This window comes from Ornithodoros turicata, unplaced genomic scaffold (genome assembly GCF_037126465.1).
Source record: "Ornithodoros turicata isolate Travis unplaced genomic scaffold, ASM3712646v1 Chromosome160, whole genome shotgun sequence".
Lineage (NCBI taxonomy): Eukaryota > Metazoa > Arthropoda > Arachnida > Ixodida > Argasidae > Ornithodoros > Ornithodoros turicata.
The window spans coordinates 172,388-309,467 of NW_026999321.1; the positions used below are offsets into that span (position 1 = coordinate 172,388).

Below are 137,080 nucleotides of genomic sequence, written 5' to 3' on the forward strand. Positions count from 1 at the left end.
CGGTGTGTTCATGAGCCCATGCTGACTCAGATTTGGATTCGATATCAGGGGTTGCACAGTAACATGTCCAGCACGTTGAATATGAAAGATGTGGAAATGTTTAAAAAATATGAAAAACACCTAGACGTGCCGACAAATTTGTAAGATCGAACAGCGGTTTGCAACTTGCCGACATCTCGTCAGTCCTATTTTGGCTCATATTACACCGGTGTGTTCATGGGCCCATGCTGACTCAGATTTTGATTTGATATCAGGGGTTGCACACTAACATGTCTCGCACGTTGAATATGAAAGATGTGGAAATGTTTAAAAAATATGGGAAATACCTAGACGGGCACGACAAATTTGTAAGATGGAGCAGCGGTTTGCAACTGTTCGACATCTCATCAGTCTTATTTTTGCTCATATTACACCGGTGTGTTCATGAGCCCATGCTGACTCAGATTTGGATTCGATATCAGGGGTTGCACAGTAACATGTCCAGCACGTTTAATATGAAAGATGTGGAAATGTTTAAAAAATATGGGAAATACCTAGACGGGCACGACAAATTTGTAAGATGGAGCAGCGGTTTGCAACTGTTCGACATCTCATCAGTCTTATTTTTGCTCATATTACACCGGTGTGTTCATGAGCCCATGCTGACTCAGATTTGGATTCGATATCAGGGGTTGCACAGTAACATGTCCAGCACGTTGAATATGAAAGATGTGGAAATGTTTAAAAAATATGAAAAACACCTAGACGTGCCGACAAATTTGTAAGATCGAACAGCGGTTTGCAACTTGCCGACATCTCGTCAGTCCTATTTTGGCTCATATTACACCGGTGTGTTCATGGGCCCATGCTGACTCAGATTTTGATTTGATATCAGGGGTTGCACACTAACATGTCTCGCACGTTGAATATGAAAGATGTGGAAATGTTTAAAAAATATGGGAAATACCTAGACGGGCACGACAAATTTGTAAGATGGAGCAGCGGTTTGCAACTGTTCGACATCTCATCAGTCTTATTTTTGCTCATATTACACCGGTGTGTTCATGAGCCCATGCTGACTCAGATTTTGATTCGATATCAGGGGTTGCACAGTAACATGTCCAGCACGTTGAATATGAAAGATGTGGAAATGTTTAAAAAATATGAAAAACACCTAGACGTGCCGACAAATTTGTAAGATCGAACAGCGGTTTGCAACTTGCCGACATCTCGTCAGTCCTATTTTGGCTCATATTACACCGGTGTGTTCATGGGCCCATGCTGACTCAGATTTTGATTTGATATCAGGGGTTGCACACTAACATGTCTCGCACGTTGAATATGAAAGATGTGGAAATGTTTAAAAAATATGAAAAACACCTAGACGTGCCGACAAATTTGTAAGATCGAACAGCGGTTTACAACTTGTCGACATCTCGTCAGTCCTATTTTGGCTCATATTACACCGGGTGTGTTCATGGGCCCATGCTGACTAAGATTTTGATTTGATATCAGGGGTTGCACACTAACATGTCTCGCACGTTGAATATGAAAGATGTGGTAATGTACACCGGTGTGTTCATGGGCCCATGCTGACTAAGATTTTGATTTGATATCAGGGGTTGCACACTAACATGTCTCGCACGTTGAATATGAAAGATGTGGAAATGTTTAAAAAATATGAAAAACACCTAGACGTGCCGACAAATTTGTAAGATCGAACAGCGGTTTGCAACTTGCCGACATCTCGTCAGTCCTATTTTGGCTCATATTACACCGGTGTGTTCATGGGCCCATGCTGACTCAGATTTTGATTTGATATCAGGGGTTGCACACTAACATGTCTCGCACGTTGAATATGAAAGATGTGGAAATGTTTAAAAAATATGAAAAACACCTAGACGTGCCGACAAATTTGTAAGATCGAACAGCGGTTTACAACTTGTCGACATCTCGTCAGTCCTATTTTGGCTCATATTACACCGGTGTGTTCATGGGCCCATGCTGACTAAGATTTGGATTCGATATCAGGGGTTGCACACTAACATGTCCAGCACGTTGAATATGAAAGATGTGGAAATGTTTAAAAAATATGGAAAATACCTAGACGTGCACGACAAATTTGTAAGATGGAGCAGCAGTTTCCAATTATGGACGGTAATTATGACTCTATTGCGGTGAGTGCATTCTGTTCATGTTTAATGCGTGTGTTGATGTGTCGGACAGATTGCTATCATTCCAATGCACACGTCAGCCAGTGTAGACAGGGGGTGTAACCTTTGGCGATGAATCAATTCTTGTGGTGCATGTTACTGGCCTGTTCAGCTCTTTTCTGTAAAGAAAAGAGCGTGTTAATAATGACTTCTCTGCTACTCTCAGTATGGCGGCAAGTGGATCGCGTTACGACTGATATAGTGCAAGAAAATTTTCATTGAACTGTCGAAATCGCCCGCGTAGTTGAATTAGAAGCCGACCCCACTGCGTACGTTAACCTTGGACACACTGCTAGGAGTACGTCTGATTGTTCCTTTCTTTCCCATGTGTCTTCATATTTAGGACGCGTGCCTGGGAGGGGGACAGCCCGCGGGTTTTTCCGAAAAATAGGCTGAACCAGGGCGCGTGATTAGAGATGTGGTGTTAGCAATGGCGGAGAGTGTTCATATTTTACACGCATGCCAGGGAGGGACGGGTCAACGCGAGAGTGATTGGAACTGTAAAAAGAAAAGATGTCGCGGACAGCGCAGGCTTTTCGTGTTTACTGCGTGTTTGGGGGGGGGGGGGGTATGACGGCTGGTGCAAAATTTCGTCGGTTAGGCTTAGCCCGACCACGCGCTGAAGTGATTGGCACTGTGCCAAAAAGATATCGAGGGTAGCCCAGGTTTTTCGCGTACGTGTTTTGACGAGGGGACTTCGGCCAGATTTCGTCGTTTAGAATTAGAAGCCGACCCCACTGCGTACGTTAACGTTGGACACACAGCTAGGAATACGTCTGATTGTTCCTTTCTTTCCCAGGCATCTTTTGACGAGAGACGGAACCCTAGTTCACAGACGTGGACTAATGCCCAGAGGAGTGTTCAGAAGGAGGATGACCTGCTACGTGTGGCGTGTTGGCTCGGTAAGTGTCTCGTGTTCATATTTATGGCGGGCGTCGTTAGAGATCTTCGTTAGAACGTATTCGTGATTAGAGATGTGGTGTTAGCAATGGCGGAGAGTGTTCATATTTACGACGGCTTTCTGGGAGGGGAGCGGGCGGTGGGTTTTCTTGAAAAAAAAAAATAGGCTGAACCAGGGCGCGTGATTAGAGAGTGGTGTTAGCAATGGCTCCAAGCCCGGAGTATTCATATTGACGACGCGTGTCTGAGAGGGATGCAGCCGGCGGGTTTTCCCGATAAAAAAAGGGGCTTAGCTCGAGTGCCTGGGCGCGTGATTAGAGATGTGGTGTTAGCAATGGCGGAAAGCACAGTGTTTATATTTTTCATGCATGCCAGGGAGGGAAGGGGCCACGCGAGAAGTGCTTGGAACTGTGAAACGAAAAGATATCGCGGATAGCGCAGGCTTTTCGAGTTTACTGCGTGCTTGGACGGCGGGGCTGCGGCAAAATTTCGTCGTTTAGGCTTAGCCCGATCACGCGTTGGACTGATTCGAACTGTGAAAATATGATATCGCTGATAGCGCAGGCTTTTCGTGTTTACTGCGTGTTTGGACGGCGGGGCTGCGGCAAAATTTCGTCGTTTAGGCTTAGCCCGATCACGCGTTGGACTGATTCGAACTGTGAAAATATGATATCGCTGATAGCGCAGGCTTGTCGTGTTTACGGCGTGTTTTTTTTTTTGGGGGGGGGGGGGGCAGTGCGGCTTTTGCAAAATTTCGTCGGTTAGGCTTAGCCCGACAACGCGCAGAAGTGATTGGCACTGTGCCAAAAAGTTATCATGGGTAGCCCAGGCTTTTTGTGTGCGTGTTTTGATGGGGGGCTGTGGCAAAATTTCGTCGTTTAGGCTTAGCCCGATCACGCGTTGGACTGATTCGAACTGTGAAAATATGATATCGCTGATAGCGCAGGCTTGTCGTGTTTACGGCGTGTTTTTTTTTTTTTTTTGGGGGGGGGGGCAGTGCGGCTTTTGCAAAATTTCGTCGGTTAGGCTTAGCCCGACAACGCGCAGAAGTGATTGGCACTGTGCCAAAAAGTTATCACGGGTAGCCCAGGCTTTTTGTGTGCGTGTTTTGATGGGGGGCTGAGGCAAAATTTCGTCGTTTACGCTTGGCCCGCCCACGCGCTGAAGTAATTGGAACTGTGAAAATAAGATATCTCTGATAGCGCATTGTGTTCGTAATTGCTGTACTGCCTTCGCGTCATTCCGTTCCCTTGGTGGCGGCGGGGTTGCTAGCGGCACCACACGGGAGAGATGGCGATCCGATAACCACGCTTCGTCTGCTAGCGCTGAATTTCCATTCCTCCCCGCAAAACGTGGAAAGCGCTGCCCCGTCGATGCATTTGGAGCTAGCAGACGACGCGGGGTTATCGGATCGCCATCTCTCCCGTGTGGAGGCGCTCGCAGCTCTCCCGCCACCAGGGGAACGGAAGTGACTGAAGGCCAAGTGATCAGTACTGTGGAAAAAAAAATGGCTCCTAGCGCCGGGCGTTCACCCTTATCTTGCCACTCCCTCCCAAGGAGAAGCGTGCTGAGACGTCATCGATGACGTTAGGTGCGCAACGCGTTCTCATTTGCTGTCAGTGGGGGTCAGCGCCCTCTCCCTTTGCCGGGAAAACCAGTTTTCGCCAGTTGCTCTGGAGAATTGGGGATGGAAGGATCGGTCGAGCGAGGAGCAGGGTTTCCCCTCAAGCGTTCGGTTACTTACGGCGAAATGTACATTCAATTTCCGCGGTAATTGTGCCTCTATTGCGGTGAGTGCATTGTGTTCATATTTGGTGCGTGCGTTGATGTGTCGGACAGATTGCTATCATTCCAATGCACACGTGAGCCAGTGTAGACAGGGGGTGTAAGCTATGGCGATGAATCAATTCTTGTGGTGCATGTTACTGGCCTGTTCAGCTCTTTTCTGTAAAGAAAAGAGCGTGTTAATAATGACTTCTCTGCTACTCTCAGTATGGCGGCAAGTGGATCGCGTTACGACTGATATAGTGCAAGAAAATTTCATTGAACTGTCGAAATCGCCCGCGTAGTTGAATTAGAAGCCGACCCCACTGCGTACGTTAACCTTGGACACACTGCTAGGAGTACGTCTGATTGTTCCTTTCTTTCCCATGTGTCTTCATATTTAGGACGCGTGCCTGGGAGGGGGACAGCCCGCGGGTTTTTCCGAAAAATAGGCTGAACCAGGGCGCGTGATTAGAGATGTGGTGTTAGCAATGGCGGAGAGTGTTCATATTTTACACGCATGCCAGGGAGGGACGGGTCAACGCGAGAGTGATTGGAACTGTAAAAAGAAAAGATGTCGCGGACAGCGCAGGCTTTTCGTGTTTACTGCGTGTTTGGGGGGGGGGGGGGTAGAGCCGCTGTTGCAAAATTTCGTCGGTTAGGCTTAGCCCGACCACGCGCTGAAGTGATTGGCACTGTGCCAAAAAGATATCGAGGGTAGCCCAGGTTTTTCGTGTACGTGTTTTGACGAGTGGACTTCGGCCAGATTACGTCGTTTAGAATTATGAGCCGACCCCACTGCGTACGTTAACGTTGGACACACAGCTAGGAATTTGTCTGATTGTTCCTTTCTTTCCCAGGCATCTTTTGACGAGAGACGGAACCCTAGTTCACAGACGTGGACTAATGCCCAGAGGAGTGTTCAGAGGGAGGATGACCTGCTACGTGTGGCGTGTTGGCTCGGTAAGTGTCTCGTGTTCATATTTATGGCGGGCGTCGTTAGAGATCCTTCGTTAGAACGTATTCGTGATTAGAGATGTGGTGTTAGCAATGGCGGAGAGTGTTCATATTTACGACGCTTTTCTGGGAGGGGGGCAGGCGGGGGGTTTTCTTGAAAAAAAATAGGCTGAACCAGGGCGCGTGATTAGAGAGTGGTGTTAGCAATGGCTCCAAGCCCGGAGTGTTCATATTGACGACGCGTGTCTGAGAGGGAAGCAGGCGGTGGGTTTTCCCGATAAAAAAAGGGGCTTAGCTCGAGTGCCTGGGCGCGTGATTAGAGATGTGGTGTTAGCAATGGCGGAAAGCACAGTGTTTATATTTTTCATGCATGCCAGGGAGGGAAGGGGCCACGCGAGAAGTGCTTGGAACTGTGAAACGAAAAGATATCGCGGATAGCGCAGGCTTTTCGAGTTTACTGCGTGCTTGGACGGCGGGGCTGCGGCAAAATTTCGTCGTTTAGGCTTAGCCCGATCACGCGTTGAACTGATTCGAACTGTGAAAATATGATATCGCTGATAGCGCAGGCTTGTCGTGTTTACGGCGTGTTTTTTTTTTTTTTGGGGGGGGGGGGGCAGTGCGGCTTTTGCAAAATTTCGTCGGTTAGGCTTAGCCCGACAACGCGCAGAAGTGATTGGCACTGTGCCAAAAAGTTATCACGGGTAGCCCAGGCTTTTTGTGTGCGTGTTTTGGTGGGGGGCTGTGGCAAAATTTCGTCGTTTAGGCTTAGCCCGATCACGCGTTGAACTGATTCGAACTGTGAAAATATGATATCGCTGATAGCGCAGGCTTGTCGTGTTTACGGCGTGTTTTTTTTTTTGGGGGGGGGGGGGCAGTGCGGCTTTTGCAAAATTTCGTCGGTTAGGCTTAGCCCGACCACGCGCTGAAGTGATTGGCACTGTGCCAAAAAGTTATCACGGGTAGCCCAGGCTTTTTGTGTGCGTGTTTTGATGGGGGGCTAAGGCAAAATTTCGTCGTTTACGCTTGGCCCGCCCACGCGCTGAAGTAATTGGAACTGTGAAAATAAGATATCTCTGATAGCGCATTGTGTTCGTAATTGCTGTACTGCCTTCGCGTCATTCCGTTCCCTTGGTGGCGGCGGGGTTGCTAGCGGCACCACACGGGAGAGATGGCGATCCGATAACCACGCTTCGTCTGCTAGCGCTGAATTTCCATTCCTCCCCGCAAAACGTGGAAAGCGCTGCCCCGTCGATGCATTTGGAGCTAGCAGACGACGCGGGGTTATCGGATCGCCATCTCTCCCGTGTGGAGGCGCTCGCAGCTCTCCCGCCACCAGGGGAACGGAAGTGACTGAAGGCCAAGTGATCAGTACTGTGGAAAAAAAATGGCTCCTAGCGCCGGGCGTTCACCCTTATCTTGCCACTCCCTCCCAAGGAGAAGCGTGCTGAGACGTCATCGATGACGTTAGGTGCGCAACGCGTTCTCATTTGCTGTCAGTGGGGGTCAGCGCCCTCTCCCTTTGCCGGGAAAACCAGTTTTCGCCAGTTGCTCTGGAGAATTGGGGATGGAAGGATCGGTCGAGCGAGGAGCAGGGTTTCCCCTCAAGCGTTCGGTTACTTACGGCGAAATGTACATTCAATTTCCGCGGTAATTGTGCCTGTATTGCGGTGAGTGCATTGTGTTCATATTTGGTGCGTGCGTTGATGTGTCGGACAGATTGCTATCATTCCAATGCACACGTGAGCCAGTGTAGACAGGGGGTGTAAGCTATGGCGATGAATCAATTCTTGTGGTGCATGTTACTGGCCTGCTTAGCTCTTTTCTGTAAAGGAAACAGCGTGTTAATAATGATTTCTCTGCTACTCTAAGTATGGCGGCAAGTGGATTGCGTTACCAGTGATATAGTGCAAGGAAATTTCATTGAATTGTCGACGTCGCCCGCGTAGTTGAGTTAGAAGCCGACCCCACTGCGTACGTTAACCTTGGACACACTGCTAGGAGTACGTCTGATTGTTCCTTTCTTTCCCATGTGTCTTCATATTTAGGACGCGTGCCTGGGAGGGGGACAGCCCGCGGGTTTTTCCGAAAAATAGGCTGAACCAGGGCGCGTGATTGAGGAGATGTGGTGTTAGCAATGGCGGAGAGTGTTCATATTTTACACGCATGCCAGGGAGGGACGGGTCAACGCGAGAGTGATTGGAACTGTAAAAAGAAAAGATGTCGCGGATAGCGCAGGCTTTTCGTGTTTGCTGCGTGTTTGGGGGGGGGGGGGGGTAGAGCCGCTGTTGCAAAATTTCGTCGGTTAGGCTTAGCCCGACCACGCGCTGAAGTGATTGGCACTGTGCCAAAAAGATATCGAGGGTAGCCCAGGTTTTTCGTGTACGTATTTTGACGAGTGGACTTCGGCCAGATTACGTCGTTTAGAATTATGGAGCCGACCCCACTGCGTACGTTAACGTTGGACACACAGCTAGGAATTTGTCTGATTGTTCCTTTCTTTCCCAGGCATCTTTTGACGAGAGACGGAACCCTAGTTCACAGACGTGGACTAATGCCCAGAGGAGTGTTCAGAGGGAGGATGACCTGCTACGTGTGGCGTGTTGGCTCGGTAAGTGTCTCGTGTTCATATTTATGGCGGGCGTCGTTAGAGATCCTTCGTTAGAACGTATTCGTGATTAGAGATGTGGTGTTAGCAATGGCGGAGAGTGTTCATATTTACGACGCTTTTCTGGGAGGGGGGCAGGCGGGGGGTTTTCTTGAAAAAAATAGGCTGAACCAGGGCGCGTGATTAGAGAGTGGTGTTAGCAATGGCTCCAAGCCCGGAGTGTTCATATTGACGACGCGTGTCTGAGAGGGAAGCAGGCGGTGGGTTTTCCCGATAAAAAAAGGGGCTTAGCTCGAGTGCCTGGGCGCGTGATTAGAGATGTGGTGTTAGCAATGGCGGAAAGCACAGTGTTTATATTTTTCATGCATGCCAGGGAGGGAAGGGGCCACGCGAGAAGTGCTTGGAACTGTGAAACGAAAAGATATCGCGGATAGCGCAGGCTTTTCGAGTTTACTGCGTGCTTGGACGGCGGGGCTGCGGCAAAATTTCGTCGTTTAGGCTTAGCCCGATCACGCGTTGAACTGATTCGAACTGTGAAAATATGATATCGCTGATAGCGCAGGCTTGTCGTGTTTACGGCGTGTTTTTTTTTTTTTTTGGGGGGGGGGGGCAGTGCGGCTTTTGCAAAATTTCGTCGGTTAGGCTTAGCCCGACAACGCGCAGAAGTGATTGGCACTGTGCCAAAAAGTTATCACGGGTAGCCCAGGCTTTTTGTGTGCGTGTTTTGGTGGGGGGCTGTGGCAAAATTTCGTCGTTTAGGCTTAGCCCGATCACGCGTTGAACTGATTCGAACTGTGAAAATATGATATCGCTGATAGCGCAGGCTTGTCGTGTTTACGGCGTGACGCTGCTTGTCTGCATGTGCTTTCATTTGCTCTTTCTTCTCCCGGTCTCTCTTTTCCAGGTTCCCATGGGGTTTTTGTGGCATCTCAGGAATTCTTGTTCGAATTTTTCTGCCGAACAGAAGTTCTGCTGGAGTAACGCCGGTCGTGGAGTGTGGCGTTGCTCTGTAGTTCAGGAGATAGGTGCTGATTTCTTCTTTCCAGTTGCTTCCGGAGGCGCCAGCCGCCTTCACGGTCTTCTTGATGCTTCTTATAAATCTCTCTGCTTCACCGTTTGCTTGCGGCCACAGTGGGGTGGTACGGTGATGACGTATGCCATTTTGGCTCAGATAGCTTGCGCATTCTTTAGAGAAGAACGGTGGACCGTTATCTGTTTTCAGTACATGTGGTAAGCCGTGTACTGCGAATATATATCGTTGAGTTTTGCCGTTACCGCTGTGGTAGTCAGTGAAGACAACGTCGCAACGATGGGGAATCGTGAGTACTCGTCCACGACCACCAGCAGGTAGCTGTTTCCTGGCAAGGGTCCTGCAAAGTCTGCTGCAATTGACTGCCATGGCCCATCGGGTAGTGGAGTCATCATCAGGGGCGAAACCCTCTTCTCCTCGACAGTTGTTTGACAGGCTGCGCAGCTCTTCATCACGGCCTCCGTCTTCTGGTCTATGCCTGGAAACCACACTTTCTCTCGTATCAGCTGTTTAGTCTTCACCAGACCCTGGCGTCCCTGGTGGGCAAGCTGGATGACCTGCATTTGGGCTTTCTCGGGGATCACCAGACGAGTTCCTCTCAGGACTATGTTGCTGTCAGTGACAGTTAGCTCGCCCTTGATTTGGGCAAAAGGTTTTAGCTTTTCATCTTTCCACAGGCGTTCACGAGACTTTCGATCATCTGCCCGTAGTGCGCTGATTAAACTAATCATCTGCGCATCGTTCATGTATGCATCTTCGATGTCATGCACGGTTAGTGCGTTTGGCGTGGATGCCTTCATTACAAAGTAGACGTATTCTTCAACTGCGTCTGTTTCTCGGTAAGGCTTGATTTCTTGCGGTGAGGAAGGCGGATGCCTGGACAAATAATCCGCAGGATTGTCCTTTCCCGGGATGTGCTGGATCCCGAACCGGTAGTGTTGCAATCGGAGTCTTGCTGACAGTTTTGCACTGGGGTTTCTCAGGATGGACACCAACGGTAGATGGTCTGTCTTTACTGTGAAGTGTCCCCCAGCGAGGTATACTCGGAAGTGTTCGATAGCCGACACAATTGCAAGCATTTCCTTGTCAATCTGAGGATATCGCTTCTCAGTCGGGTTCAGTGCTCTGCTGTAGTACCCCAAGATACTGGGTATCTTGTCCCTTTTTCTCTCTTGGACCAAAACGCCGGCTAATCCATCAGGTCCAGCATCGGTGAGGAGATATGTGTCTTTGCTGTCGTCAAAGTACGCCAGAGTGTGCGCTTGGGACATGGCTTTCTTCACTTTGTCAAGTGCCTCTTGGTGTTTTGTTGTCCAGGAGAATTCGGCGTCCCTGTGTGTCAGGCTTCTCAGGGGCTCTACGAGTTCGGCTAGGCGAGGGATGAATCTGCCGCAGTAGTTAACCATTCCGAGAAGGCTCCTGACTTCGGTCGGGTTTCTCGGCGGTGTCATTTCAGCTACTGCTGCTACTTTGTCTGGGTCGACACTCACTCCCCCGGCCGAAAACACATGTCCGAAGAATTTGAGGACTCCAGCACCGACGACACATTTTTTCTTGTTGAGCGTGAGTCCTGCATCTTCAAGACGTTTCAGCACTAAGCGCAGACGGCGGTCATGCTCTTGGATTGTGCGCCCTGACACTAGGATGTCGTCGCTTACGTTGATGATGCCATCTTCATCTGGCAGGACTTGTCTGATTGCGTCCTGGAATATTTCTGCTGCGGCATTCACGCCAAAGAGTAATCGTTTATATCTTCCGAGACCGCAGTGTGTGGCGAAGGTGGTTATGACTCTTGACTCTTCGTTTAATTCAAGCTGGTGGTAGCCCTCATTGAGGTCAAGCTTCGAGAAGTATGCAGCTCCGTTGAGTATGTTTACTATGTCTTCTGCGGTAGGCATGACATGACGAACGCGCGTGATTGCTGTGTTGGGTTCTCGCATGTCGATGCACATTCTCACCGCTCCGTCGTTCCGAGGCTTGGGAACTAGGACGACAGGGGAAACCCATGGTGTCGGTCCTGTCACTGACTCGATGATGTCGAGTTCCTCCAGCCGTGACAGCTCAGCTTCTAGCGCTTTTCTTAACCGAAAGGGAATCCGCCGGTGCTGACGGGCGACGGGCTGCAGGTCTTTCGAAATCTCTAGTTTCACTTGGAAGTCCTTGAGCTTACCGAGTCCATCAAACAGCTTTGGAAATTCCTTTACGGCGTCGACCGAAGACTTCTCGGCAATGTTCTGCACAACGCTGACGAGTTGTAGTTCTGTGGCTGTCTGGTAGCTCAAAAGGGATGTCTGCGACCCTTTTACAACGTACACTGGTGCTCTCGTTTTCGTTTCTTGGGCACTGAACTCAGCAATTAATGTTCCCAGCACAGGTATCTCTTGGGTAACACCGTACGGTACGAGACCTGTTGCTGTAGCGTCTATAACCTCATCATAGACAATAGCCTGAATTCCAAACACAATATTTGTTAGCAAGGAATATCAGAAATGTTAGCGGGCAGTTTGACTCATTGCAAACGTACGAATTAATTGCAGAAACAGATCCTCGACACCGTTACAAACGTTTTCGGCCCCGCTACACTTAACAAACATCCCGCAACTATTCGTATTTTAGTATCCTACACAACCACCGACGTCCCAGGGATATCCCATTCTCATCCAGACGTCCGGATCCGTTTTAGATGTCCATGGGACGTTTCCTGGACATCCTTGTGGATATCCTGCAATGTTCTAAAGACGTCCTCTACACCGGATGTCATCATGACATCCTCAGGTTAATGCAGTTGTGAAACGCGCGTGAACGGTTGCACATCTGCATTCCAGCAGTACTGTGTAGATAAAACGGATTTTTGTCCAACGGAGAGTCGGTTCGGAGTTAATGAATTGCACAACTGATTTTGTTAAAAATTATTATGCCCAAGTTATTGTACAAAAATTTATTGTTAATCAATTATTGCAAATAAGACCGTACGACATTCCGAACAGATGTTGCAGAATGAATATACATTGGGTACGCTTAATTATTTGAGCGAAATTTAAGCGTGAAACAGAGTTAACCAAAACCAGCCTTGTAGTGTATGCCATTAAACGCTGTTTCACGAATTGTCCGAATCTGGGTCCTGATGGGATGCTGTACGGATCAAGTACTGCAAGGGAGAGAGAAACGCGGGACGATGTAGCACTGCCCAAATTCGACTTTCTATGAACCAACGAACTTTCTCCAACCAAATGAGTAAGAAACGGAGACACTACCTCCACGGTAACTTAATACGCCAAACAATTACTCATTTCACTGTTGTTTGTGTAAGCAATTGAATTAAACGGAGATATCTCACCATTCATTTTGACTCATAGCCGAGCAGGGCTCTCGTATATGTAGAAGCTCGTGAGAACACCAATGTACAGTGTCTGTTTCCTGTTTGGAAGTGAATGCCACTTCATTTCCAAAGCTTTTCTGCTGAGTGGCCCAATCTCATGTTGCTGTTTTTTTTAAACACCTCGCTTATTTTCCATAATGGGAGCAACAGAAACAAAGCCACCGGCGACGGTGGCAGAAGTTAAAAAAATGGCGGAGAGACGGTTTACATTCTGCTACAAAGCGTATGCGAACTACTAAAAAATAAAAGAGTAACAGACGCTTCAGATACACGCTGCATCCCAGAGCTCCGGCTTACGCCCTAATCTCCTGGTTTTGTCTGCAAAGTGAATGTTACATAGGAAGTACGAAGCCTGGCCAAATGGATCTCCGTTAGTACTCGCTGGAGGAATTTCATTATTCTTCAGGTATGCATATCTCTGTGAAATTATATCGGATGGACATCCGTGGGACAGAACTTTCTGACTGGGTGTAGGGAAAAGTGATCCAGAGATAGTCCTACTTATGTCGCTTTGGACATCCTCAGGATTTCGCTAGGACACCCAGGGATCCGTATTTTGCAGTCCCTCGAACGTCCTTGGGGCGTCCTTTGGTACTACTTGGATGTTCCTAGGATGTCCTTATATCCTGTTCAGGACATCCTCGGGACATCCCTGAGATGTCGATGGTTGTGTGGGACGGTACGGTTATTTGGACTGGTTGGTCAAGTTTCCCCCCCTTTGGTTCAGTTCGTCCAATGCCCACTATGTCCAATTTTTTTCGGACGTGCTGAGTACTTGGACGTTGTGAATACTTGGACGAAATAAACATCTGGACGAATCGGGGTGCTACCGGTACCTGAAAGGGACGCGACCTTCGGGGTAGCACCCCGATTCGTCCAAATGTTTATTTCGTCCAAGTATTCACAACGTCCAAGTACTCAGCACGTCCGAAAAAAATTGGACATAGTGGGCATTGGACGAACTGAACCAAAGGGGGGAAAACTTGACCAACCCGTCCAAATAACCGTACCGTCCAAACGCTTGTTTCGTCCGAAAAGGGATGGGGATCTCCGAATGCGAGTGAACAATTGCTTCGTTTACGATTGAAGGTATGGTTTAAACGTTCACACCGAAAGATGCCATGCCATACACCAAGTAAAACGAAAAACAAATGCTCAGTCTGCTCTGTTTATTTATTTTTCTTTCTTTCTTTTTTTTTCATTCCAACAACTGTCTTGTTAGTTGAAGGTAAGATTTAAACATTCCCACTGAAAGATGTTATACACCGAGTAAAACGAGAAACAAATGCTCAGCCTGCTCCGTTTAGTTTTTTTTCTTCTTCATTTGCACAACTAACTTATTAATCAGCATGGCCCAGCAACTGGGACATGCGCTGCAGGTATGCCTTGATGACATGAGCAAACTGCTCTGTTCCGTCTGTGAAGGGTGCTTCGTTTCCCAGCATCGTTTCCCCTGAGCTGTATTTGGTATCATCTCATATGGCCCAAGTGTGCATAAGGCCCAAGTGATCAGAACGCCCAAATGTTCATAAGACCCGAAAAAATGTTGGGCCTTTTGAGCATTTGGGTCAAATGCGAAGGGCAGGGTAAGGTGTCCAGAAGGCAAAAATATTCATATGGCCCGAATGGTCATATGGCCCGAAAACCAGGAGGGAAGACTAGGAGTGACCTAGATACTGTATTTTCTTTGCACATATGCGCAATATTAATTAAATGCTGAATGCGACAGAGGAGAAAAAGGTAACTGAACTAAAAAAAATTAATAAAAGTAAATTAACTAAAATATTAATAAAAGTACTGAAATGAAGAAAAAATTTTTCAAGCAAATAAGATATAAATGTGACAAAAAGTAAAATACAAATAAATATTTAATCCTTACAGCGTTCAATATTTCGCTCGGTACAGATTGGTAAGCTCTGTGCCTAATATATTTATTGAACAACTGATTCGTTTGCCGCATTAAAAGCTTTTCAACTTTCGCTTGAATACTGCTATGACGCACAATATGTAGCGCTTTTTCTGCGAAGGTATCCATGCCGGGCACGGCAGTAGCGTAGCTAGAAAAAAATATTTCTTGAGGGGTTCAGGAGGAAATTTGCATAGGAGATAAGGGTTTACTCCTCGTTTCTCTCTTCCAGATGCGCTACCAAAGGTACGATTTCGGGAGGGGTCTGAACGTCGCAAACCACGCCTACGCATGGGACCGTTTTTTCCGCTCTAACCCATCGGTGTAATTTTTTTCCAGACCATTTGTTCCGCCACCAAATTTTCTGGGGCCATTTTTTCGGGGCCGTTCGACCAAATGGCGCTCTATCAAATAGGCGGACACCTTCGAATTGATTCTGTAACTGGACTCTTTGGAGACTACATTTCACAAAACGGAAGAAGCGCATTGTTTGTGTTCACGTGAGATGCGCGCTGCAGAAGGAGCATATTCCACTGAGCGACCGAGTGCAATTGTCCAAAATGGGCACTGCTTGATGAACATAATAAATCTCAGTCCCGAGCAAAATACCAAGCCGTAGCGATTCTCGGCAAAGTGTGGAATTCCTGCGCAGTCACACCTGAAAAGCGATTTTACAGAAAAATATTTATCGCATATAACTCGCACTGATAAAAGTACCGCATTTTTCTGTGTACAAGCTCCGTTATATATAAAAAAAAAGTTCTCTGAAGAAGTCCTGCGCAGGATGATGACGCGCATATGATGACATTAGATGACGCGCAGGACTTCTTCAGAGAACTTCTTTCAATGTATAACGGCGCTTATACACTGAAAAATACGGTCGAAAAAATACACTGTGAGTCTTCCTTTCTGGTTTTCGGGCCATGTGACCATTTGGGCCTTCTGGGCGTTAGGGCCTTCTGGACACCTTATCCTGTCCTGCTCATTTGACCCAAATGCGCAAAAGGCCCAATTTTTTTTCCGGGTCTTATGAACATGTGGACGTTTTGGTCACTTGGGCCTTATGCCGTCCGTAACGTCATGTGGGGTTGGCTCTTGAATTTCATGCGCAGCGAATTATGCCACCCTTCGGCGTGATTGTTTGTGCGGAGATCGTCCTCATCCGCAAACTAATTCCAGAGATGAACGTTGGTAAGCCACTGCCGCTCGAAGTAGTCTACGCAAAGGCAAAGGACCGCAAGTTTCCTTTCAGATCCCTAGATGTTTCCAAGAAAGATCACTGACATTGGGAAACAACACATAGTTAACCGGACGGTCACTGTAGGTCAGCGGTCCTGTGAACGGGTTTGTGTTTTCTGTGATTCCCCGTTTGATCGATAATCCATTTGCTTTCATGAATACAGTCACCTGCCATTCACCCAGTGTCAAAATGGCCTGTGCTTTCATGAATGCAGCCAGGCAGTCGCCTGCCGAAAGATTTTGGGAATTCCCCCATTTGGACGAAATGGGCTATTGGACGGTACGGGTATTGGACGCGCTGGGCAAGTTTCTCCCCGCCTGTTCATTTCGTCCAAGTGTTCAGTACGTCCGATTTTTTTTGACGAATGAAATATTTGGACGTTGTGAGTACTTGGACGAAATAAACGTTTGGACGAAATGGGGCGTAACCGACCTTCGGTCCTACTTTTCTTTCAATAGGAGGCAGTGAACAAGTGCCCATTCGTGGAACCTCGTCCTCCCCTTCCGATTTGTTTCGGTTTCAAGTCTGTCTACCAACGACATGATGGTGTTTCTCGGGTAGAGCTTTTGTAGCCCTGGAGGCTAAAAACGTTCCAGATGAGGGGATCCGGACAAAATGTCCCCGGACAAATGGTCCCCAGATGCCGTCCGGTTGCACAGCCGTTGGCACCTCAAATGTGACAAATCTTTTTCATGCTATCATGTGCAGGGTTGATTGATTTAAATCAGCCAGATTTAAATCACCGATTTTAATCGCGATTTAAGTCGTGAATATTAATCAAGATTTAAATCACCTCCCTTATGTTATGTTTGAATTCGAATAGTAACATAAAACTGGAGACGCTGGGGAAGATGAGACTGAGCCTGGAAATGAACCACAGCCTGAAATATATTTACTTCAGTGACTTTTAGCGCAAACAGCGTCACGTGACCCCTTCAGTGGCTCTCCGGCACACTGGCAAACAATTTGGTTACACATGGCGGGTGGTCATTCCACGAGCGTAGAACTTTTCCAGTTATTTCTTTTTCCTATTACTATTCGGTGTAATTCATAATATATAGTTTTCAAATAGATATCCATTTGCATTAGCTAGTAACTGTTAGCCGCACTGTTAGAAGTCTAGACGCCCTTCTTTGTATGTGCTCAAAAAGTGATTTCGCTACTACGAGGTGGCACACGGAAGCCATGAGGTGAAGATCTGTCTAAGAAAACAAAAATCAACTCAGTGATTTAATGAATATTCATCATATTTAAATGAAAAAATCTGAATAATTTGATTTTTTAATCCGCCGAACAAGAACGAAGTTGAGGACTGGCAGACGGCTGAGTGATGGCAGCTGGGGACATTTTGTCCGGGGCCTTTTCGGGGGACATTTTGTCCGGGGACGTTTCGTCCGGGGACATTTTGTCCTACACCCCTGTGTGGCAGCCATGGACGGCAAACATGTCGAAATCGTAAAACCTGGAAAAAGCGGATCGCTGTACTACAGCTACAAGAAGTCGTTCAGTATGATACTTTTCGCGCTCGTCGATGCGCGGCAGAACATATTGTACGCTCACAGTGGTACACCAGGTTCTGCAAGTGACGGTGGCGTCTGGGCAAGAACGCCATTTGGAAAGCAGGTTTCCAACGGCACCGCAAACCTGCCTACAAGTGTGAAGCTCACAAACTCATCCCCGTGTTTGCCAGCCGTGATAGTAGCTGATGACGCCTTCCCGTTGTCCGAAAATGTCATGAAGCCCTACCCTGGGCTGTCCCTCAACCCGGAAGAGAGGACTTTCAACATAGGCTATCAAGAGCACGGATAATTATAGAGAGTACATTTGGAGTGCTTTCAAATCGTTTCAGGATTTTTCATACGAAAATTTACGCAATTCCAGAGAAAGTGTCTCTGCTCATACAAACAGTTTGCGTTTTCCATAACTTGCTCAAGCAGTACGACCCTTCCTTCACACGAACTGCACAAGCTAACTGCGTCACCCAATCAAGGGCATTTGATATGCCTCCAATGCGCGCACGATATTCATCGCGCGCAGCCTTTGTGCGCGACACTCTGAGGACTTACTTCGGCACAAATGGATCTCTGCAGCAATGATGGAACCTGTTTTGTGTTCGTGTTAATGTGTACCTATTGGCTATAGGATCTGGCTACAGCGCTGATTGCAAACGTAATATGTTTTCTAGTTAACTTTTTCTTTCTTTGGAACCACAGAGATTAAACGTGCACGGCGGTCCCCTGCAGTTGCTCAACCCATATTCTAGCTGTGCATTCTTCATAATATCTCAATTTTCTTTTGGTAGTTATGGTCACTTAAGGCTTTCCCACGCAATGCAACAAGTGTTGTGTGTTTCACTTACGTCCCATACATGTGCCCTCGTTTTCACCACCTTTTAACCCCAATTCCCCCGCACCGTTTGTCCCTCTTATCTTTTATGTGGCGATTGCCCATGGGTTGTTTAGATCCCCGTCTGCTTTCCTTACTGGGTCAGGAAACCTGTTGTACGTTTGGTTGGTTGGTTATTTGAACCCGCCTGGCAAATATATTTGCAGCAGGCAACACCTTAAAACTTTTGTTTATTGTCCTTCAAGGCACAAATTACAGATCATACTTGGCACAATCAGTCTGCGATTTCATTTAGCAAAGCTAGTATCTTTAATTCCGCCTCGTTTCGTAGTGTCACAGGCGTTTGACGTAGACGGCATTCAACAATTTGCCCAAAGGATCTACACTCATCGGCCTGTGGGGATGGTGTGGTCAGCGTTGTTCTTGCTTCTTTTCCTCTTGTGCAGACGAGGAGCAGGAAGCCGTGCGGACGCGATAGCTACATCATCTGGTGAGCTGTCGAACTCCTGTTGCCCCATTGTTTCTTCTTCCTCCTCTTCATCAAGCCGAAGAGGCTCCAGGGAATGCAATACACTTGCATCCTGCTCCTCACCCTGAGGAGGTACGCTGTGCTCCTCATCCCGCTGCCGTGCCTGGGTGACACAAGCAGCCAGAAAGGCAAAACTATTTCACTCAGAACAAGGTGCATTGCATATACCATGGGGGTGATCGCGGACAGAAAAGTTTAGCCCATAATAAAAAATCTAATCTGCTCCCTCGCCTAGCTCTATCCATGCTTCCTCCACGCGTATTTGCTATCACGCGCCTAAATACAGTGATTCTCAAGCGCTTACCTCTTGCAATCCAGTAATTATGACAGGGCCAGACGGGCAGTTTTGCTCAAGGAATGTGAGGGCACTGTAAAACTGCCATTTGACAGTGTATACTGGTGCCGCGGATCCGCTCTTTGTCGCTGTTTTTGTGTGCTTCTCGTCTTGATGTTGTCGCCGTTTCGACGAAAAAAGATTCTTCAAGGTACTGTAAAGCAGCACTGATCAAATCTCATTTAGTGTGGCTATTCCATAGTCCAAGACACCAGGACAAAAACTGCGCAAGTTTCATTCCAATCGACGGTGCAATTAATTAGAAAATTACAATTAAAGATTACGGGCAACACTGTACTAGGTATTCGAAATGAATTCGTACTCCTGACACATACAGCGGCAACCACATTGCATGCGTATAACACTGGGCTCGACATAACAATCCGCCCCTGTAATCCACACAACGATCCGCATCTGAGGATAAACGGATAAGCGAACTGAAGTGAAATGCTGAGCCTTTGAAAAAAATGTGTCGGACGTTCAAGAAGCTAGACAGCGTCGGGACTTGTTTGTTCACAGAGATTCACAGAGAGAGTTTGTTCGTTCGAAAGAGGCCGCGAACAGAAGGAGCGCGCAGGCGCAGCAGAGAAGTAGGGAGAGCCTCCATCGAGCAGCGGCCAGCGCTGGGTTACTTTGCAAAAACAGGGGTTAACAGGTTAAACTGTTAACATGGGTTTCAGAATGCATAGGTAAACAGGAAAACGAATAATATGGTTACTAAAGTAACGAAGTTCCGATGTAATAGTGTGTAATACCAATTTTCAGTGTTGCCCGATGCACAGGGGGTTGTTTGACACCAGGCGTCGCACCGCTCCACTACGCCGCATTTTTCATGGCAAATTAAAAATATTTATAGCGCGTTGTCGGTCGTATGGTTCCGCATATGGTATTTAGAAGCAACAAAGTCTCTAGTCACATCACCGGCATATCATGCTTGTCTACTGCTTTACAGTACCTTTCACAATATCTGTTCAGGGAAATGCACGGGGCACTTTAAGTGTCACATTTGAAAGTCGAAATAGATATGGAATAAATTAACTACGAGGATGCGGCAAAAGCAAAAATTATCGCATTTCATGCGCACCCACCTGTTGTTATGTGGACGTCTGCGTGCTTCTTTTTAAGTTCCTCACATATTTTTTTCCCAAATGTGGTGTTTTTTTTTTTTTTTTGGGAACATTCCGGTATTGTTCGTCGCTCAGCTTCCACAGGGGTGGATGTTGCTCTACTATTCCGATCAAATCGAAGACAAACGCGCTGCTCATGCTTGCGGCCCGCTGCGTCATCTTCTCTTCTGCCCGCCACAGACGCCGTCGGTCGTCAGAATCTGTGCCGGGAGGACAAGATATCCGGCTGCCAACGACTGCCGCTCCGGAGACCAGAAAGTAGTGACGCGGCGAAAGGCGCCGGTCACGTGGCACCAGAGAGCGGTGACGTTCCCTGCCGCCTGAGCGTCAGCCGGCAGAAAACTGACTCGTGTGAATACAGGGTTACCGGGCAGGAGGAAATAGGCGGTATTGACACTACATCCATTTTTGACAGAGCTAACTGTGAGCCCTTGAAAGCATATTGAAGGGCACGAAAAGAACGTGCCAAACGTAACAAATGACGAAAATGAAACATAAATAATGTGAACCGGCGATTAGTGAGCTCGGAGCCCGAGACATAACTACGTCAGCATCAAATTCGATATCTTCCTCTGATGTCTCTGTCTCTAAATCTGTATCTTTATGGGCATAGTATTAAAATATCCTTGTCCCCGTTCTATACCCTCCTTCGCAATGAAATTGAAAAACACTTACCAGCACTCTTCACGATGTCGTTTGCCTCCGTCAGCATACTGGATTTGCAGTCGTTAGTGCCGTACTTGCAGTATCGCCATGCAATCGTCCCGTTCTTGTTGCGGCGTTGGAGGTTGTATGGCAATATCTTTTCCCCTCTTGCTCTTAAGAACCTCCATGGCGAAATTAAGGCACGATTGCCACGACGCCTTTTTAAGTCCAATGTTTGATACCCAGCTTCATGTCATTGGTCGTTCTCAAATGGTGCTCACAGAACTCTGAAGTATGCCGGCAAAAGCAGCAAAGCATGCTTGCCGGGGTGTTGTTTCCAATGCAGCCCCAATAGACGGATTATCGTACGTGACCTGACCTTACTGATACCATCGACAACAGAGAGAGGGCCCAGACAAGCTGGTTCATGATGACAAGGATGCAACCCGAGACAGGGAAATAAACAACAGACAACAATTTTCTCAGACACAGCAACAAAATTTAATTTTTTTTTGATTGGGTGTTAGCGCCGCGAAGCCACTGTGGCTATGAGCGACGTACAGATGTGGACAGACGGAGAGAGGATAGCAGGAAGGAGTGGGGGACAGGGGGGTTAGTATGCGTCCTGGGCCGACTTCAGGGGGAACTGTGCCGACATTCGTCTGGAAAGTCTTCGGAAAACCCAGGGAAAACCTCAGACAGCACAGCCGGCGGTAAGATTCGAACCCACCACCTCCCAGTCTTCAGCACGACCTTGGTTACCACCAACGAGCGGACGCCTTAGCCCACTCGGCCATGCCGCTGGTACAAAATTTAATAGCAAAACCGTCATTATATACACAACAACCTCCGGAGAGGGGGTATGAGCACAAAGGAGGGCTTGCTGACGCAATGTCCACGTGCAGCTATCTCTAAAGATTCCCTGAGTAACCTCCGCCACAAGTTCCTTTCTTTACACAAAACTTGGGTTTCAGAGAAAATCGGTTGGCAATTGTTGCATTCACGTACATGGGCTACGAGTTCACTGGAAATGTGATTCTTCCCCGTATTTAGGTTATGCTCTTGCAGCCTATGATTCAAGCACCTCTTTGTTTGCCCCACATAGCATAGACCACAACTAAAAGGATACTTACTGATACCGATGACACAAGCACTAATCCGGTGCACTGCAGACCAGCCAGACGGGAATAACCGCAGGGAAATGGGTACGGGGGAATCGGCACAGGTGGATGACACACGGGAGGAAAGGCGCGGAGAAATGGGACGGGGGAAATAGAGCGGATGAATCGTGCTACGCCACTCGCAAGTAGACTATCCAGCGAAGCTGAAAAACAATAATCTACAACACGTTTACTACAAAAAGAAAGTGTGTGGTGGGTAAAGTGAGGATAATTGTGCATTAAGAGCCCCTGAAATATAGATTCATGTAAGAACTGAAATCTAGACAGCCGATGAAGCACTACACCCCTTGCTTGCCTCCTCTGCTTACAAGTATGTTCATCAACTTTCCATCGTCAGCGGCGACAGTGAAAAACTCCCCGTCAAAAACTGTCTGGTGCGCTGCAGTCATTGTCCTGAGTTCTCAGTGAACGACTGGGTAGAATTGCCGCTAACGGTGCATTTTAAGGGTTCCCTTTGGACACCAGGCTTTGTCAAGTGACGCAAGAGGGTCACGAATCACATTTTCCCCAAACTGGTGTTCTCATTTCTCTCCCCGAGTTCCCGCTTCCAAGACTGAAGCAACGGGGGTGGCGATGCCCTCATTCACACATTATGCTGTTTTCTAGAAGGACGGAAATCCCCGAACACACGGGATGAGTGACCTGTAGCCTCTAAGCAAGATACTCTTCATCGCTGGAGGCTAACAATGTGGAACGCGAGAGAAGCCCACAAATACGGGAGGATGAGATATGTGTATTTAACCGTATTTTAAATATAAATACGCCTAAAACGGTACTTAAATATCAATATAAACACATTTTTCTTGCCTGTACCTAAATACGTATTTTAAATACAACGTATTTAAATACTGCCCATCCTTGAAGAGTCGAACCCAGATGCAGATACTCGTATGAGTATATGAGTCACATTAGACAGCCATCGAGGGCAACCTGCCTCACGCGGGACCACGAGAAAAAGTGTGGCTGATCACCCGTTGTGTGGAACACCGAGATAAAATTTAGAACAAAGGACGAGTCTTATCTTTATCAAACAAGAGGGGGATAGATACGCAAGTTCGGAGTCAATGGCCCTGCCTATACAAAAGAATGGTTAAGGAGTTCCTGGTGGATGTTGTCAGGCGATAGCCCTTGCGAAGCCGCCTTGTGCTCACGTGGTTTGGAGGGGGCGCCGAGGGATTTATAAACGTGTGTTATCAGGTTGTGTTGGCAGTGAGCCCGTGCGTCTCCTGGCCAGTATTTGCACTCGATCATTTCAAGGTAAGGCATTATGTGCTTGTAACGTAAAGAAATATTTGAATATATAATACGGGACATTATCACCGCATACAAGAAAGCAGTATATATGCTGGCCACGACATATACTGCTTCAGTTGACTCCCGGAGATATCGGCATGAGATAGCAGACATAGCAGGACGGAGGTAGGTGATTTCAGCCAGAATCAGGCAGGGTGGTCGGGTCGACCTCTCAGATGTTTTTCGTTCCAATATATATTGAAGCCTATATGCTTCGGAGGTACATTGGCGGAAGAAATAGCTGAAAATATCTTGTAGTTTTTTTTTAAACATAATGTTCAAGACCGAGCATTTGGAGCACTGCGCTTCCTCACAGATTGAAAACTCTCCACCTGATGAATGCTTGGTCCTATAGTAATATCGATGTAAACAATACCGCAAGCCGACCACGTCTCTGAGATCCTTTCGTTGTGTCGACACACTCAAGCGCGTTCTTTTTTTTTCTGTTTGTTAGTATGACCATACAGCGCTGTGGAGCAGAGTATAGAGTCCCTAAATAGGGATACCCAGTATCGCATTCGCTTTTCCGTGCAGGAGACGCCTTTCGGTGTCCGCGATTGGACCGGTCGCGTCACGTGGTTTCTCCTTCCAAGAACGCGCCATCCACGTTGAGTTCCCTCCATCCAAAAACAGGTTTCCTCGGTTGCGAGCTGCCTCGATAGTGTATAGGGGAGAAACTGATGTTCTGAGGCTGGAACAACATAGAAGGGACAGATACAAACAAAGCCTCAAATGTCTAAGAAATCAACGATGAAAGATGAAAGTCACTGAAAAGGTTAGCCAGCTGTAGGGATCGAACCCACATCTTCTGGATTACCGGTCCAGGGCTCTATCAATTACCGTCGTATGAATGTGTGTATGATTGAGCAAAAAATGTAAGAGTGAAAGGAGGGTGAGTGAGAGTGAGTGGCTGGTTTGTCGTCCCTTCAGATGACGCACCCCGAAAGTCGCTGGAGAGGCGTTTTAGCTTAGCTCAATTGGTAGAGCCCTGGACCGGTAATCCAGAAGATGTGGGTTCAATCCCTACAGCTGGCTAACCTTTTCAGTGACTTTCATCTTTCATCAGCCGTGTATAGGGAGAGTTTGGCCATTGGGCGGAGCTTGACATCACGATGCGTCATTTGACGGAAAAGCAGCACTCTCAGGCTGAGCCGCCATTTTGTCCCTCATTCGTGCCGGCACGTTGGTTGTTTCCTACAGCTGACAACTTTATTTACGTTTACGGAGAAGAGGGAGATTGGCGTCCCGTTGCTAGGCGACGCAGCCGCGCCGGACCAAAGATGGTGGTATCGCTCGCCGGCGCGGCTCAGTGTCGCCACTGTGCTCGCTGTTTAGTGACTCCAGGGCAAACTATATACAGTGAAACCTTCCTATGTTGGACACCCGCGGTGCAGCCGAAGCGTGTCCCACTTATAGAGGTGTCCGAGTTACAGAATATGAGGGAAACAAAAAATGGAAAAGATCACAGCTGTGTTGCCAGAAATGTCCCCCTTCTTCAATTTATGGTCCTTCGTGCTACCTGGTGGTAGTGGTACCTCTACCCATTCTTCACTGATAATTATTACTGATTTTGGTAGATTCAATTCCATTCAGCTTCCACTCAATGGCATTACCTCTGGAGCTTTTCGAGCAGCGAGGACATGTCCCTGAAGTGTCAGCCCGCTTTTCATTGCTTTGGTGCAGTGCGCGTTCAAAGGCTCTAGACAAACTGAAGACAAATGCTCACACAAAGAATTACAATGTGGACTGACAGCGCTTGTTTTTGGACTCGAAAAACTAAAGCAACAAAATGCTGAGACCAGTATAGGGGAAAAAAGTCAAGGCCACTGGCTCATTTTGAGTCTTTGGTGCAAAGATGGGCCGAGATTGAGGTAATTTGGCCAGGGTTTTGTCCGACTTAGAAGGGAAAACCCTGTCCTACTTCCGTGATAGGGAGGTGTCCGACATAGAGAATTTCATCCCTATGTAGTTTCAATGGGAGCCTGCCTGTGCAATGAAATCTTGTCCGACATGGGGAGTTGTCCGAGGTAGGGAGGTGTCCGACTTTGGAGGTTTTACTGTAGTCCATGAAATATAGCGAAATGTAGTGAGGTATAAAGTGTTCCTGTACTCACCGCACTGAATCCTTCCTCCCTCCTTTTTTTCTCTCTTTTATCCTCCGCTAGATCTGGAGTAGCTTGTTCCACGGTGAGCGGGCTCGGATCTCCACATTTTTTTTTCTTCTACCATCATCATCATCATCATCTCACTGCACTTTCGTCTTGGCTGTCGCAGAACCACGACACTTGGACGAGCATGACTCCTGTGCTCCTTGTTTTCTGCGTTATTGCGGTGATTTTGTGTCACGGTAAGACATACTCTTTGTTATGAATACATTATACGGGGTGTTTATTTTTTACCCTTTACAGATTTTTTTTCAATGAAAAAGCTGTGAGAACACCATATTATATGTCTTTTTTATTTTTTTGCTGCCGAGTTATACTGCCAGGCGAACAATCTCTCCAAGAAAGTATGCAACCAGTAAATGACTATAATTACCTAAAATTAATTAAGTAACTCTTTAATTGGGGGTTTTGAGGCGAAGGCGCGACTACAGAATGAGAAGCTATATCCTCGTTGAAAAAAAAAAAATCTATCCTCCATACCACGCTTAAAAATTCCTGAAACACGCACGTATATGTGTTACAATATAAATCCGCTTTTTGTGTGCGTGTTTTGGTGGGGGGCTGTGGCAAAATTTCGTCGTTTAGGCTTAGCCCGATCACGCGTTGAACTGATTCGAACTGTGAAAATATGATATCGCTGATAGCGCAGGCTTGTCGTGTTTACGGCGTGTTTTTTTTTTGGGGGGGGGGGGGCAGTGCGGCTTTTGCAAAATTTCGTCGGTTAGGCTTAGCCCGACCACGCGCTGAAGTGATTGGCACTGTGCCAAAAAGTTATCACGGGTAGCCCAGGCTTTTTGTGTGCGTGTTTTGATGGGGGGCTAAGGCAAAATTTCGTCGTTTACGCTTGGCCCGCCCACGCGCTGAAGTAATTGGAACTGTGAAAATAAGATATCTCTGATAGCGCATTGTGTTCGTAATTGCTGTACTGCCTTCGCGTCATTCCGTTCCCTTGGTGGCGGCGGGGTTGCTAGCGGCACCACACGGGAGAGATGGCGATCCGATAACCACGCTTCGTCTGCTAGCGCTGAATTTCCATTCCTCCCCGCAAAACGTGGAAAGCGCTGCCCCGTCGATGCATTTGGAGCTAGCAGACGACGCGGGGTTATCGGATCGCCATCTCTCCCGTGTGGAGGCGCTCGCAGCTCTCCCGCCACCAGGGGAACGGAAGTGACTGAAGGCCAAGTGATCAGTACTGTGGAAAAAAAATGGCTCCTAGCGCCGGGCGTTCACCCTTATCTTGCCACTCCCTCCCAAGGAGAAGCGTGCTGAGACGTCATCGATGACGTTAGGTGCGCAACGCGTTCTCATTTGCTGTCAGTGGGGGTCAGCGCCCTCTCCCTTTGCCGGGAAAACCAGTTTTCGCCAGTTGCTCTGGAGAATTGGGGATGGAAGGATCGGTCGAGCGAGGAGCAGGGTTTCCCCTCAAGCGTTCGGTTACTTACGGCGAAATGTACATTCAATTTCCGCGGTAATTGTGCCTGTATTGCGGTGAGTGCATTGTGTTCATATTTGGTGCGTGCGTTGATGTGTCGGACAGATTGCTATCATTCCAATGCACACGTGAGCCAGTGTAGACAGGGGGTGTAAGCTATGGCGATGAATCAATTCTTGTGGTGCATGTTACTGGCCTGCTTAGCTCTTTTCTGTAAAGGAAACAGCGTGTTAATAATGATTTCTCTGCTACTCTAAGTATGGCGGCAAGTGGATTGCGTTACCAGTGATATAGTGCAAGGAAATTTCATTGAATTGTCGACGTCGCCCGCGTAGTTGAGTTAGAAGCCGACCCCACTGCGTACGTTAACCTTGGACACACTGCTAGGAGTACGTCTGATTGTTCCTTTCTTTCCCATGTGTCTTCATATTTAGGACGCGTGCCTGGGAGGGGGACAGCCCGCGGGTTTTTCCGAAAAATAGGCTGAACCAGGGCGCGTGATTAGAGATGTGGTGTTAGCAATGGCGGAGAGTGTTCATATTTTACACGCATGCCAGGGAGGGACGGGTCAACGCGAGAGTGATTGGAACTGTAAAAAGAAAAGATGTCGCGGATAGCGCAGGCTTTTCGTGTTTGCTGCGTGTTTGGGGGGGGGGGGGGTAGAGCCGCTGTTGCAAAATTTCGTCGGTTAGGCTTAGCCCGACCACGCGCTGAAGTGATTGGCACTGTGCCAAAAAGATATCGAGGGTAGCCCAGGTTTTTCGTGTACGTATTTTGACGAGTGGACTTCGGCCAGATTACGTCGTTTAGAATTATGGAGCCGACCCCACTGCGTACGTTAACGTTGGACACACAGCTAGGAATTTGTCTGATTGTTCCTTTCTTTCCCAGGCATCTTTTGACGAGAGACGGAACCCTAGTTCACAGACGTGGACTAATGCCCAGAGGAGTGTTCAGAGGGAGGATGACCTGCTACGTGTGGCGTGTTGGCTCGGTAAGTGTCTCGTGTTCATATTTATGGCGGGCGTCGTTAGAGATCCTTCGTTAGAACGTATTCGTGATTAGAGATGTGGTGTTAGCAATGGCGGAGAGTGTTCATATTTACGACGCTTTTCTGGGAGGGGGGCAGGCGGGGGGTTTTCTTGAAAAAAATAGGCTGAACCAGGGCGCGTGATTAGAGAGTGGTGTTAGCAATGGCTCCAAGCCCGGAGTGTTCATATTGACGACGCGTGTCTGAGAGGGAAGCAGGCGGTGGGTTTTCCCGATAAAAAAAGGGGCTTAGCTCGAGTGCCTGGGCGCGTGATTAGAGATGTGGTGTTAGCAATGGCGGAAAGCACAGTGTTTATATTTTTCATGCATGCCAGGGAGGGAAGGGGCCACGCGAGAAGTGCTTGGAACTGTGAAACGAAAAGATATCGCGGATAGCGCAGGCTTTTCGAGTTTACTGCGTGCTTGGACGGCGGGGCTGCGGCAAAATTTCGTCGTTTAGGCTTAGCCCGATCACGCGTTGAACTGATTCGAACTGTGAAAATATGATATCGCTGATAGCGCAGGCTTGTCGTGTTTACGGCGTGTTTTTTTTTTTTTTGGGGGGGGGGGGCAGTGCGGCTTTTGCAAAATTTCGTCGGTTAGGCTTAGCCCGACAACGCGCAGAAGTGATTGGCACTGTGCCAAAAAGTTATCACGGGTAGCCCAGGCTTTTTGTGTGCGTGTTTTGGTGGGGGGCTGTGGCAAAATTTCGTCGTTTAGGCTTAGCCCGATCACGCGTTGAACTGATTCGAACTGTGAAAATATGATATCGCTGATAGCGCAGGCTTGTCGTGTTTACGGCGTGTTTTTTTTTTTGGGGGGGGGGGGGCAGTGCGGCTTTTGCAAAATTTCGTCGGTTAGGCTTAGCCCGACCACGCGCTGAAGTGATTGGCACTGTGCCAAAAAGTTATCACGGGTAGCCCAGGCTTTTTGTGTGCGTGTTTTGATGGGGGGCTAAGGCAAAATTTCGTCGTTTACGCTTGGCCCGCCCACGCGCTGAAGTAATTGGAACTGTGAAAATAAGATATCTCTGATAGCGCATTGTGTTCGTAATTGCTGTACTGCCTTCGCGTCATTCCGTTCCCTTGGTGGCGGCGGGGTTGCTAGCGGCACCACACGGGAGAGATGGCGATCCGATAACCACGCTTCGTCTGCTAGCGCTGAATTTCCATTCCTCCCCGCAAAACGTGGAAAGCGCTGCCCCGTCGATGCATTTGGAGCTAGCAGACGACGCGGGGTTATCGGATCGCCATCTCTCCCGTGTGGAGGCGCTCGCAGCTCTCCCGCCACCAGGGGAACGGAAGTGACTGAAGGCCAAGTGATCAGTACTGTGGAAAAAAAAATGGCTCCTAGCGCCGGGCGTTCACCCTTATCTTGCCACTCCCTCCCAAGGAGAAGCGTGCTGAGACGTCATCGATGACGTTAGGTGCGCAACGCGTTCTCATTTGCTGTCAGTGGGGGTCAGCGCCCTCTCCCTTTGCCGGGAAAACCAGTTTTCGCCAGTTGCTCTGGAGAATTGGGGATGGAAGGATCGGTCGAGCGAGGAGCAGGGTTTCCCCTCAAGCGTTCGGTTACTTACGGCGAAATGTACATTCAATTTCCGCGGTAATTGTGCCTGTATTGCGGTGAGTGCATTGTGTTCATATTTGGTGCGTGCGTTGATGTGTCGGACAGATTGCTATCATTCCAATGCACACGTGAGCCAGTGTAGACAGGGGGTGTAAGCTATGGCGATGAATCAATTCTTGTGGTGCATGTTACTGGCCTGCTTAGCTCTTTTCTGTAAAGGAAACAGCGTGTTAATAATGATTTCTCTGCTACTCTAAGTATGGCGGCAAGTGGATTGCGTTACCAGTGATATAGTGCAAGGAAATTTCATTGAATTGTCGACGTCGCCCGCGTAGTTGAGTTAGAAGCCGACCCCACTGCGTACGTTAACCTTGGACACACTGCTAGGAGTACGTCTGATTGTTCCTTTCTTTCCCATGTGTCTTCATATTTAGGACGCGTGCCTGGGAGGGGGACAGCCCGCGGGTTTTTCCGAAAAATAGGCTGAACCAGGGCGCGTGATTGAGGAGATGTGGTGTTAGCAATGGCGGAGAGTGTTCATATTTTACACGCATGCCAGGGAGGGACGGGTCAACGCGAGAGTGATTGGAACTGTAAAAAGAAAAGATGTCGCGGATAGCGCAGGCTTTTCGTGTTTGCTGCGTGTTTGGGGGGGGGGGGGGTAGAGCCGCTGTGCAAAATTTCGTCGGTTAGGCTTAGCCCGACCACGCGCTGAAGTGATTGGCACTGTGCCAAAAAGATATCGAGGGTAGCCCAGGTTTTTCGTGTACGTATTTTGACGAGTGGACTTCGGCCAGATTACGTCGTTTAGAATTATGGAGCCGACCCCACTGCGTACGTTAACGTTGGACACACAGCTAGGAATTTGTCTGATTGTTCCTTTCTTTCCCAGGCATCTTTTGACGAGAGACGGAACCCTAGTTCACAGACGTGGACTAATGCCCAGAGGAGTGTTCAGAGGGAGGATGACCTGCTACGTGTGGCGTGTTGGCTCGGTAAGTGTCTCGTGTTCATATTTATGGCGGGCGTCGTTAGAGATCCTTCGTTAGAACGTATTCGTGATTAGAGATGTGGTGTTAGCAATGGCGGAGAGTGTTCATATTTACGACGCTTTTCTGGGAGGGGGGCAGGCGGGGGGTTTTCTTGAAAAAAATAGGCTGAACCAGGGCGCGTGATTAGAGAGTGGTGTTAGCAATGGCTCCAAGCCCGGAGTGTTCATATTGACGACGCGTGTCTGAGAGGGAAGCAGGCGGTGGGTTTTCCCGATAAAAAAAGGGGCTTAGCTCGAGTGCCTGGGCGCGTGATTAGAGATGTGGTGTTAGCAATGGCGGAAAGCACAGTGTTTATATTTTTCATGCATGCCAGGGAGGGAAGGGGCCACGCGAGAAGTGCTTGGAACTGTGAAACGAAAAGATATCGCGGATAGCGCAGGCTTTTCGAGTTTACTGCGTGCTTGGACGGCGGGGCTGCGGCAAAATTTCGTCGTTTAGGCTTAGCCCGATCACGCGTTGAACTGATTCGAACTGTGAAAATATGATATCGCTGATAGCGCAGGCTTGTCGTGTTTACGGCGTGTTTTTTTTTTTTGGGGGGGGGGGGGCAGTGCGGCTTTTGCAAAATTTCGTCGGTTAGGCTTAGCCCGACAACGCGCAGAAGTGATTGGCACTGTGCCAAAAAGTTATCACGGGTAGCCCAGGCTTTTTGTGTGCGTGTTTTGGTGGGGGGCTGTGGCAAAATTTCGTCGTTTAGGCTTAGCCCGATCACGCGTTGAACTGATTCGAACTGTGAAAATATGATATCGCTGATAGCGCAGGCTTGTCGTGTTTACGGCGTGTTTTTTTTTTTGGGGGGGGGGGGGCAGTGCGGCTTTTGCAAAATTTCGTCGGTTAGGCTTAGCCCGACCACGCGCTGAAGTGATTGGCACTGTGCCAAAAAGTTATCACGGGTAGCCCAGGCTTTTTGTGTGCGTGTTTTGATGGGGGGCTAAGGCAAAATTTCGTCGTTTACGCTTGGCCCGCCCACGCGCTGAAGTAATTGGAACTGTGAAAATAAGATATCTCTGATAGCGCATTGTGTTCGTAATTGCTGTACTGCCTTCGCGTCATTCCGTTCCCTTGGTGGCGGCGGGGTTGCTAGCGGCACCACACGGGAGAGATGGCGATCCGATAACCACGCTTCGTCTGCTAGCGCTGAATTTCCATTCCTCCCCGCAAAACGTGGAAAGCGCTGCCCCGTCGATGCATTTGGAGCTAGCAGACGACGCGGGGTTATCGGATCGCCATCTCTCCCGTGTGGAGGCGCTCGCAGCTCTCCCGCCACCAGGGGAACGGAAGTGACTGAAGGCCAAGTGATCAGTACTGTGGAAAAAAAAATGGCTCCTAGCGCCGGGCGTTCACCCTTATCTTGCCACTCCCTCCCAAGGAGAAGCGTGCTGAGACGTCATCGATGACGTTAGGTGCGCAACGCGTTCTCATTTGCTGTCAGTGGGGGTCAGCGCCCTCTCCCTTTGCCGGGAAAACCAGTTTTCGCCAGTTGCTCTGGAGAATTGGGGATGGAAGGATCGGTCGAGCGAGGAGCAGGGTTTCCCCTCAAGCGTTCGGTTACTTACGGCGAAATGTACATTCAATTTCCGCGGTAATTGTGCCTGTATTGCGGTGAGTGCATTGTGTTCATATTTGGTGCGTGCGTTGATGTGTCGGACAGATTGCTATCATTCCAATGCACACGTGAGCCAGTGTAGACAGGGGGTGTAAGCTATGGCGATGAATCAATTCTTGTGGTGCATGTTACTGGCCTGCTTAGCTCTTTTCTGTAAAGGAAACAGCGTGTTAATAATGATTTCTCTGCTACTCTAAGTATGGCGGCAAGTGGATTGCGTTACCAGTGATATAGTGCAAGGAAATTTCATTGAATTGTCGACGTCGCCCGCGTAGTTGAGTTAGAAGCCGACCCCACTGCGTACGTTAACCTTGGACACACTGCTAGGAGTACGTCTGATTGTTCCTTTCTTTCCCATGTGTCTTCATATTTAGGACGCGTGCCTGGGAGGGGGACAGCCCGCGGGTTTTTCCGAAAAATAGGCTGAACCAGGGCGCGTGATTAGAGATGTGGTGTTAGCAATGGCGGAGAGTGTTCATATTTTACACGCATGCCAGGGAGGGACGGGTCAACGCGAGAGTGATTGGAACTGTAAAAAGAAAAGATGTCGCGGATAGCGCAGGCTTTTCGTGTTTGCTGCGTGTTTGGGGGGGGGGGGGGTAGAGCCGCTGTTGCAAAATTTCGTCGGTTAGGCTTAGCCCGACCACGCGCTGAAGTGATTGGCACTGTGCCAAAAAGATATCGAGGGTAGCCCAGGTTTTTCGTGTACGTATTTTGACGAGTGGACTTCGGCCAGATTACGTCGTTTAGAATTATGGAGCCGACCCCACTGCGTACGTTAACGTTGGACACACAGCTAGGAATTTGTCTGATTGTTCCTTTCTTTCCCAGGCATCTTTTGACGAGAGACGGAACCCTAGTTCACAGACGTGGACTAATGCCCAGAGGAGTGTTCAGAGGGAGGATGACCTGCTACGTGTGGCGTGTTGGCTCGGTAAGTGTCTCGTGTTCATATTTATGGCGGGCGTCGTTAGAGATCCTTCGTTAGAACGTATTCGTGATTAGAGATGTGGTGTTAGCAATGGCGGAGAGTGTTCATATTTACGACGCTTTCTGGGAGGGGGGCAGGCGGGGGGTTTTCTTGAAAAAAAATAGGCTGAACCAGGGCGCGTGATTAGAGAGTGGTGTTAGCAATGGCTCCAAGCCCGGAGTGTTCATATTGACGACGCGTGTCTGAGAGGGAAGCAGGCGGTGGGTTTTCCCGATAAAAAAAGGGGCTTAGCTCGAGTGCCTGGGCGCGTGATTAGAGATGTGGTGTTAGCAATGGCGGAAAGCACAGTGTTTATATTTTTCATGCATGCCAGGGAGGGAAGGGGCCACGCGAGAAGTGCTTGGAACTGTGAAACGAAAAGATATCGCGGATAGCGCAGGCTTTTCGAGTTTACTGCGTGCTTGGACGGCGGGGCTGCGGCAAAATTTCGTCGTTTAGGCTTAGCCCGATCACGCGTTGAACTGATTCGAACTGTGAAAATATGATATCGCTGATAGCGCAGGCTTGTCGTGTTTACGGCGTGTTTTTTTTTTTTTTGGGGGGGGGGGGGCAGTGCGGCTTTTGCAAAATTTCGTCGGTTAGGCTTAGCCCGACAACGCGCAGAAGTGATTGGCACTGTGCCAAAAAGTTATCACGGGTAGCCCAGGCTTTTTGTGTGCGTGTTTTGGTGGGGGGCTGTGGCAAAATTTCGTCGTTTAGGCTTAGCCCGATCACGCGTTGAACTGATTCGAACTGTGAAAATATGATATCGCTGATAGCGCAGGCTTGTCGTGTTTACGGCGTGTTTTTTTTTTTGGGGGGGGGGGGCAGTGCGGCTTTTGCAAAATTTCGTCGGTTAGGCTTAGCCCGACCACGCGCTGAAGTGATTGGCACTGTGCCAAAAAGTTATCACGGGTAGCCCAGGCTTTTTGTGTGCGTGTTTTGATGGGGGGCTAAGGCAAAATTTCGTCGTTTACGCTTGGCCCGCCCACGCGCTGAAGTAATTGGAACTGTGAAAATAAGATATCTCTGATAGCGCATTGTGTTCGTAATTGCTGTACTGCCTTCGCGTCATTCCGTTCCCTTGGTGGCGGCGGGGTTGCTAGCGGCACCACACGGGAGAGATGGCGATCCGATAACCACGCTTCGTCTGCTAGCGCTGAATTTCCATTCCTCCCCGCAAAACGTGGAAAGCGCTGCCCCGTCGATGCATTTGGAGCTAGCAGACGACGCGGGGTTATCGGATCGCCATCTCTCCCGTGTGGAGGCGCTCGCAGCTCTCCCGCCACCAGGGGAACGGAAGTGACTGAAGGCCAAGTGATCAGTACTGTGGAAAAAAAAATGGCTCCTAGCGCCGGGCGTTCACCCTTATCTTGCCACTCCCTCCCAAGGAGAAGCGTGCTGAGACGTCATCGATGACGTTAGGTGCGCAACGCGTTCTCATTTGCTGTCAGTGGGGGTCAGCGCCCTCTCCCTTTGCCGGGAAAACCAGTTTTCGCCAGTTGCTCTGGAGAATTGGGGATGGAAGGATCGGTCGAGCGAGGAGCAGGGTTTCCCCTCAAGCGTTCGGTTACTTACGGCGAAATGTACATTCAATTTCCGCGGTAATTGTGCCTGTATTGCGGTGAGTGCATTGTGTTCATATTTGGTGCGTGCGTTGATGTGTCGGACAGATTGCTATCATTCCAATGCACACGTGAGCCAGTGTAGACAGGGGGTGTAAGCTATGGCGATGAATCAATTCTTGTGGTGCATGTTACTGGCCTGCTTAGCTCTTTTCTGTAAAGGAAACAGCGTGTTAATAATGATTTCTCTGCTACTCTAAGTATGGCGGCAAGTGGATTGCGTTACCAGTGATATAGTGCAAGGAAATTTCATTGAATTGTCGACGTCGCCCGCGTAGTTGAGTTAGAAGCCGACCCCACTGCGTACGTTAACCTTGGACACACTGCTAGGAGTACGTCTGATTGTTCCTTTCTTTCCCATGTGTCTTCATATTTAGGACGCGTGCCTGGGAGGGGGACAGCCCGCGGGTTTTTCCGAAAAATAGGCTGAACCAGGGCGCGTGATTAGAGATGTGGTGTTAGCAATGGCGGAGAGTGTTCATATTTTACACGCATGCCAGGGAGGGACGGGTCAACGCGAGAGTGATTGGAACTGTAAAAAGAAAAGATGTCGCGGATAGCGCAGGCTTTTCGTGTTTGCTGCGTGTTTGGGGGGGGGGGGGGGTAGAGCCGCTGTTGCAAAATTTCGTCGGTTAGGCTTAGCCCGACCACGCGCTGAAGTGATTGGCACTGTGCCAAAAAGATATCGAGGGTAGCCCAGGTTTTTCGTGTACGTATTTTGACGAGTGGACTTCGGCCAGATTACGTCGTTTAGAATTATGGAGCCGACCCCACTGCGTACGTTAACGTTGGACACACAGCTAGGAATTTGTCTGATTGTTCCTTTCTTTCCCAGGCATCTTTTGACGAGAGACGGAACCCTAGTTCACAGACGTGGACTAATGCCCAGAGGAGTGTTCAGAGGGAGGATGACCTGCTACGTGTGGCGTGTTGGCTCGGTAAGTGTCTCGTGTTCATATTTATGGCGGGCGTCGTTAGAGATCTTCGTTAGAACGTATTCGTGATTAGAGATGTGGTGTTAGCAATGGCGGAGAGTGTTCATATTTACGACGGCTTTCTGGGAGGGGAGCGGGCGGTGGGTTTTCTTGAAAAAAAAATAGGCTGAACCAGGGCGCGTGATTAGAGAGTGGTGTTAGCAATGGCTCCAAGCCCGGAGTATTCATATTGACGACGCGTGTCTGAGAGGGATGCAGCCGGCGGGTTTTCCCGATAAAAAAAGGGGCTTAGCTCGAGTGCCTGGGCGCGTGATTAGAGATGTGGTGTTAGCAATGGCGGAAAGCACAGTGTTTATATTTTTCATGCATGCCAGGGAGGGAAGGGGCCACGCGAGAAGTGCTTGGAACTGTGAAACGAAAAGATATCGCGGATAGCGCAGGCTTTTCGAGTTTACTGCGTGCTTGGACGGCGGGGCTGCGGCAAAATTTCGTCGTTTAGGCTTAGCCCGATCACGCGTTGACTGATTCGAACTGTGAAAATATGGGCTGCGGCAAAATTTCGTCGTTTAGGCTTAGCCCGATCACGCGTTGAACTGATTCGAACTGTGAAAATATGATATCGCTGATAGCGCAGGCTTGTCGTGTTTACGGCGTGTTTTTTTTTTTTTTGGGGGGGGGGGGGCAGTGCGGCTTTTGCAAAATTTCGTCGGTTAGGCTTAGCCCGACAACGCGCAGAAGTGATTGGCACTGTGCCAAAAAGTTATCACGGGTAGCCCAGGCTTTTTGTGTGCGTGTTTTGGTGGGGGGCTGTGGCAAAATTTCGTCGTTTAGGCTTAGCCCGATCACGCGTTGAACTGATTCGAACTGTGAAAATATGATATCGCTGATAGCGCAGGCTTGTCGTGTTTACGGCGTGTTTTTTTTTTGGGGGGGGGGGGGCAGTGCGGCTTTTGCAAAATTTCGTCGGTTAGGCTTAGCCCGACCACGCGCTGAAGTGATTGGCACTGTGCCAAAAAGTTATCACGGGTAGCCCAGGCTTTTTGTGTGCGTGTTTTGATGGGGGGCTAAGGCAAAATTTCGTCGTTTACGCTTGGCCCGCCCACGCGCTGAAGTAATTGGAACTGTGAAAATAAGATATCTCTGATAGCGCATTGTGTTCGTAATTGCTGTACTGCCTTCGCGTCATTCCGTTCCCTTGGTGGCGGCGGGGTTGCTAGCGGCACCACACGGGAGAGATGGCGATCCGATAACCACGCTTCGTCTGCTAGCGCTGAATTTCCATTCCTCCCCGCAAAACGTGGAAAGCGCTGCCCCGTCGATGCATTTGGAGCTAGCAGACGACGCGGGGTTATCGGATCGCCATCTCTCCCGTGTGGAGGCGCTCGCAGCTCTCCCGCCACCAGGGGAACGGAAGTGACTGAAGGCCAAGTGATCAGTACTGTGGAAAAAAAAATGGCTCCTAGCGCCGGGCGTTCACCCTTATCTTGCCACTCCCTCCCAAGGAGAAGCGTGCTGAGACGTCATCGATGACGTTAGGTGCGCAACGCGTTCTCATTTGCTGTCAGTGGGGGTCAGCGCCCTCTCCCTTTGCCGGGAAAACCAGTTTTCGCCAGTTGCTCTGGAGAATTGGGGATGGAAGGATCGGTCGAGCGAGGAGCAGGGTTTCCCCTCAAGCGTTCGGTTACTTACGGCGAAATGTACATTCAATTTCCGCGGTAATTGTGCCTGTATTGCGGTGAGTGCATTGTGTTCATATTTGGTGCGTGCGTTGATGTGTCGGACAGATTGCTATCATTCCAATGCACACGTGAGCCAGTGTAGACAGGGGGTGTAAGCTATGGCGATGAATCAATTCTTGTGGTGCATGTTACTGGCCTGCTTAGCTCTTTTCTGTAAAGGAAACAGCGTGTTAATAATGATTTCTCTGCTACTCTAAGTATGGCGGCAAGTGGATTGCGTTACCAGTGATATAGTGCAAGGAAATTTCATTGAATTGTCGACGTCGCCCGCGTAGTTGAGTTAGAAGCCGACCCCACTGCGTACGTTAACCTTGGACACACTGCTAGGAGTACGTCTGATTGTTCCTTTCTTTCCCATGTGTCTTCATATTTAGGACGCGTGCCTGGGAGGGGGACAGCCCGCGGGTTTTTCCGAAAAATAGGCTGAACCAGGGCGCGTGATTAGAGATGTGGTGTTAGCAATGGCGGAGAGTGTTCATATTTTACACGCATGCCAGGGAGGGACGGGTCAACGCGAGAGTGATTGGAACTGTAAAAAGAAAAGATGTCGCGGATAGCGCAGGCTTTTCGTGTTTACTGCGTGTTTGGGGGGGGGGGGGGTAGAGCCGCTGTTGCAAAATTTCGTCGGTTAGGCTTAGCCCGACCACGCGCTGAAGTGATTGGCACTGTGCCAAAAAGATATCGAGGGTAGCCCAGGTTTTTCGTGTACGTGTTTTGACGAGGGGACTTCGGCCAGATTACGTCGTTTAGAATTAGGAGCCGACCCCACTGCGTACGTTAACGTTGGACACACAGCTAGGAATACGTCTGATTGTTCCTTTCTTTCCCAGGCATCTTTTGACGAGAGACGGAACCCTAGTTCACAGACGTGGACTAATGCCCAGAGGAGTGTTCAGAGGAGGATGACCTGCTACGTGTGGCGTGTTGGCTCGGTAAGTGTCTCGTGTTCATATTTATGGCGGGCGTCGTTAGAGATCCTTCGTTAGAACGTATTCGTGATTAGAGATGTGGTGTTAGCAATGGCGGAGAGTGTTCATATTTACGACGGCTTTCTGGGAGGGGAGCGGGCGGTGGGTTTTCTTGAAAAAAAATAGGCTGAACCAGGGCGCGTGATTAGAGAGTGGTGTTAGCAATGGCTCCAAGCCCGGAGTGTTCATATTGACGACGCGTGTCTGAGAGGGATGCAGCCGGCGGGTTTTCCCGATAAAAAAAGGGGCTTAGCTCGAGTGCCTGGGCGCGTGATTAGAGATGTGGTGTTAGCAATGGCGGAAAGCACAGTGTTTATATTTTTCATGCATGCCAGGGAGGGAAGGGGCCACGCGAGAAGTGCTTGGAACTGTGAAACGAAAAGATATCGCGGATAGCGCAGGCTTTTCGAGTTTACTGCGTGCTTGGACGGCGGGGCTGCGGCAAAATTTCGTCGTTTAGGCTTAGCCCGATCACGCGTTGAACTGATTCGAACTGTGAAAATATGATATCGCTGATAGCGCAGGCTTGTCGTGTTTACGGCGTGTTTTTTTTTTTTTTGGGGGGGGGGGGCAGTGCGGCTTTTGCAAAATTTCGTCGGTTAGGCTTAGCCCGACAACGCGCAGAAGTGATTGGCACTGTGCCAAAAAGTTATCACGGGTAGCCCAGGCTTTTTGTGTGCGTGTTTTGGTGGGGGGCTGTGGCAAAATTTCGTCGTTTAGGCTTAGCCCGATCACGCGTTGAACTGATTCGAACTGTGAAAATATGATATCGCTGATAGCGCAGGCTTGTCGTGTTTACGGCGTGTTTTTTTTTTGGGGGGGGGGGGGCAGTGCGGCTTTTGCAAAATTTCGTCGGTTAGGCTTAGCCCGACCACGCGCTGAAGTGATTGGCACTGTGCCAAAAAGTTATCACGGGTAGCCCAGGCTTTTTGTGTGCGTGTTTTGATGGGGGGCTGAGGCAAAATTTCGTCGTTTACGCTTGGCCCGCCCACGCGCTGAAGTAATTGGAACTGTGAAAATAAGATATCTCTGATAGCGCATTGTGTTCGTAATTGCTGTACTGCCTTCGCGTCATTCCGTTCCCTTGGTGGCGGCGGGGTTGCTAGCGGCACCACACGGGAGAGATGGCGATCCGATAACCACGCTTCGTCTGCTAGCGCTGAATTTCCATTCCTCCCCGCAAAACGTGGAAAGCGCTGCCCCGTCGATGCATTTGGAGCTAGCAGACGACGCGGGGTTATCGGATCGCCATCTCTCCCGTGTGGAGGCGCTCGCAGCTCTCCCGCCACCAGGGGAACGGAAGTGACTGAAGGCCAAGTGATCAGTACTGTGGAAAAAAAAATGGCTCCTAGCGCCGGGCGTTCACCCTTATCTTGCCACTCCCTCCCAAGGAGAAGCGTGCTGAGACGTCATCGATGACGTTAGGTGCGCAACGCGTTCTCATTTGCTGTCAGTGGGGGTCAGCGCCCTCTCCCTTTGCCGGGAAAACCAGTTTTCGCCAGTTGCTCTGGAGAATTGGGGATGGAAGGATCGGTCGAGCGAGGAGCAGGGTTTCCCCTCAAGCGTTCGGTTACTTACGGCGAAATGTACATTCAATTTCCGCGGTAATTGTGCCTCTATTGCGGTGAGTGCATTGTGTTCATATTTGGTGCGTGCGTTGATGTGTCGGACAGATTGCTATCATTCCAATGCACACGTGAGCCAGTGTAGACAGGGGGTGTAAGCTATGGCGATGAATCAATTCTTGTGGTGCATGTTACTGGCCTGCTTAGCTCTTTTCTGTAAAGGAAACAGCGTGTTAATAATGATTTCTCTGCTACTCTAAGTATGGCGGCAAGTGGATTGCGTTACCAGTGATATAGTGCAAGGAAATTTCATTGAATTGTCGACGTCGCCCGCGTAGTTGAGTTAGAAGCCGACCCCACTGCGTACGTTAACCTTGGACACACTGCTAGGAGTACGTCTGATTGTTCCTTTCTTTCCCATGTGTCTTCATATTTAGGACGCGTGCCTGGGAGGGGGACAGCCCGCGGGTTTTTCCGAAAAATAGGCTGAACCAGGGCGCGTGATTAGAGATGTGGTGTTAGCAATGGCGGAGAGTGTTCATATTTTACACGCATGCCAGGGAGGGACGGGTCAACGCGAGAGTGATTGGAACTGTAAAAAGAAAAGATGTCGCGGATAGCGCAGGCTTTTCGTGTTTACTGCGTGTTTGGGGGGGGGGGGGGTAGAGCCGCTGTTGCAAAATTTCGTCGGTTAGGCTTAGCCCGACCACGCGCTGAAGTGATTGGCACTGTGCCAAAAAGATATCGAGGGTAGCCCAGGTTTTTCGTGTACGTGTTTTGACGAGGGGACTTCGGCCAGATTTCGTCGTTTAGAATTAGAAGCCGACCCCACTGCGTACGTTAACGTTGGACACACAGCTAGGAATACGTCTGATTGTTCCTTTCTTTCCCAGGCATCTTTTGACGAGAGACGGAACCCTAGTTCACAGACGTGGACTAATGCCCAGAGGAGTGTTCAGAGGAGGATGACCTGCTACGTGTGGCGTGTTGGCTCGGTAAGTGTCTCGTGTTCATATTTATGGCGGGCGTCGTTAGAGATCTTCGTTAGAACGTATTCGTGATTAGAGATGTGGTGTTAGCAATGGCGGAGAGTGTTCATATTTACGACGGCTTTCTGGGAGGGGAGCGGGCGGTGGGTTTTCTTGAAAAAAAATAGGCTGAACCAGGGCGCGTGATTAGAGAGTGGTGTTAGCAATGGCTCCAAGCCCGGAGTATTCATATTGACGACGCGTGTCTGAGAGGGATGCAGCCGGCGGGTTTTCCCGATAAAAAAAGGGGCTTAGCTCGAGTGCCTGGGCGCGTGATTAGAGATGTGGTGTTAGCAATGGCGGAAAGCACAGTGTTTATATTTTTCATGCATGCCAGGGAGGGAAGGGGCCACGCGAGAAGTGCTTGGAACTGTGAAACGAAAAGATATCGCGGATAGCGCAGGCTTTTCGAGTTTACTGCGTGCTTGGACGGCGGGGCTGCGGCAAAATTTCGTCGTTTAGGCTTAGCCCGATCACGCGTTGAACTGATTCGAACTGTGAAAATATGATATCGCTGATAGCGCAGGCTTGTCGTGTTTACGGCGTGTTTTTTTTTTTTGGGGGGGGGGGGCAGTGCGGCTTTTGCAAAATTTCGTCGGTTAGGCTTAGCCCGACAACGCGCAGAAGTGATTGGCACTGTGCCAAAAAGTTATCACGGGTAGCCCAGGCTTTTTGTGTGCGTGTTTTGGTGGGGGGCTGTGGCAAAATTTCGTCGTTTAGGCTTAGCCCGATCACGCGTTGACTGATTCGAACTGTGAAAATATGATATCGCTGATAGCGCAGGCTTGTCGTGTTTACGGCGTGTTTTTCATGCAGAGTTCAGCAAGATCATGCACCTGCGGCATTTTGCTAGCAGATAGACATGGGTGAGGCGCCACACAAGTACTATCTCTGTCCTGCAAAGTTCAGCCTGCGGCATCACATGCAGATGCATACAAGCGAGAAGCCATGAAAGGGCGTCCACCATGCTACACAGTTCAGCTAGGGCAAGAACCTGCGGCACTTCAAGCAGACACACATGAACGAGAACTCGTACGCGTGGAGACTCTGCAGTTCTGCTTTCCTCCTCCGCAAACACGTGATGCGCTCCATGTACACACATGGGCGAGAAGCTGTACAAATCTGACTATCTTGTTTTGTTCAGTTTAAATTCTCTCCGTATCATTAATAACATTGAGGAGATACAGATCACTTTGTTGACTCATCACTGACATGGAATGGTGGTATCTGAAACTTAGGTGGTGTCCGCAAGGAATCCGGAATTATAAAGGTAACGTGATATCCACTTGGTGATGCCTGAATGATGCCAAGAAGAAAACAGCAAAAAAGACTCGCAAAATTTGTTCGTTTTTTCCCCTAAAACATCAGAAAGGTCGAATTCAGTGCCAACCCAGGCGAAAATAAAAACTGGTACCAGTTGAACTGTGTTATTGAACAGGGACTAGTTCAAGTGGAACCATTTCAACCGGGCCCAGCTCAACTGGTCCCTGTTCGACAGCACAGTTCACCTACTCCCAGTTGCGACTGGGACTGGGTGAACTGTGTTATCGAACAGGGACCAGTTTGATCAACTGGTACCAGTTGGCCCAACTGGTTTCTGGCCAGTCCCGGTCTCAGCTGGTACCAGTTGGCCCAACTGGTTTCTAACCAGACCGTTGTTGAGGTGGGACCGGTTGAAATGGCTCCACTTAGAGTGATCACTGTGAACAGAGTTTAGCTGGTATTTAGCTGGTAGAGTTTAGCCCAACTGGTATGTAACCGGAGCCCCTTTGCAGGATAGCTGTTCCCACCAAAGGCACACCCAAGGAATTGCAATCCAAAAATACATTTTATTTCTAGTCAAACATTGCACATGTAATGTACATGTAGCGTAACTATATAACGTAATTAAAGCATAGCGGTTGAGGAACTACAGAGTTACATGGAATAGATCATATGTCATGTTTGATTCGTTCCTTGCTTGACTGGCTTGTGGTCATTTGGAATCATCCAACAAAGTATTTGAGACGTTCTTAGTAGAACACGATGGATCGATACTTTCCTTTGAGCCCCAGCAGCTTAAGGTTTGTGGAAAGTTGAGAAGGCACAAGTAAATATACATTCAATTGCAACATGTAGTGTGTGCCTGGACAATTACCCAATTTGAGCAGTCGTGGTCATGGAAAGCACGCGAATCTCTCAACATTTCCGTTTTGTAGCAGCTGTACATTTCAACAAAAAGATTCGCCGGCTTTCGAGGGCAATGAGTACTGGCGCGCTACGCTGGTTCGAGAACATCCGTGGTGTCACGAGAATGAAAAAATAAAAATTAAAAAAAAACACCACCACGAGAATGAAAAATATTGCTGGTAACGTTAGCGTAAACTGGATGTTACTCATAAAACGGCATGAACCTGCATGTACCACCCCAATGGAAAAGACAACGTCGGCACAAAGTCTGCCCAATGTACCGTGTCAGACTAAAAGTTGTCGGCCCGACCTATACGTAAAAGTGACCAAGCAAAGGTCGGGGATTGACATTGGCCTAATGCGGTCCGACTTCATCCGCTGGAGGTCGGGCCAACGAACATGGCCGACTTAAAGGGACGGTCTCGTACCCCCTGCCCCTTTCATAAAGTGTACCATTCGATTGCCCTTTGTTGAAAATGAAATACTGCTAATTTACCCGACAAAACACGCCACAGTTATTAGATAACCGAATTAAATTGATAAAGATTGCAGAGCATGCCGCGATCTGTGTTGGCAACAATAAGAACGGCCCCGTCGCCCTGCGGGTAAGTCCGTGATAGGATACAGAAATCGTCTGCTTTTGCGCGCGCTAGTGCATCGGCGTGAGCAGACGACTTTCAGAAGTTACTGGGCACCGCGGCAACTCTCGTACATTTTATTTCAGTTCTAAGGTGAAAAACGCGCATTCTAAGTAGTGGCAAGCATGGTGGTTCAGAAGAACTATGTTAATCCTCAGAAACAAGTTAAAAGTCGCAGAACAACCCCATCCACAATCACAAATCTGAAGTCGCTGGCCATCGGCGCGCGCGGTCGCATTACAGCTCCGACCAAAAATATATTACGCACGCTTCCATTACACTTCCCGTTGTATCATGCTTCGAAACGAAGTGTCGCTGACGACGTACATGGAGAAGGAGTACGTGTTTATTTAAAAACCGCACTAAATACTCGCGGAAAGAAAACACGTGACTTAGCTTCCACGTATCCGATTGTGCGCCACATTATGGGAGACCCCACAGTCAATGCTCGGACTACATTCTCCGCTCGCGGAGGTATATGCCCGAGTGTCCCCATTTCGAGAGCAAAGGGGATTATTCAACCCAAGGTGCTTCTGCAAGTTGCAATTACCATGACAACGACGACGCACCCGCAGGCCGACGTCATACGTAACGTATGCATGAGAGAAGCGCAGCTTTCGTCGTCTGCTATTACGGCACGTTTCGACAAATTCCTCGAAAACGACTTGGTTATTCCGAATGAAACTTTGACGGTTGTATGTGTACAGTACTCGTGAAACTAGTTTTGGCTAAGTTTCGGAATCGCCCCGGCTGTACGAGACCGTCCCTTTAAACGACACAGGGCCAAGGTAACAACATAAGACCGAGATTGGTTGCAGCTCGCGGTCTCCCTGGCCTCATTTCCTGCCAGCAATCTATTTTTATTGATGGGCCGACCATGGGCCCCACATAGAGCCCATAGCCAGTAGGCCCGGAGTTGGATGGACGTTATTCATACTCAGTTGTCTCGCGGCATAGGATAACTATTTATCATTCTTTATTTGTTGCTCGTATTTCCCACAACGGACAGTGAGCACGCAGTTTTAAAGCACAGAAATTTCCCACAATGGACACCACGTTTCAAAATGCAAAAAAAAAAAAGTAAAAGAAAATAGAGGGAGAATCATAAAAGCTAGCAATATAAGACCTCGTACTGTTGACGACTTCCAAAGATGTGATGATGATAAGCCGACGCGACATACATAAATTAAGGAGAAATTGGGTTCCACGTTGAGGAAGAAGCACTGCGTAGTTTATGCTGGCAAAATACGTTCTTCTCTTGGTTCTGTGACGACGAAAATATGTCGGTACGCAGCAAAACGACGTGTTAACAAGGTCACACGACTTGAAGATGACGTTTTCTATGACGAAACTTGAAACTATTGACTGACTACTTGAACTATTTCTTGAAACAAATCAAATAAAATCTAAATTACTTCTGCCACGATGCCCATACAACAACGCCATGGGTTGATCAAAGAGAACATCACCTTTCTTGGAACCACACATCCGGACTTGTGGCGCCATCTCTGAATGGTTTTTCAAAACATTAGATGCAAAAACCCGAAGGAAGGGCGAGAGGTGGCGACACCGTGCAGGTGTCTCCCGTGTTTTGTAGTGGAATATAAATCAGTTTTACAGATTTATGAATACGTCCTGATACAATCTGAGCCTCTTATCAAACCTCTCTCTCTCATTCATTTACATCAGTCGGTCTTCTTGTTTATTCTCACTCGAGAATGGTATTCATTTATACGAAGTTATTGCGCACAGACTTTGCAGATGAATTTTTTCCACTGTTGTGTGCCCTACTGAAACTAAGTAACGGAGTGCCGGTAGTTCACTCTAATGTAACGCAATCCTAGCGTCGTTACAAATTCAAAAATGCAACGGGATACGCTACAATATGAAAGTAACGAAAATACGCTTGCTCTTATACTCCCAGCTTGTAGGTATATCGTTGTCCAAGGTTATCCGGAGAGGGTAGCAATTTAAATCCCCGGATTGATCAAAATGGACAATAAAATACACTAAGGTTGCAGTGAAGACAATTGATGTCGTTTCTGACACTGACATCAGGCAGCTGTAGTAATTATTATTAAGATAAGTATTTTAAATACTTTAAATACTTATCTTATTCACTTGCGAGTGCTAGACTTCTCCCATCTTTTGCCTGATTATTATTATTAAGGAACCGGAAAGTATTAAGAGGTGTTAAGTCTCTCTAATATTGCATACCATATAGACACGACAGCGAACCGAGCGAGACTAGGACTTTTTCGTTTTTTATTGTCTTAAGTTTTCTTTCTATTTATTATGTTGATTAAATTTTCTTCCCGCTAAAATTATGCAGTCTCCTTTTAGTTAATGCACGTGGACCTATAGAGGAACTAGACTGGGTGTCCTGTTCCATTGAAAATTGGAAGCCAGGGAAAGGAATATGATGCCAACGACAATTTTGTGTTTCTAGCGTCCGCGTAGCCGTGTAGAACGGAGTTTCTCAATTCCTGGACACACACCGGACTGTAGCGCATCAAAATGGATCCCAAACTGGTGCTTTACTCATTGTACTGCCTGGTACTGTACACTGTGCTGTACCACTGCTGCTGCGAAACTAATTGGCTATCTCAAATCACGTGTCCGATTCGAAGCTTCCAACGGGATGAAATTGGGCCCTTATTCGTTCGTCACTTGTCCTGCGCTTTGGGGTGCCTCCTTTTCTTATGCTCCCGTGGCTCAGTGGTTAGCGTGCTAGGCATGTCACGTCGAGGTACCCGGGTTCGAATCCCGGTGCCGGCTGTGCTGTCTGGGACGTTTTTCCTGGGTGTTCCTCAGACGCTTTTAGACATATGTCGGCACAGTTCCCTTAGAAGTCAGCCCAGGACGCACATTCCCCCAGGGCGTCAGTCGTGACGTTGCCACGATCACCTCCTTTTCTTCTTTTCCATAGGTCTTAAAAGACCACGCGTGCTGTGTCTGTGTAAATACTCGATACGTAGAACACACACACACAGCATCTGGTTTCGCAATAATGTTTTTTTATTTCTTTTTTCTTGCAGTAGCGAAGACTGGAAGGCAACTTTCTCCGCACCGACGCACGACAGTCCATGACGTCAAAAATGTGTTTGAAATAAACTCACATTCGCTCTGCAGCGCGTGTTGTCACTTTATTTGAATTAAACCCGTTTTATTTGCACGAGGAAGTTGGGCTGTGACAAACGGCGGAGAGAAGAAAAAAGGAAGGTCTGTATGCACTCCGGGCTGTCTTCAAGAGGAAGCAAGTTCTATCTGAGCTAGAATAAAGGTAACGCCGTTTATTCGCCTTCATTCGACAAGGGAAAGTATGTTGTATAGTTTTAGGGCCACTTTAGCAGTGCTAAGCTGCTCGTCTGAAACCTTTGCAATTTCGTGTCACAAAACGGCTAAATGACACAGCAGAAATCACAGGGACATGGGAGTTTCCAACGAAAAATGAAAACTACGTTTCTGACTTTTTCTATTCGGAAACAAGAAACAAGCAACATCAGCTGTTTCGCCACTTTCCTCTGAGATCCAAATAGTCCCTTGCTCAGCCGCTGCAGCATTCCGTTGTTCGCGACTCACCTGATCCCACAAGTCATCCAACCTGCAATGTTTTTTTTTTTCTTCACTGGAACAAAACAGTTGCCTGCCTATGACTAACCATAAGCACCCAACGGGCTGGTACCCAACGGAGCCTGAATTGTTTCCGTTGATCCCTATGACAAAGAATTGGAATGGTGACCGTGTAGCCAGTAAGAAGTAAAAAAGATCCAGGTACATGCCAATGCCTTTCCTCATAACACGTTGCAGTCTGGAAATCAACGGAGGTCACATCGTTTTCCTTGGTGTGACAAAGCCTGCGACGAAGCATATGGATGGTGACCTTTTAATGAATAAAGAATAGCAAAAGATTCAGGTACGTGCTGGTGCCTTTCCACATAAGCTCGCAATCGCCTGGAAATCTGAAACGCGTATAACGACGCCAGGCTCCAACAGCTCCACGCAGAGCCCATAGTTTGAGATAATTCACACAACACTGAGCAAGCGACCAATGAGAGTGCAACGTGGTAGGTAATTCTGGTTATTATATTATGTGGTTAACCACCAACACTCTTTGTACGTTCTAAGCAGGACCCGTCTGCTAAGTGTCGTCTGCTAAATGTCGTCTGCTAAGTGTCGTCTGCTAAGTGTCGTTTCGTAAATGCGCAGTTCGCCACCCCGATATTCCTCGCCGTGTGAATGCTCAACATAACACGGGTCAGAACTTCGGCTCTGTGAGCAATGTTTTCGCTTTCTCTTCTTCTAGAATACTCCGCGAGGATGTCCCTCGTGTGAATACACGTTAAGTACAATCTTGATGAACAGGGTGTGTGCAGAAAGACATGACCCGCATTTAGGCACATAGCTTGTTGCCTACCTAACTAACGAACTTCCGGTGGCGCACGATGGCGCATTTATGCGTGCGAAATCTGTAGAAAAATTGTGGAAGCCATACCCAGCTTAAAAAATAAACGGAACAACGAAAACGTCGGCTTCCGTGCATCAGAATAGGGCAACATGGTGGGCAACAGGGTGTATGTGAAAGGGCAACATGGTGCACGTAGGAGAGTTGTGTTCAAGTACCGCTAGGGGAGCTATCGGTGCATAAATCGAAACGATGTCCCACATGGATGCTCATCGGCAGTGCCCCTAGCGGTGCCTGCACATAACTCTTATGAGACCGAAATACACTACCATGCAGTGTCATGACCGCCCTATTCTAATGCATGGAAGCCCATGTTTTCGCGCTTTCTTTATTTTTTTACATTGAGTATGGCTTCCAGGATTTTTTTCTAGCTTTCGCACGCATAAATACGCCGTCGTGCGCCACCGGAAGTTCCTCGGCTAAGTAGACAACGAGTTACATGTAAAAATGCGGGTCATGTTTTTCTGCACACACCCTGTACTTTGCTCATCACAGACTGAAACTGTCCGTATAGTTCTGCACGAAGGGCATTAAAACATGCGTCATTTGGCACTTAGCACCCGTGTCGCCCGCACAAGCATCTTCATGTCCGTGTGCTTTCGCCTACTTTCACTTACATCGTTTTATCGTCCGGGAAATTTATTACGTGCATCCATTTCACTGACTTTGACAGACCCTTCGGGAAGATCACTTGACCCCTGTCCGTTTCCTTTGCGTGAGTGAACCCATTCTGGGGGAAAAAATGGGTCACGCTTAAGATATTATACTCTATGACTGTAGTGGAAACACAACAAGTCCACGGAATGAAGCACTCTTTGAAATGAAACTTTATTCCACACAGCCTTTCGTGCGGGACCTGCACTTTATCAGGTGATGATGCAAATAAACGGGGTAGATTCGATATCAGGGGTTGCACACTAACATGTCTCGCACGTTGAATATGAAAGATGTGGAAATGTTTAAAAAATATGAAAAACACCTAGACGGACACGACAAATTTGTAAGATGTAACAGCGGTTTGCAACTTGCCGACATCTCGTCAGTCCTATTTTGGCTCATATTACACCGGTGTGTTCATGGGCCCATGCTGACTCAGATTTTGATTTGATATCAGGGGTTGCACACTAACATGTCTCGCACGTTGAATATGAAAGATGTGGAAATGTTTAAAAAATATGAAAAACACCTAGACGTGCCGACAAATTTGTAAGATCGAACAGCGGTTTGCAACTTGCCGACATCTCGTCAGTCCTATTTTGGCTCATATTACACCGGTGTGTTCATGGGCCCATGCTGACTCAGATTTTGATTTGATATCAGGGGTTGCACACTAACATGTCTCGCACGTTGAATATGAAAGATGTGGAAATGTTTAAAAAATATGAAAAACACCTAGACGTGCCGACAAATTTGTAAGATCGAACAGCGGTTTGCAACTTGCCGACATCTCGTCAGTCCTATTTTGGCTCATATTACACCGGTGTGTTCATGGGCCCATGCTGACTCAGATTTTGATTTGATATCAGGGGTTGCACACTAACATGTCTCGCACGTTGAATATGAAAGATGTGGAAATGTTTAAAAAATATGAAAAACACCTAGACGTGCCGACAAATTTGTAAGATCGAACAGCGGTTTGCAACTTGCCGACATCTCGTCAGTCCTATTTTGGCTCATATTACACCGGTGTGTTCATGGGCCCATGCTGACTCAGATTTTGATTCGATATCAGGGGTTGCACACTAACATGTCTCGCACGTTGAATATGAAAGATGTGGAAATGTTTAAAAAATATGAAAAACACCTAGACGGACACGACAAATTTGTAAGATGTAACAGCGGTTTGCAACTTGTCGACATCTCATCAGTCCTACTTTTGCTCATATTACACCGGTGTGTTCATGAGCCCATGCTGACTAAGATTTGGATTCGATATCAGGGGTTGCACAGTAACATGTCCAGCACGTTGAATATGAAAGATGTGGAAATGTTTAAAAAATATGAAAAACACCTAGACGTGCCGACAAATTTGTAAGATCGAACAGCGGTTTGCAACTTGCCGACATCTCGTCAGTCCTATTTTGGCTCATATTACACCGGTGTGTTCATGAGCCCATGCTGACTAAGATTTGGATTCGATATCAGGGGTTGCACACTAACATGTCTCGCACGTTGAATATGAAAGATGTGGAAATGTTTAAAAAATATGAAAAACACCTAGACGTGCCGACAAATTTGTAAGATCGAACAGCGGTTTGCAACTTGCCGACATCTCGTCAGTCCTATTTTGGCTCATATTACACCGGTGTGTTCATGGGCCCATGCTGACTCAGATTTTGATTTGATATCAGGGGTTGCACACTAACATGTCTCGCACGTTGAATATGAAAGATGTGGAAATGTTTAAAAAATATGAAAAACACCTAGACGTGCCGACAAATTTGTAAGATCGAACAGCGGTTTGCAACTTGCCGACATCTCGTCAGTCCTATTTTGGCTCATATTACACCGGTGTGTTCATGGGCCCATGCTGACTCAGATTTTGATTCGATATCAGGGGTTGCACACTAACATGTCTCGCACGTTGAATATGAAAGATGTGGAAATGTTTAAAAAATATGAAAAACACCTAGACGGACACGACAAATTTGTAAGATGTAACAGCGGTTTGCAACTTGTCGACATCTCATCAGTCCTACTTTTGCTCATATTACACCGGTGTGTTCATGAGCCCATGCTGACTAAGATTTGGATTCGATATCAGGGGTTGCACAGTAACATGTCCAGCACGTTGAATATGAAAGATGTGGAAATGTTTAAAAAATATGAAAAACACCTAGACGTGCCGACAAATTTGTAAGATCGAACAGCGGTTTGCAACTTGCCGACATCTCGTCAGTCCTATTTTGGCTCATATTACACCGGTGTGTTCATGGGCCCATGCTGACTAAGATTTGGATTCGATATCAGGGGTTGCACACTAACATGTCTCGCACGTTGAATATGAAAGATGTGGAAATGTTTAAAAAATATGAAAAACACCTAGACGTGCCGACAAATTTGTAAGATGTAACAGCGGTTTGCAACTTGCCGACATCTCGTCAGTCCTATTTTGGCTCATATTACACCGGTGTGTTCATGGGCCCATGCTGACTCAGATTTTGATTCGATATCAGGGGTTGCACACTAACATGTCTCGCACGTTGAATATGAAATGTGGAAATGTTTAAAAAATATGAAAAACACCTAGACGGACACGACAAATTTGTAAGATGTAACAGCGGTTTGCAACTTGTCGACATCTCATCAGTCCTACTTTTGCTCATATTACACCGGTGTGTTCATGAGCCCATGCTGACTAAGATTTGGATTCGATATCAGGGGTTGCACAGTAACATGTCCAGCACGTTGAATATGAAAGATGTGGAAATGTTTAAAAAATATGAAAAACACCTAGACGTGCCGACAAATTTGTAAGATCGAACAGCGGTTTGCAACTTGCCGACATCTCGTCAGTCCTATTTTGGCTCATATTACACCGGTGTGTTCATGAGCCCATGCTGACTAAGATTTGGATTCGATATCAGGGGTTGCACAGTAACATGTCCAGCACGTTGAATATGAAAGATGTGGAAATGTTTAAAAAATATGAAAAACACCTAGACGTGCCGACAAATTTGTAAGATCGAACAGCGGTTTGCAACTTGCCGACATCTCGTCAGTCCTATTTTGGCTCATATTACACCGGTGTGTTCATGAGCCCATGCTGACTAAGATTTGGATTCGATATCAGGGGTTGCACACTAACATGTCTCGCACGTTGAATATGAAAGATGTGGAAATGTTTAAAAAATATGAAAAACACCTAGACGGACACGACAAATTTGTAAGATGTAACGGCGGTTTGCAACTTGTCGACATCTCATCAGTCCTACTTTTGCTCATATTACACCGGTGTGTTCATGGGCCCATGCTGACTCAGATTTTGATTTGATATCAGGGGTTGCACACTAACATGTCTCGCACGTTGAATATGAAAGATGTGGAAATGTTTAAAAAATATGAAAAACACCTAGACGTGCCGACAAATTTGTAAGATCGAACAGCGGTTTGCAACTTGCCGACATCTCGTCAGTCCTATTTTGGCTCATATTACACCGGTGTGTTCATGGGCCCATGCTGACTCAGATTTTGATTTGATATCAGGGGTTGCACACTAACATGTCTCGCACATTGAATATGAAAGATGTGGAAATGTTTAAAAAATATGAAAAACACCTAGACGTGCCGACAAATTTGTAAGATCGAACAGCGGTTTACAACTTGTCGACATCTCATCAGTCCTATTTTGGCTCATATTACACCGGTGTGTTCATGAGCCCATGCTGACTAAGATTTGGATTCGATATCAGGGGTTGCACAGTAACATGTCCAGCACGTTGAATATGAAAGATGTGGAAATGTTTAAAAAATATGGAAAATACCTAGACGTGCACGACAAATTTGTAAGATGGAGCAGCAGTTTCCAATTATGGACAGTAATTATGACTCTATTGCGGTGAGTGCATTCTGTTCATGTTTAATGCGTGTGTTGATGTGTCGGACAGATTGCTATCATTCCAATGCACACGTCAGCCAGTGTAGACAGGGGGTGTAACCTTTGGCGATGAATCAATTCTTGTGGTGCATGTTACTGGCCTGTTCAGCTCTTTTCTGTAAAGAAAAGAGCGTGTTAATAATGACTTCTCTGCTACTCTCAGTATGGCGGCAAGTGGATCGCGTTACGACTGATATAGTGCAAGAAAATTTCATTGAACTGTCGAAATCGCCCGCGTAGTTGAATTAGAAGCCGACCCCACTGCGTACGTTAACCTTGGACACACTGCTAGGAGTACGTCTGATTGTTCCTTTCTTTCCCATGTGTCTTCATATTTAGGACGCGTGCCTGGGAGGGGGACAGCCCGCGGGTTTTTCCGAAAAATAGGCTGAGCCAGGGCGCGTGATTAGAGATGTGGTGTTAGCAATGGCGGAGAGTGTTCATATTTTACACGCATGCCAGGGAGGGACGGGTCAACGCGAGAGTGATTGGAACTGTAAAAAGAAAAGATGTCGCGGACAGCGCAGGCTTTTCGTGGTTACTGCGTGTTTGGGGGGGGGGGGGGGGGTATGACGGCTGGTGCAAAATTTCGTCGGTTAGGCTTAGCCCGACCACGCGCTGAAGTGATTGGCACTGTGCCAAAAAGATATCGAGGGTAGCCCAGGTTTTTCGCGTACGTGTTTTGACGAGTGGACTTCGGCCAGATTTCGTCGTTTAGAATTAGAAGCCGACCCCACTGCGTACGTTAACGTTGGACACACAGCTAGGAATACGTCTGATTGTTCCTTTCTTTCCCAGGCATCTTTTGACGAGAGACGGAACCCTAGTTCACAGACGTGGACTAATGCCCTGAGGAGTGTTCAAAGCGAGGATGACGTACTACGTGTTGGCTCGGTAAGTGTCTCGTGTTCATATTTATGGCGGGCGTCGTTAGAGATCCTGCGTTAGAACGTATTCGTGATTAGAGATGTGGTGTTAGCAATGGCGGAGAGTGTTCATATTTACGACGGGTGTCTGGGAGGGGGGGCAGGCAGCGGGTTTTACCGAAAAAAATAGGCTGAACCAGGGCGCGTGATTAGAGAGTGGTGTTAGCAATGGCTCCAAGCCCGGAGTGTTCATATTGACGACGCCTGTCTGAGAGGGAAGCAGGCAGCGGGTTTTCCCGATAAAAAACGGGGCTTAGCTCGAGTGCCTGGGCGCGTGATTAGAGATGTGGTGTTAGCAATGGCGGAAAGCACAGTGTTTATATTTTTCATGCATGCCAGGGAGGGAAGGGGCCACGCGAGAAGTGTTTGGAACTGTGAAACGAAAAGATATCGCGGATAGCGCAGGCTTTTCATGTTTCGTCGTTTAGGCTTATCACGCGCTGAACTGATTCGAACTGTGAAAAAATGATATCGCTGATAGCGCAGGCTTGTCGTGTTTACTGCGTGTTTGGACGGCGGGGCTGCGGCAAAATTTCGTCGTTTAGGCTTATCACGCGCTGAACTGATTCGAACTGTGAAAATATGATATCGCAGGCTTGTCGTGTTTACTGCGTGTTTGGGGGGGGGGGGGGGGTATGACGGCTGGTGCAAAATTTCGTCGGTTAGGCTTAGCCCGACCACACGCTGAAGTGATTGGCACTGTGCCAAAAAGATATCGAGGGTAGCCCAGGTTTTTCGCGTACGTGTTTTGACGAGGGGACTTCGGCGAGATTTCGTCGTTTAGGCTTAGCCCGACCATGCGGTGACGTGATTGGAGCTGTGAAAATATGATATCGCTAATAGCGCCCGGTGTTCGTAATTGCTGTACTGCCTTCGCGTCATCGCGTTCCCCTGGTGGCGGCGGGGCTGCGAGCAGCACCACACGGGAGAGATGGCGATCCGATAACCAGGCATCGTCTGCTAGCGCCGAATTTCCATTCCTCTCCGCATTCCTTGGAAAGCGCTGCCACCGCATTTCGAGCTAGCAGACGACGCGCGGTTATCGGATCGCCATCTCTCGCGTGTGGCGGCGCTCGCAACTTCCCCGTTACCAGGGGAACGGAAGTGATTTGCTTGTCGGTGGTGGTGAGCGCCCTCTCCATTTGCCGCGGAAACCAGTTATCGCCAGTTGCTCCGGAGAATTGCGGCTGGAAGAGGCGGTCGGGCCAGGTGCAGTGTTTCCCGTCAACCGTTCGTTATTTGTAGCGGGGTGGTGTACGTTCAATTTCCGCGGTAATTATGACTCTATTGCGGTGAGTGCATTCTGTTCATGTTTAATATTAATAATGCGTGTGTTGATGTGTCGGACAGATTGCTATCATTCCAATGCACACGTCAGCCAGTGTAGACAGGGGGTGTAACCTTTGGCGATGAATCAATTCTTGTGGTGCATGTTACTGGCCTGTTCAGCTCTTTTCTGTAAAGAAAAGAGCGTGTTAATAATGACTTCTCTGCTACTCTCAGTATGGCGGCAAGTGGATCGCGTTACGACTGATATAGTGCAAGAAAATTTCATTGAACTGTCGAAATCGCCCGCGTAGTTGAATTAGAAGCCGACCCCACTGCGTACGTTAACCTTGGACACACTGCTAGGAGTACGTCTGATTGTTCCTTTCTTTCCCATGTGTCTTCATATTTAGGACGCGTGCCTGGGAGGGGGACAGCCCGCGGGTTTTTCCGAAAAATAGGCTGAACCAGGGCGCGTGATTAGAGATGTGGTGTTAGCAATGGCGGAGAGTGTTCATATTTTACACGCATGCCAGGGAGGGACGGGTCAACGCGAGAGTGATTGGAACTGTAAAAAGAAAAGATGTCGCGGACAGCGCAGGCTTTTCGTGGTTACTGCGTGTTTGGGGGGGGGGGGGGTATGACGGCTGGTGCAAAATTTCGTCGGTTAGGCTTAGCCCGACCACGCGCTGAAGTGATTGGCACTGTGCCAAAAAGATATCGAGGGTAGCCCAGGTTTTTCGCGTACGTGTTTTGACGAGTGGACTTCGGCCAGATTTCGTCGTTTAGAATTAGAAGCCGACCCCACTGCGTACGTTAACGTTGGACACACAGCTAGGAATACGTCTGATTGTTCCTTTCTTTCCCAGGCATCTTTTGACGAGAGACGGAACCCTAGTTCACAGACGTGGACTAATGCCCTGAGGAGTGTTCAAAGCGAGGATGACGTACTACGTGTTGGCTCGGTAAGTGTCTCGTGTTCATATTTATGGCGGGCGTCGTTAGAGATCCTGCGTTAGAACGTATTCGTGATTAGAGATGTGGTGTTAGCAATGGCGGAGAGTGTTCATATTTACGACGGGTGTCTGGGAGGGGGGGCAGGCAGCGGGTTTTACCGAAAAAAATAGGCTGAACCAGGGCGCGTGATTAGAGAGTGGTGTTAGCAATGGCTCCAAGCCCGGAGTGTTCATATTGACGACGCCTGTCTGAGAGGGAAGCAGGCAGCGGGTTTTCCCGATAAAAAACGGGGCTTAGCTCGAGTGCCTGGGCGCGTGATTAGAGATGTGGTGTTAGCAATGGCGGAAAGCACAGTGTTTATATTTTTCATGCATGCCAGGGAGGGAAGGGGCCACGCGAGAAGTGTTTGGAACTGTGAAACGAAAAGATATCGCGGATAGCGCAGGCTTTTCATGTTTCGTCGTTTAGGCTTATCACGCGCTGAACTGATTCGAACTGTGAAAAAATGATATCGCTGATAGCGCAGGCTTGTCGTGTTTACTGCGTGTTTGGACGGCGGGGCTGCGGCAAAATTTCGTCGTTTAGGCTTATCACGCGCTGAACTGATTCGAACTGTGAAAATATGATATCGCAGGCTTGTCGTGTTTACTGCGTGTTTGGGGGGGGGGGGGGTATGACGGCTGGTGCAAAATTTCGTCGGTTAGGCTTAGCCCGACCACACGCTGAAGTGATTGGCACTGTGCCAAAAAGATATCGAGGGTAGCCCAGGTTTTTCGCGTACGTGTTTTGACGAGGGGACTTCGGCGAGATTTCGTCGTTTAGGCTTAGCCCGACCATGCGGTGACGTGATTGGAGCTGTGAAAATATGATATCGCTAATAGCGCCCGGTGTTCGTAATTGCTGTACTGCCTTCGCGTCATCGCGTTCCCCTGGTGGCGGCGGGGCTGCGAGCAGCACCACACGGGAGAGATGGCGATCCGATAACCAGGCATCGTCTGCTAGCGCCGAATTTCCATTCCTCTCCGCATTCCTTGGAAAGCGCTGCCACCGCATTTCGAGCTAGCAGACGACGCGCGGTTATCGGATCGCCATCTCTCGCGTGTGGCGGCGCTCGCAACTTCCCCGTTACCAGGGGAACGGAAGTGATTTGCTTGTCGGTGGTGGTGAGCGCCCTCTCCATTTGCCGCGGAAACCAGTTATCGCCAGTTGCTCCGGAGAATTGCGGCTGGAAGAGGCGGTCGGGCCAGGTGCAGTGTTTCCCGTCAACCGTTCGTTATTTGTAGCGGGGTGGTGTACGTTCAATTTCCGCGGTAATTATGACTCTATTGCGGTGAGTGCATTCTGTTCATGTTTAATATTAATAATGCGTGTGTTGATGTGTCGGACAGATTGCTATCATTCCAATGCACACGTCAGCCAGTGTAGACAGGGGGTGTAACCTTTGGCGATGAATCAATTCTTGTGGTGCATGTTACTGGCCTGTTCAGCTCTTTTCTGTAAAGAAAAGAGCGTGTTAATAATGACTTCTCTGCTACTCTCAGTATGGCGGCAAGTGGATCGCGTTACGACTGATATAGTGCAAGAAAATTTCATTGAACTGTCGAAATCGCCCGCGTAGTTGAATTAGAAGCCGACCCCACTGCGTACGTTAACCTTGGACACACTGCTAGGAGTACGTCTGATTGTTCCTTTCTTTCCCATGTGTCTTCATATTTAGGACGCGTGCCTGGGAGGGGGACAGCCCGCGGGTTTTTCCGAAAAATAGGCTGAACCAGGGCGCGTGATTAGAGATGTGGTGTTAGCAATGGCGGAGAGTGTTCATATTTTACACGCATGCCAGGGAGGGACGGGTCAACGCGAGAGTGATTGGAACTGTAAAAAGAAAAGATGTCGCGGACAGCGCAGGCTTTTCGTGGTTACTGCGTGTTTGGGGGGGGGGGGGGGGTATGACGGCTGGTGCAAAATTTCGTCGGTTAGGCTTAGCCCGACCACGCGCTGAAGTGATTGGCACTGTGCCAAAAAGATATCGAGGGTAGCCCAGGTTTTTCGCGTACGTGTTTTGACGAGTGGACTTCGGCCAGATTTCGTCGTTTAGAATTAGAAGCCGACCCCACTGCGTACGTTAACGTTGGACACACAGCTAGGAATACGTCTGATTGTTCCTTTCTTTCCCAGGCATCTTTTGACGAGAGACGGAACCCTAGTTCACAGACGTGGACTAATGCCCTGAGGAGTGTTCAAAGCGAGGATGACGTACTACGTGTTGGCTCGGTAAGTGTCTCGTGTTCATATTTATGGCGGGCGTCGTTAGAGATCCTGCGTTAGAACGTATTCGTGATTAGAGATGTGGTGTTAGCAATGGCGGAGAGTGTTCATATTTACGACGGGTGTCTGGGAGGGGGGGCAGGCAGCGGGTTTTACCGAAAAAATAGGCGTTTTCACCCATTGAAACGCGTGACTTCAATGGGAGTCACGGCGTCAGTTGGTACGGGATGTAGACCGCCAGATTTCATTTCTGGAGTCACAGATATGTAATTTCAAATATCAAGAAAAATGATGCAGGTTGTTAGGTGACTCTAACATTGCAAATATGAGCTCTGATATTTTTTGTTTTGGTACAGGCAATGCTCAAAATGCAAATGCCTCATTGAAAATTGCCTTTCTTTTCCCTTTCAAACAATCTGACCAATGGGAGCTAACTTTTAGGCTTGCGTGATGATAAGTGGGAGATTCTGGGGTAAGGGGCAAATATACCGGGGACATTCAAAAACTTCTATGCCCAACGTATACCTACGTGACAACTCCAGATTCATGACTGCCAAGTACTCAAAAAAAAAAAAAACAGCGATGCCAGGGGCGGATCCAGGGAAGATCCTCGGGGGGGGGGGGGGGCACTAAAAATAAAGAGTGAAGACGGGGGGGGGGGGGGGGTTCGCCATGTAAGACGGCGAGCTGCTGCGCTTTCATTTCACACCACAACATTATTTATGATCTACATGTTGCGAAGCTTAGCAAGCTGTAGCGGAACGCCACCGTGCGGCGTGTGCGGAAAACAGAGCGTGCGGCAGGAAAATGCGGGAATGGGGGACAGAGGTATGTCTCGGGGGGGGGGGGGGAGGGGCCCTGGATCTGCCCCTGAGCGACGCACAGTCCCAGCTCGCTCATGACTAGCTTACTGTTGGCACAAGAATGAATACCGGAAACAGGTGTATAAAAAGAATCGTGGAAAAAAGGATAAAATTCCTAGGGTTTCCAATTGCAATGCGCTTGTTTATCAGATCACGTTGTTGCTTGTGCCTAAATTTTATCACGTGGGGTGTTGCTTTGATGAATGGCCTGTGGATAACCGACTGAGGACGCCCAAATTTGTTGTCTTACGATAACTGTAGGAGAATGACACGGTGCACACCAGCCCACTCTGGTGCCCACATCTTGGTACTCTCTCCTTCCGCTCATAGTGCGCAGACTAGGGTCCAGACCTTCAGCACGCACACAACAAGTTGCTGTGTTTCAAGTTGGTTCGCTCCACGTGTCAATGCAGCAGCGCGTGAATGTCGTGAATCTCGATTGCTCAAGATCGCCCGCGTGCGTCATTTCTGTCGGCAAATGTGACAGTCAATCAATCATCGCTCATCGCTCATACCTGTAGATAGGTTTTAACTACCACACTCTCTCTCACATCATCTTTCCCATAATCGTCTCCGACACACTCAGCATAGTTTTGGCGCTCTATGGCCTTTGTTGCCTTTGTGCCATTAAACACATAATCAATCAATCAATCAATCAAATGTGACAGTTGTGCCAGTATAGTACGAACCCGTCTGCGCTCTCACTGTTCCGTTTATGAAATTTCAGATGCAACAGCGAGCAGTCGCGTGCTTAATGTTAAAGGTGAGCCCGCAGACACTTGCGACACGTCGTCGTCGTCGTCGTCATCCAGCCCGAACCACCCTGTCATGGCGGACGACCCGAAGGGAGACGAGGGGCCCGACCTCCGCCCAGCTACGTTCTGCCGGTCTGAGAGTGCCCAGGACAACACGCAGAAGCACACTGAGAAGGTGCTCCACAGCTGCAATATCTGTCCTGCGAAGTTCAGCCACAAGACGAGCTTGCAGCGTCACAACAGGATACACACGGGTGTGAAGCCGTACAAGTGCGACCTCTGTCCCGCGGCGTTTGGCCACAGCTCAAGCCTGCAGTACCACAAGAAGGTGCACGCGGGCGGCGACGCGAGGCAACACAAGTGCGACCTCTGTCCCTCCGAGTTCACCCGACCGCAGCACCTGAAGGACCACATGCGGATTCATACGGGCGAGAAGCCGTACAAGTGCGACCTCTGTCCCGCCGAGTTCGTCCGGAGCACGTACCTGCGGTCTCACAGGAGGGCGCACACGGGCGGGAAGCCACACAAGTGCAGTCTCTGCGCCGCAGAGTTCAGCCACGGCGCGCACCTGCGGCGCCACACGCGGACACACGCGGGCGAGAGGCCGTACAAGTGCAGTCTCTGTCCCGCTGAGCTCGCGCGGCTCCAGGACATGGAGAATCACATGCGTACTCATGCCGATGAGAAGCCGTACAAGTGCGATCTCTGCACTGCAACATTCAGTTACGTGACAGACTTGCGGCGTCATGAAAAGACACACACCAGTGTAAGGGAATACAAGTGCGATCTCTGTCCTACTCAGTTCACCCTGCTGCGCAGCTTGAAGGAACACACCTGGATTCATACTGGTGTGAAGTCGTTCAAGTGCGATTTCTGTCCTGCAGAGTTCATCCTGAGCACGCACCTCCAGCGTCACAAAAAGACACACACTGGGCTAGAAGCTGTAGAAGTGCAGTCTTCGTCCCTCTGTGTTCACCCGGCTCCAACACATGAAAAATAACATACATACCCATACTTGTGAAAACCCGTACAAGTGTGATCTCCGTCATGCAGAGTTCAGCTACAGCACGAACTTGAGGCGTCACAAGACATACGCTGGTGTAAGGAAATACAAGTGCGGTCTCTGTCCCTCTGAGTCCACCCTGCTGCACTGCCCGAAGGAACACACATGGATTCATACTGGTGAGAAGCCATTCAAGTGCGATTTCTGTCCTGCAGAGTTTGCCCTAAGCATGCACCCCCAGCGTCACAAGAAGACACACATGGGTGAGAAGCCATACAAGTGCTGTCTCTGCCCTACAGAGCTCATCCGGAGCAATAACCTGCAGTGCCACATGAACTGACAAACTGTCCTTCAGCGTTCTGCCAGTGCTTGCCCCTGCAGCCTCACAAGAAGACACACGTGCACAAGAAGCCACATATGTGATCTCGGTCCTGCTGACATGCGGGTGAGAAGCTGTACAGGTGTAACCTCTGTCCTGCCACGTGTCCTCTACCCCAGAACCCCAAGAAGAGGAAAGATTGTGCAGGTGCGAACTGTACCCCCTCCACGTTTTATTCCTGCGTGACGTTTAAAACTCACCTCACATGCACGAACAGACTGTGGTTCAAAAGAGTTATGATCTGGCACGGTTAGTGACGCATCTAAAATATTGAAAAAAAGAAAAATGTGGTGGGAAGATGAAGACAAGCACGCACAAAAAGACACCCCCTACGCACCCTGAACTGCTGGATTTCCGGATTTCCAAAGCTGTATTTCCATCAGTCATGGCCTGATCCATAGTGCAAGACATATCAGCACACACTTTCCAGGCACACGCTTTCCGGACAAAACGGCACACTCGTCGTCACGCAACGACGCAAAAACTGCAAAAGTGGCGCGACAGCTCAGACGTATACTCCCAGACCCGCGCCTCATGATTTCTATAGCCGACGCGTGCTTAATCCACTAATAAACGAGGAGATGTAATGGGATCTGTTTTGTTTCTGTTACTGCCACTGTTGCTAGCCCATTTGTTTCTGTGTCAGTTTTCATTACTAGAGCTGAGCGCGGGTATACCCGCGGTTACTCGCACATCGTCACGATTTGCGGGTAGGAATTCGAGATCGCTGCGGGTAGCGGGCAAAACGCGGGTGTACCCGCAATGCGACCGCGGGTAATGCGGGTACACCCGCATTTTCCTCACTCCATGGCCAACTAAGTGATCCCTCTCTGTCACACGTGAGCTCAGCCGTGCCCTGTCATTGGCCGTCTAAATCCATGTGCAAGACTGCAGCAGGCAAGTGCTCTCTGTTGAATTGCAGTTTTACTGGCATACGATTGAACCCTCTCAGCCACACGTAGCCAACACTCAGAATTTCTATTGTTTTAAAATTGGAACAGCGGTGAAATGGACGAGGAACACTTCCCCCTGCGGGTCCCAATGCGGGTATGCAGACAGCGCTCCGGGTGCGGGTCGCCCGAATAAAATTCTTGCGGGTGGGGGTCCAAGTTTGCTTACCCGCACTCACCTCTGTCCATTACCACCATTGTTGTTTTCGTTTCTGCTCCATTTCGGTGCCGCCCCACTTCACTTGGTGTTTTCCTTTTTGGTTGAAGCCGTGACAAAACGCAGTACTTTTACGTGTACAGTCAACCCTCGATTTATGAACACCCCTGGTTCCCCGAAAAATCGTTCATAAATCGAGGGATTCATAAATCGAAAATTCAGTTAACTGAGTACTATCGAGCAAATGGAACAGTATATCCGAGTTGGGATTGTGTTTATAATGCCATATACAGTCGACCCGCGTTTATCCGGACTTCGTTTATCCGGATCCTGCGCTATCCGGACAAAATAGCATGGGGACGGATTTCTCCCCACGTATTTCGCCCTCCTTTATCCGGACTTCAGCTTCCGGACTCGGACGAGAATTCCAGGGAACAGAAGTGACTAATACCCAATAATCGGCTTCAGTTATCCGGTTTTTGTCCAGGAATGACACTTGGCTCACACCTAGTCAAGCGAGGTCGAGGACCCTGGTTGTGGCCTCCTTTTTACTGACACAGAGAGGGTGTTGCTATGAAGAATTTTCTCCCTTTCCGGCTTTGCACGTTAATCCACTCAGCTGACTGGTCATTTCAGACTGAGAAGGTCCGCAACGAGGACTCCTGCGCGGTAATCGCAGATGACGACATCGTCAGTGTCGTCGCTTCCGATAATGTTCAAAAAGAATCTGATGATGAATGCGGGGATGCACCAGCTATGACGGCAGAAAATCCGCATGCGGCACTGAGAACAGCGCTAGTATTTTCCGAGCAACAAAACAATATTTTGCAAGTTAATGCTGTTAGCAAAGGTTTGCAAGAACTGGATGCGTGTATTAGAATGAAACAGATGACAATGGATAGTTTTCTGTGTAATGCTCAATAAAGATGTCCTTTTAGGATCACTCTGGACTTTCGTGTTTCACTTATCCGGTTCCCCCGCTATCCGGACATTTTCACAGGAAACGAGGCCATCCGGATAAACGCGGGTCGACTGTATTGTGTAATTTTGCTTTTGACCATGCCTTCTGCTGTATCATTCTCAGGAAGAACAGACGTTAGCGCACTCACACTCTGTTTATTATGCAATACTAAATTGTTTAATTTTGCTTTAGACCATGCCTTCCGCTGTGTCAATCTCGGAAAGAAGAGATGTCACCACATTCGCACTGGACTGGTCTCGGATTTCCTCCGGGATTTTTAACCTCCGTTTATTAACCTCCGTTTATTAACCTCCGGGTGACAGCGACCACCTTATTCATCAACTGAGGTCAGGAACACTTGGTCGCACCTTGTGCGAGCCCGGAAAACCCGTTTGTTGTTTGGATTTCGAGGGGTTAAGAACCGAGGGTGCAATACCTGGAAAACGTTTTGTCCGTGCAGGCGTCATTCATAAGACCACGGAATTATCCCTTTGAAGGTTTCTGTTGACCTCGGAACGATCCGTTCATAAATTGAGGGCAAAAACGCTGGGCAACCCCTAGTTGGTTCCCAGAAATTCCGTTCATTATTCGAATATCGAGGTTCATAAAACGAGGAAAAAATGAATGGACAAAGTTTGGTTCCCCGTGCTCGTGTTCATAAAACGAGGGAATTCATAAATCGAAGGTTCATAAATCGAGGGTTGACTGTATACGTATTCTGAAATCTATTTGAAGTACTACTTGTGATTTTCTTCTGGTGAGCACTGCTTAGCTTATTCCGGCTATTTTAATTTCGATGTCTCATCAGCTGATAAAGTAACTATACGGGGACGGGCAAATAGAAAACGAAAAGTGGAGGAAACGAAATAGATGAGCTTATCGGTTAGATAATACAAATTGAATGAAACAAAGTGAAGTGAAGTGAAGTGAAGAGGATAAGCATCTGTCACGAGAGGAAAGGAGGAGAAAATGGGGGAGGGGACCACATATAGATGCATGTTGTTCGTCTCTCATTCAAAGGACTGTCACATCCAGAAACATACATCACTGTTTGGTTTTGCCCGACTTTGTACTTGTCCTTGAATTTTAAGGATCTGTGGCACCCTACATTTGTCACGATCATCCTGGCGCGCTGCGTGAGATTGTATGGGCGGCTGGTTCTTGCAACGACAGGTTGGTGACAGAGGCCAAGATCATCTGCACATCAGGCGGAAGCCTTTGCAGAAAGAGCTCCTCGAGAAGGGCCGCCGAGGAGGTTCTGCATATGTGCCGGAGGAGCTGGCTGGGTTGCTTCCGCTGGGTTCCGTGTGCCATGCCGTGTGAGAACTGTTTCTTTTGTCTGCCGTGACCTGTGCACTTGGACTCCTTGGAAATGAGTATCGTTCGGTTTAAACCTTGTGCTGCAACATGAATGAACAGTGCACGTAACGCGTGGGAGACACAGTAACATATCCTTGGCCTACCATGTGGATCACGACGGTTCACATGTTGGGGTGCCTCCTTTCGCTGGTTTGGTTTCTAGTTACTGTGAGAGTTTTATGGTAGGGAATTACATTTTGGCCTTTTTCCAGAGTCTCCGATCGTCTTGGTGTCTGCTCTTGTCATGTATTCATTCAAATAGCAGTCAAAGCACGGAATTCTTTCACGAAGGGTTTTCAGTGCCGTGGTCGGAGGTCAGTGAGGAATAAAATGATGCCATAGTTTTGACATCGACGATAAAGGATGCAGCCGCCCCTTTAATGCGATGCCATTATTGTGGTCGGTTCCAATATTTTCTGTGTGATATGAACAAACGGTATCTACTTTGTTCAGGTCCAGCTTGTCCCTTTCTTTTATCAGGGCGGGTATCTCGAGGACATCACATGCGGAATCTAGACAAACTGTCTAGATTAGAAGGGGGAGGTGACACAGCCAATGGTTATCGGTCTGGGGTTGCTGCTGGGTTCTGCTCTGTGGTTGGTGCTTGTGCCCTCGGTCCATGCCGCCTAGATACGGAAAGTCTCCATAATGCCTCCTCTCAAGCCTTCATACATAGACGTATCAAGTCCACCAAACGCAGCAGGTTTCCTGTAGCTACCACTGGCTGCTCACGCGGCTCTTCTCCATAGCAACGGCCGCTGAGAGCAACGTCGTCATTGGCAGACTCTTAATTGTTTCGTCACTTCGCTCAAGCGATCAATCAAGCTTTGGGCGCGTTAAGTGTCTGCTCCTCAGCGCAAGTGTTTGACACTCCAGACTCAGAAAACAGCGTTTATTTTAGTTAGTTCATGAAAAGAAGGTGCTTCAAGGATTCCATACCCGAAATTTCAATCCTGTTTACGAACGCTATGCATTTCCGTCAGTTTTTGAAGATCTGCTGAGCCTCCACCAGTTTCGATGATGCGACTTGCGAGTGACGTAATCATAATCCCACAAATGACAATGACGTCATGTTCTGGAGAGGGCACTCTTCTCCTAGCCACGACGCCGGCGTTCCGGGAGGGTCACGTGAGGCGGATCGAAAGAGAGGGAAACGCGAGAGATGTCTTCTCCCCCCTGTGTGCCTTCTTGATGATATGTCACGTGGGGCTCCGCTCACGGAGTGCAAAGGTGAGCCCCCCCCCCCCCCCCGGTAGACGCGAAGGGCAACAATGTTGCCAGGTGAGAGCCAGGCGCTCCGTCGGAGACTGACATGACGACACAGTTCTCAAAAATAAAAATTATTTTTCTCCAGCTTTATATTTCGCAGGAATGCAAAGTGAGGCAAGAAGATTTCAGAAACATTGGTAGGATTCTGAAGACACGAGATTTAGTCCGTAGTGACACTTTTAAGTGGTTACGCACACACTCCGCGTTTGGTACGCGAGTGTGCTCTTCACGCCCCTGCAGCGTTTGCAGGTATTATGCACAAAAGGGGTATCATGCTGCATCACGTGACCTCTTCCCTCTTCTCCACGAAGGCGTAGAAAGAGAATGCAGGACATGTGCCGGTAGAAGAGCAGTACCGAGAAGAGAAAGGCAGAAACGGCAGCGCAGCGAGCAGGTTCCAGCGTCCAAGTGGCTTTTAAAGGGACTGTAACGCAACAGGGATACAATTTTGTACTCTTGGCTCCTTTGACAGCCTGGGTGGTGAACATGCAAGCGCCAGAAATTTCCTTCAAATCCACGTTGTAGCTCTTTTTAGAAAGTTCAGATTTAATATTATGGCCAACCCTGTGTCTGAGACCCGATCCAGGCATGCCACTATCATCCGTCCCTCCTTCAGCACTTTTCTAGCTCACATTTACGAAACACTAACAGACCTATACGTACCTATACGTATAACTTACTGCACAGTATTGACTACGAGGCTAGTTTCTGTCATATAATCCACGGGAAAACAAAAGTGAGCGTGTGACAGCACATCTCAAACTGTATCCTTCCGAGCAGATGAACAAAGCGTTGTGTCTTTTGCAACAGGAACATGAAAATATATCGGAGACACAAGGGGACATCGGTATACTATTGTCGGTACATTATTATTATTGCACTGTAGCTGTAGGTGCCCCAGGGTGAAGCATTTGTGGCGATATAGAATTACCTAAGCTTACACAGATGAATAGAAATGCTGTGAACCGGTGTGTGTGTGCGTGTGTGTAGTTGGAAGTTTAGTGGTGCGAGGGCAACTAAGGCCAAAAAGCGCCAAATCAATGACTAATGTGAGCTCAAGATGAATTAATGGGTATGTAGTACGTCATAAAATAGATGCTCTAAAACTGTTAAATGATCCAAGCTTTTACAGGCTACTTATCAGCTTAGTGGTTTCTAAAAATTTGATGACATTTATGTGTGGCACGACTGGTTCCTCACTCAGCAAGAGAGAAGGGTGATAAGGGATGTGATATCGATAAAGTGCCGAGAAGTAAGTGCGGCGATGATGTTCATATAAAGGCCATGTCAAAACTGTGAACCGGTAAGGAAATGTGAAGGGAATTGCAAAAAGTCTCTCTTTGCAATTGGAAAATTGGCTCTTGTTTTGAGTCCATTCTCTTCACACTGAGCTTACACAGGTTGTCGATCGCGACCTAGTTATTTTCTTGCGTTGCTGTAGGTACATATATGAGCCACACAAAATGCAGATATAATTTCATTCCGGAGTCAGTGTATGTCAATGTGCTTATTAGCACACTTGCTTGGTGGTGCAATACAGGGGATTAGCCTTAATGAGGTCCAGATTGAGCAGCTTTGTTTGATGGTTCAACCTTCCAAGCTTTCTTTGACTGTCTCGACTCTGTCTGAGGTGCTAACGTCTGACTCCTGGCAGAAGAATTTGGCTTCAGCCTGAACTGTAGCCGTCGGTAAACTTGAAGCTCTCCTGTTGCTTTGCGTCTATGGCCTCCACTGGCCACATAGGCTCCAGCACAGCGCCCACTTTCTCCAAGCTGTCGGTCTCTTTCTTGATCCGTACAACAAGTACTTCGATGTCTTCTGTTAGGTATACATCGTCAAGCTTCTCTGTAACTTCTTTGACAGTTCGAGTCACCAGACCTCTCAGACCTTGGTGAGGCCACTTTAGGCCTTCCATCTGTTCCATCTTCAAGCGACCAGCAGCATGGCCGAGTGGCCTAAGGCGTCAGCTCGTTGGTGGTATCCACGGTCGTGCCCAAGACTGGGAGGTGGTGGGTTCTAATCCTACCGCCGGCTGTGCTGTCTGAGGTTTTCCCTGGGGTTTTCCAAGACTTTCCAGACGAATGTGGGCACAGTTCCCCCTGAAGTCGGCCCAGGACGCATACTAACCTCTCTGTCCCACTCTCCATCCTGCTGTCCTCTCTCAGTCTGTCCACATCTGTACGCCACTCATAGCCACAGTTGCTTCGCGGCGCTAACACGCAATAAAAAAAGAAATGTTCACGCGGTAAGCCTAGCCGTTGATATTTTTGATACCCCAAAGGCGGTTAGGGGTCCTTCGTCTCGTGTTCTCCCGGGTTTCGGAACCACCTTCTTCCTTGTAAGTTTAGGCCTTAACCATAACAGAAGTACAGTGATCTTTAAGAACTTATTCTATAAGTAAGACTACAGTGTCCTACCGCTTGAGCCTACGAGGGGAAAAAAATCGTCCTTCTTCTTCTTCCCAGGAAGATGGCCGTGATCCGCAAGGGAGATTGGCCAGGGCGAATTCATTATGATAGTGACACAAAGGGCGTCCTCTTCCAGTCATTGCCTTCTTCCTCTTCGTCGTACGTTCATTTCTTCACACTGCAAATTTCCTTTAGATGCCATCAGGTGAAGTGGTGTGGCCAAGGAACGATGAAACTCCAAACTCGCACTTCACGGCATTGATGTCGACAGTGTACTCATGTAGGCGAGAAAAGAGTATGCGAAAGTGGTTGAGGTGCTCTTTCGATGAAAAACGGGTCAGGAGTACGCCGTGAAGGCACGCAAAGGCAAACTACGTACACTTTTGCTCTCTTACTTGGACGGTCTGGGCGGTGATGCGTAGCCCGAAAGGCATCGTGACATACACTGGAGGGCCAAGGTAGTTGCCACCGTCTTCGAAATGTTGGGTGGGCGGGCTGGTGCGCTGTGACAAAATCAGTTTGGAAGAGGAGTGTAACGCCATACAAATGCGTGGGCATACAAAGTCGTGAAAGTGTGGTAGAGGGTATCGATTGTACAGTGTGGTGGGTGGAGGTCAAGGGTCAGGGTGCGGTAGTCCCCGCAAAGGTACTACCGCATCTGCATTTTAGTCAGTCATACGAGAATACGTGCAAGGTCACTGGTCAAAGAGGTGCAGCTCCGCATCAGCCTTTCAGTAACGTTGAGAAGAACGGACAAAATTGAAAACTTGCAAAGCATTGCTGGTGGTGGCCAGGTCGCTGTGGTAGTCAATCGTTGGCAATTTTCCTTTTCCATAGTGGTTAGCACCCTCTTAAGCGCACATATAACAAGCAGTATCTCTGTGCTTCACGTTGGCTCTGGCACAACCTCATTGCCCAAGATTGCCCATGTTTGTCAATTCTGTGAACAAATGTGACAGGTGTGCCGGCATGATACGAACCCGTCTACACCCTCACTGTCCTATTCTGCAATTTCAGATGCAACAGCAAGCACTCATGTTCTTCACGGGCCCTCACACGCTTGCGACTCAGCATCGCCATCTAGCGTGAAGCGTCCCTTTGTGACGAAAGATCAGAAGGAAGAGAAGAGACCCGAGTGCGACCTCAATCCAACTACGTTCTCCAGGTGTGAGTGTGCCAAGAACCACACGCAGAGGCACACTGACAATCTTTGCCCTGCGGAGCTCATCTGGGGCACAGACCTGCAGCGTCACAATAAGACACACACGGCCGAGAAGCCATACAAGTGCAATCTCTGTCCTGCAGAGTTCATGCGTAGCAAATACCTGCAGGTTCACAAGAAGACACACACGGGCGAGAGGCCGTACAAGTGTGATCGCTGTCCGTCTGAGTTCATCCGGCTCCACCATCTGAAGGAGCATATACTGGTTCATACCGGTGAGAAGCTATACAAGTGTGACCTCTGTCCTGCAGAGTTCATCCGTAACACGTACCTGCAGAGTCACAAAAAGTCTCACACGGGCGAGAGGCCGTTCAAGTGCAGTCGCTGTCCCTCGGAGTTCATCCGCCTCCACCACCTGAAGGAGCACTTAAGGATTCATTCTGATGAGAGGCCATACAAGTGCGATCTTTGTCCCTCTAAGTTCACTCGGCTGCAGCACCTGAAGGATCACATACGGAATCATACTGGTGAGAAGCCGTACAAGTGTGATCTTTGTCCTGCAGCATTCACCCAGAGGTCGAAGCTGCAGTGCCACAAGCGGAAACACTCGGGCGAGAAGCCATACAAGTGCGATATCTGTCCTGCAGCGTTTACCCGGAGTACGTGTCTGCAACGTCACAAGTTGACACACACGGGCAAGAAGCCAGTAGGGGTACAGGTACAAAACGCTGATATGATTCAATAAAATTGATGGAAATTAGCCCCGTGTCGTCCCATCTCCTCTTTGTCCTTGTTAAGTTGCGCTTGTAACATGATGATCACGTACGGGGGCGGATTTCCAGACCCCCTCAGTTTCAGTCGTTACATAAAGTTTCAATTGACCATGGCGGTGTAATAGCACACTGTCCAAGGCAGGACCCCTCTCAGAAAAATCCACCTCTGATCACGTACAAACAAGCCAAAATTGCTGCATTATTTTACACTTGCTACCAGTGATTTCCGCAGAAATTTACTGTTGGGGGCTGCCGAGCTTTCAAGGTAGGGGTATATGCTTGGTGAAGGTTCCACTTACGGAATTTTTCTTAGACACGGAAAGAATCGTGGCACAGTGATGGCATACCCGCGCAGCTTTCCCGTTTTATTTGTACATGTTATTGCGTTAGAACACAGTACATTAGAATACAGATTCATTATGAACGGCATTTCGACATTAAGATGCATAATCGCACGACTGACAAAGAAAAAAGACTAGCACCTTGTCTCACGAAGCTCAATGAATACCTAGCAACCAATGGTGAATACATTACACGAAAAAAGCAGAATACCTCGCTCGATTGAGTTGGGCGCAAATGGTTCTTGATGATCCATATTGAGTCTGTGTGGCCGCACGCACTTTTGTTCGTATGTGCATGCAATATATGCATTGAACGGCCACTTTCAAATGATTTTGGACAAACGGATGGTACGATCATCTGCATGACTGGTCCTACAGCTCAAGTTTGACAGTACAGGATGTAATTCGCTGCGCCGGACTCATTACCAGAACGTGTCGGTGGTCGAGCTGGGTGGGGTCACCTGAGAAATTTCAGGGGTAGTGTCGCAAAAATGCAGGGAGGGTGTACACCCCCCTGGCGGGGTGTAGGGGAATCCCTGCTTGCTACAGTATGTCAACAAGTGGACGATCTGGGCCAAGGAGGGGCCACAGAGCTGACCATGGTAGTGTTTCACAGATGTGCCGGAACAAAATGGTAGATGAGTGTTGAGCTTCAAACTGTCGTAAAGTAGTTTGCTATATTTTCTCGTAAGAAAGGACCGCTTATTTTGAGAGGGAATGTGGCAGTTATGTTAATGTACTGCCAACCTTTCTATACTCTCACTGTTCCATTTTTGTAATTTCAGATGCAACAGCAACCAAAAGTGTGCTCCATGTAGAGGATGAGCCCACAGACATTTGTGATCGAATTTCATCTGCTGGCACCTCTTCAGACGCACGCTTCAATGTCAGTGCAACGACTGTACAACCTCCATTCGACAACAGTGTCACAGTCACTCTGAAGGGTCATCAAACAGATTCTAAGCCCAAAGACATTGCCCCATATGCGCACGCTGGCGAGAAGCCATACAAGTGCGATGTGTGTCCTGAAAAGCTCAGCCATACCTCAAACCTGCAGCGACACAAGCCTACACACACAGCCGAGAAGCGACACAAGTGCGATCTCTGCCCCGCAATGTTCAGCCGGAGTACGCACCTGCGAGAACATAAGCTGACACACACGGGTGAGAAGCCGTTCAAGTGCGACCTTTGTCCTGCAGAGTTCCGCCAGAACAGGCACCTGACGTGTCACAGGAAAACACACACGGGTGATAGGCCATACAAGTGTGATCTCTGTCCTGCAGAGTTCCGACAGAGTAATAACCTTCGGTGTCACGAGCGGACACACTCCGGCGAGAAGCCGTACAAGTGCGACCTCTGTCCTGCAGAGTTCACCCGTAGCTCGAACCTGCAGCGTCATAGCCAGGCACACACGGGTGAGAAGCGGTACAAGTGCAATCTCTGTCCTGCGGAATTCACCCGCAAAATGCGCTTGCGGGATCACAAGCACACACACACAGGCGAGAAGCCGTACAAGTGCAATCTTTGTCCCGCAGAGTTCCGCCGGAATACGCACCTGCAGCAACACCAGCGGACACACACGGGCGAGAAGCCGTACAAGTGCGACCTCTGCCCTGCAGAGTTCAGCCGGAATATGTACCTGCAGCAACACAAGCAGACACACACGGGCAAGAAGCCGTACAAGTGCGATCTTTGTTCTGCAGAGTTCAGCCGGAATACGAGCCTCCGGCAACACAAGCGGACACACACGTGTGAAAAGACGTACAAGGGTGACCTCTGTTCTGCAGACTTACGACAGGACAAGCACCTGCAGTGTCTACAAGTGGACACACACGGGCAAGAAGCCGTACAAGTGTGATCTCTATCTTGCAGGGTTCACCCATAGCATCTCTGTCCTGCAGTGTTTAGTGAGAGCACACCCCTGCGACATCACAAACATGCAAGTACAGGCACACACGGGCGAGAAGCCATGCAGGTGCCGTATTTGCCCCGCATAATTCAACAAGAGCATCCACCTGCGGCATCAGAAGGAGCTTCACATAGGCGAGAAGCCGCAGAGGAGCAATCTCTCTTTTGCATGGTTCAGCCGGAGCATGCGTCCGCGCCTCCACGAGCAGACTCATGCAGGCGAGAAGCCGTAGAAGGCTGGCTACCATGATGCAGAGTTCAGCTAGGGCAATAACATGTGGCATTCCAAGCAGAGAGACATGGGCAAGAAGCAATACAAGTGCTATGTTTTTCATGCAGAGTTCAGCAAGATCATGCACCTGTGGCATTTTGCTAGCAGATAGACATGGGTGAGGCGCCACACAAGTACTATCTCTGTCCTGCAAAGTTCAGCCTGCGGCATCACATGCAGATGCATACAAGCGAGAAGCCATGAAAGGGCGTCCACCATGCTACACAGTTCAGCTAGGGCAAGAACCTGCGGCACTTCAAGCAGACACACATGAACGAGAACTCGTACGCGTGGAGACTCTGCAGTTCTGCTTTCCTCCTCCGCAAACACGTGATGCGCTCCATGTACACACATGGGCGAGAAGCTGTACAAATCTGACTATCTTGTTTTGTTCAGTTTAAATTCTCTCCGTATCATTAATAACATTGAGGAGATACAGATCACTTTGTTGACTCATCACTGACATGGAATGGTGGTATCTGAAACTTAGGTGGTGTCCGCAAGGAATCCGGAATTATAAAGGTAACGTGATATCCACTTGGTGATGCCTGAATGATGCCAAGAAGAAAACAGCAAAAAAGACTCGCAAAATTTGTTCGTTTTTTCCCCTAAAACATCAGAAAGGTCGAATTCAGTGCCAACCCAGGCGAAAAAAAAAAAAAAAAACTGGTACCAGTAGAACTGTGTTATTGAACAGGGACCAGTTCAAGTGGAACAATTTCAACCGGTCCCAGATCAACTGGTCCCTGTTCAATAACACAGATCACCTAGTCGCAGTTGAGACTAGGACTGGTTAGAAACCAAATGGGCCAACTGGTACCAGTTGATCGAACTGGTCCCTGTTCGACAGCACAGTTCACCTACTCCCAGTTGAACTGGATCCAGTTGCGACTGGGACTGGGTGAACTGTGTTATCGAACAGGGACCAGTTTGATCAACTGGTACCAGTTGGCCCAACTGGTTTCTGGCTAGTCCCGGTCTCAACTGGTACCAGTTGGCCCAACTGGTTTCTAACCAGACCGTTGTTGAGGTGGGACTGGTTGAAATGGCTCCACTTAGAGTGATCCCTGTGAACAGAGTCTAGCTGGTAGAGTTTAGCCCAACTGGTATGTAACCGGAGCCCCTTTGCAGGATAGCTGTTCCCACCAAAGGCACACCCAAGGAATTGCAATCCAAAAATACATTTTATTTCTAGTCAAACATTGCACATGTAATGTACATGTAGCGTAACTACAGTCAAACTCCTTTATACCGAACACCTTTTTAACGAAAATACCACTAGAGCAAATGTTTTTGTGGTCACGCTGGAGCCCTATAGGTCCAATAATGGACATCCTTTTTAACGAAAATACCTTTACTGCAAATTTTTTTTGCTGTCCCCTGAGTTTCGTTGTAAAGGAGTTTGACTGTATAACGTAATTAAAGCATAGCGGTTGAGGAACTACAGAGTTACATGGAATAGATCATATGTCATGTTTGATTCGTTCCTTGCTTGACTGGCTTGTGGTCATTTGGAATCATCCAACAAAGTATGTATTTGAGATGTTCTTAATGGAACACGATGGATCGATACTTCCCTTTGAACCGCAGCAGCTTAAGGCTTCTGGAAAGTTGAGAAGGCACAAGTAAATATACATTCAATTGCAACATGTAGTGTGTGCCTGGACAATTACCCAATTTGAGCAGTCGTGATCATGGAAAGCACGCGAATCTCTCAACATTTCCGTTGTGTAGCAGCTGTACATTTCAACAAAAAGATTCGCCGGCTTTCGAGGGCAATGAGTACTGGCGCGCTACGCTGGTTCGAGAACATCCGTGGTGTCACGAGAATGAAGAAAAAAAAAGGAAAAGAAAACCACCATTACGAGAATGAAAAATGTTGCTGGTAACGTTAGCATAAACTGGATGTTACTCATAAAACGGCATGAACCTGCATGTACCACCCCAATGGAAAAGACAACGTCGGCACAAGGTCTGCCCAATGTACCGTGTCAGACTAAAAGTTGTCGGCCCGACCTATACGTAAAAGTGACCAAGCAAAGGTAGGGGATTGACATTGGCCTAATGCGGTCCGACTTCATCCGCTGGGGGTCGGGCCAACGAACATGGCCGACTTAAAGGGACGGTCTCGTACCCCCTGCCCCTTTCATAAAGTGTACCATTCGATTGCCCTTTGTTGAAAATGAAATACTGCTAATTTACCCGACAAAACACGCCACAGTTATTAGATAACGGAATTAAATTGATAAAGATTGCAGAGCATGCCGCGATCTGTGTTGGCAACAATAAGAACGGCCCCGTCGCCCTGCGGGTAAGTCCGTGATAGGCGGCAACCGCATGGAGCAACTTTTGCCAACTGAATCGGGCCAACGGAGCGCCAACTCAGCGTGAACGGAACGGTATCGAAGCTTGCAACCACATGGAGCAGAATGTCCACGTTGAGGTTGCCATGGTGAAGCGTCCGCCTAGCGTTTACCACCGCTTGTTGCACGCGATGTAGCAATGCTTATTGTAGTAAACTGCTGTACGCATTGTTTAGCAACATAAATGATATTTTAGCGGTTCTTGAAAAAGTACGGTGCTAATAACATCTAGAAATCAGTGTTTACAAGAAATTTTGAGATACGAAGAGAATGTTGGCTTATGAGTGCTTCTAGCAATGCTCACTAAAGAAATATCAGACAGCATTTTTATTACCGTTATCTCCTCACACATTTCCGATTTGGCATGTGCCACAAATAACATTTTGATGTTTCATTTAGTCACCTTCGCTTTGCACACACCTTGCCACCTCCTGCCAAAGGATATATTTTAAGTTGATGTCCATACTGAACAAGTTTGATGTTCCAAATGGGTGGCCTCCTTGAAACCTCCAATGTTAATATATCCACGTCGAAGTCCGCGCGACGGGCCATCTGCGTGTCCTTCTAGGAGGCAGAGCGACGAAAACAAAGCCCGCAAAAAAAAAAAAAAGAAAAGAAAAAAAAAGCGGTCACAGGTGACTTTGTCACGTGCTTGTGGCATTTCCTGTGAAGCGTGTTTTCATTGGCGTACACGGTTCCGTCGGGTGGTGTCACTTCCTCTCCTCAGACTAAATATCTATCCTTGGCAGAAACCGGCTCATCCGTCCGTCGTCTATTGTTCGCTTAGTAGGTCACCGTTCCTTTCAAGTTCTGCTACCATTCAGTTGGCAAAAGTGCTCCATGCGGTTGCCGCCTTAGGATGCAGAAATCGTCTGCTTTTGCGCGCGCTAGTGCATCGGCGTGAGCAGACGACTTTCAGAAGTTACTGGGCACCGCGGCAACTCTCGTACATTTTATTTCAGGTCTAGGGTGAAAAACGCGCATTCTAGGTAGTGGCAAGCATGGTGGTTCAGAACAACTATGTTAATCCTCAGAAGCAAGTTAAAGGTCGCAGAACAACCCCATCCACAATCACGAATCTGAAGTCGCTGGCCATCGGCGCGCGCGGTCGCATTACAGCTCCGACCAAAAATATATTACGCACGCTTCCATTACACTTCCCGTTGTATCATGCTTCGAAACGAAGTGTCGCTGACGACGTACATGGAGAAGGAGTACGTGTTTATTTAAAAACCGCATTAAATACTCGCGGAAAGAAAACACGTGACTTAGCATCCACGTATCCGATTGTGCGCCACATTATGGGAGACCCCACAGTCAATGCTCGGACTACATTCTCCGCTCGCGGAGGTATATGCCCGAGTGTCCCCATTTCGAGAGCAAAGGGGATTATTCAGCCCAAGGTGCTTCTGCAAGTTGCAATTACCATGACAACGACGACGCACCCGCAGGCCGACGTCATACGTAACGTATGCATGAGAGAAGCGCAGCTTTTGTCGTCTGCTCTTACGGTACGTTTCGACAAATTCCTCGAAAACGACTTGGTTATTCCGAATGAAACTTTGACGGTTGTATGTGTACAGTACTCGTGAAACTAGTTCTGGCTAAGTTTCGGAATCGCCCCGGCTGTACGAGGCCGTCCCTTTAAACGACATAGGGCCAAGGTAGTGCCAACATAAGACCGAGATTGCTTGCAGCTCGGGGTCTCCCTGGCCTCATTTCCAGCCAGCAATCTATTTTTATGGATGGGCCGACCATGGGCCCTACATAGAGCCCATAGCCAGTAGGCCCGGAGTTGGATGGAAGTTATTCATACTCAGTTGTCTCGCGGCATAGGATAACAATTTATCATTCTTTATTTGTTGTTCGTATTTCCCACAACGGACAGTGAGCACGCAGTTTTAAAGCACAGAAATTTCCCACAATGGACACCACGTTTTAAAATGCAAAAAAAAAAAAAAAAAGAAAATAGAGGGAGAATCATAGAAGCTCGCAATATGCCCGAGACCACTAGAATCAAATAGCTGACAAAGAAAAGCAATTACATTTCTCATATTGCTAACTCTAGGATGGGACAAGTGTAAGCATTTCTTTTCCTGAGGAAGAACAGATACAATACATAGGTTATCTCGCGAGCTTCCACAAATTTCAGAGTCCTGTTCGCGTGTGAGTCAAAATGAAGGGTGAGGTGTCTAAGTTTAATTCGACGCGTACACAAACAACATTGAAATGAGGAATTGCTGGTCGTATTAGCTCACCATGAAGATAACGTCTCTGTTTCTTACTTGGGGGTGGGGAGATATATTTAATAGACGAAAAGGAAAAAAAAAAAAAACGGGAGAAAGGTTAGCCAAACGAGACGTCGGCTTGCTATTCCAGAAATAAATAAATAAATAAAATTAAGAAATAATAAATAAATAAAAAGAAAAGAAACGAATTAAAGAAAGAAAGAAATAGGAAGGAATAAGAAATAAATAAATAGAGAAAATTAAGAAATAAGAAATAAAAAAAGAATTAGGAAATAAAGGGTAAACAAACAAATGATGAAAGAAGGATGAGGTAGATTAAAGACAAAGATGACAAAAGAAAAAAAAAAGATGACTAACAAACGGTGAAAGAATGATGAGATGGATCACATAAGATGACTTGTTAATGCGTTGAGGGTGAGAGTGGGGCACAGAAGAATGGAGATGGCACGGCTGAGTTCACAGGCTGTTCATCAGACCTGAATCTCTCAAGAAAGTCAGAACTGCTTTGGTCACAGACCGCTGTGTGTGATCTCTTACTGGGCCGAGCAGAGTGGCCAGAGAAAAGTCCCTGCACCGCAGCTCGAGTAGGCGTCGTCTCAGCGTGGCTCGAGGGGTGTCGAATCTGTGACAGTCGAGCAGAAGGTGTGGAACATCAGCTTCAACAGCGCAAGTGGGGCATTTGGGCGACTGGAGAAGACCCATTTTACAGAGAAGTAGAGGTGTCCTGGCGGCACTAAGGCGTAGTCGGTGTAGAATGGACGTTTCTTGACGCGAGCAGTGGTGTGTGGCAACGAAATCCATCGACGGGTCGATAGACCGGAGATGGTCATTCAGTCGGACAGCGTCCTCTTGAAACTGCTGAGTGCCGTTATGACGGAGTCGCTCTGTCTGTTTTGTTTTGAAACAATGACTAGGCCAATTCAAAGTCGAACTTCTGCAGTGGTACACCATTCTGCGTTTTCCTCTCTCCAAGGAAACACACCGAGATTGGACCAAGCTTTGCAAGAGTTTGGCTGGCCAACCTATACCCCCGTCACACGGGCATTTTCGATCCTGCTCGACCGAACCTGCTTGAACCCAATGCAGATCGGATGGTGCTACACGGCCGCTTCCAAGCAGGATCGAACTTTGATCCTGCTTGACTCAAGACAGTTCCCATAACAGGATTGAGAATTTCAAGACGGCTCGACGGCCGCCATTTGCATCCTCGACCCCGGTGAACTGTCATAACTTAAGACGGACATGCGCGCGAAGCTACAAATGATGCTTACATCGGTATACGATAAATTACCACTAATATCGCTGTTATATAGGAAACGCGAAATTAATGAGTTCCGTTTATTCATTTGCACAGGTCAACCATTCAATGCGCATTGAAAGTGGCCGTGTAGCAGCGTCAAAACTCGAGCGTGCTCGGGAAGTTCGATGCAGATCGGATTCGAGAAGGATCGAAATGCCCGTGTGACAGGGGTACTAGCCGAGCTTGGCAAGTGTTTTGCCAACCAGCTCGCTCTTGGTATAGATCTGCCCTATGGCCGGCAGCTTGCAAAACCTTACTCTGCCTATCACTATGCAACAATGCGCCAATCTTGGCTTGCCGACAGAATCGTTGGCCAACTGTCATCCGACTTTTTGCCAACCGTAAAAGCATCTTTTCGTTTTTTTTCGAGTAGCAGCTGCATTGTTTTCAGGTTTGTTTGCAGTGCAGGGCCGACGTTGGCCCGCCTATATTATGTAAAACTCTCAGTAGCCCGCCAGCAAATCGCCGCACAACTCTGAGCGACATCATACCAACGTTGGTCCAAGGTGCAGTGGCCGACAGAGTCGCATGCCGACCAAAAACCGACCACAAGCCGATTTTTGGCAGTCGGCGCTTTCGACTTGGGTAGAGAACACTACGGTTTAAGTCTCGGGATATGTATTGCTACTACCGAAAAAAGAGCGGCCGTGCGTTCTTTTCGATGAATCTCTTCGCGATGACCACCCGATGTTGGCCATGCGATGCATGCAAAGTCTTTAACTGCATGTCAGCAAGGTGTCAGGGCGTGCTGTGGGGCACCGTCCGTTGATTAACGTACTGTGTTAATGACATTGGCCCATGCTTGTTTCAATCATTCTTGGCCGGTGAAGTCGTTTGCCGACCGACTGCCGATGCCCGACCGATCATCGGTAGTCGGCAAATTCCCATTGGGACGAATGTGACGCGCAACAAAGAGGGGAGGTTCTAGTGGAAGTAATATTTCCAAATGGTGCACAAGGTAAAGCACTTCAGCATAGTACTCACGATAAAGCGGTCTCTATAGTTATAGTCGAGCTGTAATCCAATGACACCCGTCCGGCCATACTGAAGCCGCTGGCGCTCATTATACTGTCACACTGTCATAACTTAGACAAATCCTTTACATTATACGACCAACGTCTATGTCACACATCACGCTAAGAACATAAGCAGCAAAAATCTCTATCAGGCGTGCTGCTAAGCAAGCGTTGGATTGTAAACGCATCATGGGAGCAGGAACGCGCAAAATACAAATATAACAATTCCAAATTAGCTTTCGTTTATACTAACGAACCTTACGAAAAATTGAAATATGATTTTTGTACTATAAAGTTACTTTCTGACTGTTCCTATAACTTGGTCTTGCAGTCTTCATATAAACCAGTCCCGGTACTGAAACCGCCACTTTCCCCAAACATGTAAACTGGTTCAGTTCGAACTGGCACCACTTCACTTCCATTTGCCAGAAGTCCAGCTTTAACTGGTACCAGATCACTTTCCAGTTGCCACCAGACCAGCTTGAACTGGCTCCACACAGTGCCTACTTGCCACCAGCCCAGCTTGAACTTGTACCAGTTCACTTTCCAGTTGCCGCCAGCCCAGCTTGAACAGGTACCTGTTCACTTCCCAATTGCCACCATCCAGTTCCACTGGTACCAGTTTACTTTCCAGTAGCCACCAGTTTGGTACCACTTGGTTCCAGTTTACCACTAGTTGGTGCAAACTGGGAATGAACTGGTACGAGTTCACTTCCCAGCTCATTTTTTCGCCTGAGAACTGCCACCTTGGTACTATAGGAAACACTACCTGGGAACAATCTCTGATGGTAAAGATAACATCTCCATTATCTGGGAGCATCTCTGACGTCACATTTCCAGTGAAGAACGAGTGACAGATACTGTAACAAGAACAATGTAGCTGCTTTCAATAGCGTGACTCCATAGCGTGACTCCATAGCCTGACTGCTTACAGGTTATTGTTCGACTGAGAGAATGTACAGCACCTGGCCACATTTGAAGTGTCATCTCTCGTTCGTTGCATAAGCAGCATATTTGAACGCACATGTGATCATGAAAAGTATGTGTCCTGGTCCTACCTTTCAGACATTCGTGCAGCTGTCTTGTTCAGTTGCATACGTGACTGTAACGACAACAGGCTTTGACTTCCCATGATGGTTTCCGGCTCGAATGGCAAGGATCAACGAGTTAGTAGGGCACACGTGTGCATAAACATGATGCTGTAGTTATGTCTCTTGACTACAGGTGCCTTGCTGTTCGAAAATTATGATAATAATAAAAAATATATGAAAGACAATGGAAAACAGATGGCATGTCTGTTCCAATCTGATTACTTCGGATGACGTGAGAATACACTGTGAAGCAGAAACACTTTATTTGAAATCAGTCATCGTTGCAGGTGGACCTAGTGCTTCAAAAAAGTCAGCGACCAGGAGTGTTATTATGAGTTTTGCTGTTCAACGGTGTCCTTGCTGTGCGGCAGCCTCGGTATAATGAATACTTTTTGTAGCAAATGTCGTGGGGCTCATCCTTTGCGAGTGTTCTACACTCTAACAAAAAAGGAGTAAAACGGGGAGTAATTGCAGCTTCTACTCTCCTAGTCTGCAATTACTCCCCATTTTAGTCCCCTAACCCGACATTTAGTTCCGACATTTACTCCCCAGGACTGCAAATCGTCACTAAACTTCGCGCATGGTCTCCTGAATGCAACAGTCTACGAATATATGTGCCCTTGGTCAACTTGAGCGGCATAAGGCTGTATAACTCAGGCAACGTAGCAATATTCCAACCACACAGAGTAAGAAACAGTTAGCGCATCCTTCTTCGCAAATTGTGCCCTATGTATGGCGCAAGATTTTATATCACGCGATATATCACGGTTGACGGATTGCTTCAAAGTATTTTCATGCATGTACACGAATTATGCACTTGGGAGTCTTACAACTGCGCGGGAAATGCAGTTTACACTCTGTGACATTCATTTACTCCCGTGCATTTACTCCCGAAAGGGACTATTTTTGTGGCGAGGCATTTAGTCCCCAAAAGAAGTAAAAGTACTCCTTTTTTTTCTTAGAGTGTATCTGCTGGTGCATTTCAATCGACCAGTCACTCAACAGACTGAAAGGTGTCTGCAGAGGAGGTAAGTACACCCTGCTGATTTGAGCCAATATCGCTTTTGCCATTCCCTAAATGATCGGAGGGTTTTCAGGCAGTCTTTTTGGAAAAGCGCACTGTCAGTGACGATCTTGAAGGCTTTCACAGTGGCGTTTGCGTTACTTCTTTCATTCCACATTCCGCCAGTTCGTTTCAGCAACTGTGCTTCAAGTGCCATAGAGGTCGCAGCTGAAAGAGGCTTATCATGTCTCTCGTTCCCGCTATCTGAATGACGACCTACTAGATAATAACGATCATGTAGTAGGCACCCCTTCCCAGCGCCGCATTTTTGGAAGGTAGCGGTGGCGCTACTGATCGTCCCAGTTATTGCTTCCTCAACTTCTACAATAATTTGTACTTCAGCTTGCCTTAGTATTTTTGTACAAGCGGTGGATATTCCACGGAAGATGTTTCGTTTCATTCTAAGGTTGATTACCATCATCATTCTAGCGTTTTCATAAGAGCTATTATACTGTCGTCTGCTACTGTAGTCGTACGAACGCTTCTGCGCGTTCAGAATTCAAATTTCGATCGTCCAATCGTGACGCAGATCTCGCGTGCCGATGCGTAGCGCCCCTAGCGGATTGTGCGGACGGGCTCCTCGAAGGGGTTGCCGATTATGACATGGTCGTCGTAATCAAGTAGGTCATGATCTGAATACAACTCACCGGGTCGACTCCCACCATCAGACCGTATGTTCTGCATTTCTCTCGCGTAATCGTGATCACTCACGCAAAGTAGTCTTCTGCAATCCAGTTTTTGTCTGTACTCCCACTGAAGCGTACAAGGTACTACAGCTTTTCATCTCGGATTGGTCTTTTTATAATTCTCTCTAGTGCTGCCACCTCTATCACTCTTAGTGTCTCACTCTCATAGATGTCGCCGAGTATAATTGCATTTTTTAGATGATGAAGGAAGTAAGTATTTGGATGACGAAGTCTGATTGCTCTTATAACAAAAAGAGCCTTTGTAAAGGAACCCAAGTATTTTTCCTTAGCCGATGCCCGTAGTTGGCAATTCGTACAGTGTCTCAAACTTTGTAACTTGGCCTTCTTGGAGGCACTGTCACAGTGCGGAAGAGTCGTTTAGAAAAAAAAAAATGTGTTCATTGCCTTTATTCCAGGGATCGGAACCATTATTGTTTGGGGTTCGGTTCAACTTCCGGTTCACCGTTATCGGTTGGGTGCGGGTTCAGGTTGAGAGCAATACAAATAATGGTTTGCTGATAGCTACAGCTGCTTCGCGGTGCTAATACGGAATAAACAAATATTTCCCTTTGCTATTTCCCTCCCTCTCTACTTGTGTGTATACATCCTGTTGTATAGGCCGCTCTTTAACCCGATGAAGTGCAGGCCCTGCACGAAAGTCGCGTTTATGTTAATTGTTAACTCTTTCGTAGGTATTTTCACGTTATACCTAGGGTTCCGGGGTTTCGGATTTATCCGAAAATATCCGGTAAAATTTTAAGCAATTCGGATTAATTCGAAAAAACTCCCCTCGGCAGATGTTTTCCCTCATAACCGGGTTATTGTTCTTGGCCTCCTTTTGTGTCCTGGGCTTCTTGTGACCTTGGGTACTGACCCCACCGCAACGTAATAATAGTTTTCTGTGACCTAGCGTTTTCTTGGACGGTTATCTCGACCACTTGAGGATTCACAGGCCGGGTTTTTTCCCTAGCCTGTTTTCCGATTTCCTTGTCCTAAATGTGACATAAGCACTAAAATAAGCACCGGACAGTGGTCATACAGAGTGGTCTTTTTGAAATTGCGACTAGTTGCAGTGCTGACGACAATATGGGACGCGAGCGAAAGCTGCCCCGCGACTACGTCAAGTAGTACCCTGATATCGAGGAGTTCACATCGTCCCTCGATCGCGATGCAGAGGTTGCCCTACACTGTAAACCTTTTCACACCTTTAAAGGTGTGCGCTATGCACATTCAATCTGGTTGCGTAACATTGCATCTCTAGGATGATATTTAAGAAAATTCGGAAAGCATAACTAAAGATCAAGTGTGAGTGCAAATCTTGCTTTCATGATGTCTTGGATATCGTATGTACAAGCTAATGCATATATGCATCGCTATCGATAATCGAGCACGCGCAAGTGTCTACAATACTGTTGAACAATGTTGAGATGTTGCAAGACTGAATTTTTGGAGGACAGACAACACTCGAGTAAAGAAACTTTGTGCGAAACTGTACTCCATTACGATGTTACCAAAATTACACCTAAAAAGGCGTGCGCCATGCACGCTATTACACCTTTAAAGGTGTGAAAAGATTTAGAGTGTATGTAAGTATTGCCGTGTAACCGTGAGCACTGAACAAGGAAAGGGTGCTTTCGGAATTGCGAAACACCGCAGTGTGCGTCGCACGAAGCGTATTGTTAAGCTTATGTCTCTTTAGTGTTGAAGCAATAAATGTAACGAGCGCGTTTTCGCTGCACAACTATGTGTGCGTCGTCAAGTGCTCTCCGAATTCCGGATATTAACTGAGCTGTAAATGATACACTCCGAAAAAAAAACCCGTTTAAAAAAAAAGAATAAACTCCGAAAATCATCCTCTGGTAACACAAAGAAATAAACTCCGAAATCCCGGAACCCTAGAACTTATACCAAGGTATATCTAAACAGGTAGCGAAAACAAGCGAAAATACTAAATCAGACCCATCGGCAAGGCTACCATCATGAGGCGCGAGCGATCCTGGGTGTTGACAGTAGAGGTACGATCGTAAAGATAAAAACTTTAGAACGTGGGCATGGCTTGTGTGCGTACTAATAGGTTATTCATAATTTCAATGTAGAAAAAATTTTTTGTTGCCCCACTCGTGCACACATACGAAATCATCTACCACCCGAGTACGTTTCCGTATCCTGCTCCTTTACGTCACAGTGGCCGGGCGTGTTTATCCGTGCATCTGTGTATCCGTGCCGTGTGTTCGTGCATTGTAATGCGGGGTTCGTATACTTCTTGGGTTAAACAGGTAGCGACGTCACATCTCGGAGTTGTAGGCCAAGATTAACACGTGTGAACTCATGAATACAATGCATCCCCTGTTGCTGGCCCCCTTTAAAAAAAAAAAAAAATTCACGGGACGAGCGGTCATGATAGCGTGAGTGTTAGCAGGAATCAGCTGTGCACCAACGATGTCATGTTTTGTTGCAATGGGCACTCATTGAATAAATGCAAACGTCTAATCACTGTGTGTGCGTATTGCTCTAGGTGAGAAATGGGGCTTAAGTGAACCTTCCTCGTTTTTGTGCGATATCACGGTGCCCTTCAGTTTGGAGTTGTCAAGATATGTGATAACTATATGTATTTCGTATTGATATGTTTCATTAAACCTAATACGATATATTTTTTCTGTGTTCTCGTCTGGTACTGTTGCACGGGTGAGGAAAAGGGAATACAACGCAAACGAAGTGCGCGAACGAAAACGTGCCATGGCCAATTATGCACTACTTATTATTCATACTGCTGACGTCACCTCTGACGCCATTTATTTACAATCGTAGTAGTCCGCGCAACGGATGGATGGCGCTGACCGTCTCAATCATGGCGTCATTCTGAAGACACAGGGGCCTATGGGAGTTGCGCTACCTGTTTAGATATACCTTGCTTATACCTCATCACATATCCCCAATTTCTCGCTCTCCGCTAAACTTTCCCCGTCGTGATAATCAGTAGAAAGTCATCCGCTACGACTGCAAGACCCGACGCATTTTCTAAATCCTTCTTCCGCAGAACAGCCATTGATTGGAACGACCTCCCCTCACAAATAGCATTTATCGAGGACCACCACTCACTCCTTAGCCACATCAATCAGCATTCACCAATTTATAACTAGCATAACCGGATTAGGCTTTCCTGTACACTGTTGCCTTATATTCCCTGATGTTCTGTTTTGGCTTATGTTTTACTACCTAGTGGTTCATGTGTAACAAGCATTGTTCATCCTTCTCTTTTTTTTTCTCTCTCTCTGTTCACTGTCGCCCTATATCCCTTGACGTTCTGTCTTCGCTTCTGTTTTACTGCCTAGTGCAGAGGTCGGGAACCAGCGGGCCGGATGCGCTACAGTTGGGGGGCAGACCGAGCAGAGGAGGAGGAGGAGGAGGAGTGTCGTTGGGAGGAACCGAGAGGTCTGCCTGCCTGATTAGGCGCCATGTTTCTCGGGAAGGGAAATGTGGTGGAGAGGAGGAGAGGAAAGGGTGAAGTGGAAGACCGGGCGGAATCAGGGGAGGATAGCTGCGTCCATGGGCCGACTTCAGGGGAACTGTGCCGGCATACGCCTATTACACATCTGAGGTAGAGCCCTGCGCGGATGAGATTTTTGGCATCCGCATCCGACCCGCATCCGCGCACACGTTACCGCGTCCGATCCGCATCCGCAGCATACACAAGAGTTCACATCCGCATCCGATCCGCTGAGAAAAACGCACCATCCGCATCCGATCCGCAAAATCCGCACGTTTCGAAGGACGCGTAAACACCGCAGGAAGCACATGTTGGTATAATTTCGGATGCCTCCATGCTGTCACGGAAGGACTCACAAGGACAAGCAAAGGTAAACATTTCAACAAACGCGATATGGGGAGACTTCTGGAACGCGTGGAACGCTACCTCGTCGGTGCTCGCATGGTTCAAGACGACAGAATGCCTTCTCTTCCATCTTGGCCGTGCATGGTCGAAGGCGAACCCAAGCATGCGCTCGCTGTCGGCGCGCAATACATATAAATTGCTCGTGGAAAAATCACAGCGCGCCGTATATCCGCATCCGATCCGCTACCGATCCGCCGCCTTCGTATCCGCATCCGATCCGCATCCGACCTCGCGCCGTCCGCATCCGATCCGCACACCGCAGAAAGCTCTAAATTTTCATCCGAATCCGCAAGTATCTTGCGGATATCCGCTTCCATCCGCGGATGGTGCAGGGCTCTAATCTGAGGGAAACCCAGGAAAAACCCCAGACGGCACAGCCGGCCCGCGGATTCGAACCGCGGACCTCCCAGTCTCCAAGCGCACGCGTTACCGCCGGAGCTGGTGGCAGACCGAGCACACGACGAACATCCCGGTATTTAGTTGGGCGAATTCCTAAAGCAAAAGTGGGCTCTCTGTGTTGCCTTTCCCGCGCTTAATATTAACAAAACGTGTTTGGCGTATTCTCTAGACCATAACTTTGTGAGCGCAACAAGCAAGCTTACAGTATATTAGTTGCACTTGTGGAAGGGTCAGCTTGTCACTCAACAGCGATTAATCATTTCGGCAGGCTAATTTAGGCTTATTTTAGAATGGGTTCGAATCTCACCTGCGGCCCCTGGAAAGAAGTCGACGAGGGGGGAGGTGAAATATGGCTCTTGGAACTGTAGAGGTTCCCGACCAATGATATGTGGTTCATGTGTATCAAGCATCGTACATACTTTTCTTTATTTTATTTTCTCTCGTCTGCGTTATGTCCGTCCTTATCCCACCCCCCCATGTCATGCCCCAAGGGGCCTTTTGGGGTACATTGAATAAATAAATAATAAATAATTGTAATAAAGCGCTCCAACCCGTTTTACCTTCCCTCATTGCAAATAGGGTATACATAGAGCCTGACTTTTTAGGGTTAAACCCGTATCTGCCCGATATTTACCCCCGAACGAAATCTGTAAAATTCGGGTTTAACCCGAATCTACCCGAAAACATCCGGGTCGCGTGGCACACTCGTAAGCGTGCATTAAAATAAAGTTTGATAACATCGCTAAACATTAGTTCCATGTTAAGACACATTTTTATTAAACACAAAAAAATCAACCGAATACGCCCGAATTCCTGACGACAGAATATGCCGTAACGGGATTTAACCCGAATACACCCGAATTTTCGAATGAAAAATATCGCACGATATTTACCCCCCTAATTTGGCCAAAAATAAAACCCGAAAAAGTCAGGCCCTAGGTATACATCGTTTCTCAGAAACACCGTTCCAGCAATATCGCTAACAGAAATATCGTTTTCCCTGGAAGGGACAGCACTCGGATAAGTAGAATTCGACGCTCGTGTCCTTGGTTATGATTACCAGTATGAGGACATGCTCACGTCCCCTGACATTTGTTGAAACCGATTACGTGAAAATAGATTGACTATTGTATGTTGGTATTAGCATCTTCTAGGAATCCGCTCTTTCTCATCCTTACCAAGAAAAAAAAAAGGTGACTCAGTGTCGACCACGTGTTTCGTTATTAGCATCTATCAACTATTCCAACGTACGCTCACACGCCGAAAGGTCGACAGTGAAGGTGAAGCTGAATGCAACCATGCAACGCAATCATCTGACGCACTTTGGAAAATAATTAAGAGGGTGATGCACTGTCAGAACTGGTCCCCACGATTAACAAATGTTCTTGTAGACGGCACTATTTTGTCTGGTATTCCCCTTGCAAATGCTTTAAACCGGCACTTTGTCAACATCGCCGTACGTGAAGAGGCACAGCCATATCTTGCACAAGATATTGATCGCACGAGCGAATCCTTGCTCCCTTTAGTAAAAATGATCTCTATTCAGCAATGCTTTCTCTACGTAATAGCAGAAGTTGTGACATTTTTGGTGTGCAGTTGAGACCACTTAAATTTGTTGCCGGTTTAATTACTCCTGTACTTATATATATATATATATATAGAGAGAGGGGGGGAAAAGCCATGAAAAAAATAAGTAAATGATGCTAGACGTGTTTGAAATTCAAACTTACAGATTAAAATGGCTTCTATCTGTAAGTTTGAATTTCAAACACGTCTAGCATCATCTACTTTTTTTTTTCATGGCTTTTCCCCCCTCTTTATAATTCACTGGCTTGCACTGTGGCATTGGGGAGTGCTCAGTCACCCTCCCAGGTGTATATCGCTCGCTGAGTGACCCCTGGTTTGCCAATCCCGAACGATGCGCAGCTACCCAGGGCCGACGAGCCGCAAACACGGCGAAACACGTGTCCTCTGGTGCTGTCGCATCGTTCAATGAGTAAAGTGGATTTCAACTCAGGGTAACCTTATGATTTTATGAAAGCCTAAAAAGAGTACATTTCGTACAGTACAAGAGTACAGTTACGACGTATTTTTTAAAATCCCTTTTTTCTTTGAATAACCGAATTTCAAAGATTGCATTAGAGCGCAAGGCTGAGTACCCACTAAGCAACAACACTGGGTTGTCTCGTGTCGGCTATGGCTAGTCTCGCCTTTCTCATCCGCGTCCCAGTCTGTGGCGACACCGTAATGGCCGAAATGTTTTGGGGTGGACGCCGTGTGATGTCGAATTTACCAAACCTGAATGCCCTGGAGCTTCGGATATATCCGGATATATCCGAAGCCCTAGGGCGTGCTGTTTTGGCTTTGCCGGCGTGACTGTTGGATTATAGTCCAGCAGTCACGCTTGCAAAAACTTTTGCTCCTTACGAGGGCACGCCGAAGGCACAGCACGACACGATGCCGTCCGCAGGATCGTCGACGGAGGGTGAATTGCCGTCGTCGCCATCACCTGGCCGCGTGGGAAACAGGCTTCATGTATAATGAAAATGTTGAGAGCCTCACAGCGGAAATGTGGTACTGCTCCTTCAGTTCAGGTGTCCTTTCAGCAAATACGTGGCAATGCCGACAGGAGAGGAATGCCTTTGTTGCCGCGAAATGAGACGTTACTGAAGCAGCGCAGCGGTTGCATTTCAAGAAATCGGTACTTTGAAATACTGTGGTTGGGCACTCAGGTGCACCAGGTGTCCTGCTGCTAGGTGAGAGAAAGCGACGACTACGCACTTATCAGGAACATCGAAGTGAACGAGTCAGTTTATTCGCATGTGCCTTCAGTTTGTTAGCATTAAAGTTACATATCATAATTTTACGCTGCCCATGGTACATGCAGGAACTTTGGGCACGTTGCCTACAAAGATTTTGCCAGGTGGCCCTGGGGACCATTAGGAAAGCACTGCAGAAAAGTCCTCCAAGCATGCGCTGTACGTACATGCCATAAGGGAAAACATTCATTCTCAAGCATACAAAGGTTTTTGCCTTTTTGATGTGTAATGCAGTAGGTGCTGCCTGACCATGTGTATGTTTATTCGCTGTCACTGAGGTGAAGATCTCACTTTTCTCTCAGGTGCTTGTGGGCAGCATCGAATGCCTGCTATCTTGACAGAGGTACACTGGATGGTTTGGTGGTGAACACTGCAAGATCACAACCGCGTCCCTTTCATGCACAATAAAGGTCTGCCATATACCCTTCTGGAGTAACCAGACAGTCACTGCACAGTAAAATACGTTCTACAAACAGCAAAGCTTGTAAATTGATTTATTGATCACTGTTTTTGTGAATGAACATACGAGTGGTAGCAGTAAACAAACAAACAAACAAAGAAGGAAGACATCCCCATACTGTGTCCATATCAATTTGCGAGTACTTTATCTTCTGCCAACCAGTAGCACAATGTATGCATGCTTTTTCCCCCTTTTCAGTGCACAGGTGTTTGGTACCAACCCATAAGCTCTAAGAGAACATAGAGAACATTTTCGGTGATGATTCCAAGTTGTCAACCATCAAGCAATTCTCCGGACCCTGGCCTCATTGACTTGTTGCTGTTTCCACATTTGACGAATCACCTTCGATGACAAGGATTTCTCGATGAACGAAGGGTCAGTGGAACAATATTTCCTGCACGCCAAATGTCTGGGTACTAGAGCTTTCGTTTTTTTTTTAAATTACTCTTAGACGTTATTGAACGCCCCGTGTGGAGTGTTACAAAACATATATATATATTTTTTTTCCCGAAGGGACGTTTATCTGGAATCAATCATCCGAGAAATGTCGAAGCCATGACACGTTGACCTTTCTAAGTTGAAAGACACTTCATGTTGTCATGTCTTGACAGTTCTGCGGTATTGGATTCGATCAGGTGAAACCACTTGCGTTCCAGCTGCCGCTTTGCTGAGGATAGATTATATTTAAAGCGTGTCTCAGACGAGCCCAGTACCTGGCCTACACGAAGGAGAGGCAAGAATTGCACTAAACCTAATTCGAAGATGAAGTTGGTTCTCGTCGCCATGATTGTCCTGACTCTGATCGGCACCGCACGGTAAGAATGCAATTTCTACTCTTTAAAGGGGCACTAAACAGCTCGACGAACATTCTCCAGTTATTATGCTCCCTGAAAAAACGTGTCTCACGATGTCAAAATGTGAAATTCATTTACTTCTAGCGAACGTCTTTACCACGAAACAATGCCATTCAAAGAGCATAATCCCATAATCCCCGTGAGCCTCTCCATCATCCTTGGAACGAGGACACGTCACCAGGTTCCAGCGTATATCGACACCGCATTCCAGGCGCTGGAGGTAGGGGAGATTTCGATCTCCCATCCAATGACGGGCTCCACCGGTTGTGGGAGCATCTTGGTGAAGTCGCGGAGCAATACAACACTGAAAACATAGTGCGCACATGAAATGTAACATTGCGGGCTCTTGGTACCGTTTCATCTGGCTACCTTGGGATTGATAAGCGGCAAGACGTTTAGAATTCACCTAACTTCCCGATGTTACAACAAAATCAATGTACAAGCGTCCGGCATTTTGAATGGTCGATCGTACGCGACGTCAAAATGACGTGTCGCTATTGTCGCCTGGGCATCGCAAGGCGGGGCATGGGCGCGAAAGACTGCAGCGAATATTCGGTCGGTTTCGAGCCATTATTTAGTTTTTCGCGACAACAATTTTTGGAAGACATTCACCGTCAGCAACGTATCACAACCCATTAAAAAAACGTGCACCTTGTATACCTGTTTATTGCCCCTTTAACTCGAAAATAGCCACGCAATTGCTAGTGTTATTCCCCGAGCAACAATCCGATGGCAGCCGCGCGGACTGCCTCCCGACAACGTTCACGTTTGGCAACACTGGGAAGACCCGATCAGGATTCCCGGTACCTGCTCCAGACTCCCTACCGTCTATACCCCTCCCCCCTTCCACGCTTTCCGCTGTAGATATTTAGTTTTTTTTCTTTTCGTTTACGTAAAGAAATTGATAAACTACAGCCAAGGAATTATTTTTGTTCCCTCGTGACTTTTGAGTTCACCAGCACGTCGCGTAATAAGTTTCACGGTCGTCTATAAACAATATCGGGAGCTATTTTTTCCCTTGTGTACTTCACTGGCTTTGCACTGGGCTTTCAGTGGTGAGTTGGCTCACTCTGACGGGAGGAATCACGTGTTACGTGACCTTCTGACGCCATCCGCTCAAACGTTGCCTGCCTGCGTGCTGCTGATGAGACCCAAGAAGGTCGAAACAGCTGTCCAGTACTGGCATGGCGACGTTTGACTTACAAACATATGCTATACGGGCAGCCAAAGGCCTCCGGCTATTTTTTTACCTTGTATACTTCACTGGCTTTGCACTGGGCTTTCAGTGGTGAGTTGGCTCACTCTGACGGGAGGAATCACGTGTTACGTGACCTTCTGACGCCATCCGCTCAAACGTTGCCTGCCTGCGTGCTGCTGATGAGACCCAAGAAGGTCGAAACAGCTGTCCAGTACTGGCATGGCGACGTTTGACTTACAAACATATGCTATACGGGCAGCCAAAGGCCTCCGGCTATTTTTTTACCTTGTATACTTCACTGGCTTTGCACTGGGCTTTCAGTGGTGAGTTGGCTCACTCTGACGGGAGGAATCACGTGTTACGTGACCTTCTGACGCCATCCGCTCAAACGTTGCCTGCCTGCGTGCTGCTGATGAGACCCAAGAAGGTCGAAACAGCTGTCCAGTACTGGCATGGCGACGTTTGACTTACAAACATATGCTATACGGGCAGCCAAAGGCCTCCGGCTATTTTTTTACCTTGTATACTTCACTGGCTTTGCACTGGGCTTTCAGTGGTGAGTTGGCTCACTCTGACGGGAGGAATCACGTGTTACGTGACCTTCTGACGCCATCCGCTCAAACGTTGCCTGCCTGCGTGCTGCTGATGAGACCCAAGAAGGTCGAAACAGCTGTCCAGTACTGGCATGGCGACGTTTGACTTACAAACATATGCTATACGGGCAGCCAAAGGCCTCCGGCTATTTTTTTACCTTGTATACTTCACTGGCTTTGCACTGGGCTTTCAGTGGTGAGTTGGCTCACTCTGACGGGAGGAATCACGTGTTACGTGACCTTCTGACGCCATCCGCTCAAACGTTGCCTGCCTGCGTGCTGCTGATGAGACCCAAGAAGGTCGAAACAGCTGTCCAGTACTGGCATGGCGACGTTTGACTTACAAACATATGCTATACGGGCAGCCAAAGGCCTCCGGCTATTTTTTTACCTTGTATACTTCACTGGCTTTGCACTGGGCTTTCAGTGGTGAGTTGGCTCACTCTGACGGGAGGAATCACGTGTTACGTGACCTTCTGACGCCATCCGCTCAAACGTTGCCTGCCTGCGTGCTGCTGATGAGACCCAAGAAGGTCGAAACAGCTGTCCAGTACTGGCATGGCGACGTTTGACTTACAAACATATGCTATACGGGCAGCCAAAGGCCTCCGGCTATTTTTTTACCTTGTATACTTCACTGGCTTTGCACTGGGCTTTCAGTGGTGAGTTGGCTCACTCTGACGGGAGGAATCACGTGTTACGTGACCTTCTGACGCCATCCGCTCAAACGTTGCCTGCCTGCGTGCTGCTGATGAGACCCAAGAAGGTCGAAACAGCTGTCCAGTACTGGCATAGCGACGTTTGACTTACAAACATATGCTATACAGGCAGCCAAAGGCCTCCGGCTATTTTTTTACCTTGTATACTTCACTGGCTTTGCACTGGGCTTTCAGTGGTGAGTTGGCTCACTCTGACGGGAGGAATCACGTGTTACGTGACCTTCTGACGCCATCCGCTCAAACGTTGCCTGCCTGCGTGCTGCTGATGAGACCCAAGAAGGTCGAAACAGCTGTCCAGTACTGGCATGGCGACGTTTGACTTACAAACATATGCTATACGGGCAGCCAAAGGCCTCCGGCTATTTTTTTACCTTGTATACTTCACTGGCTTTGCACTGGGCTTTCAGTGGTGAGTTGGCTCACTCTGACGGGAGGAATCACGTGTTACGTGACCTTCTGACGCCATCCGCTCAAACGTTGCCTGCCTGCGTGCTGCTGATGAGACCCAAGAAGGTCGAAACAGCTGTCCAGTACTGGCATGGCGACGTTTGACTTACAAACATATGCTATACGGGCAGCCAAAGGCCTCCGGCTATTTTTTTACCTTGTATACTTCACTGGCTTTGCACTGGGCTTTCAGTGGTGAGTTGGCTCACTCTGACGGGAGGAATCACGTGTTACGTGACCTTCTGACGCCATCTGCCCAAACGTTGCCTGCCTGCGTGCTGCTGCTGAGGCCCAAGAAGGCCGAAACAGCTGTCCAGTACTGGCATGGCGACGTTCGATTTACAAACATATGCTATACGGGCAGCCAAAGGTCTCCGGCTATTTTTCCCTTTTTTTTTTTTGCTCTAACGTGCTCTAACGTGTAACGTTACTAACGTCTAACGTGTAACGTTACGCTTTTGGCACGCGTTTACGCACGTTTGGCTATGCTCTAACGTGTCCAGAAATTATATTTAAAGCGAGCGATAAAAGAAAAGCAAGTGGAACTTATCTGCTTCTTGAGTAAGAAACAGGTACTGCCTCAATAGTGGCACCTGCTTGTTAGTCATGTGGCTGAAAAGTAGCGCTGGTTTCTCTTTTATCGCTCGCGTTAAATAAAATTTCTGGACACGTTAGAGCAAACACCCTGTTTGTCGAAGGGTTGTGCACCAATGAACCCACGTTTATCGAAACTATAATAATAATAATAATAATAATAATAATAATAATAAAGATATAAACGTTATTATAAACTAAAAAAACGTAACTAAACGTAAAAATAAACTAATAAACGTTATAAACTAATAAGGATATAAACGTTCTTATTTATTATATATATATATATATATACTTGGTGAATGGGGTTCGGAAGACCGCGAATATATGTAGCTGAAATGAAAATTGAAACACAGACTACGAAGGTACGGGAAGTAAGAAAAAAAAAGGGATAATTTATTTACATTTAAGATACTTGGAATGCTAAAAGTAGTGTAAAATAGTGTAGTAGTGTAAAAGTAGTGTAAAATGTAAAAATAGTGGAATGCTAAATATATATATATATACTACTTGCTAGCTTGCACTGCGGCCTCCACAGGTGGCGTCGTCACCGTGGAACATTGACGTCTCGCCGAGACGCACTGTTGTGCCGACCCAAGATCGCGTCACTTCCCTACGCCAGGCTGACGAGCTCCAAGTAGAGCGAAACAGCTGTCCTTGGCTGGGAGTGCACGATCAAATTGTAAACATATGCTCAACGTGCAGCTATAGAGCTTCGGCTATTTTTTTACTTTTTATATATATATATATATGTTACCTTATAATTCCTTCTACAGGTGCTGTGACTGCCACTTCTCACCTCTTGATGATTGCATTGACCAAGGGGTAAGTAAATAGTCGGAAAAAGTGTGCGTTCTAAATGCTTTTATCTAAGCAACAGCGCTTTGAATGCCGTCCAGTGCATGTAGTTTTCCAGAATGACAATACATACTTTTTGCACAAATCAAATTTGCAAATTGACTTTGGGACACACAGCGGCCTCTCGATTACACGTTAAAGGGGCACCAATGTGATTGTGATGGCAGCATGTAGTAGAGAAAAAGTCACACAGACAAAGCAGATGTCTCACACTACCTAAATATGTACTTTGTGTGACCGGAGCGCTTTCATTATTTGAAGAGCAGATGAAATAACAAAATCATCGCAGTTCTCTCTAATGTGTCAGCCAATGTCGCATGAAACGGGGCAGACGTATCAGAAACCTGCATTTTCCCGACTTATCCCCGAATGATATTTGGCGTCGCTAATCACGGACTTCCACAACGTTACGCCGCGGGGTATAACTCTGGTACAAGTGCTACTGTCGCCAACCTCTCCAGCGCCCCGATGTTGAGGTTCCACCGCTTTGGAGGGGTCTCTCTTCAAAGAATTAATGCTGCATACAGGTGACCTGCGTTTCGCCATGGACGCGCCACTACAGCGCCTCTTGCGGAAAGCGCGCGCATATCCTGCTGTAGAGTGAGGATCGTGGAGGTAGGGGGAATGCGTTGGGTGTTTGCGATGGCTGACATCGTCTTGCATTGTGCTTTTCAAAAGTTGCGAGACATCGCGAGTTATTTCTCAAGCAGTATAATATTGTTACGACGACGACGACTCATGTTACGCGCATTCTCATTCTGTCCATTAAAGGGTCTCTGACCAGAACCTGGTCAATGTCTATTAGCGTCCTCGATAAACTGCACCGGTGCGACCTGGTGCGGCTTGCCATCCTCGATAAACTGCACTGGTGCGCACTGAACGTCCTCGATTAAAGGAGTGCACCCTTTCAGTGCAGCACTGAGTTGCCCCGAACCCACACCGAGAAAATCGGCCGAGCGCCAGAGTGCAATCCCAAGAAGCATCGTGATCGCAGGAAGCACGGAGGAAGGCGGAAGCGGCAAGTAGCCAGGTGTAGCCGGGCAAGTAGCAGCAGACAGCCATCGTCAGCATGGCATTCGATCGGTGGCGCTCGCCAGGTCCCGCTCGCTACTGGTCGCGCAGCCTACGAGCCACAGCGAGCACACATCTCTAGGTGGCGCACGCTAGTATCCACCAGATCCACCAGTGCGGTGCAGTTTCATGCTCGATAATGCCTCCGCCCAGGGCACCGCCAGTGTAGAGCGCCACGCACCGCGGTGGTTTCGGGGCAATTCCGGAGCAAGTTTATCGAGGACGCTATTTGTTTGTATGGATAACGAACCTACATGGTGCCTCCAAGTTACAACTGAAACGTTTCGTCTCTGCGGAGCCGCCAACTATTCCAAACAAGGAGCCGAAAAGCGGTTTCGATATCTGCCCTCAACTCGTGCGATCAGCGCAAAACTCTAGCTATTATGCACTCGTTTTCCCATGTGTATGACGTCAAACGCCCGCGACGTTTATTGGTGGAAAGCCCACACCGGAAGTTCGGGTGGTTTCCGCAACTTCCGTATTGCTGGGTGCTTTTTCAATATGGACGCGGAAGCACAGCGGAGTCGACAAGTCAGCTTTTCAGCTACCTTTCAGCAGCTGAGAGGCACCTGCTACGTGCAGCAGAGTTTGGAGGCCTTGCTTTTAAAATGTTGAGCCGCGAATCGAGTTCAGCATGAAGAGGAAGTTCCAACGACAGACTGTTAGATGAGCTTTCAGCATCCATCACGATGAAGCACATGAACAGTTTGTGTAAATTTCATGTTTGACGGCGCCGTGTAAAGGGGCCGGAGTGGTTCATTGCATAATAATGCCGAAAGAAGTCGAGTGCTTATGTTGCAAGGAGCTGCTCTTAAAGTAGCATATTTAGAACTTCGAGGGCAGCACGAACCTAGCGCTCATATTCACAAGTAAGAAGCGTACGTGTCTCATGCACAATCATGCTGGTTGGTTTCAATACAAAATAGTTTTTCTGAACTTTTCGTTATTGTTCGTCACTTATTCAGAAAGAGTGCAGCTGAATTAATACTCGGCGTCCTACTAGCTTTAGCTTAAAGAGTGCAGATGAATTAATACTCGGCGTCCTACTAGCTTTAGCTTTGTTCAAAGCTTGCGTGTCTCATACAGGAAATAGATACGTACACTACATACCAACAGTTCTTGAGATGGATGTTGCACAAACTTGAAAAAAACAAGAGAATCGTTATACCAGTCTGCGCGGTGAACAGAATACGCAAAGCCTTTCCCATAGTAACTACTACATGCTTTAAATACCTAATATACTAGGTGGGAGTACCCCCTACAGGGGGTGCCCTTGCAATTTCAGCTGTAGACTAATGATGCAACTATAATAATGACCCCCCCTCCCCCCGAACTCAACACTCCTCCATGCTTGGGATTCTGGATAAACCACTGTGCTGACCCCTGACACAAAGCACCATCTCATCAGCCTGCTCCGCCTGGTAAGAATTACATTGGGCTCTCAATTCCACCACAGACACAAATCCAATCCTGTTCTGACGCATCCTTCTGTCCACCCATTCAGTCAATGTCGTAAGTGTTGTTCGAACTCTTACTGTCTGATAGCACCCAAATAGTATTGTTTAGGCACCTCAAGTATTTTAATGATCGTTATGTGGAAGTAAATCAGACTGTTATGCAGGTTACCCTGTGTGTGACCTCGGTCCCTGCTCTCAGTCCTCCAGAAGTGCTCACTACACAAGTTGACTATCGAAAACCTCAATCTTCCATGCATGATGTAAAACCCCAGTTCGCTTGCTTCCTAGCCATTTTTCATTCTCAATCTTCCTTTTGTGTGCAAAGTGCACACCCAGTTCTAGTAGGATGTAGACCTTGAGGAACCAAGCTTTGTATCTTGGGCTGCTCGAATACTCAAATAGGCATGTTTTAGTCAAAGATGATGTAACATGGAATGTGGTTCATATAGTTTATTGTGGCACTCAGATAATATCTTCATAATATGTCTGCAGAGATTGCTCCAAAATAGCATATGTGATGCAGCGTTATACATTATTGGGCTTCTGGGAAAAATCATGATTCCCCTGATACAGACGGCAGCCTTTGTAACGGTGTCTGACACATTTTTAGCAGCCATGCACTGTTTTAAAATATGCATTAAAAATGCTCCAATTATGAAAGTATCACGAAGTTCTTCATTTCATTTGTATACTTAAAGATCCTTGTGAAGGAATTTACATAAATGCGGGAGATTTTTTATCCAAAAAAGACAAATACCAAAATGATGTACACAAAATTCGTTCACTCACCACGAAGAAATTCATTCGATCTGAAAACGATCATAGCACTTGGAAATAAATGACGATACATTTTGTTCTGATGCTATGTGGGCAGGAAGGTCATTCCAATTTGACACCATCAGCTGGTGCGGAGAGTAGAGGAATTTTTTGTTTGTGTAGGTGGAGCAAGTACTTTGTGCGAGTCATCAAGTCTTGGAAGTAACTTGTGAGGGGATTGACAGTAAGTGGGGTGGGGAGGAGTGTGACTGTAATATAACCATACTTGTACGTATTTGGAGTATTGTATTTAAAATACTGTATTTTAAATGCAATTTGTGGTATTTTGGTACTCTACTCAATACTTTTTGTTTAGTGTATTTGTACTCTATTTAAAATACATTTTATGGTATTTTCTAATCAATACTCTAATTACATATTTTGGATCTCCCTGTCAAACTTTCTGTGTCTCGTCTTTCCATTATCTTCCTCGTTCAGTGGAAATTCCCTGAGTCCCTCGGACTTGACCCGGACATTGGCCCTTCTTGGTAGTCTCCATTTAGAGGTCTTGCCCCGTGTGTACTAATCCTTGGCGAGTGAGGGTTCTAATACGTGTGCCCTGACGTGGTGACTCCGAATTCTGACCTCGCCGAGCAGGCACCTGCTAGAAGTTTGCTTTGTTCTGGGTCATATATACTTAGTGGAGTTATGTGGTATCTCTTTGTCATCTTTTTGGGACTTATGTTTAGATGACTCCTATCACACAGCGGCGGCTTGCTTAGTGCGCGGGGTTTAGATGATCCATGCCACATAGCGGCGACTAGCCGCATTGACCAGTGACTGGTGACTTTTCCGTTCAAGGATAAACAGTATCTTAATTGTATTTCAAATACTTTTTGAAGTATTTTGTACTCTATCTTAATTACTTTAATTTTCATGTATTTATACTCTATCTTAATTATATTCTAACGTTAGTATTTATTATCTTATCTTAAATACATTTTTGAGTATCTTGTACATGTCTGAATATAACTTATAAAAGAATGCCAGGCCTGATACCTTTCATCTGGTAATCAAAGGAGTAAGAAAGAGTTTGGCTTTAATGGCTGAGACGCTGGAAAAAGGATGATAATCATGAGCAACAAACCGTGCGGTTCTGTACTAATTCTACTTTGTCGATTAAGAGATGTTGGGATGGGTTCCAGATTGCAGAGGCATATTCCAGTTCTTTTGAACATGGCAGTTGATGTTCTGAGACTGGAACACATAGAAAAGGCAAATACATACAAAGCACCAAATGCCTAAGAAATGAATGATGAAAGAAGGCAGTCACTGGAAAGGTTAGCCAGTAGTAGGACTTGAACCCACATCTTCTGTATTACCGATCCAGGGCCCTTACCAACTGAGCTAAGCGAACACGCCTCTACAGTGACTTCCAAGGGTGCAGATGTACCCTAGGAATAGGTTTATGGGCAGGAGAACATTAGTCACTGTTATTATACAGGCATAGCTCTCTGTCCAGTATGATTACCGCAGAGCACATTTACAGGAACTCACAGGCACAAAACTTGCATAATAGATATGTAATAGCCTCAAACAGCTATTATATATAATAACTGGGACAACGAATTCCAATAGCAGATGGTCTGGCACAACAACACAGGTAATCTTGCCACCACTATATTTTTCCCAAAATGCTGAAAATAAATCGATAGAATTACTGCAGTGAACTTCTCAATTTTTCACCTCAGATATATTTTTAGCACTCTGTCTTTCATGTTTCAAAATATACGTGCATCGAACCTGCAGAAGCTTGTGTGTGTAAGTAAAGTCACACATCTCATGTGCAACAGGCAAGTCTAAGTTGTATTGAGATATAATGTGGCATATAGAGTGAAGTTGTTACTACAACTTCACTCTATATGCCACATTTATAAAAGAAATTGGTCTCGTACCTGACGGACAACTGTCATGACCATTGCCAGATGTCTTCCTCTCCTGTTCCTTCCACTTCCATGAAGTCATCACCCTAACATTGTTATAAAAAGCCATATAAATGCGATAACTGTGATATTACCACTACGAGCATACAGCAAATCACAACCACATAAATAAAATACACAATTGCACCGAGCTGTCCACATTTACACACACACACACACACACACACACACAAAATACATAACAGAGTGGACTGTCTCTAATAACACTTCAACAAGTTTGTGTAACTCTGTTTTGAAACTGGACACAGGAAGGCCATTTCCAATCAGCTGAAAAAATTTGTTCGGAAGAGGAACAGTTTCTGCTGATTTTTGTAGTTGGTCCGTAGCAGTGGAACCTTGTAAGGTGGTACAGTGATAGATTTCATACCGTAATGGCAAGTGTTTGGGATGGCGCTAAGAGATCCTGAATTTGCAAGGCAATTTTGTGTAAATGTCTGATTTCCAAGTGAACGCTTTGTCTACTGTATTTTGCATGTGTTGAAGGAGCTGAGGGGCTGGATGGATGGATTGTAGTGGCACCCCTGGTGGGCCTCTTTGCAACGAGGGTCCAGCACATTGCACCTGTAGACAACCTGTAGATATGGTTGTCGTATACCAGGCATTCTTTCTTTCTTTTTTTGTGCACTGCAATTTTATCGTTGCCCTCTGTGGTGTTTCCCCAGATTAGACAACAATAGTACAGCTTGGGGTAAACTAAGGATTTCAACTGCGTTGGTTTAGAATCCAGAACTTAACCTTCTTTACTATATGCAGTATGCTGCATATTATAAGGAAAACAGATAGAAGAAAACTTGTACCTGATCCCTGCCTTGTATATCCCTGCGCAGTATCGTACTGAACTGAATGCCCGCCGAATAATCGCGCTTTGACGACACAACCGAGGCACGTCAAATGAAGTAAGGGTGTACCTCGATAAATTGGTCGTTGTTCCAAAAGATATAACTAAAGAAATACACACACTTGGAAATACACACACTACGCTAACGCAGTGAAATAGCGCGCTGGATCCCGAAAGTCGTCGTAGCTCGTAGCCTCGTAGCTCCTCTTTCCACGGAAGTCGCTAATTGGATTATCGCAGTTATAAAACAGGTCGTAGATTTCGAAGTATATACATACTTTTTATATCCAGACATTGTGACAACAGTATATCGGCGTAAAAATGTTGGTTCTTGCTGAAAGTTGTTGTTGTAGTGCTCGATCACGTGTACGGCATTCTGCGCGCTGATTACATGGGCGATTGACGTCATCCCGGTGGGATGACCAGATGAGTTTTCTATATATGCGTACGTTTTCTTGGTTTGACGCTAGGTGTGCCAGCGTCGGCGTGAACCGCGATGTTCAAAATTCGAGTTTACGAAAACTACGAGGTGTTGAGGCATGAATTTTCGTATATGAAGTTGCTTTTGTGTATTCTATCGGTAGCCACTGCGGAAAAGGCTCTCCAGCTTCTGGTCAGAGACCCTTTAAATCATTGCCATCGCCACGCTGTGATGCCCGTATCAATATGCTAAGAAGAGAAGCTTTTCAAGCCCGGCCACGTATATCGGGTGAAAGAAGTTTTATACCCCTGTCACACGGGCATTTCGATCCTTCTCGAATCCGATCTGCATCGAACTTCCCGAGCACGCTCGAGTTTTGACGCTGCTACAGGGCCACTTTCAATGCGCATTGAATGGTTGACCTGTGCAAATGAATAAACGGAACTCATTAATTTCGCGTTTCCTATATAACAGCGATATTAGTGGTAATTTATCGTATACCGATGTAAGCATCATTTGTAGCTTCGTGCGCATGTCCGTCTTAAGTTATGACAGTTCACCGGGGTCGAGGATGCAAATGGCGGCCGTCGAGCCGTCTTGAAATTCTCAATCCTGTTATGGGAACTGTCTTGAGTCAAGCAGGATCAAAGTTCGATCCTGCTTGAAAGCGGCCGTGTAGCATCATCTGATCTGCATTGGGTTCAAGCAGGTTCGGTCGAGCAGGATCGAAAATGCTCGTGTGACAGGGGTACTATACCCATGTCACACGGCGCTTTCAATGCGGATTGAATCCGATCCGCATCGAGTTTCTCAAGAGCGTTCGGTGCGCGGTGCTGCTACACGGCCCATCTCAATGCGTATTGAAATGTTGGCTTGTCGACAGGCGGCGCTAACAGCCCCGAGGCAGCAGAGCCGTATATTAAAAGGGAGTCTGGTCATGCCAATACCTGAAGCTCCACCCACTTTTTCAGCTTTCCGACCAATGAAGTCTTGAAATATGGAACGCTATCAATCAACCTATCCTCACTATTTCTCCCTATATCCAACATGGGCAGCATCATTTTGGGTGGCAAGTGGATTGAATTGGATTGAAATGGATACCTCATGCAATCTGCAAAAGTAGTGGATTGTTGGTGGTTGGTGCAAATTTGATAAGCGCCACCTAGGGAGCGTAAGGCACGTCGGGAATTGTCGTCTGCTTCCGTCGTTGTACCGCTGCCGGCAGAACCACCTGCTGGGACACATTCTGTTGTCGGTATGATTTTTAAACAAATCTACATGAATAGTTGGAATATAAGAGGCAAAAATGTTTATATCCATGAAATCCAGCTGTTAAATATAAGATTGTACAGCACAGCGCCGTTTTTGTTATGATTTCGTTGTGATCGCCGTGTTCACTAATCACTCTCTAGAATCTCAATCCCGTTTAACAAACTGGATCGGGTTAAGCAGGATCGGAGTTGGATCCTACTCGAACGTGTCCGTGTAGCAGCGCCGGATCCGCATTGAGCTCGATGAGCATTGGTTCAATGCGGATTGAAAGTGTCCGTGTGACAGGGGTATTAGACAGCAAACCGTGTACCGTCACACGGGCAGTCTTCAATGATCATTGAAACCAATGACTATTGAAAATGTGTGTAGTGACACCAAGCGTGTAACGTGTCAACTTCCCAAAGAGTATTGGATTCAGTGTTCCCCGACAGGTTGACACGTTACACGCTAGGTGGCGCTACGCGCATTTTCAATGACGATTGGTTTCAATGATCATTGAAGACTCCCTGTGTGACAAGGGTATTAAAAGGGATCGAGATTCTCAAGACAGCTCGAAGACCGCCATTGGCATCCTCGAAGTCAGCGAATTTCTGGTGGTAAACAAAACATTACATTAATTTGCAAATGTTCCTATACAAGCCCATGGAATTTCACGGTTACTGTTTTAGTCTAGGTACGAGGGGCGACTGCGGTTGCTAATTTGTTTAATCTCTACCACTCTCTTTTGTGTAACGTGCAAAGTCTGAAGGGGAGAAAATTCTTCCTAGCAGCACCGTCTTTGTGTCAGTTAAAAGGAGGCCACGACCAGGGTCCTGGACCTCGCTTGACTAGGTGTGGTCCAAAGGTCATTCCTGGACAATGACCGGATAACTGAAGCCAGCTGCACTGCGTGCCTGTTTTCCTTTCCTTTATTTCTTTTGTTTATTCTCAGTTCCTTTCTTCTTGTTTCTGTTTGTTTATTTTTCAGTTCGTTTCTTTTTCTTTCTTTTTGTTTATTTTTCAGTTTCTTTTTTTGGAATAGCAAGCTGGCAATAGCCTGGCTGACATTGCCGTTTTTTTCTTTCACTCTATTAAACATATTCCCCCCCCCCCCCCCCCCCGGCTATTGGGTATTAATCACTTCTGTTCCCTGGAATTCTCGTCTGAGCCCGGACGCTGCAGTCCGGATAAACGGGGGCGAAATACATAGGAGAGAAATCCGTCTCCACGCTTTTTTGTCCGGATGGCGCGGGATCCGGATAAATGAAGTCCGGATAAATGCGGGTCGACTGTATGTTTTTTTAAAGGGAGAGGTTGTTGGGCAAGGCGGTAGGGACACCGGAAGCGTGCGATCTGGCAAACCGAGATCGGACATTATAGTCTTCCCGGTATTGCAAAACGACGATGTTCTTGACGGAGACACGCGCCAGCTTTTGTAGGGTATAGCGCGCAGCGTGTGCTCGCCTCCTGGCGGGCTGTGCTGCTCGGGAGCTGTTGAACGAGTTGATTTACAAAATTCGCGTCTAAATCCCCCCCCCCCTCTTATCTCTGGCACTCGACATTGGTAGGCTTCCAACTACTCGGATTTATCTGATAAACCCCTCCGATGTTTTTTGCAAAACATCGGATTTATCGCTAAACTCCGATTTTTCCATCGCCCACGGGGCGGCCATAAGGTTTTTCCCGTTTCCATCTTCCTTTGTCCCCCTTCTTCCAAACCTCGTTTTCGACTTCAAACTGATTCACAAGTAAGAAAAGAAGAGGTCAGAAGTGGTAGCTCAGGTTGGTCAGTGGTCGGTTCAGGGTTGCTGGACGCATGAATGGCCCAAAAGGAGGATACTAAACACGCTCGCTTGTCCCATATGTTCTATGTATCCTCGACCCTAGTGACTACTTGACCCCGGGTTCTGGGCTAGTTTGACACAGAACAGTTATGTATTCGTCACAGCTGCTACTCATTTTGAGTCTGGGCACCATTCACAATATGTGCAAATACGCTCGTTTGTACTTCAATAACTCTGGGTCTTAAAATATCCGTGCGTGACATCCTGTGGTCCCAGTCACTTTCGCAAATATTTCCTCGCATTGTCCCTGCGATGACTGCTGTGCAATACGCCGAAATCGGCGCCGTTCATTTTTCAGACTTTTTAATCCTCCGAGAAACTCCGATAAACACTCTCCGAATTTTCCAAAATGAAAACTCCGAAAACTCGGAACCCTAGACATTGGTTACGTAAAAACGTATTTGCGAATTACGATATTGGCAACGTTTCTAATTGAAAACACTTTCTTTTCTCCTCTAGTGTAATCAAGGAGACCCGAAAAACCTCCGTTGCAGCCACGACTGTATGTGTTCCAAGTCTTTCTGCGGTTCTGGCTATCACTATTACTGCCAAAAAAGTCACCACGGCTGAGAAGGCGGACGAACATGGAGCCGACTGCAATAAATGTTGCCGAAACATCCTTTCTGGTGTCTTATATTCTCGTAATACGCGCCGTCGCTTCTTCATTTATTGTTGTTGTTGTTATTGCGATGCGAACAAAGAGCGTCGTCTCAACTTGTTGCAAATACGAAGGAATAGCCTTCGCCCAACTCCACAAGACGTTCATATGTGTCGTGCAAGTATTCCAAGGTGCGGTGGAAGCCTTGACAGAGAGAAACTTTAGTCAAAAGACTGTCTGGCCAACCACAAAACTACTGTTGTTTTACGTAGATGGGTAGAAATCCAGCGAACCGGTACAATGTAGGAAGGAGTTGCCTCAGGACAGAAGCCGCCGATATTTCGAACAGAGACTGTTCTTCGAGACTGTTCGAGAAGAACAGTCCCTGTTCGAAATATCGGCGGCTTCTGTCCTGAGGCAACTCCTTCCTACTGTTGTCTTAGTTCTGCAAGTGCAAAACAGTTCACGTGCGAACACTGACTAAGCAGTGACGTGCACTTCACCATTTCAGGGTACACCGTTAAAAGAAGAAGAAGAAAAAAAAATCTGAGTAGGCTGTGTCCGGACACGTACCTGTCGTGAGTGGAAAGAGTTCAAATACACACATATTACTTTATTGATATCTGAGCTGAGAGCGCAAAAAACACGGACGAAGAACGAAGAAACAGACAAGACGGGCGCTAACTTCCTACCACGTTTATTGAAGAAAACTTCAAAAAAAAGAAAAGAAAAGAAAAACACATTCATAGCACACGTGTCATCGTTCTGGGCACACAGCTCAGATGTCTCATTAACAACGAGCCCAACCCTCAGCCCTTCTCAAATTGCTTTGACGTTCTCGAATGAAAATAAAATCTAGTCCGAATTTGGTGTTATAGAAGAATGGGTTCCATTCCCCGGTTTTTTTAGTGATTCGGGTCTTACGAACAGCCTGTGAACTCCAGTCGTGCAATCTCACTTTTCAGAGCCCCGCTCTCACCCTCAACGCATTAACCTCATGCTTTCCTTTTAACCCAAGCGGCACAATGTACTGAAAGTCAAGTGCAATAGGGGTGGACGGTATGTGTCTTATCAATGTTCTTTAGTTTCAGAATTCTTTTCAAGGCCTTCCACGTACCCGTCCACCCCTATTGCACTCGACTTTCAGTACATTGTGCTGCTTGGGAAAGTCATCTTCTGTGATCCATCTCATCATTCTTTCACCGTTTGTTAGTCGTTTTTGTTGTTATCTTTTTCTTTAATCTACCTCACCTTTTATCCTTTGTTAGTTTATCATTTATTTCCTAATTCCTTTTTCTTTCTCTTTATTTATTTCTTATTTGTTAATTGTTTTCTTCCTTTCCGGAATAGCAAGCCGACCTCCCGTTTGGCTGACGTTTCCCCCGCTTTTTTTTTTCCTTTTCGCCAACTCCTGATGTGAATGTCATGTATCGTAAGTTTAATTATGTAAATATTTGCGAACTGAACTCAGAAATTTACCAAGTAAAGGCCACTTTTTTACCCCACCAATATGAAGAGGGTGCCGAATTCACTCAAGTTCATGATAATTGACAGTGATATTCACGAGCTATCCCATCGGAAAAAATAGGCGAATATTATACGAAAGGAAAGTTAGGTAGCAAACGAGCTGGTGGTGACGATCCGTGACTTGAAAACCCGAGACGAGGTAGGGACCGTGTTTGTGTATGTCTGTTTTCGTCCCTACCTCGTCTCGGGTTATCAAGTCATGGATCGAATATTATGCTTTTCGGAGCACCGTACCATAACGCGCGACGACTTTTTGAGCGCAGTCGCTCTCAGTCCGACGAAAGGAGGTTCCAAACCCAGCCCACAAAGTGATTAGTGATAGTAGAAAAAGTGACAGTTCCTGAAATTGGGAGAGGGAAAGTGCGATCCCAGCGAAAGTCGGACGGGATAAGCCATACCTGCGTTATCTCTTTCTGCATTGCAGGTGTGGGTTGGGCTTCCAACCTCCATTCGTCGCACTGACAAGGATTGCGCTGAAAAATTTGTCGCGCGCCAGCTCCGTAGAGCATGATGTTCGGCGATTTTTTCTGATGGGATAGCCCCTGAATATCCCCGTCAATTATCATGAACGTGAGTAAATTCGACACGCTCTTCACATTGGTGGAGCAAAAAAGTGACCTTTACTTGGCAACTTTCCGATTTCAGTTCGCAAAAACTTACATAATTAAACTTACGTTACACGACATTCACATGAGGAGGTGGCAAAAGCCTAGTAAGAACAAATGCCATTGACCGCATGATTCTAGGTGGTGTAGTTTTTTTTATTATAATTCAATGACACGTTTTCTGGGACACCCTGTACGTCACAGAAGTGAAATTGAGGGCACCAATTTCTCGGTGTGATACTGCGTTATATGCGCGACACACTGTACACAGTAGCAGGGTTTTTTTTTTGCTTGAAAGTTACGTATAGCACTAATGCGGCCCTCTACTTCAGCGTTTACATTCTTTTTCTCACTACACTGTAAACTGAAAAACACCCTTATGGGTGTAAATCGCTTGTCCTATAATTGACTCCTCTTTTTACACCGTATGGTCTGGAACACCCTTTTTAGAGGGTGTATCCCGTGTAAATCACCCCTGGAAAGGGTGCTTTTCCTTGAAAGTGCCGTCTTTTGCACCCTTTATACACCTTTTTAGGAGGGTGTTTAACGATCCTACACCCTCCTAAAAGGGTGTTTAAAAGGTGCAAAAGAGGACATTTTCAAAGAAAAGCGCCCTTTCCAGGGGTGATTTACACGGAATACACCCTCTAAGAAGGGTGTTCCAGACCATGTACGGTGTAAAAAGAGGTGTCAGTTATAGGACAAGCCATTTACACCCATAAGGGTGTTTTCCAGTTTACAGTGTACGTTCCTGAAATGCAATGAGCTAAAACATTTGCACCGTATAATGGCTCAGTAGGGAAACACTTGCTCCTAATGAGCCCTAACAAGACGAGACACATGGAAGGACGCAACACATGCTTCGACAACTTCGGACACTTTATTGAACATGTCACCATTTATACAGGGTGTTTCACCTAAGGCGATAAAAAATTCTAACTGGCTACGTACTCGCCGGAGGACTGTCGGGACTTTCGCCATTTACCTTCTGGAAACGTTTGCCACCATTGAGGAAGGCCTTGGACAATTTTTAATTGAGGGAAATTTATCTTTTTTGATTCAACATTGAAAATTGCCAAGCGAACCTCGCTTCTTCTTTTTTTTTTTTTTTTTACAGAAATATGAAGTCCCCCACGGATAACTACAGACCCAACCAAAACTGTGCACAGTATCGCAACGGAAATAGTCTTAAAAAATTAGTTATTTTATTAGTAGCTGCTGCTGGCGACAACCGACTTATGAAAAAGAAGACAAAACAAGCGTCTTATCACAAAGAAGCCAAGACAAATCAAGGCGGGGACACTCTCTCGTCTAGACGCAGATTTCGCGCGCGCGCTTCCGCGCGAAAATCAAGCAGGCGGGGCTAAAGCGTAATTTTTACTACTTTTTAAAGACTATTTCCGTCGCGAAGCTGTGCATAGTTTTGGTTAGGTCTGTGGTAATCCGTGGAGGACTTCATATTTCTGTAAAAAAAATAAATAAATAAAAGAAGTGAGGTTCGCTTGGCAATTTTCAATGTTCAATCAAAAAAAAAAAATCCCGCAATGAAAAATTGTCCAATGCCTTTCTTTCTTTCTTTATTTACCCTCAGGTCTCAGAGGAATTACAGAGGGGAGTGGGGGCAGTGAACATGTCTTCAAGGAGCTTTCGGAAACGTGTAGCATCCTGGACGACGACCAGCGAGGCAGGAAGGCTGTTCCATTCGAGTGCTGTCTTAGGAAGGAATGAGTTGTAAAAATGGTTTGTGCGGCTGAACGGTACGAGAACTTTTTCAGAATGATCCAAGTAATTGGACATATGATGAGGAGGGGATAGCAGTGAGTACCTAGGAAGGACGTTATTATAATAGAGCTTATGAAATAATGAGAGACGAGAGAATTTACGACGTAGAGATAAAGGCGGGAGAGATCCGTTTAGTTTAAGTGAGGTGACGCTGGTGAAACGAGAGTAATCAGAAAAGATGAAACGAGCAGCCCGGTTTTGTAGAGCTTCTAGCTTGTAGTCGAGGTTAGCCTGGTGGGGGTCCCAAATAGACGACGCATATTCCAACTTAGGTCTGACCAACGTAACATAAAGTTGTCTCTTTAGTTCAGAAGGTGCCCTGGAATAGTTTCGTTTAATGAACCCTAGCGTTCTATTAGCACTTGTGAGTACGTTAGTAATATGGACGTCCCATGTTAGGTTGCTAGTGAGGTGAACACCAAGGTACTTATAAGAACGTACAGAGTCTAGTTTATGGCCTCCAAGAAAATAGGTGTTAAATGGAAGGTTACTGCGATTAACAGGCATGTGTTTGCATTTGTCAATATTTAGACTCATAAGCCAAGTATTACACCAGCTAGAGAGAGCGTTGAGGTCATCTTGTAGGGCAACAACGTCGGACGGAGAAGTGATTGAGCGATAGATAACACAGTCGTCAGCAAACAATCTAATATGCGAGGTAATTGAGAGCGGTAAGTCGTTAATATATATCAGAAATAAGAGAGGACCAAGGACTGACCCTTGGGGTACTCCGGACAGAACAGGGACGGAGGGCGAATACGCATTGTTAACATACACGAATTGTGATCTATTATAAAGGAAGTCTTTGATCCAAGCTAGAACATTAGGGTCGATTTTTAGGTAGGACAATTTGTAAAGGAGGAGGTCGTGCGGGACAGTATCGAATGCTTTACGAAAGTCGATGAATATGGTGTCGATGTGGGACTTGGCATGTATAGACGTGAATAAGTCATGGGTGAAATACACAAGTTGTGTTTCACAAGAAAGACCACGGCGGAATCCGTGTTGTGCATCACTGAAGAAAGACGTAGATTCAAGAAAGTTAATGAGGTTGGAATAGATTATATGCTCAAGAAGTTTGGAAGGTACAGAGGTTAGTGAAATGGGCCTGTGGTTACCTGGATCACGCTTACTGCCTGACTTGTAAACAGGGATAATCTTTGCCACCCTCCAGTCGTCCGGGATGCTGCCTGTTTGTAAACTTTGCAAAAATATATTGTACAGCAAGAGACCTGTTGACTCCTTTGTGCTTTTTAGAATTTTAGAGCATATATTATCGGTTCCACAACTAGAAGACATTTTTAGTTTATCAATAAGGGAAAAAATTCCACTAGGAGCAAGAACAATAGGGTCCATTGGAAACATCACGTTATTATTCCTGAAATCATATGAAGTGCAAGCAGGATGAGATTTTGTGAACGATTTTGAGAAAGCTTCGCTAAGAGCAGAGGCGCAAAGGGCCGGCGGTATCGCGGAGCCCTCAACCTCGAGTTGTAATGTGGAATGATCTTTGGGTAAGATGGCGTTCCAAAATAGCTTTGGATTAGTGCGAAGAAGAGATGGTAGGGTCGAGTGGAAATATGTTGTTTTTGCGGAAGCCAAGGATAGTTTATAATCATTAGAGGCAGAGTGATAGTTAGCCCAATGCTCAGTAGCGTTAGTCCTTCGTGCTCTTTGAAACGAACGTATTTTCCTATTTCTTAGACGTCTCAGGTCACGGCTAAACCAAGGAGAGCGACACGAGACAGGGAAAGTAATACGCGGAATGTAGAGCTCAGTGAGTCGATTGATCTCATTTTTAAAAAGAAGCCAATTCTCATTTACAGATCGCGATGAGAATCCTGCATAGAAGCCTTCTGAGAAGACAGTGAGGGCCGCGTTAATAGCATCAAAATTACCCTTTGCAAAACAGGTGATCGTCTTAGTGAACACATGCTTAGTGAGAGCAACGCGTATAGTTGACATGATAATGTTGTGGTCACTAATACCCGGTAGGACGCTAACAGAATGAACACTGTCAGGATGAGAGCAAAACATTAAATCTAAAACACTTGAGCGAGAAGCGCAAATTCGCGTGGGCTCAGATACAAGCTGTGCTAAGCAAAAAGTCGAGATGACAGTAATGAAGTCTTCACAAACAGTGCTGCGGGGGCAGGAATAGGGCAACGAATCCCAAACAATATTCGGAAAATTGAAATCGCCTAGTAGATATAACATACTTGAGGGGAATTTGCATGTTAATTCACAAAGGGCGTCGTGAAGCGAGCAGGCAAACGAGGCTGGCGATGACGGGGGGCGATAGCACACACCTATCAGGACAGTATGTTGTAAGCCGGGTACAGCGGCCCACACCATCTCCAAGTCAAGAACTTATGTGGTTATCAATATGGGTTTTAGAGAAGCTTTGACTGCTAAAAGAACTCCACCACCGATGCGCTGTTCCCTGTCACATCGGAACACATTGTACACAGAATAATTATTTCCAAAAATTTCTTCATTAGTTATATCAGGTGACAACCAAGTTTCTGTTAGGCCGATAACATGAGCATCACAATCGTCAACATGGGAAAACAAGGAGTCACGTTTTTCGCTAGACCGTATACCACGGATATTAGTAAACAACAAAGAGAGGTTCGTACACTGCGTATCAGGAGCGGTTCTGTGGGCGGGTAACATCAGAAGCGCAAGTAGTTCTGCCAGATGAGTCAGCAGCAGACAACCTAGTCACGTGCTCCTTGGGTGAGTTCGTCGCGGGATCCCAAGAATAAACCTTCCCATTTAGGTATAACTTGTCGTATACGAGACGAACTTTTGTACCGTTGTTCCTATCTGTGAGGCAGCTATTCCACAATTGTCTGCGTATATCTTGAACTTTCCTAGTGAAATCCTCACGTACAAATATGTTCGTGCCTTTTAGTTCCTTACAAGACCTTAAGATGGCAATTTTTTCCCTGAAGTCAAACAATCGCAATATTATGGGCCTACTGCCTGAACGTTTGTTGCCAAGTCGATGGATACGCTCAATAGACTGCACTTTTACACCGATTTTATCAAAGACAGAGTGCTCAACGAGTTCAAGTAACTTGGCATTGCTTTCATCTCCTTCTTCTGGTAGGCCATGGATAACAAGATTGTTTCGTCTGGACCGACTTTCGAGGTCCTCCACTTTAGCCGTAAGTGCAGCAATGGATTCATGCAGGACAGTTACAGTGCTTGTTACGTCGCTGAACTCAGTCAGGAGTGGTTCGATTTTAGCTATTCTAGCTGATAGCAGTTTGAATTGCTCATTGTTTTCATCAACTGCTTTCTGCAGTGATCTCTGGTCGCGTTTGATGTCGTTGAGCGTTTTGGCAGTATCTGCCTGACCTTTTAAAATCTCATTCAATTTTTTCTCAAGCATATCTCCGGGGCCAGGGTTCAGTTCAATGTCGCCACACAAAGCAAGCAATTTAAAACACATGGCAGAGCAATCGCAAACAATGGTAATCAGTGTGAGTGGACACGGCACTATTACCAAACATAGGCAATTACTACGAACAGAGTGAGTGGCACGTCGGCTCACCTGCGGAATAACGTACAACAAGGGGTTAGACAGCGTGCCAGGCATGATGCCGTGTCCACCACTGAAGTCGGAGAGCGAAGAAGTGGCTTTTATGTGCTTCAAGCAGTCTCGTTCCCAGGTACTGACGCGTGATCCCGGCCTTGATCCATGGTCGTACATGTTGAAGCCACGTGTTCCCCCGTGGTTATCACAGTAGGCAGGCAGTACGTCGAGTCGGGGGAAACCAGTCAAAGCATCTGGGTCGGCATTGTAGTGTTGATAAGCACAGCCGATGATTAGAAGAGACAGCTGCGGAATAACGTACAACAAGGGGTTAGACAGCGTATCAGGCATGATGCCGTGTCCACCACTGACAACTTCGACTGACTCCGCCTTCCTCAATGGTGGCAAAAGTTTCCAGAAGGTAACTGCCGATCCGACAATCCTTCGGCGAGTACGTAGTCAGAATTTTTTATCACCTTAACCCTGCCGGTCATTCCTTCCTCGGCTACACGTGCTGAGGTGTCCATATCCTTATCTGACAGTGCTATGGACGGATCACTTACGCATACTTGTCACTTTTTTTTTTATCTCACGGGGTGGGGATATATTTATCAGACGAAAATGAAAAAAAAAAACGGAGGAAAGGTCAGCCAAACGGGACGTCGGCTTGCTAATCCGGAAATAAATAAATAAATAAATATAGAAAGGAATAGGAAGGAATAAGAAAAAAAAAAGAAAATTAAGAAATATGAAATAAATAAAAAGAAAAGGAATTAGGAAATAAAGAATAAACTAACAAATGATGAAAGAAGGATGAGGTAGATCAAAGACACAGATGAAAAAAAAGAAGATGACTAATAGCGTCCTCGATAAACTGCACCGGTGCGCCCAGGTGCGACCTGGTGCGGCTTGCCATCCTCGATAAACTGCACTGGTGCGCACTGAACGTCCTCGATTAAAGGAATGCACCCGTTCAGTGCAGCACTGAGTTGCCCCGAACCCACACCGAGAAAATCGGCCGAGCGCCAGAGTGCAATCCCAAGAAGCATCGCGATTGCAGGAAGCACGGAGGAAGGCGGAAGCGGCAAGTAGCCAGGTGTAGCCGGGCAAGTAGCAGCAGACAGACATCGTCAGCATGGCATTCGATCGGTGCCGCTCGCCAGGTGCCGCTCGCTACTGGTCGCGCAGCCTACGAGCCACAGCGAGCACACATCTCTAGGTGGCGCACGCTAGTATCCACCAGATCCACCAGTGCGGTGCAGTTTCATGCTCGATAATGCCTCCGCCCAGGGCACCGCCAGTGTAGAGCGCCACGCACCGCGGTGGTTTCGGGGCAATTCCGGAGCAAGTTTATCGAGGACGCTATAACAAACGGTGAAAGGGGCTTCTACGTATCCCACGTTGTTCTAACGAGGTTTCTTCCGATAAAGTTAAAATCCGGGCGGGCTGGTGATCCACTCTAAAAACGATAACACACACACACAAAAAAAGAAAAGCCCCAGTGCAAGGGAACAACGAAAAGGACGAAAGTTCAGGATAACTGTCCCGAAAACAGGATAAGCCAGGATAACAGGATCGCGCCCTGTTTCTTTCAAGCGGGTGACATCACATTGCCAATCTTGGATTTGATAACTCCTTTTATCGTATATAGTGTTCGTATAGGGTTCTTGGCACGCGCTAAAACTCGCTAAAACGCAGCACTGACTGCAAACAAAAGACTTTTAAGACTAAGACTTTTTTTTATAAAAGTCTTTGGTTGGCAGTCAGTGCTGTGCTTGTCTCGCGTTTCCTCCCCTTTCGTTTCTCCCTTTGCACTGTTTCTTTCACCGGTTTCTTCCGACGTACACGCACTGGGCCAACATCGGTTCACAGCCGCATTCCCTGCAGTGCTCTACAAGCCACCCGCCCCGGTGGTCTTCCTGGCAAAGCTCGCTGGCAGTGGGGTCGTTCACGCAGCGCCCGGTCTGCCGAGACATGGACAAGATACTGAAGATTTTATTTAAGATAAGATAATAAATACTGGCGTTAGAATGTAATTAAGATAGACTATAAATACGTGAAAATTAAAGTAATTAAGATAGAGTACGAAATACTTCAAAAAGTACAAAAGATACTATTTATCCTTGAACGCCAAAAAGTCACCGGTCAATGCGCAAGCCGCCGCTATGTGACACGAATCACCTAAACCCCGCGTACTACGCAAGCCGTCCCTGTGTGATAGGAGTCATCTAAACACAAGTCCCAAAAAGGTGACAAAGAGATACCACATAACTCCACTAAGTATATGTGACCCAGAACAAAGCAAACTTCTAGCAGGTCCCTTCTGGGCGAGGTCAGAATTCGGCGTTACCGCGTCAGGGCACACATAATAGAACCCTCACTGGCCAAGGATTAGTACACACGGGGCAAGATCTCGGGGCATGGAAAGACGAGACGAGGCGTGTTTGAGAAGGAGATGCGAAATATGTAACTAGAGTATTGAGTAGAACATACCAGAAAATGTATTTTAAATAGAGTACATATGCACAAAGCAAAAAGTACTGAGTACTGTACCAAAATACCGCAAATTGTATTTAAAATTCAGTACTTTAAATATGATATGATCGAGCGCCATATCACAAACTTCCTCCTATATTCCCATTCCTTTTGTCCTTTAGTCAGTCTGAATACGGGACGCTCGCAGACTAATACCCGAAAACGCGCTGATGCAGGATCCACATCGCCCGCAATCCTGATTAGGCAGCGATTGTGATCGCCCTCAGGTGCGGACAAAGCGAGTATCGGCGACACAGATCAACGACGCAGACACTCTTAGGCAATTTGAGGCTTTGTTTGTATCTGTCCCTTCTATGTTGTTCCAGCCTCAGAACATCAGTTTCTCACATGTCCCCCGTTCGCGAACATGATTACACACACTTCAAGGAGGGTTGGCGCAGGCGCAGTTACTTCCTTTCGTCCTCACCTTCTCGCTACTCGAACTACCGGTTCCGGGTTGGCAAGATGGCGGCGATGCCAGCGACCACTGATCTCTATAGTATAGGCAGGATCGCGCATAGGGTGCTCCACAGCGTGGTCACCGGCCGCCATATTGGTGGGCCCAACGCACTCTGTCGTCTGCATTTAGTTCAAGCGGGGCTGCCCGTACTTTTTAAAATTTACTTTAAACTAAAGGGCATGTCATGCCAGTTTGTTGCAGCTTTGAGTACACTTCACACGGACAGAGAAAGAAGGATAATTTTTCGCAGGTAAGCTCTTTATTTTGAGGGAAAATCTGTTTATTCGTATCGCATGCATATGACAACTCGGACTTGTTTGCATTGCTACTTGGCTGGTGCCATTACGTACTAAGAAAGTATGTGTGGCTCTTCCTATAAATCTCAAAACCATGTATTTATTATCAACAATGCGCTTGTGCTTGCAGGTTCCCGTCACAGTCAATCAGCTGTGCCGAAGAAGCGGATGCAGAACCTGCGCCAATATGCCAATTTGTTCCACTGTTCTTTTAATTTGTGAGGTACGATGGAAGTAAATAAACTGCTGTTTTAACCTCGTATGTGCAGTTGCTCCTACAGCGTGTGTGATAAGTGATGCATGTGCATGCTCTTCGTGCACAGCGCTTCGAATTTCTGTAATGAAATACGCTGACAGCTGAGCAACGCACTCGTGACAATAACGTTATTTTAAGATGAGGAATGGGGAGTTTCATCGCCAGTGTCCATACTCCACTCCATTGCTGGTGGTGAGCCCCTTCAGAATAAGGATCGATGTCTTATTGTAGAACACACACATATAGACACTCGTAGAACATAATACCATAACGGAAAAGGTCAAACGAGAACCATACAATACCAAACCACATAATAACGAACGAGAACCACGGAACACCACACGAAAACCGAACAACAAACGAAAATAAACAAAAAATATAAAAATGGAAGTACCTTACAATACGGACAGTGTGAAACCTTTCTGAGCAAAAAGAATTAATTTTATAAGTTGACATTCACCAAATTCACCTTCATGCGTGTGCGCCCTGTGCACGACAGTTACGACCTCCTATTCGGAATACAGGCAGCGGAGAAGAAAAAGAAGGCAATTACCATTAAAAACTACAGCAACACGGATGAAGCACGTTTGGAATACATCAGCACATTGATTCCTAAGAAAAATGCGTGCTAATCAGCAATGAGGAGCGTTTAAAGCGCAATAAATACTCCAAATCAAATCGCTTCACATTGTTTCCTATGGGAGCAGCCGGCGCCAGTGGGCCCTCCAACATGGCGGCCGGTTGCCGCACCTCTCTCCCACGCGCCCCTCTCCTATGCGCGATCCAGCCTTTATACATAGAGATCGGTGGCCCGCACGAAGAAAACAACATCATCAAACGCCGAAACAGATGAAATCGCATTTGTATTAATGTGAATTTCTTTCAAGTAGACATGCTGAAGTGTTTTCTTTTAATTTGAAACTTCTGGGAGTATTGTGCAAAGCGTCCACCAGACGGCTGCAAATGAAAACCAAGATCAGAGCCGTTTATAGGGAGAGTTTGGCCATTAGGAGGAGCCTAACTTGAACCGCGTCATGCGACGTCACTGCTGAACGACCTCCCTCTTCGCGCTCTATTGTTGTCCAGTCGTCAACCTGTTGCCGACGCCATGCTGATGCAAAGCGCTGGTCACGATGCAAGGGGAAGACACGTGCGTACCGCGTCCTTCGAGACCTCTTCGTCCTTGAATCCTTTCAGTTTGGTAACAAAGACCCCATGTCATGTCAGGCGCTTGTGGGTGATAAGCCGGCGACCCTGGTAGATTACATTGAGCGCGACAAAAGTACATGTCGACCAGCCGGTGAACTGCATCAAGATGGCGCCTACCTGCTGGCTGATAAGCAGATCTCGCTTGGATTCAGGCTTTTTGGGCGGTGCCACACCGACCCTGACGTCAAAACAGGCTCCACCCGTGAAGCGGCAAAAGATCAAAAGATGGCCAAACTCTCTCTATATACGTCTCTGACCAAGATCACGAACGTGAAGTGCGGACGGTACGGCCTGACGCCTGAGCCATTTATATGGTCTGGGTATTGCGTGCCCAGCAGGGTTGCGCTCACCAGAATTGCGGGCCAATCCAGATTGTCTGTGACAGTGCGTTTTGAGTATAAGAGCAGGATTTGCGATCAACCCGGTTTAACTGTGTGGATGTGGGAATGGCGAGCTCGTTAAGGCCTCTATGGTGGCTTCCCCCCCCCCCTATCTTTCCTTCGGACTTTTATTGTTATCGCTGCCTCGAATGCAAGAGTGAATAAATATTAATAGTTCGTAAAGGGAGCGCATATACAGGGTGTCCGAGCTAAATTTGACCATATTTAAAAAAAAGTATATATCACTTTTTCCGAGATGAAATCAATTGGAATATAGCATATGCTGAAGGGTAATGCCTAGGAGGGCATTAGCAGACTCCTAAGGCAATATCTAATTAACTTTCAGTAATTAACTTGGGAATTATAAAAGCTACGAAGTTGTTCCAATGAGAACATCTGATCTCTTCGGTCACCTGATAACAAAGTCGTCACACTCTTAAAAATGATGGTGGTGGTGGTGATAGGGCTTGCCGTTGTCGGCCTCACGTATGTGGGCAACGTCACGACTCACGCCCTGGGGGAATGTGCGTCCTGGGCCGACTTCTTAAAAATGAACTTCACCGCATAGCACAATCCTAGCCAACCATCATCTCAAATGATGTCGTTATCTGTCCTGATTTGATGGAAACGGGAGGCGTACGACTTTTTTTGTGACAACTATGAACGGCATAAGTGTCACCAAAAAGGGGTACCCCTCCCGTTTTCAACAAATCAGGGCAGATAACGATATCATTCGAGGTTATATGATTGGCTAGGAGCGTGCTATGCGGTCAAGTTCATTCTTAAGAGTGTAATGCGGGCATTACCCGCGGTCGCATTGCGGGATACACTCGCATTTTACCCGCTACCCGCATATCGCGACGATGTGAGGGTAACTGCGGGCACCCGCGGGTATACCCGCACCCGCACCCGCGCTCAGCTCTGCTAATAAACTACTACAGTCTCTGTCGTCCACTCTCAGAAAAAAGGGTGGAGCAGTTATACCTTTTAAGAGGTTGTCGCATAGGTTGTGCCTAAAAGGGTGCAAAGTTCCACCTCACTATCTGCCACGAATGATAGGGTTACCACATCTGATTCGGTGAGCGCGGGGGGGCGTACGCCTTTTTGTAGCGATTTGGATATATGATAATTGATTTTACCACACTTTTACGCCCTTTATAAGACGCTACGTTGACCTAGGTGGTAACTATAGAAGTTACCACGTTTTCACACCCTTTTTTGGGGGGGGAGTGTAATACGAGGCGCAGCCTTTGTAATGAAACCAGAGCGATCGTTACGCTCTTAAAAATGAACTTCACCACATAGCACGCTCCCAGCCAACCATCACCCCGAATGACAACGTTCTCGCCCCTGATTTGTTGAAAACGGGAGGAGGAGCCTATTTTGTGCCGTGCATAATGAGCACAAAATAGGCTCCTCCTCCCGTTTTCAACAAATCAGGGGCGAGAACGTTGTCATTCGGGATGATGGTTGGCTAGGAGCGTGCTATGTGGTGAAGTTCATTTTTAAGAGTGTAGGTGGTAACTATAGAGGTTTCCACCTTTTCACACCCTTTTTTCTGGGAGTGTAATACGAGGGGCAGCCTTTGTAATGAAAAAAAAAAAAGCGATCGTTACTTGTTGTTACACTGTTAAAACAGAACTTCACCACAAAGCACGCTCCTAGCCAACCATCATTCCGAATGATATCATTCTGTGTCATGATTTGTTCAAAACAGGGGGGAGGCGCCTATCTGGGACAAGATAATCTGTCCCAGATAGGCGCCTCCTCCCATTTTCGACAAATCAATGCACAGAATGATACAATTAGTAATGATGGCTGGCTAGGAGCGGGGTTTGTGGCGAAGTTCTGCTTTAACAGTGTGCCTTGTTGCTGTTCATGACCTGTTTTGTTTAGTTTTTGTTTCTGAAGTTCTTGAAGCCAATGTATTATGCATGACCTGATGCGTACAATATTCTGTTCTTTTATATGTTTTTCCTTCTTAGCTTATTGCAACTGCTGCACTGCAACCGGGCGCCCGGCCTTAGTCAAGCAGCTAAGCTGCTTGACTAAGGCCGGACACAAGCTGGCCGGACAAGCTGGCCGGACAAGGCCGGACAAGCTGCCGGACACTCGGCGTTCATGTTACGTATGAACGAAATAAATAAACTAAACTGAATAAACGTGACGAATTCAAACGATACAATGCCCGAGACGTGTTAGAAACCAGAGAGCACTTTCGCCGTGTGCTGACTACAGGGTTAGTCTCGGAAACGCTACACATTTTGATCGCATCGTAAAAATAGAAGACGGGGTTTATCAAACACAAAACTTTGCAAACTGGTAACCATTTGTCTGAAGTTTTGTTTGAATTTTTTTTCTGAGCATTATGGTCCTGTAGAAGAAAAATTAAAAATCGAGCAAAATTTCACTCTATGCATGTTCTATGGCCTTATCTCACTCAAAAGCCGCCTTTTTCTGCTGTGTGAGCTTCATTTTCATTTCACCACACACACGTGGCATCAGCATACAGAACAAGACTCGAACGAGAGGATTGGTGCATAACGTCAGAATCGGCATGCCACATCGTTGTAGGCAGCGCTACCCAGTGGCGTAGCCAGACAGCCAAGGTAGGGGGGGGGGGGGCTCGATACGAAAGCTCCCCCCCCCCCGATCCTGGGCGCGACAACACACAATACTTGTGCACACCGCAAAACGCGGTCGAAAAAAAAAAAGAAAAACAGAATGAAAATAATTGATTTGGACGTTCACAATACGATTACATGTATAGGCTGTCATGTCCAATGAGGTGGTGTCACGAGATTTGAAGTATTTTGAAAAGCTCATACCTTGAAGACCATTCAAGAGTTCTGCTTAGATAGACGCCATGCACTGTAAGAACTTCCGTGATCGTCACACTGCATGGTCCCCCCCCCCCCCCATATATTTTCTCTTCGGATTTGCACGGTTTGAGTGGGTCGGTCCGTGGCAGGTAGGGGGGGCTCGAGCCCCCTATCCCCCCCCCCCCCGTGGCTACGCCACTGGCGCTACCTGTGTGAGGTGATGGGAATGTGAAGCGGACACAAGAAAAAATGGCGGTGTTTGTGGGGGATAGGCCATTGAAAACACATGGGGCGAGATTTTGCTTTATTTTTAGTTTTCTTCCTACATGGCCGTAGCGCTTACGAAAAATTAGAATGGAACTTCAGATAAATGGCTATCAGTCTGCAGAGTTTCGCATGGGGGTCAAACGTGGTCTTCTATTTTTACAGTGCGATCGAAATGTGTAACGTTTGCTAAAATAACCCTGTAGATGGCCCTCCAGCTCAAGTGCTTCCTACACAACGGTGTCAATAACGATGACCCAAGCACCTGACGACGCGAGAGTGCGTAGTCTTCACTTCTCTTATCTGTTCCGAGTGAGCGAGTCAATAATGGTACAAAAGAAATCTCCAGAGCGGCCACTTATACTCATAAAGTGGACGATTTTTTCTTTTTTTCTCGCAAACGTGGCAGCAGTTTATCCGACGTTGCTGTATAGCCTGCATGAGGCTGAATGTCAGCGAAACAATATCTGTGTCTTTCACTGTACATTGTAAACTGAAGAACACCCTTATGGGTGTAAATGGCTTGTAAATGGCAACAAGGAGAACGATATCGTATATCACATTTTCGCAGGGGCATAATGGGAGGAAGCGGATAGTATGAGGATTAAGCGAAAGACGGCGCTTAAGGACTTTGAACTGTTGACTTGACTTGACTTGACTTGACTTGACTTTGACTTGAACTTTTGATCTTTTTACACCGTATGGACTGGAACACACCTTTTAGAGGGTGTATTCTGTGTAAAACACCCTTTTGAAAGGGTGCTTTTCCTTGGAAATGCCTTCTTTTGCACCCTTTAAACGCCCCTTTAGGAGGGTGTAAGATTGTTAAACACGCTCCTAAAAGGGAAATGAACTTCCCCGCATAGCATGCTCCTAGTCAACAATTATCTCAAATGATATCGTTAAATGCCCTGATTTCTTGAAAACCGGAGGCGTACGGCTTTTCTGTGACAATTATTAACAGCTTAAGTGTCACAGAAAAGGCGTTCGCCTCTCGTTTTCAACAAATCAGGGCAGATACTATATCATTCGAGATGATGGTTGGCTAGGAGCGTGCTATGCAGGGAAGTTCACTTTTAAGAGTGTATAAAGGGTGCAAAAGACGGCATTTTCAAGGAAAAGGTGTTTGAAAGGGTGTTTGAAAAGGCTTTGAAAGGGTGTTTTATACAGAATACACCCTCTTAAAAGGGTGTTCCAGACCATACAGTGTAACTCATTTTATTACAACATAAGTTACACCATAGTACAATTAATGTGGATTTTAAGTATATTTTCTCCCGAAACTGTAGCATTATTGAATTAGTTTTTCATTAAAGAAATGTATCATATTTTGCTTCAAAACACTTTTCACTAGAAGTGTGTGTTTTTTTTCCTGGCTTCTTAAACTCTTTTTAAAGAAAGGATTCGAAAGATTCGAGATTCGTAAGATTCGCAGAACCTTCCATGGATTCGAATTCGGACTCGGATTGGATAAATTTTGGATTTGTCCCAACTCTACATAAAACATAGAAATCATAAGGAGAGAGGCTAGAAGAAAAGCTGGGAGAGAGAGAGTGATGAGAGAGAGAGAAAAGGAGCTCTACGAGGGCAACACCCTCTCCCAATGTCCAAGCCAGGGAGGCGCCATGATCGATATTTTGGATTCGGCCGGATTTGCCACAGCCTTTCCACGTGTGAAGACCGCAGGTGCGTTCGCCGCAATAGTATCCAATCCAATGCAAGTCGCTTCCGCTGGGCTCCGTGTGCCATGCCGTCTGCGAAGTGTGTTTGTTTTGTCTGTCATCACCCGTGCGCTATGATTCCGTAGGGAATGAGCATTGTACGGTTGAAACCTTGCGCTGCGACACGAAAGAACGGCACACGGAACTCGTAGGAACCACAGCTCGTAACACGCTAGGCCTACCGTATCGATCATGGCGGCTCCCATGTTGAGAGACCCCCATCGCTGGCTTGGTTTCTAGTTATTATGAGAATTCTATGACATAAAATCGTGTCGAAAGGATAACAGAATACAAATAATAATGAAAAAAAGATATCGATTCGAACCCGCAGTCTAAGACGTTCCGGTGAAAAAAAAAAAAAAAACAATTTGGTGTAAGTAGGGATTGCATTGCGGTCCAACGTGCATCGCGTCAAGGAAACTGTCCTACATCGTGAAGTACGAGACAAATATGCTGACATAATTGTTGGACAAATGATCTAACTCAGTACTAGGGATGTGTCAACCGAATCTATACGAATCCTAGGCAGGGATTCGAGATTCCCAAATCCGAATCCCACTGTCCTTAAAAAGGCGAATCGAACACTCTTAAAAATGAATTTCACCGCAGAGCACGTTGTTAGCCAACCATAATCTCGAATGATATCGTTATGTGCCCTGATTTGTGGAAAACGGGAGGCTTACGCCTTTTCTGTGACAATTATGAACAGCATAAGTGTCACAGAAAAGGCGTACGCCTACCGTTTTCAACAAATCAGGGCAGATAACGATATCATTCGAGATAATGGTTGGACAGGAGCGTGCTATGCTGTGAAGTTCCTTTTTAAGAGTGAATCTTTCGCATCCACCGACTACGTTTATTCGTTTCTTTTTCAAATTGGAGGAATTATCCGCAGTCCGCCGAAAGCCTCTCATTGGCCGACGGGTGTCTTCTTGTTTCTTTGTTTACATTGCTCTCTGGAACTGTAACATTACAAGTTTAAAAGTAATATGGTTTTGCTATTAATTGTTGCTTTACCATTGTGGAAATAATTCAGACTCGAGAATTAATGTATTTCTTGTACTCGATTAACAATATGTCAAATATGTTATGTGAATACGTTAAATATATAGATATATTTTATCCCGAAACTGGTGTTTTTTTGTTTTGTTTTTTCATCAAACAAACGTATCTTATTCTGTTTCAAAACAGTTTTCGACAGATGTTATTTTTTTTCTTTGCTTTTTAAACTCTTTTTAAAGAATAAATTCGCAAAATTCTGGATTCGTCCCATCTCTACTCCGTACGTATGTTTCAAACGCTGGTTACGATCATACCTGGGTAAATTACTTCTGAAATGCAATGAAATTACATTACAATTACAGTCAAACTCCTTTATAGCGAACACCTTTTTAACGAAAATACCACTAACAGCAAATTTTTTTTGCGGTCCCGCTGGAGCCTATAGGTCCAATAATGGACATCCTTTTTAACGAAAATACCTTTACTGCGAATTTTTTTTGCTGTCCCCTGAGCTTCGTTGTAAAGGAGTTTGACTGTACTGCGAAAGAGTAATGGCGTTACAGAGTCACTCCTGCGAGCTTGATCGTAACGATGTTGAAGATGTGGAAATTCGTTGTGGGAGTTGGAATTCTTTTAACTCGCTCTAACTGTCGCTAACTGTCTCTCGTGGTTTCTGGACAGTGTTCAAAGAGTCTTGCACTCGAACGTACAAAGAAAAGAAACACTTCAACAGTGAGCTGTCCTGTGTCGTCCGAGCTCTCCTTGTAATCAGATTCATCATGCTTGCGTCGAGGAAATTCTTCCTGATCAGCGCGAACGGTAGGATACATAAGAAGCCTCTCCGCCTTGAGTTGCTTCGGTCGTTCCCTTGCAGCTTCCGCGAAAGGTAAGTATTTTGCGCTCACATTATTATTGTTGTTGTTATTTATTACACTTAGCAACGAGGAAATCGTCGTATACGAGGTGTCCCAGTAACCGTGTCAAAAAATAGGTATAGTATTAACAACCGATCTCTCTTGGAAATCTCACATTAAATATGTCACAAATAACGCAAACCGCACTCTTGGATACATTCGGAGAAATTTTGCAATGTGCCCGGTTCACCTTAAGTTAACGCTGTATAAAACCCTCGTCCGACCGAAATTACACTCTTAAAAATGAACTTCACCGCATAGCACGCTCCTAGCCAACCATTATCTCGAATGATATCGTTATCTGCCCCCCGATTTATAGAAAACGGGAGCGTACGCCTTTTTTGTGACAATTATGAACAGCATAAGTGTCAGAAAAAAGGCGTACGCCTCCAGTTTTCAACAAATCCGGGCAGATAACAATATCATTCGAGATGATGGTTGGCTGGTTGGCTAGGAGCGTGCTATGCGGTGAAACTCATTTTTAAGAGTGTAGAATACGCATCATCCGCCTGGGATCCCAATCACTCCTATTTAATAGAGGAATTAGAAGCGATCCAAAATCGTGCAGCTCGTTTCATTTGATCAAACTACAACCGCACAGCTAGCGTATCCATTATCAACACGTAGAAAAATTGCTCGATTATCTCTTTTCCACGCCATTTATTTCCATAACCCCTACCTTAAAGGAACAGTTGCTTTCCTCACCACCATACATCTCATCTCGCATTGACCATCAATTCAAGGTATAGGAGTTCCGCATTGTTGTGCTAATTCTTTTCTGAGTCCTTTCGTACCACGTACGAGTAAGGATTGGAACTGCCTTCCGTCGTCGGCCTTTTGTGTTAATCCTAATTACTTTCATAAGATCATTGTAGACCATGTGTAACGACTCCCCTCTGTAATGCTATGCCTTGAAGGTATAAATAAATAAATAAACTGTCCCAAAGAAAGGTACGCTATGTAGATCATATCATAACGGCAGCACAGCGATGGGACAAGAGCACTGCTAGGGCCGGGCTCGGGCTTTCGGGCCCGGCCCGCGCTTTGCGTGTTCTATGCGGGCCTGGGCTGCGCTTGAGTTTCAGCCGCCGGGCGCGGGCCGGGTACGGGCTTGAAAACGCCGACCAGGGTCGGGCATGTACGCGAACATATTTGGCGAGACTGGACAGCGGAATTTTAATGTCACTTATTTTTTTCTTTCTCATTGGGTATGGTGTATTCATGGTGCTCTCGTCTGAACTTGTGGTTTTCTCATCTCAGCTTATCTAACATAGCAATATTCCACCCGCACGGAGGAAAAACATAGTTGAAGGTTCTTTCTTGCGGAATTGTGCCCTATGCATGCCGCAGGATTTTATATCACTCGACATTTCACGGTTGACGGTTGAATTTACGATATTTCCGTTCATGCGCACGAATTATGAAGCTGGTACCCTAACACTCTAAGAAAAAAAAAAAGGTAGAATTTCCTACACAGAGTTGCAGTACTTCTACCATTTCTTGCCAATCCACACGTGACTTCTCCCCAGAAGGTATAAGCGTCCCTTTCCCTTCGTCCTCTCTCTCACGTTTGCTCCAAGAAAAAAATGGTAGAATTTCCTACCCAAGCTGGTAGAACGACAGTTACTACTCTGTAGTTTGTTTCTACCGAGATGGGTAGAAAATCATCCATTTTTTTCTTAGAGTGATAGGACAGAGCGTGAAGTGCACTCAGTGACATTCGTTTAAACCCGCGCATTTACTTTCTAAAGGGTGTACCTTTTTGTGGGAATGCATTTAGTCCCCAAAATGACTAAAACTGCTCCTTCTTTTCTTCGTGTGTAGCTGATGGAGGTGTGGCAGCAAACAAAGTTTCGTCAATGAAAAAATGGCTAGGAAGCAAGCGAGCTGGTGAAGATGATGCATAATGTAAAAACCCCGAGACTACACTCTTAAAAATGAACCTCACCGCATAGCACGCTCCTAGCCAACCATAATCTCGAATGATATCGTTATCTGCCCTGATTTGTTGAAAAGGGTAGGCGTACGCCTTTTTGTGACAATTATGAACAGCATAAGTGTCACAAAAAGGCGTACGCCTCCCGTTTTGAACAAATCAGGGCAGATAACGATATCATTCGAGATTATGGTTGGCTAGGAGCGTGCTATGCGGTGAAGTTCATTTTTAAGAGTGTAGGGAATACGAAGGGACAGACACAACACGAAGTCTCAAAGAGAGAGAGACTTCGTGTTCCCTAGTCTCGGGATTTTTACATTATGCAAAGTTTTGTTTCCTGATCAGGGCTAGCTCAGGCTGTGTCCCCCATAGTTCTGGCCTATGCGTCCCAGCTGGCCTATGCGTCTATGCACTGCATAACAACAGGCGCAGAGACGGGACACGAAGAAGAAACAAGTGCACGCACATACGGAGCGCTGCCTAGCAACTGAAGCTTTACTACCCAAGAGGGGCAGGACCGAAACTTCTCTCCTTTTCGGTTTTGCCCCTTTTGGGAAATAAAGCTTCATTTCCTATAGTCAGCGCACTGTGTGTGTGCACTTGTTTCTTCTTCTTTATGTCTCGTCTATGCGCTGTTTTTACGTAGTTATGTACCAACTTGCCCAAATCTCCGCCTTAAAGAAATACAAAGGGCCATCAAAAAAAAAAAAAAAAAGAAGAAGAGAGAATCAGATTAAGACGTCTGACGAAATTGTGTGACTAATAGCGCGAAAGGTTTTGATGTGTGCCATTCGTTTCCCAGAAAAAAAAAAAAGAAAGAAAAAAAAGAAAGAAAAAAAAAACAGCATAAACATGGCTCCCCGAGTTCACCCTTAATTCACCGCTCCGGGTATAACGAGGATAAGGAGGTATGATGATACGTCACCAATGACGTTATAAGGAGAACTCGTTCTGGTTCGCCGGTCAGTGGGTGTCAGCGCCTTGTCCCTTTGCCGTCGTAAACCAGTTTTGCCAGTTCTCCCGGAGAATTGGGGATACAAGGAGGAAGGCTTTTTCAGAACCCCGAACAGCCGAGTAGCAGACGACAGCGGAGTAGCAGACGACAGCGGAGTAGCAGACAACATTTCTCTAGGCAAACCAGTGAGCGTTCTCCTTATAGCGTCAGCGCGAGGTCCCAGACAGATCACAAGCTGGTACTGCTCTTCACCACCGTTAATTGCGCACGGTCACTTTTGCGGAGTACTTTAAATTCAATTTCCGCGGTAATTATGACTCTGTGGTGTGAATTACTTCGCATGGTACATCTTACTGACCTACTTAACCGTTTTATAGGAAGAAAACATGGTGTCAAAAATTACTCTGCGCTACTTTAATGCCTCTGTGTCATCCTCCTGTGGTGGAAGTACAGTACTTGTTTATTCGAGTTCCTCTCACGGTGTACTCTCTATCAGACCTGGGTAAATTACTTCTAGAATGTAATTAAATTACATTACTCATTACAGCAACTGAAATGTAATGAAATTACATTACAATTACTACGAAAACGTAATGACGTTACAAAGTCATTACTGCGAGCTTAGTCGTTAACGATGTTGAGGATGTGGAAATTCATTGTGGGCTTCAAATTTTTTTAACTCTCCAGTTGCCAACTCTCCTTCTGCCAAGTGCCAACACAGAAAACAGACTCTTTTCTTTTGCAAAGACTAATGTGTAATATCCTTAAAATCCTACACTCTAAAAACTGAACTTCACCGCATAGCACGCTCTGTGCCAACCATTGCCACGAATGATTGGGTTATCGCTTCTGATTCGAGGAGAGAGAGAGGCGTACGCCTTTTTGTGTCAATTATCCAATATCCAAATTGACACAAAAAGGCGTACGCCTCCCTCTCTCCTCGAATCAGAAGCGATAACCGTATCATTCGTGGCAATGGTTGGCGCAGAGCGTGCTATGCGGTGAAGTTCAGTTTTTAGAGTGTATCGCAAGTTGGGCGCCCTTGCGGCCTTTGCTTTGCCGCGGATACAAGCTCCGCCCAAGGGCCCTCCCTCTGCGAAGAAAGCAAGAAGAAATAAGCAAACAAAATCGGTAAAGAGGAAAAGTGAAACAGACCGCAATCCTGTTATCAATCACCATAACATGAGGGCGTTGAGAGTGGAATTAAAGGACGACTGTTTTTTTATGCGTCGCTTCCTGGAGCGCTCTGGTGGGATGCGAAAGTCGAGCTGCAATTTGCGAGGCCCGAAATTTGATATTTTCCCAATGTTTTTTCCGTTCCTTAATTTCGTACCACGAAATCAATTTTTCCGTGGTGAGATAAATACATCCCGTGCTTCCCGAATCTGTCGAAAAAAAAAAAAAGTGAGTTTGACTAGGCAATTTCCGGACTTCATGATTCGGAAAATTTAATTTCTCACGTCGAAAAATTCATAGAAGTGTTCTCACACGATGGCAAAAACTCTGTGAAGGCGAATTCCGTTGACAGCACAATTTTCCGACGGTTAGATTTTTAAATATAATTTTGTGACACGTTACGCGAGACACCCTATATACGTTTTCAGTTGCGCGGAACTCCCAGTTTTTAGGTGATGTATTTTAATACTGGGTCGAAATGCGCCGCCGCCGCAACATTCAATAGTTACTTGTGTGTGTTTCACATTTTGCGATTTTTACGTCAGATTTTTTTCCCCGCATATATCGAGACAGAATGAAACGTGGGGCTGCTGGAACGAACACAGTACTGCGCTTACTGTAACGTGATGTGTATTACGAAATAACCATTTAATCCCTTTGTGACTCCAGAGAAACACAAGTGAGGAACAATGAAGTGTGCGCTGTCGTTCCTGGTCGCAATATGTGAGTGGTTGCTTTCAGCACTCGAACTAATGCACAATAAAATATCTTTTATATTAAAATATTATTAATATATTATATTAATATTATTAAAAGTTATATTAAAATATAAAATATGACTTTTGTTCTGCAGGCGTTGCGGTCCAGGCTTCCGTAGCCTACGAATACAGCTACATTGACCAGCTGCGCATGGCACGCACGCACGCTGACGGAGGTGAGATTCCCTTAATCTAAAGAACAACAGTGCCTAACAATCCACACAATCGAATCTCCGCTTGCATTTGTCAACGTTCTGTCTATAGCCTCTCATGAACCCAAAGGGCGTCGCTCAGACAAAAAACAAAAAGAAAAAGAAAAAGAACAGCGCCCTCTACATATCTTCTATCACGTTTTCAGAATGGAAATATAGGGGGTGACAGGGTAGCCTGCCGTTGTTGGCCGCACTCAAATGTGTATCGTCACGGCTACTATAGCCCCCCCCCCTCCCCCCACAAAAGAAGGAAAGGGGAGAGGGGAGTTGAGTATTTTAAAGTGATGCATAAGCAGGATGACCGATACTGATGGGACGGAGGCACACTGTAGATGAGAGGTGCACTATTGGCGCCGAGAAGTTTGGGAGTCGCCCCCTGGTGTTCACTGAACGAACCTTGTCGTGGGGATGTCCCCGGGCAGTATTCTCACATTGCATTGCGTATAAAGGCATTGCACGTGTTAGGTTCTGTCCGGCATTGATATTTCCTGGTGATTCATGAAGAAAACGACATACTGTAGAAGTGGTTTTTTTCGCGCGGAATTATTTTTCGCGTTTTTCGCGCACACCTCCAAAATCGCGAATTTAAGTTCCCGCGAATAACTCTGGCCATATGAGGGCGAAAATCGTTCGGCGTTCGACGCTATACCGCGACTACCTGACCCTTTCTACTCCATGTAGCATAGGCAGTTTAAGCAAGCGCAGAAGATTGTTTTATCCCATCAGGCAAGATGAAAAGAAATGAAAATTCACCATGCTTTGTTACTCCTATAAACGCTTTGCACTATACATGCAATATACCACTATACCACGAAGCCAGAACATGCCTTTCCCCGCATTCTCAAAACCAGCTTGAATGATAGTACCACATCTCAACCGAACTGGTCAGTGCCCCGAGTGAATAAGAACTGCTAAAATAAACTGGTAACTTGCACACGGCCAGTACTACGGCCTCCTACAGGGTCCCTAAAGGTCATTTGACAGGACCTTTCCTCTTATCTCTGTGAGGAGAAGAAAGGAATAGATCTAGAATGCCGCAATCCACGTGAACAACGGACGTCTTAGTACGTGCCGAAATATGTCCGAGTATTGACGGCGGCACGATATGCAAGAGCAAAGCACTCCCGGAAACCTGTGTCGCGAATTTAAGTTCTCGCGAATCAATCCTCAAAGCAGCTCTGCTCGAAAACGCGAAAATATTTTCCACGCGGAAAAAACCACTTCTACAGTATGTGTTCCAAGTAAATCGCATTTTTATTCCAATATGACAGTTTTTGTTGTAAGTAACAGAAACGAAACCGAAACGGGGATCCCCACCAAGAGACGGCACAGTGGCGCCCCTAGTGAGGGTCTCGCCGCGAATAGAGTGGTCTTTCCGCGAGGTCCGTTTCTCTGAAGAAAGCGCACGAGGCCGCGAGTTTTTCAAAGTCGCTCCGCATTAGAACCTTCGGGGAAGAGGACGTCCGTCAGTATATGCCAGGCCTGGCGTGGGGAATATGAGTTTCCCGCATAGTACGGTGTGCACGGCATTCTGTCAGGATATGCGCGAAATCTAGGCCTTAGCCCTTTGCTTGCGTATTAACCTGTTCAAAACTTAGCTCTCGCCAGTGGCGTCGGAACTATTTTTTCACTGGGGGAGCGAAAAAAAAATGCTATATCATCATCATCATCATTTATTTTCCTTGAGGGCTCATGCAGGCAATACAGGGGTGGTACACAAATTGAAAACGTGCTCCAGGAAATTACGACATGCGCATACTTGTACAGCAGACCTAAACTAACATTGCTGAAGTAATGTCTATGAATATGTCAGTGAGAAGATAATGTTAATATAATTACAAACATAATTTACATATCTGGGGGAGCCGTGCTACCTCATCTGTAAATGAGGGGGAGCCGTCGCTCCCCCTGCTCCCCCTGTTCCGGCGCCCCTGGCTCTCGCCTAAACGACGGAAAGATTTCCCCAACTCTTTATGTTGCACAAAAAATCGCACAAAAGATCGATCGACGATGCCCATCAGCCTCACATCTGCGAATGGGGGGGGGGGGGATCCAAAATGATGTGTACATACGCGATTTCTTCCCTTTCATAATATGAATGAACACCTGCCGATGATTAAGCACGAAAGATTTCAATGCCAACAGAGCATTACGCGGCTCTACGAATTTTCCAAAGGATCAGTAAAAGTTGATAGTTTCGAACTCTCCAAGATCAGGTGACGTCACCGTGAGCTCAGCAGTTTTGTCTCCTAGCAACGGAGCGAGCACCAGTCCGCCTTCAGCGCCCTACGTAGAAACCAAACCCTATTCCAGCAGTCAGTGAGGTGACAACAGTAGTAAGGTGACGCCGCGAGTAACACTTCAGGAACAAAGTTGCCAGACAGGGCGTCATATTGCACGCGGTTTGCAACGAGTGCGCCTACTGATCCCAAGGTCACGGGTTTCATCTCAGCCGAGAACCCAGCCAGTTGGTGACAGGGTAGAATTTCCTTTTTAACGCGCTCTCGCGAGGGGCTTTAAATAGGGTGTGCCGTGTGCTGAGCTTTCGGTGCATGTTACAGGAGCTATGAACTCTACACTCTTAAAAATGAACTTCACCACATAGCACGCTCCTAGCCAACCATCATCTCGAATTATATCTTTATCTACCCCGATTTGTTGAAAACGGGAGGCGTACGCCTTTTTTGTGACACTTATGCTGTTCATAATTGTCACAGAAAAGGCGTACGCCTCCCGTTTTCAACAAACCAGAGCAGATAACGATATCATTCGAGATTATGGTTGGCTAGGAGCGTGCTATGTGGTGAAGTTCATTTTTAACAGTGTACCAAGCTATAGCCAGCCGACTGTGTCGGCACCAAACAGGGATTTTAACTTGTTAGCTGTGACACCTTTTCTATAGATGAATCCGATAATGTCGTATCCAATCAATGCTATCGCGGTTACCCCAGAGGCCGAGCCTATTATGTACTTATTAGGTACGGGCATAGTTGTACAAAATATGCCCCGCCTCCTGTTCTCAACAAATCAGGGAGTCGAACGCTGTCGTCCGGGATGATGGTTGGCTAGGAGCATGCAATGTAGTGATGTTGAGTTTATGAGTGTAGAGCAGATGACGTTATGTGTACCTTCACGTTGGCGTCTGATTTGGTAGTGCAAAGCTCCAGATGAAGTCTACTTGCCCGCATTCGGAAAGAGTGCGCAGTTTATTAATGCTGCGCACGTTATGAGGGTGAAGCATTGAACAAGAACTTGTAAACATTATTACATAGCGTACACTCTTAAAAATGAACTTCACCACATAGCACGCTCCTAGCCAACCATCACCCCGAATGACAACGTTCTCGCCCTAGATTTGTTGAAAACGGGAGGAGGAGCCTATTTTGTGGCCATTATGCACAGCACGAAATAGGCTCCTCCTCCCGTTTTCAACAAATCAGGGGCGAGAACGTCGTCATTCGGGATGGTGGTTGGCTAGGAGCGTTCTATGTGGTGAAGTTCATTTTTAAGAGTGTAGATGAAGAAAGTTACTCCTATTAAGCATGTAACTAAACAATCGTTAACCGTTTAAACGACCCCCAGGCGGGAAAAAGTAATCAGCAGACCAAATTTTCCAAATTTCCAAATTTCCAAATTTTTAAAATAATCTTATGATACTTGACGTCACCTGAACAAAAAAAAAAAAAACAGTCGGAGAGCATACAATGCGATCACTCGAATTCGGTAGCATTATGAAAACACGACGTAGTTTGCTTAATGGTGTGGTAATAACGCTTTGTAAGACGTTCATAAGCGTGGTTCATCACAACACGCTTATTACGTGATGCTCTGCATACCAGAGTTTTGAGTGAGTATGAATTATTTTTTCACACGCTATAGCTTGAGAGTTGCAGACACTTGGAGCGTCACATGAGCAAGGGCCTCAGCTATTTTGATTAGTCATCATGAGGTGGTCATATCACACCGCGGCCACCGCACTGGCAAACGTTGTTTCCGTGACATCCGAGCGAGTTTTTACTCCCTCTGCTCCAAAACTTATTGGATTGTGGGTTCACACGGATGCCATGTTTATCCCTTGGGACCTGTCAATACTATATATACATACTATATACTGTACTATAATATGTTTGTAAGTCAAACGCCACCATGGCAATACTGGACAGCTGTTTTGGCCTTCTTGGGCCTCATCAGCAGTACGCAGGCAGGCAACGTTTGAGTGGATGGCGTCAGAAGGTCACGTAACGTATGATTCCTCCCGTCAGGGTGAGCTAAGTCACCACTGAAAGCCCAGTGCAAAGCAAGTGAAGTATACTAGGAAAAAAATGGCTCTTGGAAAAAATGGAGCTCTTTGGCTGCACGTATAGCATATGTTGATGATAGCTGAAGAGGCCCAAGAAGGCCGAAACAGCTGTCCAGTACTGGCATGGCTACGTTTGACTTACAAACATATGCTATACGTGCAGCCAAAGAGCTCCGGCTATTTTTTTTTACTATACTATACTACTTACATCTATATATACTACATACATCTATACCTTGGGACCTTAGGACCAAGTGTCTCAGATCCCGTGACTAATGTCGAACGAAACGATACATTCCAGCCGCTGTATACGTGTTTTGCGCAGGTGACACGACAGAAATCTGTCGTCTTCCCAAGGATGTAGGACCATGTAACCAATACTTCCCCAAGTTTTATTTTGATGCGGATGAAGGGGAATGCAAACTCCTCATCTACGGCGGTTGCTATGGAAATCTCAACAACTTCGACACGTACGGCGAGTGTAAGAAGGTTTGCGGAGGTGAGTTATTCGGTCATTACCAGCGGGTTAGGCGTAGCTCGTAGGCTTAGTTACTGTCACACTGCATATGGCCTCGATGCTATACAAGTGGCCGTTGTCCTGGTTTCGTGAACTTGCAAACACGTGACGCAACACCGCGACAGTTGCAATAGACAGTGTTGAAAGCCTAGCTTACTGTGATTTGTGCGTTCCCTGTGATGTTTACATATTTTCCTGCCACAAACGCACAATACTGTTCGAAAACAGTATGCCATAGAGTAGCTCGCAATACATTCAACACTAGAGGCGCTCGAAGGTCGACTCTCAACGACTGTCTTCTCGATGTGGGTCGCTGGTGTCGATGACGTAGGATGACACTCACAAACAGGGGTGACACAAACCCGTTATTGTTGTAACTACCCTCAAGCGGGTGCGTTTGGCAAAACTCATAAAAATCGTAAAAAACGTCATTTTGAGGTCATGTGACTTTGTTTACATGTCGTTTTGCCACTTACCGACATATTTCCGTCGTCATAACGCCAGGAGATGAACGTATTTTGCCAGCGTAAACTATGCGGTGCTTCTTCCGCAACATGGTATCCCATTTCTCCTTAGTTAAGTACATCAGATCGGCTCAGTGAGTCTTAACGCGCGGTCGTCATCGCATTTTTGGAAGTCGTCAACAGTACGAGGCCTTATGTGCAAAACTGCGTGTTTTACTGCGAGATTATCGGATAAAAATAATTACCGTGATCGACATCCAAAATGTTGCTCAGAAACAACAACTGCATTGTTCAAACGGTTTGGCCGCCGATCACGGGCGCCGCCATCTTTAAGGTCACGTGTGTCTTGACGCTTGCTGTGACGTGCGACTAGGACCTGTCCAGGACGTATTGCGTTCGCCCAGCACGCTTTCGTCTACGGAGCAATACATTGGATGCCACCGCTGTGCTCTCACACACCAAAGGAATCACGCGATTGGCTCATCATATTTTGGAAAAAATGGACCTCGAAATTCGACATTTTCCTTAAACTGCCTATTCACATGAGTCATTTTATCGACGGCCCTGAGTTTTCGGATGCATGAAGAAGACCGAGAGACACAGAAGACGACACACGTAGGTTGTGAGGAAAACATGAGGCACAGGCGCGTCTGGCCAATGTACGCAAAGCCGCACACAAGGGGAATAGAATACACAACTTTCTCCTTGCAAAGAACAAAAGGCTTCCTGTACCTCCACGCCACAAGATTCAGATATAGAGCTGAAGGGGGTCAAACGGCTTAATTGAAAGGCATTGAAAAAAAACAACAACAACTTTGATATTATAGTATTCAGCGTCAGCAAGAATGATGATGTGAGCAACTGCATGGAAATGGGGCATTACAACAACATTACGAGAGTTTACATCATTCCACGGTGTACACTGTGAACTTTCAAGCAATCCATAACTTAAAAACCGGAGAGTAGGGGACAAAAAACGACAACACACACTCTAAGAACAAAAGGTATGATTTTCTACCCATTTCGGTAGAGCTGCATTGCAACCACATTTCTACTCCAACCAGTTTTACCTTCTGGGTATAACTGCAGAGTAGAAACAAACTACAGAGTAGAATCTGTCGTTCTACCAGCTCGGGTAGGGAAATTCTACCATTTTCTCTTAGAGCGAACGTGAGAGAGAGGAGGAAGGGAAAGGGACGTCACCGCTTGTACCCGCGGGGGAGAAGTCGCGTGTGGATTGGCACTGGTATGGTAATGGTAATGGCAATGGTAGAAGTAGCGTCCTGCTGCAACTGTGGGTACGAAGTTCTAACTTTTTTCTTAGAATTCAGACAAGGTCTCAGAGAGCTGTGTTAGAGTTGAAGTTCCTTGAATAAAGTTTACGAATGCCCTTCGAACTATACGACAGGGGCCACACACGTCGAACCTGGTTGCCTCCTCATCTGCTGTGTGATGTCAAAAGTGAAGCTCGTATCTCAATAATGTCCCGCGTTTGACATATTCACGTGACTTACAGTCAAATATAATTCTAATGCCACTATCCGTCGACATCTCTCGACTTATCTTTGGGGTTTGCACTCGACATGGGCTCCTCTAGCTCCTGTCATACTTTCACGAGGCACAAACAAAGATGTTGTACTTTCAACTTAAAA

The 137,080-nt window shown here is 47.0% G+C and overlaps 3 protein-coding genes and 3 long non-coding RNA genes across 6 annotated transcripts; 5 read left to right on the forward strand and 1 right to left on the reverse strand.

Moving 5' to 3' along the window:
• Positions 1-9,636: 9,636 nt before the first annotated feature.
• On the reverse strand, positions 9,637-17,377 carry LOC135372699 (uncharacterized protein K02A2.6-like). Its single transcript, XM_064606194.1, has 3 exons — positions 17,295-17,377; positions 15,343-15,391; positions 9,637-11,895 (listed from the first exon to the last, which is right to left on the reverse strand). Exons 1-3 carry the CDS (start codon positions 17,375-17,377, stop codon positions 9,637-9,639), a joined length of 2,391 nt encoding a protein of 796 aa, XP_064462264.1.
• Positions 17,378-27,914: 10,537 nt separating this feature from the next.
• Positions 27,915-38,440, forward strand: LOC135372694 (uncharacterized). Its single transcript, XR_010416070.1, has 5 exons — positions 27,915-28,019; positions 30,516-30,618; positions 33,113-33,215; positions 35,712-35,814; positions 38,381-38,440. It is a non-coding gene; the product is annotated as an uncharacterized LOC135372694 (long non-coding RNA).
• A 6-nt stretch (positions 38,441-38,446) lies between these two features.
• LOC135372693 (uncharacterized) lies at positions 38,447-42,297 on the forward strand. The gene is made up of 3 exons (XR_010416069.1): positions 38,447-38,482; positions 40,977-41,078; positions 41,928-42,297. It is a non-coding gene; the product is annotated as an uncharacterized LOC135372693 (long non-coding RNA).
• A 14,911-nt stretch (positions 42,298-57,208) lies between these two features.
• LOC135372700 (zinc finger protein 271-like) lies at positions 57,209-73,391 on the forward strand. Its single transcript, XM_064606196.1, has 6 exons — positions 57,209-57,459; positions 58,305-58,400; positions 59,985-61,004; positions 61,066-61,278; positions 69,516-70,319; positions 71,560-73,391. Exons 3-6 carry the CDS (start codon positions 60,086-60,088, stop codon positions 72,630-72,632), a joined length of 3,009 nt encoding a protein of 1,002 aa, XP_064462266.1. The 5' UTR covers positions 57,209-57,459; positions 58,305-58,400; positions 59,985-60,085; the 3' UTR covers positions 72,633-73,391.
• A 17,569-nt stretch (positions 73,392-90,960) lies between these two features.
• LOC135372697 (uncharacterized) lies at positions 90,961-105,815 on the forward strand. Its single transcript, XR_010416071.1, has 3 exons — positions 90,961-91,106; positions 95,473-95,521; positions 105,655-105,815. It is a non-coding gene; the product is annotated as an uncharacterized LOC135372697 (long non-coding RNA).
• A 19,209-nt stretch (positions 105,816-125,024) lies between these two features.
• Positions 125,025-134,946, forward strand: LOC135372701 (PI-stichotoxin-Hmg3c-like; the record flags this gene model as incomplete). The annotated part of the gene is made up of 4 exons (XM_064606197.1): positions 125,025-125,082; positions 129,847-129,900; positions 130,031-130,111; positions 134,773-134,946. Coding segments are annotated over exons 2-4 (289 nt in total), but the record flags the coding sequence as incomplete, so codon positions are not given.
• Positions 134,947-137,080: the final 2,134 nt, after the last annotated feature.

Excerpts from the sequence above, each read along its gene's own strand:
- LOC135372699 (XM_064606194.1), bottom strand. The coding sequence starts at position 17,377 with ATGTCCCCGGACGAAACGTCCCCGGACAAAATGTCCCCCGAAAAGGCC. Across the intron at positions 15,392-17,294 it reads CCAGCTGCCATCACTCAGCC|GTGTGACTGCGCAGGAATTC; the intron begins GTCTGCCAGTCC and ends ATCGCTTTTCAG. Across the intron at positions 11,896-15,342 it reads CCGAGAATCGCTACGGCTTG|GCTATTGTCTATGATGAGGT; the intron begins GTATTTTGCTCG and ends TTTGGAATTCAG.
- LOC135372700 (XM_064606196.1), top strand. The coding sequence starts at position 60,086 with ATGGCGGACGACCCGAAGGGAGACGAGGGGCCCGACCTCCGCCCAGCT. Across the intron at positions 61,005-61,065 it reads TCACCCGGCTCCAACACATG|AGTTCAGCTACAGCACGAAC; the intron begins AAAAATAACATA and ends TCCGTCATGCAG. Across the intron at positions 70,320-71,559 it reads TCCTGCAGCGTTTACCCGGA|ATGCAACAGCAACCAAAAGT; the intron begins GTACGTGTCTGC and ends TTGTAATTTCAG.